This window comes from Pelodiscus sinensis, chromosome 26 (genome assembly GCF_052426305.1).
Source record: "Pelodiscus sinensis isolate ZL-2025 chromosome 26, ASM5242630v1, whole genome shotgun sequence".
In the NCBI taxonomy this organism is placed as follows: domain Eukaryota; kingdom Metazoa; phylum Chordata; order Testudines; family Trionychidae; genus Pelodiscus; species Pelodiscus sinensis.
The window spans coordinates 14,538,849-14,679,454 of record NC_143077.1 but is presented as its reverse complement, the minus strand read 5'-3'; the positions used below and the strand labels follow the sequence as shown (position 1 = coordinate 14,679,454).

At 54.6% G+C, this 140,606-nt stretch overlaps 1 protein-coding gene across 3 annotated transcripts; it reads left to right on the top strand.

The window, feature by feature from the left end:
* Window positions 1-60,394: 60,394 nt before the first annotated feature.
* On the top strand, window positions 60,395-136,588 carry LOC102454183 (uncharacterized). Of its 3 annotated transcripts, XM_089773507.1 has the most exons (7): window positions 60,395-60,570; window positions 74,777-74,845; window positions 75,282-75,401; window positions 90,069-90,173; window positions 95,796-95,902; window positions 135,863-135,995; window positions 136,093-136,588. In XM_089773507.1, the coding sequence occupies exons 1-7, from the start codon at window positions 60,498-60,500 to the stop codon at window positions 136,116-136,118; spliced, it is 633 nt and encodes a 210-aa protein (XP_089629633.1). In that variant the 5' UTR covers window positions 60,395-60,497; the 3' UTR covers window positions 136,119-136,588. The 3 variants fall into 3 exon arrangements, with proteins under 3 accessions (XP_089629633.1, XP_089629634.1, XP_006112028.3); XM_089773508.1 differs by lacking the exons at window positions 135,863-135,995; window positions 136,093-136,588 and adding an exon at window positions 119,639-119,833 and having other exon boundaries at window positions 60,396-60,570; XM_006111966.5 differs by lacking the exons at window positions 135,863-135,995; window positions 136,093-136,588 and adding an exon at window positions 104,406-105,614 and having other exon boundaries at window positions 60,398-60,570.
* Window positions 136,589-140,606: the final 4,018 nt, after the last annotated feature.

Genomic DNA, 140,606 nt, shown 5'->3' with positions numbered 1-140,606 from the left:
ACACCTCAGAATTGTACTAGGATTTGAACTCAGATGTAATGAAAATTTCTACTGCTCTTGGGTTTTATTTTAAATCTTTAATTGAGCTGTCACTTTAAACAACCTGGGTTGCCAGCTTTCTAATGTCTCATTTAATTTGAGATGGCCTCACACAGAGGTTGCTGCCATTTAGTCCCAGGTGCGCTGGCGGTAGTTTGTTCCCTTGTGTTAGCTGCATGTGTGAGTTAAAATCTTTTCAGAACCAAAGCTGACTTAGTTGCCTGGACTTTGTTCTTCAACATCTGTCTTCCTTTGTCATTGCTTATCACAGGGACCAGCCCACGTGTAGCACCGTGGGATCAGGATCCAGGTTGGTAAACCAGTTCTCAGGCTTACCCACAAGGAGGAGAAAGACAGCAGTGTATTTCAGTAAGGAAGGGATAGTCTTGAGTTTAAGGCACAGGGCTGGGGATGAGGAAATGCAGCTCCCTCCCGCCCCCCCGGCTCTGTCATGTTTCTCTAGGGGCAAGTCACTTAGCCTCTCTACAGTAAAATTGGCTTCATAAGTACCAGCCAAGCATACTTTAATCTGACTGCTGCATATAAGGCACTTTGGGATTCTCAGATGGAAGGTCTTACTGGATGCAAAACACATTACACCATTTTTAAATCACTCGCTTAGGTTTTACAGGCAGAATCAAAGAACGGACAAAACAGATGGTGCTGAGTAAACAGGTAGGGGGAGGTGTATGTGTAAGAAATGGGAGGTTCTGATGGGGCTAAGCAAGCTTGAACCTCTACCCATATGCTGATGTGATTCGCAGGCTTTTGGGGGGGAGCTATTGTAAAATGCACGGGCTGCTTTTGCGGGGTGTTTCCAGTGTATAACACACGTGTTTCCATAATCTGATCTTCAAGGTGTGTTCCCTGCAGAAGTTAGTACGGACGCGATGGATTCCATGTGGTGTCTGGTGTAAATGAGGACGAGGTTTGGACACTGATCTGGAGTACCTGGTAAGATGGGTGCAAGGAAAATGTGTCTTAATACAGATGAATGTACAGAGACAGATCTAGCAAAGAACATAAACCACACGGCGGAGAGGGGGCGTCTCCTGGGAAGTAGTAATCATCAAACAGGTTTGGGGAATCGGTGAATGAGTTTTCCCCAGTCCCCCACTGTAGCCAAAATGGCTAATGTGACCCTTAGATGTTGTGACAGAGCAGGTTAGAGGGCTGGATGGAAGGGGAGAGAGGCAGCTCTTAAAAAAGGAATAAAAACCAGCAATGGCCCTGGCTAATAATTAAGGGTCTGGTGAGCCGGTTTCAGGCTGCCTCAGGATGCTTTAAAAACCTTCCCTGTGGGGGAGGGGAAGGGAGAGTAGAGAAGGAGTTTGGAGAGAGGAGAGGGAGAGGAAAGAACAACTGATAAGGAGACTGGGGGAGCTGAGCAAGTCAGCACTGCTAAAGGCTGCAGGGGGAGGGGAGAGACTCCCACAGGGAGTGTTCGGAGGCAACTTCCCCTCAGGTGGCCAGAAGCTTCAGTTGGGGGCTGTGGGGGACTGTTTGTTTAGCCCCGACTGGCCAGGGGCATCCTTTTGCTGAGGGACAAAAGGCCAAACACCAGGCAAAGGCAAGTGGGACTTGTACCACAGCCCCTAGACTGCGGGATAGTGGGCAGAACAGGGGTCTGGGACCCAGGAGTGGGACTGATTCTGCCACAATGTCTAAACAGAGATCTCAAGAGTAAAGGTACTTTATCTCTCTAGTGGAATCCACTATCCACAATTGTTCACAATTTGAGAAGGATATTGATCAATTGGAGGGGTTCAGAGAAGAGCCATGAGACTGATTAAAGGGCTGCCCTATAGGAGCTGATCTTGTGTAACAGGGGAAAAAAACCCCAAACCCAGAAAATGTTAAAGGATCATACAAGGGACATAGATATTAGGCACTTGAGTCTATCAGACAAAGATGCACCAGTTCAGTGATTGGAAGTGGAAGGTGGATTAATTCAGCCTAGAAACCAGGCATGTGTTTAACAGTGAGCATAACTAACCAGTGGAACAACTTACAAAGGGATGTGGCGGGTTCTCCGTCTCTGGTCATTTTTAAATCAGTGGACAGTTATTTACAAGGTACGCTGTCATTCAGAAGGAATCATTACCGGGGGCGCTCTATGTTGTGGTCTATAGGAGAACAAACAGCTGCTTGTAGTCATTCTTTCTTGCCTTAGCATCTAGGAATCTGCTCCCAACCCCTCTAGTGCAGTTACTTAGTGACTATAAAGGTATCCTATACTGATGTTATACAGTAGGTCAGACCAGGGTTCCCTCGAAGATTTTCCAGCCGTGAGTAGTGAGTTTTGGCTTGTGCTCCAATATTGAGATCATGGGCGCTGGTTTGGACGTGTGCCACCTTGGAACCCAATTTATTAACACATGAACGTTCCCAGCTGCCAGAGCAGAAACCCCTCCTGCCCCCTTCTGTGCAGCATGTCCAGACCCCGTTCCCCCTACCATGGGGCAGGTCCTATTCCCAGCCCCGGCCGCCAGAACAGGCCCTGGCCCTCCCTGCCATGTGGCAGCTCCAGCCGCTGGACCAGGCCTCCCCCCGCCCACCATGCGGCTGCAGCATGTCCTGGCCCCTGCCACTGTGGCTCCCTCACCATACTGTCTCAGCCGGCCCCGTTTGCCGTGGGAGTGCTGCTGTGGGGCTCTCCAGAGGAGGTGGGCGGGGGAAGAGTTGTTTGTGCACGAGTGTGCACCTTAGCAGGAACGATGGGTCAGACACGAGGATTTTGACATATCTAAGGAAGGTTTACTTCCTAAGAGCTGTGGCCAGCTTTGTGTTGTGAGCTGAGCTATAAACAAAACAGACTTGCCTACATCTCAGTCATCTTGATTTTTGTCCAAAGACCATGATGGTATGAAGTGTAATGACCTCTCGTTAATGTGCAGGTAAATGTGAAAATACTGATTTTCTGAAATATTTTTATTTTACAAGGCCCATAGCTGTAGAATTCAGTAACTTCTCACTGTTCCCATTACCTCATAGACATTAACCTCCCCCGCTCATTCCCCCTCTGTTCTAAAATCTGATTTGTCTATTTTATGTGTGTTCGCTTTTTTTGATTGTGTCCCTTTGGTATATACGGTCGTGCCAATTTTCTTCCACAATTTGATCTGAGGAAGTGGGTCTGGCCCACAAAAGCTCATCACCTAATAAACCATCTTGTTAGTCTTTAAAGTGCTGCATAGTCCTGTCTTTTGTTTCAGCAAGATCAGACTAACACAGCTACATCTCTTACTATTTTTTTAAAGTACCCCCTTTTTTTTAAAAAAAAAGTACCCCAGTACCTACAGTTTTTAGACACACAATTTTTTTTCTATCATTGCAACACATTTGTTGAAACAACTTAATTGTAGTAGGGAGGGCGATGAAATTTTTGGGTGTAAAAAGTACAAAAATTAAGCGCTGTAAAACTTAAAACCAAAATTCAGTTTTCTCCAAATTTCAGTTGTTGATGTACTCCTCCCCCCCCGACTTCTCTCGAGTACCCCTAAGAGTACCTGTAGCACTGGTTGAGAAACTCTGATCTAGTTCTATCATTCCATTACCTGTCGATAGGACTGTTCCACCTTATTGGGAGCATCTGTCACTGAACAAACAGCCGCTTGGCTGGAGAACAGGCCGCTTGATGCAAAATAGGTTTTCTACCAGGCTAACTTGAACTCGGCTTAGTAAAATCAGCCCATAAGAACTCACACCCAGCCCTTTTTAAATAGGCCTCTCCGGTTGCTTATTTCTCTTCATTCGGCCACCAGAGGGAGCGTCGCAAACAGTTCCCCCCTGGCTGAAGCACATGGGGGTGCAAGTTCAGTGAGGACGGGGCCCTCTCGTGACCCTTAGTTGCCTGGCGCCTTCCATTCCACGACTGGTCGGCAACGCGGTCCAGGCAGGTGACTGTGTTTGCCTTTCCAGGGGACTTGGGCTCCTCGGCGTGAAGTGCATTGGAAAGTCAAACCCCACGTCTACAGTGAGTAAATCTGACCTATGCAGCCAGGCTTCATGAACTGGGCTTGTTTAATTTGGAAAAAAGAAGATTAAGGGGGGACATGAGAGCGGTTTTCAAATATCTAAAAGGGTGTCACAAGGAGGAAGGAGGAAATTTGTTCCTCTTGGTTTCTGAGGACAGGACAAGGAGTAATGGCCTTAAAGTGCAGCAGGGGAGGTTTAGATTGGACATTAGGAAAAAATTCCTAACTGTCAGGGTGGTTAAATATTGGAATAAATTGCCAAGGGAGGTGGTGGAATCTCCCTCTCTGGAGATATTTAAGAACAGGTTAGATCAGGCATGTCCAAAGTCCGGCCCGCGGGCCAATTGCGGCCCGTGTTCCGATTTAATACGGCCCCCGCTTCCTCCCCCTCTCCTGGCTCCCCGGCGTTCTTTTGAACTGGCACGCCCAGCACGCTGCTTCCGGCCGTGCCGCCGCCGCCCATGGCCTCCGCGGACCTAGAGCCTGCCCTGTAGGGCACGTCCGCAGCCCCGCTCCCCCGCTCGGCTGCAGGTTCGCCCTGCCCCTGGGCCGGCGTGAGGCCAGCGTGCCCTGCGCTCTCCACCCGCCTCCAACCCTGCGGGCCCTCCGCCTTGGGGCTGAGAGTGCAGGGACGGCCCTCACGCATGTTCACTTCTTCAAATCTGGTCCTCTTTGAAAAAAGTTTGGACACCCCTGGGTTAGATAGACATCTGTCAGGGATGGTGTAGACGGAGCTTGGTCCTGCCTTGAGGGCAGGGGGCTGGACTCGATGACCTCTCGAGGTCCCTTCCAGTCCTATTATTCTATGATTCTATGTAGCTCTGCCTTCTCCTTGGGTTTGGATTCCAGTCCAAGCCCTTCCCCACTGGGCAGTTCTGCATTTCTTGGCTGGCAAGAGGCTTTGGCCTCCATTTTTGTCCCTGGTAATGCAACCCAGGGCAGACTATCACTCTGCTGCGACTTCCCCCACGCCGCTTCCCTGTGACATGCAACACGCCTCTTCTGTCATGTAAAATACCTCGGGGAGCAAAGCGTGATCTGCAATGTCCGGTGCTTAGAGTCTAAGGTCGGAAGGAACCTCTTGTTTATCATGGGCTCCACCCAGTACTCGGTTGACCAGGTGTCTGGTTTTTGACTGGATACCTGCTCCAAAAGGGACCCTCCCCAGCCCAGTGAAAATGAGGGAGGGAGGGGAGAGCGAGCAATGGATGGGGTGAGGGTAGCAGGGCCTCAGAAGGGGCGGGGCAATGGCTTTTGGTTCTGTTTGGCCAGGAAGTTGTCAATCCCGCCCAACACCTGTGCACTAGCCTGGCAACTGAAATGATTCCCAAGTATTGCAGCCCCCTGGAACCGAGACGACTCTAAGCATTAGGCAGACAGCAGGAGGGGCTGGTGCACCAGTGCTCAAAGCTGGAAGTTACACACTTAACGTTAAGCATAGGCTTAAATGACTCCAGGAGCAGGGTCTTGACTTGATCTGTACTAATATTCCATTCCTAAGGCTCCTTAATTACATCCTTGCAGCCTCAATGATTCCAGCAGCCACATCCTCCTTGGATTGGCGTCACAATTCTGGCCTCCGCTTTTGGGGAGCAGGTGTTCGCTTTTTGTCTGTCCCAAGCTCCTATGCACGTGGTCCAGGAAAGATGCTCCTGAAGATCTAGAGCAGGGCAAGCAATCGCCTTGATGTCCTCCGGGCTGGCTCGTGGTGGGTTATAAGCTTTCTGGTGATGTGAATAGATCCATTCCCCTGCATCTGTGCACGTGTGAAGGTCTCTCGACCAGTGAACATCTTGACATTTGGGTTGTGCCTCCTGGTAGGAGGGTAAAAAAGGGGGAAATTAGTGTCCAGAATGCTTGAAATTTCCACTGTTGCAGGTCCAAATACAAGCTTGTACTGGTATAGCTAATAGTATACAGTCCCCCCTCACCGGCACCCTTACTACAGAGCAGCTGCAGCCGCTTTAAACAGCAGGCTGCTAATTGCTCTGCAGTCTGAGAGGGGAGAGAAAGCTTTGTGCCGTCCCCGCCCGCAGTTTCCAGCCAATAGGAGATGAGAAATTTTGCTGAAGGCAGGGGCAGCGAATGAAGCCTCCTTACTCCCTCCCTTCCCTCTCTCTCCCTGTGCTGGAGCAGAGCCACGTGGAGCAGCCCACACAGGCAGGGAGGCTCAGGTTCCTGCAGAGCTGCTGGTTGGGAGCCACCTAGGTAAGTGCCCACGGGCCAGAGCCTGCCTCTGGCACCTCCTCTCCTGCTATCCCCCCCGACTCCCTGCCTCAGGCCACCACCTAAACCAGTGGTCCCCAACGTGGTGCCCGGCAGCTGCGAAAGGTTGGGGATCACTGACCTAAACCCTCTGTATCCCCTCTCCCCATCTCTTCCAGGTCACACATCCCTCCCAGACTCTGCACCTCCTCCACCCCTCCTCCATGCCAGAATATTTTCCTGCACACATACCCCTCCCTGACCTGCACCCCATCCTCCTTCCCCACATCACCTTCCAAACCCTCTGCACCCCCTTTGCTTCCCTCTTCCAGGTCACAATTCCCTCCCAGACTCTGCCCCCCCCCACACCCTGTCCCCAGACCCGAATCCTCTTCTGCACCTAGAACCCCCCAGACTATAACCCCCTCCTTCATCCAAACTCCCTCAGCCCCCACATACCCTCTTGCCCCCTAATCCTCTATCCCATGCTCCCTTCTTCACCCCACCCACCATCCCAGACCCTGAGTCCCCTCCACAGAAGTGCGGCCCTTGACCACTTACCAGAAATTATTGCCCATCCCTGGCTTAGACTATGTGCTTTACTGCTTATTCCTATATGGGACGAGGGAACGAGATGTCAGTAACACCTTTTTACCCGTATCCGTGTAAACCAAAAAAATACCCTTAGCTGAAATAATTGTATTGATACAAAAACTGGGAGTAGACCAGGTCTCATTATTTGCATGGAAGAGGCCCATAACAGTACCTATCCCTCAAAGCTATAAGGCAAATCATTAAGCCTTACAACAGGAAGTGAAGCGTTCTCCGGATGTACGAGACGATCTCCCTGAATAGCCGCGGCCCAGAGCTCAGGGTCTGTTGCTGGTTTTGTGCATGTCTGCCAGGGCCCAGGTGATCCTGGGAAGCTCATTAGCATACATGTAGGGTTTTATTTTAGGAACAAAGTATACTTGCTTAGGAAGAGCTGGGTGGTAACGTACACCCGCAGCAATCGCTCCATGTGTCGTCTCTAAAGAGTAGGCCAAAGGAACCTGCTGCTTACTGGGGATTTCACAGTGTAGTCGGGACAGTGCAGCCTGGACATATCCCAGTCAGAAGGGAGATGTCTCCACCCAGTACTGCCTACAGCCGGGGGCCGGGAAGCCTGGAATTGGCAGGATGCTAGAATGTTTTTAGTGGGGGTGCTGAGAGCTCTTGAATCCAGCTGGAAGCCCTGTGCATAATGGAAAACCACTTAAAGATGGGGGTGGGGGGGTGCTGCTGCAGCACCTGCACACGTGGTTCCAGCACCTCTGAGTTGGCTGCCTTTGCAGCTGCCTTAAACTAACCCTTTTCTTTCTTTTGAAGGTTTCCAGCCACCAGAAGCTGGGAACCAGGAACCTTCAGGCTCGACACCCAGGCGGTAACTACAAATCCCACATTTTGTCACTTGTGACATTGGCCTCGTGGTTTCTGAAGCCTCGGGTCAGTCGTGCCGTGCTGTGCGCTGCACTGAGCGCTCACCTCTTCTGGGCTCCGGCGTGGTTACCTCAATACGGTTTCAGGGCTTGTTTCCACTTCACAAATTTCCCTGAGGTGTTCGCAGAAACTAACAGCTGCTGCATAGGACAGTGAAACCGAAACCAGTTCATCTGCGCTCCTCCTCCCAGCTGACTGATTATCCTGTTTATAGAATCTTAAAAAAAAAAAAAAAAAAATCAAGGGGGAAAAGGGCATGGTCACAGTTTTTAAGCACAGGAGAGGGCTCAGCATCAGGCACCAGGATCCACGTTGAGGTACATTAAAAGACCAGCCTGGATCACAGATGCTCTGAGCCACCAGTTTGAAGTAGGTCCCTACCCATGAAGCGGAGGAACCCACCTTTGAAACTGCTGGGATCTCTGAGTTTGCCTCGCTCTGCCTCCTTATGCCTATCCTAGTTTTTTCATATGAGGAAACTGAGGCGTGAAGAGCCATAGCCAAAATCCGAAAGGAAACCGTGACCGTCGAGGATCATAGGAGTGTTGGATGGGAAAGGACCTGGAGAGGTCACCTAGTCCAGCCTCCTGCACTGAGGAAGAGGCAGGCAAACCTAGACCAGCCCTGAGAGGGGTTTATCCAACCTGTTCTTAAAACCTTCCAGGGATGTGGTTCCACAACCTCCCTTTGAAGCCTGCTCCAGAATTCAACTTCCCTTCTAGGTAAAAAGCTTTTTTCTAATTTCTAACCTAAATCTCCTTGCTGAAGATTAAGCCCATTTCTTCTAGTCCTGCCTTCCGTGGACATGAAGAACTGATCCAAGTCCTCTTCATAACAACCTTGAACATGTTAGAACATAGACGTCCCCACTACCACCACCCAAAGTCTCCCATGCTTCAGCCACAACACTAGCCTCTTTCCCTCCTTGAAAGACCATTGCCTGATGCTAGCTACATAGAGAAACTAGCGGAAGCTGCCAGGACCGCTAACGCCCGACTGCAGTGTGAAAGGATCTGTGCAATGGGGGAAGCAGACCAGGTGTCTAGTTTAAGGCTTATTCTTGGCATGTGCTCGGTGGGATGAGAGAGCTGGAGAATGCTCTTCAGGGTCTCCTGGCTTGTACCTGGCATGGCTGCTTCTACTGTGACATTTAAATGACTCCTCCTGGTTTTTAGGTTAGGTCCGGTGGCCTTAGGAGGTAGCAGGCCTGTGGGTGGATCTGGTTGATGGGCGGAGATCTGAAAGTCCTCCAGCTTCTCCTCCATGCCATACTCCCACGTCCCTTCCAGAGCTGCTCTCCTCGCATCGCAGGTACGCTGGGCAAGGGGGACGAAATCTCCTTCGGGCTCTCGTTTGGAGCTTTTAAAACGTTTGGGCCAAACGGGGAAACAAAAATCAAGCCCAGTCTGCCCCAAAGGGAAGTCTAAGTGGTAAGCACACGCAGGCGGCATGTTCCCCTGGAGGAAAGGTGAAATCCCAAACCTGTTCCAGTGGCCAGAGGCACTGAGATGTTGGCTGCCTGTGATTCTGGTGCCAACCACAAGAGGGAGCCCTTGCACCATTTAGCTTTGCAACACTGGCTCATTCATTCTCCGGGGGGAAACTCCAAACAATCCCAGGGCTGGAAGAGACCTCAGGGTCATGGAGTCCAGCCCCCTCCCCAAAGCAGGACCAACCCAACTCGAGCATCCCAGCCAGGGCTTTGTCCAGCCGGGACTTAAAAACCTCTAGAGACGGAGATTCCACCCTTTCCCTAGGGAACCCATTCCAGAGCTTCCCCATCCTCCTAGGGAAATAGTTTTTCCGACTATCCAATCTAGACCTCCCCCTCTGCAACTTGAGACCATTGCTCCTTGCTCTGTCACCACTGAGAACAGCCTCTCTTCATCCTCTTTGGAACCCCCCTTCAGGAAGTTGAAAACTGCTATTAAATCCCCCCTCGCTCTTCTCTTCTGCAGACTAAACAAACCCAAATCCCTCATTCTCTCCTCATAGGTCATGTGCTCCAGTGCCCTCCTCATTTTGGTTGTCCTCCGCTGGACCCTCTCCAATGTGTCCACATCCTTTCTGTAATGGGAGGCACCAGAACTGGCTGCAGTACTCCAGCTGTGGCCTCACCAGTGCTGAATAATGGGAATTCACTTCTCTAGATCTGCTGGCAATGCTCCTCCTAATGCACCCCAATGTGCCACTAGCCTTCTTGGCTACAAGGGCACACTGCTGACTCCTATCCAGCTTCTCATCCACTGTAATCCCAGGTCTTTTTCTGTAGAACTGCTACTTAGCCAGTCGGTCCCCAGGCTGTAACAATGCTTGGGATTCTTCCGTCCCAAGTGCAGGACTCTACACTTGTCCTTATTGAACCTCATAACATTTCTTTTGGCCCGATCCTCTGATCTGCCCAGGTCGCTAGGACCCTAAGTAGAGAAGTGGAGTCATGTGGGGAGGGGAACTCTGGGCTCCCTGTTGGCCTGCTGTCACCACTATTCCAAGCCCCCCCTAGGGATACCAACATGGGGATGACTATATGATTAACCAATAAGCCTGAGCGTATCGGTCAATCCTGTCGACTACAGGCATCCCCCCCTTGCTGCCTCTGTAGCGGGGGCAGGTGGGAGCCAGCATGCACGAGGAGCTTGCTCTGCAGTGCCATCTGCCCCCCCATAGAGGCAGGAAAGTCAGCTCCCCCCAAGCACCGGCTCCACAGTGCCACTGGCAGCAGCACGGAGTGGGGAGGGGCGGGTTCAGGCTCACCATGGAAGAGCCTGCCCCACAGCCGCAGCCCCTGTCAACAGGAGGGTCTGAGCTACCTGTGGACACAGACTGCTCCAGCATCCCATGGAATAGGCCCTTTCTGGGGGGATCCACGCTCCCTGCAGACGGGGGATGCTGGTAGAGGCAGCAGCGCAAGGTGGCAGGAGACTCTGAGGGAGCAAGGGTGGAGCACACTGGCTGCCCCTGCCCCAGGGACTATCGAATAGTCGTGTAATTGCTAAGATTTCATGCAGTTACACGACTGTTCAGTTACACGCTAACTAACCCCGCTTCCCCTCCCCCCCCGGCGCGGCCGTGCTGAGTGGAGGAAGGGGGCAAAGGCTGCCTAGGCCAGCTGGCGCCAGACCCGGGGTGAAGATCCAAGGTGAGCAGGACAATGTGGGCAAAGCCCTGCCATCTGCTCCCTGCCTTTCAGTGCAGCTCTTTGATCCCATCCCTCTTGCACGCCCGGTAGGGAGACTGGCCTGCCAAGTGCCCCCGGAAAGGGGTTTGGGAGCAGCTCCAGCGCTGACAGGGTTAAGGAGCTAATGGTATTCCTGGAGGGGGAAGGGGGCCAGGAAGCAGTGCAGTGGGTGCGCTCCCCTGAGATGTGCCTCTGAGCCAGGGGCTGCTTGGCGGGACACATTTCTGCACGAGATCCATGTTTTTTATAGGCTGCTGGTCCCAGCCGCTACCTGGGACGTGCTATTCCGGTGTCTCTGAGCCTGGAACTTTGGTGGCTGGTCTCCGTGGGGTTGGCACCGGCAGCTGCATGAGTCCTTCGTGCCTCCTGCATGGCCACGGCGAGCGCAGGTGCCTAAGTCCCTCCGGTTGGGCTGTGACCAGTGTTCCCTGCAAGCTGAGCCTTCTGCAGGCGCCCGGGAGAGATTCAAAGGCCACCCAGCTGATCAGCAGAATGCCCAGTGCCAGAGCATGTGTTTCTATTGGTGGTGCACATCTGCACCTGCCTTGGTGCATGTGACAAAACATTTTCCGCACACGGGTGGATCCGCTTAGAGGGAACATTGGCTGTGACCCTGGGTGACCAAACCGGTTCACAATTTCATTTCTTTCTGGCACCACTGCTCAACAGAGGCAAGGTGAGCACTGACGGGGTTACACTGGCTTTGATCCCTTCTTGCTCAAGGGCCACTGAGAAGGCTCATTCATGCCTCGCTGCACAGGGGCAGGGATCCATCCAGCTTTTTTGACCTGACAGTAACCGGGCTGCGGAGGCAGGGGAAAGAGGCCACAGTGATCAGACACAACCATGCCTGTCTGGGCAATCAGACAGGGATCCTTCCTCACCCCAAGCAGTGACAGGTTGGCATATAAGTGCCAATGAAACCCTCAGCATTTGCATTACTTAGCAGTCAAATATTTTAAGCCAAAGACCTTGCTCTTATAACCCCCTCTCCCGCCCGATGCAGCTTCGCTGCCTTTGCCACCCGAGCCTGTCCTACAGGCCCCAATGACAGAGGTGACTGGTTCTGGTAGCAGATGGCTCCTTTGTCTGGGGCTTTGGACGGGGGGGCGCATTTGGGGATGATGCGGGCTCGTCCCCTTCCCTCATGGGAATTCGTGTAGAAGCAAAGAGCAGTTGTGTGAGAATCTGGACGTTAGAAAGCAAAAGGGAGGGGTTGGGGTGCTCGCCTCGGGTGTGAGAGCCAGGCCTTAAGGGCATGTTTCCTGGAGGTAGCCTTGGCCTTGCCTGGAAAGCGAGAGCCCTCGGTTCGGTACCTTACCGAGGTTCAGTGGAACTCAGGGCCCTGCTGAGCTGTGTGCGAGAGGCAGCGGGCTGGTGTTTCCATTGCACACAGTGGGGAACCAAGGGCCAGAGAGATGAACTAGAACCTGAACCCTGCTCTTCTGAGCCAGTTGCATTTCCCCAGAACCCTCTTCCATTATAACAGGAGTATGGCCAGTCTAGGGATATAAAGGGGTAGTCCATTAACCGGTTACCCAGCAAGCATTGCCTTACCAACATACTTACCAGGATAACCAGTTAACCAGCACCCAGCCTGGCTGAGCCCGCTGCAGCAGGCGGTTAAACAATTAAACATAATTTAACCTGATTAACATATAAAACAGGATTTACATCCCGAGGCTGGTCTTGTTGAGAGAGAAGGTTTTTCTCCTAAATGTTCCTCAGGCATTTGAGTTAAAATGCTGTTGACAAAAATCAAGAGACAAATCCCCCACTTCGTATAAACCCAGCTCTGCTTCTTGGCAGTGATACTGTATCAGCTTACAGCAGTTGGGGCTCTATCCAATGTGTTTATGCCATGTGAATAAAAAGCTCTTAAACCAGTATCATTTCCTAGCTTGTTGTGATAAAATCCTATTTGCTCTCCAGTCATCTGTAATGCTTTCCAGGAAAAATAGGGTAGAAAGGTCCTGACTTTTTTAATGCATCAAAAAGCCACAGGAAAGGGGTGAGATCTTTCTGCCGCCTTTAATCATTGTGCAGGGAAACTGGTTTCTTCCTGCTGCCAAGTGGACAAAGGGATTGGGGAACGGAGTTGCCAATTGTGTTTCGGCATCTTCTGCTTCTGAACAGGAGCAATCTCCTTTGGGAGAGAAGGGAGCGAAATCTGCCAGGGAGAGCTGAGAGGGCATGATGGGCACAGCCAGTAAGTGTCTTCATTCACTTTAACCACCTCAGATGAACTAACACAAAGTAAAATCATCAAGGCAAGGTGGTTTGTTGCTTTCACCTGATGCAGCAGGTTCCATTGAAGGGCTTGTCCACATGGGGAAATTGACCAGCAGTTACAGTAGAAACCAGTCAGGCTTGTGCTAGTCAACTTCCCTGGGAGATGGGCCTGACCACTAGGCCTTTCCAGAGCTTTCCTGTGGCCTGTTAATTTCTGGAGCTGCAGCTTGACTCTTTGCCGCATAAGGACCAAGCCGTCTTTCCAGAGACGGGCAACATCGTGTAGGGACATGGTGCCGTCCACCCCCTCCCTTGGAAACGGCTGCTCTCCGCTGTCTGGCTGCTTGTCCCTCTGTCAGTCCACCCAGACCAACTCCAAAGTGGTTTAGGGTCCTCAGGACACTGGCCAAGGCCGCTCTCTTCCCTGCGCCTGTGTGTGTTCACTGTTGCCGTGTTAACGTCTCCTTGCAGGGTCTTTCACCCCAAAAGTTGCACCACCAACAGAGATCCCACTCCCCCTGCCACAATACTGTTGCCCCCACTGGGTGGATCGTGGCAGCAGTTTGAGCACTTATCATTTTGCTCCTTTCCTCCTCCCTTTGTTCATCTTCTGGCTATTTTGTTGAATGAGGTTTTCAAAGGCACCCTAGGGATGGGAATGCCAAAGGACCCTTTGGAAACCCAGCCTTGATTTGATCGTATTTTCATATAGAAACTCCTGGCTTATTTTTTTCAGCCCTTTCCCCCTCCCTCAAATTAATTTTTCAGCTGATAAAAGATTAGCTGGGGGGGCTGGGCAGGTAGGGTCCTGGCTCGAGACACGAGAGAAGCGGGTTCAAACAAGTTGCTTCATCTCCCTGTGCCTCAATTCCTCATCTGTCCAGTGGGATACAAGTGGCGTCCTACCTGGCAGGATAAATAAAATACAGATGACAGGGGCTCTCTAGCACACTAATGGGGGCTCTAAGAGCCTGGGGTAGGTACCCAAATCCTTGACTTCTATCGGTTCCCCAACAGCTGCTAGGTTGTGGTTAGGTGGCAGGGCTAGCTACTTGCAAGGTGTGATGTAGTGGGGGTGCTGTCCACTTGTTGGGCTGTGGGTGACCCCTACTGGCCTGTGTCTGTAAGCACTGCCTGCGGGGGGGGGGGGGGTCACCCCGAGCTCCAGCACGGGGTCTGGAGCTTCTCAACAACTGTCTGGGGCTTCTCACCTAAGCAAAGGAAGGGGTGTGGCTACCTGGGGGATGTGTGTTCCGTGGTTTTGGAGAAGGGCAGTCTTGGCTGGGAAAACACGAAGAGAACAAGCTGAGCCTAGTGCTGGGGTTCAGGGGCCCGGGGGGTCTAAGGCTGCCAGCCCCAGTCTCCTATGTCCACATCACGTCTATGCTGTGCTGTGTCCTGGAGAAGCAATAAACCCTCTCTACTCTACTGTCTGGCGGAGTCTCATCTTGCTGTAGACGGGGTGCAAGATCAGGGAGTACCCGACGTGCGGTCACACAAGGCCAACTTGTCTATTCCTGACTTGACTCCAGTGGGAGGTGCCCTGTGGCCCATAGGTGGCCCCTCAAGGATCTGTGTGGCCCATGAGACATTTTCTTCACTGTTGTCCACTGGCAGGTTTGCCGGATTCTGCTGGTTTCTGTCCATGTCGGTTTTCCTACCGGAATTACTAAGGTGACATGCATGTAAAGACAGGGCATGTGATGAGGGGCGTGAGCTGATTGCACACTGTGCCAATGGCGAGAGTCGTGCGCGCCTTCCGCATCCAATCACAGCGCTGCTACCGTTCAATCGGCACAGCCTGCAAATTCTAGGGACATGTGCAGTGAGCAAAGCTACCATAGCCTGGGACACTGACTTGGTTACCGCACCTGTGCAGGCACTGAGACAGAGGGCCACTCACTAGCCTAGGCTGCCCACTGCCGCTTTCCTAGCTGCCCTTGTGCATATTGCTGTCCTTCGCTCTGCTTGTTTTCTCTCCCAGCCTTTGGTCCAAGTGGCTCTCCTAGGCAGGTGCTGTCCTTCACTGTGTGTATGGACAGCACCTAGCACAATGGCCTCTGACTCAACCCCCCCCCCCCGAGCACTGATTTTTGGGGGTGCACTTAACTGTTTGTGGCACTGTGCAGTTACGGACTTTACAGAGTCCTACGGGTTTTATAATCCGGATGAAAAATGGAGCCAGGTCATGAGGCGTTTGGTTCTATCGGATTCATCCTCCGAAAGCTTTAACTTCTCGTCCAGAACTCTGTTCCTTAGCTCTTGTCTTGGCCAACGTACACGGGCTTAAATAAACTGGGGGCAGCCCCCTGGAAGGACGTTCTGATTTCAGTCTGAGCGGCTTAGTTTGCATTAATCTGCTCCCCTGGTTTGAACAGAAGTATGATTGTCCACACAGCCCTTCGTACCAGGTTCACCGAACACATTTTACATCCCACCTTTACTTAAAGCTTCTGCCTGTGGTCAGTCCCTTCCAGACGCTGACGGTGTAGCACCAGGCACGCATTTCTCTGGCACTCCACAGCTGCCCAGCACGCTTTTTGCTTTAATGGAGCAGCTGGCTGGCTGTTCCCAGTCTGGCCTTGTTCACAAGGCAGGGGGGCTCTCCGGTCCAGAGCTGAAGTGGCAGCGCAGCAATGGGCTAAGCTCCCAAGAACCCAACTGGAGCTGAGACAGAGCTGTAGGTGGCTTACTCTGTGTGTGTTGGGGGTGGCCCTGACTGGGCACAGCTGGGACCTATGGGGCAGTGCGTGTTTTCCGCTTGTGCCTGATCCACAGTGGAAGGCTGTTCCGCTCCAGCATAGCCCCTAACTCCTGGGCAAAGCCTGATTCTGTGCAGGTGCTGGGGGCTAATTGCGGGGTCCCTAGGTAGGTCAGGGTCTGAGCATAAGTATCAGTGTTGGGGGAATAAAGGACAAAGCTTCCGCACAAGGGGGCGGGTGCCGAATTGCTGTACATCTGGGTTCTCACCGCATCGACCTCCATGGACTGGGCTGAAGTGCCCGGCGGAGGATCTAGCCCATGGGTGCTTCTGATGCGAGCTCTCAACATCAAGGCCGTATTGGGGCCTGTGTAAATGTGGGGTGTCACCATTGACTCTCAGACCAGGAAGCCAGAAGGGACCATCCTGATCACTTCATCTGACCCGCTGCATGCTGCAAGCCCCAGGACTTCGGCCACCCCTCGAATGAGGCCGCACCACCGGGCTCAGCTCCTGCAGCGCTGCCAAGCCTATCTCTCCGGAGCAGCGATTCTGATCTCTCCTCTGCCGGTTCTACGCCAGCGAGTGCCAGCACTGCCAAGCCCGTCTCTCCGGAGCACCGATTCTGATCTCTCCCCTGCCGGTTCTACGCCAGCGAGTGCCAGCACTAGGGGAGTTGCACCTGATTGATCTCGTTTATGGGACCAGAAGCAGGTCCTGAGTCTTAGTTATTTTGACTGAAAATGTCTGCTGTGTGGGAGGGAGTGCTTCTATTTCCATCAGAGAGGGTTGTTTGAGTAGAGAGAGGGAAGAGATCTGGACCTTTTGTGTCTATTTCCATTGTGGCAGCACCTTGGCATCTGAGGGGGTCTCATTTTCTACCTTGCTTGTAAAGAGTCACCGGATTTTACGACAGGAGGCCTTACAGCTCCCGACAACGGTTTTGCTTCTCCGGCAGCAGCGAGGAAGCGCAGCAGTGCGACCGCGCACCGGATCCGTGCAGCGGTGCCTCTGCAGCTCTCACGGGCTGCTCTGCTATGGACCTGCCCTGGCTGTGTCTGACCAGAGCTCTGGGGCAGAGGCCGTGAGCTCCGCTCTCAAACGACCCTGGCAGATCGGAGCACCTGGCTGCATGTCCCATGGGAGCTGCTGGGGCCAGATGGTTTGTGCAAATCTGGCTTTAGTCTGGTGCCTAAATGGGAGCTGAGCTCTGTGGAAAATCTGGCCCTGCTAGTGGGTGCTGAGCCCAGCCCTGGACCCTCTTGCAAATGCCCAGGGATGCCTCGCACAATGGAGTCCTGGTCGGCGACTGGGGCACCTAGGTGCTTGTATAACACACCGAATAGCATTACAGGGGTGCAGGGCTGAGTACAGTGGTTCATGACCGGGGGCCCCAGAGGCTATGGTAATACAAATGCTCTTCTGCTACCGCACTGAGCCCTCTGGCACTTGGGGCTTGATCACTGCTGGTTGCATGAAGGCTCTGGGTGAGATCCAGGCCCTGTCGAGGTCAAGTGGACGGTTGCCGTTGACTCCAGCTGGGCCAATGTTTCCAGCCCGGAACTCTCCCTTCGTGTTGCAGAGGCATCGGTGCCATCCTGTTCCATTTGCTTTCTCTCCGTCACCTGGCATCACCGAGCCACCAAACTCTTCCTGTCCTTAGCCGCCGGGATCAGGATGGTGCAGGCTACCTAGGCAAATAGCCGCCCTGTCATGTGACCTGTTTGTACCCCACCCACCTGCTGATGGTTCCAAATTCTGACACCAGGCTCATGTCCTAGTCAAACTTCCTGATCCCTCGTGTGACTGTCCCCCTCCCTCCCAGGCTTCATGTGAGTCCCACTCATGGGCTACGTCTAGACTGGCATGATTTTCCGCAAATGCTTTTAACGGAAAATTTTTTCCGTTAAAAGCATTTGCGGAAAAGAGCGTCTAGATTGGCACAGACGCTTTTGCACAAAAGCACTTTTTGCGGAAAAGCGTCCGTGCCAATCTAGACGTGGTTTGTGCACAAGAAAACCCCGATCGCCATTTTCGCCATCTGGGCTTTTTTGCGCAAAACAATACCGCATTGTCTACACTGGCCCTCTCGCGCAAAAGCATTTGTGCAAGAGGGCTTTTGCCCGAACGGGAGCAGCACAGCATTTCCGCAAGAAGCACTGATTTCAGACACTAGGAAGTCAGTGTTCTTGCGGAAATTCAAGCAGCCAGTGTAGACAGCTGGCAAGTTTTTCCGCAAAAGCAGCTGTTTTTGCGGAAAAACTTGCCAGTCTAGACGCAGCCATGGTGGTTTGCTGGTGGGCTGTGAGGGGGCAGCTGTTCATGTGCTGGCTCTGCCTCCTTCCTGGCTGCTACCTTGCTCAGAGGCAGCTGAAGCCCTCCTGGGTGTTTCTTTCCCATGCAGTGGCCATGCGGCTGTGATGTGCAGGCCAACAAGCGGGGAGGTGGGGTGTGCGTGGTCACAACTGGCTGGTGCCCACAGGACAGTCTCTCTCTGAAGATGTGGCCTGCGTGAGACGGGTGGGACCCCTGCTCTTAACTTGCTGTGTGTGCAGCCTCTGGGATGCATTTGGTTGTCACAGTCAATGTCTCCCTGTCCCCACTGACTCCGGATACCCTTGTCTTAAGGGAAGACAATTCCATTCTCTTCGGGTACGTCTAAACTACATGGCTCCGTCGAAGGAGCCATGTAGATTTGTTGTTTTGGCAAAGGCAAATGAAGCCGCGATTTAAATGATCGCGGCTTCATTTAAATTTACATGGCTGCAGCGCTGAGCCGACAAATAGCTGATCAGCTGTTTGTCCACTCAGCGTGCTAGTCTGGACGCTCCCCTGCCGACATCAAAGCCCGTTGTCGGCAGCCCCGGTAAACCTCATCCCACGAGGAATAACGGGGCTGCCGACAAAGGGTTTTGATGTCGGCACGGGAGTGTCCAGACTAGCGTGCTGAGTGGACAAACAGCTGATCAGCTATTTGTCGGCTCAGCGCGGCAGCCATGTAAATTTAAATGAAGCCGCGATCATTTAAATCGCGGCTTCATTTGCTTTTGCCTATGTGTCTAATCTACATGCCTCTGCCGACAGAGGCATGTAGTCTAGACACAGCCTTCCAGACTGGACACCGAGCTGCCGTAGAGCAGGACTCTGGCTGGCAGGGTTGGGGCGTTACAATCTGACACCCCCCTAGCATGCACCCACGCCCCGATCGCCTGTAATGCACTATGCACAGCACTGTGCTTTTGGGGGTGGGGGGGGTTAGTGTGAGTTCCATGCCAGTAATCTCTGCTTGATCAGGGCCAGTATCGCGGGGGAGGGCCGGGGGAGGGGAGAGATGGGTCCCTACTCCTAGCTGGTGCGATCAGCGTGTGCATCAAAGCAGGAGGCCCGACAGCCTGCTCCGCTCTCTGAGTGGGTGTAATTGCAGCTGCGATTCTCGTTCATGGCGGCCTTGTCATTACCACGCCTGTAATTCCCAGCTTTGGTGGCTGCTTATAGCAGCCCCCTGGTTCACTGTCAGGCCTCTTGGCCATTCCTTCCCTTCTGGCCTGCGCCCACTGCCCCGTGCTAAATGGTGCAGCTGCTGCAGGCAAGTGGCGCCGTGGGGTCAGGGCTTCTGTGGGCTTCCATGTGAAAAGCAGCAGAGCGGGATGGTGGGGGAGGGAAGAAGCACGGAGACAAACACCGTCTGCCCAGGCCTGGAAGCTGTCTTCATTTGCAAACGTAAGTCATTCAACCAGGCTTTCTTCCCAGTGACACAAAAACCAACCAAGCTGGAACAGGGCCTGCGAGTTCCTGATGTCCCAGCTCTGATCATCCAGGAGAAGGTAAGTGTGGGCATGAAAACTGGAAGGGGACAAATCGGTGGCTTGCTCTAAAGCAGGCGTTCTTGCCCTGGGGGTAATGACCCCTGGAGGGGTAATTTCAGAGGGGAATAAGTTTAAAATACAATAGTGGTTCAATTGTGTTCAGCGTAATGTGTGAGTCTGCAGCAGAGAAGAGCGAGGGGAGATTTGAGAGCAGCCTTCAGCTTCCTGAAGGGGGGTTCCAAAGAGGACGGAGAGAGGCTGTTCTCAGTGGTGACAGATGGCAGATCAAGGAGCAATGGGTTCAAGTTACAGCAGGGGAGTTCTAGGCTGGATATTAGGAAAAACTATTTCCCTAGGAGGGTGGGGAAGCACTGGGCTGGGTTCCCTAGGGAGGGGGTGGAGTCTCCATCCCTAGAGGTGTTCAAGTCTCGGCTTGACAAAGCCCTGGCTGGGTTGATTTAGTTGGGATTGGTCCTGCCTTGATGACCTCCAGAGGTCTCTTCCAGCTCTATGATTCTATGAAAACAAAATACAATCAAAATGATGAATGGTAATTTTCTTTTCGTCTATGGCCACTTTAAAAAGGAGACGGGGTAATTTGGGTTTGTTGGTTAAGCTTTCGGGGTAACAGTGCCGAAGGGGCTAACCACTGCTCTAAAGGAATATAGAAGTTGAGGGTGTTCTAGTGCAGTGTTTATCAACTTTTTTTAATAAAGTACCCCTTTTTAAAAAAAGAAATAAGTACCCCCAGTACCTACAGTTTTCAGATACACACATTTTTTTTAACCATTGCAACACATTTGTTTAAACACCTTCATTGTAGCCAGGCGGGCAATGACATTTTTGGGTGTAAAATGTACTAAAATAATAAAACGCTATAAAACTTAGTCAGTTTTCTCTAAATTTCAGTTGTTGACGTACCCCCCAGACTTCTTTTGACTACTCCTAAGGGTATCAGACCACTGGTTGAGAAACACCATTCTAGTGGGAGGGCCAAGACCCTAGCGCTCTGCTCTGCTGCAGGGTTTTTGCCTGTCCTTCTCTCAGCTCTTCACTAGGGTGGGGCTGAGCGAATAGCAATGCATCACAGAGCGAAAGGCCCGTGGCTTTGTGTTGGCAGCATGCACACCCTGTCTTGCAACCCCTTCAGGCGCCAGGCAACCAGACCCGCTGGGGAGCAGGAATAACATGGCCCTGGTCTTTGTTTCCACTTTGAAAAACACAGTCCGGGTGGTGCACGCCCAGCACGAGGTTTCAGATGCCACTGAAAGCCACGCAGGGCTGTGCTAGCCCTTCCTTCTCTTGAGAGAGCACACGATGTAACAGACTGGGCCCAGGACCACAGCCTGGCCCAGCCATTGATCCACTGTGTGACTCCTCAGCAAACCACAGTAACTGCTGTGGCCTGTCCCCTGGCTACATCTTGAGGATCAGTTAGCACCTCTGTGGGAGCTGCAGGTGCTCGGAACATCTAAGGCTCAGACCCCGCTGGCCCCAGGGAAGTCAACGGGTGTTTTGCTCTTGGTTTCAGTGGGTGGGTGTCTGGGTCTTTAGTGCCTTGTGTTTTGCAGCTGTAAAGTGCAAGGTGTTATTTTCTGCTACACCCTGTGCGCTCAGATCTCAGGCCACGTGCCAGAAACTAAGGCTGGATGAAATGTGCCTGATGTTTGCCCCACTTTCCAAGCTGAGCATCTCCCTTCTGTTGCCTTCAGGCTCATGTGGAGGGGGACAGAGGTGCCTACTGTGTCTCCCGCAGATGCTAAGGTGGGGATATGACCCCGTGCTTGGGAAGTGTGGTGTGTGGAACCCGCACTAGGAGAAGGAGAGTCTGTTGCTCTCTAGTGTCTGATGTTTTAAAAATGGAGGGCGACTTCCTCTAGCTGGAGTCTTGGGGAATTCTCAGATGTGTTGCAGGGGCTTTTTAAAGGAGTTTCTCAACCTCTTTGAGGACAGAGGCTGGCTTGCTGCCTTCCTAGACTCTCGGAGTCCTTCCAAAACTCTCATCTAAAGGGCCCAATCTGCATCTTTAGACACCTAAATACCTTCTCATCTGCCCCTTCATCCATTCAGCTCCTGCAGGATCATCGGAGGCTCTGAGTGGTTTGGGCCTCATCATTAAGCCACGTTAGTTTGTTTAGCCGATGGGGAGACCTCAGGAGAATATGAGGAAGGTCTATGAATCTGCCTCAACAAAATGCCAATTCTTGGACTTCTGAGGCTGGCTGCACCTTTGGGCTCATGAGGTTGTGGGCTCTGGTTTGTCCCCAGCATCGCAAATGAAATCTCGTGGGACAGGAGAAACCTGACGCATGAAACTCAATGTCTTTGTATGTTACGGCCCTGTCCTCCTGCCAGCTAGCTGAAGGGGAGTTTTCCCACTGAATGTTTGCACAGCCGGGGGCAGTGGCCCTCTGAGCTGGCTCCACAAACTCAGGCTCACCCACCTTGAACTAAAACCAGCTGTGTAAATGTTGGGGCTTTGAAACCTGCTGTGAATGGGGGGGAGGGCAGCCATCAGCACTTTCCCATGTGGATCGTGGCTCAGAGGCTTGTTGCCGCAGGCTACCACTGGCTACAGACCTACGCTATGGAAGCAGCAGGATTGGGACCCTTAAGTTCAAGGGGTTCAGGCCTACGCTCAGCCGGAGGAGCAGGAGCCCTGAGAACTGCAAAGAAGTCGGGTTGGTTTGTTTGAGAGGAATAAAGCTCAAAGCCGCTGAGTATTGCTGGCCTGAGTGTAGGGGACAGTCTGCAAAGGTCAAACCCCTTGGGAGCAGGTGTGTGCCACAGACTGCAGTGCAGTCAGCAAGTGACACAGGCCGAGGAGCTGGGAAGCGGGTGGATTTTGCTCCTTTTCTTGATTTCGTAGGCTTGGCCTTGCCTCACCAGCACCCCCATCATGCAGCATGTCGAATTGGCTGCTACCAGGCCACCTTGACCCACCATTTTCATCTCATTGGGGGCAGGAGTGAGATGTGGGCGGAGATCTTTGTGAAAGGACCTTAACCCTCCTTGACAGCTTCCCATTTCTCCTCCAGCTTTGCAGGGAAACTTCACCTGCTCTTCCCTCCCCCCGAGGAAGAGTCAGGGCTGGAGCCTGGAAGAAGAAAGGAAAAGAGCAAAAGCCCCAGGAAAAAGGCAAAGCTGAGCACAAGTGGAATGGAGCTGCCGCTAGGAGTTGATCCAAAACCCATTAAAGTCAATGGCAAAGGTTCCCATTGCGCTAACTGGGCTTTGGCGAAGGCCCCTCATTAAGGCAGTGTAGTTGGTTCTGCCTGGTTCACAGCTGTGTTCAAGCTCTTTCTAAACAGAAAGTCTCTTCTTTGGTACAGTTGAACTATAGCTATTTATTAGCTATTGACAAGCTTTCCGCATCCTCTCAGCGCAGGTCTGAGCAGGACTTGTCTCAGCCGCGTGAGCTGACAGCCAGGGTCCAATTGGTTTTTGCACGTGTGGAAAAACGCAGGCTCAAGAGAACTGCAGCATGCTTCTGGGTATGCGGGGAGGGAGGCAGTTTCAATTTTTTTTTTTTTTTAAAAAAAAGCCCCACTTCTATTTAGAAAAAACAAACTTGTTTATTAAATGCTTTGGCTAGTGTGTGCATTCCCCATCATGTCCTCTCTCCAGAGTCATTCTTTCACGTCATTAACTCCCTGCCCGCGTGTGGCCTGATGTGGACATTACAAGTGTGCGCGCACTTAGCCACCGGTCAAACAATTCCATCTTTTTTTAAAATCCACCACAGACCAGATAAACCCTGACAACATAAAGGGCCAAAATCCTTCCTTGCATTTTGGGGTGGGAAGCAAGGGAGACAGGCAATTCCTCTTCTCTTGCATCAAGACAGCGTTTGCCTGCAAGCTGCACTTGTAGAAGGGGACACAGGGCAGGCCTTTTTCTCTACATGCAGGGCTTACGGCGGAAGCGTGCATTCTCTTTCCCATTCATTTCTTGCTAGATGCTAATGCCAACTCCCCTTCTCCCCTAAGGACTCTGTTCTCTTAGAAACAGCCAGTATTGCCGTCATTCTCACTGAATTCAATTGCTGACTAGGTAGAGTGGCCCTAGCCCAAAACCACCTGCACTGGCCCAAGAGGAAAGTTCTGCATGTTGCCCCATGAGTTATGGAAACCTAAACCCGTCGGGCTTCCAGTGTTTGGGGCCAGATCCAATGTCAATTATCCACTGAAGCCTCTACTGACATCAACAGGGCATTGTCTGAAGGTCTCCTGAGGACGCTGTCCCTGCACAGCTTTGGCCTAGTGCTGAATTGCTCCAGGGGACTATATCCCTGAGGGCCCTTTATGCCACAATTTAGCTATGAAAAAATATGACCCTATTGATTGCAGCATGATCCTTCCGCAACTTGAACTGGCCTAGCCAGGAGCGAACTGTCAGTCCCCCTCTCCTCCAGGCTGAGAATGAGGGACCCGGCAGAGGAGCCCCCCCTTGCTAATGGCCTGGCATCAAATGAGCCCTATAGCAGGAAAGTGCCTGGTAAGGTTGATAATGAGCTGCCCCTCCAACTCTAAGGCTGCAGCTAGCCTCACACATGCCTGGCTGCTTTATTATAATGAATTTCCTTAGCAATGGCATAAAAATATTCCTGTGGGGTCTCTTAGCAATTTAAATTGGCTCGGGCCTAGCCCCCCCCCCCCACCCCCACACACACACAGACAGAGACACAGACAGAGAGAGAGAGAGGTCCCTTGGATTTTAACTCTACTTCAAAGGCAACCAGGGAGCTGGAAATCCTGAATGACAGGAAAGAAGCACAGTTATCAAGGAACCAGCAGCATTAGAGACGAGGTGCAGGGAGACAGTCACCTGCTAAAGCGGGTCAGGTGGGAGAGAGGCATTTATTTTTTTCAGGGGGGAATCAAAATCCCCACCTAAAAATAAATCTGCCCTTTGAATTCCAAAGGGCCACCAGCAAAGTCATGTACAGAATCCCCTCATTCCATAATTACTCTTGTCAGGGCCTGATCTAAGCCTTGTGTGCAAGGGCTTTTGGGTCAGGCAGTCACGCCACAGTAAGTCAATAACCCCCTACAGCGAGCCTGAGTCCCCCTGGCCTGCAGCTGGCACAGTCATTGACAGCAGCCCAGCGGAGGTACCCAATGCCAGCAGGTCAGTGCGTAGTTTTGCACATGTGGCTGCACCAGCGTTTGGCAAATCAGGCCCTCAGAGCTGCAGCATTTGGGCAGCAGACTGTACGCGGCCGTGCCCTGTAGCCAATGGCTGTGTGCTGTGGGTTCCCTGTCAGCGCTCATGCCCATTACTGGGTAAAATCCTGGCTCAACTGAAGACAAGGGGATTTTGCTTCTAGCAGGCCAGGATTTCACTCAGTATTTTAAACTCCAGAGCAGGTTTTCTGTCTTTTCCCCCCTTCTTTGTTTTTTCTTCCTTTTAGCTTCTTTCCCTTTCTTAGAAGCGAGTCCTATAAATAGAAGTCACAGGGTAAGCAACACAGATGCAGACAGACAAAAGAACATGGGTTTTTTAAGCGTTCCACTGCAACGTGCTCAAACCCAAGGTTAGTTAGAAGGTGGGGGCAGAGAAGCACCAGTAATTTTTTGTCTGGCGGGGCAAGGTGAAAGGTTTGAGAGTTGTCTCTATGTAGCTGAGTGCGTGGGGAGGACATGTGGCTGGGAATGAGTGCATTTGTTGCGTAAGGTTTCAGCAAATGTGAATCTGCATGTGCATTTCTAAGGGCAGCAGGCTGTGAATGGGTGTCTCTCTCTGCACTGCTTCCCTATTTTTGGTTGGTGCGTCTACATGGGCCCTCCAATTCAAATTCACTAAAGGGGTGAAGCTAGTTTAGTGAAGCCACATTAAATCCATTATTCAGCATGAAATAGCCTTCAGCAGGCTTAGTATAAACCACTTCATATTGTCCTTAAGTTGGATTAGTTTTCCTGGCTATCTCTGTCTAGACAGGCCCCAAGAAAGAGTGATGGGTTTGTTTCTTGGCCTCCTGAGGCCCTTCCATGCCACATGTGTGGGTTAGGGCAGGGGACTACCAGGATGCCAGCCACTTAGTGTAAATCTGGTCCACAGTTGAATCCAGCCTGGTCATGACTCAGCCAGGGAGACACTCTCCCTTCATTCCGTCCTTGAGAAGGCAAAGGGTCAGGTAGGGGCGGAGCGAGCCATGGGGCCAGGGCAGCCCTGGAAAGCAGGCTCCTTGCTGGGACCTCCCTGCTGCGCTGTGCAGCCCCTCACCGTGCAGCCAGGCCTCCGCAAACCCCCAGGGGCGGGGGCAGCTCTGGGCCCCTGTCTCTGCTCGGGGTAAGGATTGGAGGGGGACCCAGCCCCAAGGAAGATGCCCAGGCGACAAGCCAGGGCCTGGCCTGCCCCGAAGGGAGGCCCAAGGAGCCAGGTTCGTGTTTCTTTTAAATGCCAGGAATTCTACCCAGGCCAGCCCCGCCCCGCCCGCCCTTTGCAATTGACAAGACCCACGCGGCCGCTTTCGGAGCCAGGCCGGGTCCTGTCGGTTTCACCGCCCAGCTGCGGGCACGTAAAATCCAGGGGACAAGCCGGCCGCGCCGCTCCCCACCCTGCGGAACAGAGGGACCCCCCCCCCGCAGAGCCGTAGCGGGCAGCAGCTGCTCCCCTCGCACCGCAGCCGCAAAGTGCCTCCCCCCGCAGGACAATGCCCTGGGCGGGGAGCCCCCCACGCGCCTCCTCCCCCGGCCGCCCCGCACGCCCAGGCGCGGGGAATGCCCCGCGGGCGCTGTGCCGGGACCTCGCTGGAGCCCAAATCCCCAGCGCCGGGCCGGTTTATGGCGCCCCCCACTCCGGAGCGAGGAAATTGTCTGCGCTCGCGTCCTTACCCGCCCCGGGGCAGCGCCCTGGGGTCCCGCTGTTCGGAGCCACGGATCCATCCTCGGTCCATCGCCCGAGCGGCCGGGGAGAGGCGTCTGAGTCTGGCTTCTCTCTTGGCATTCACCGCGTGCCTTAATTGTATGAAATTAAATCAAGGTCCGCTGTGAACACGAAAAGCGGAAGCCGAGCGGAGCGGGATCGGGAGTCACTCCGGATTAGCCGGTGGGCAACGAGCAAAGCTCCTCGGGCCGGTTCGGCTCCTCCAGCCCAGGCAGGGGGCCGGGACGGGGCTGCTGCCGTCTGCGCCTCACTCCAGGCTGCTGCGGCTCTTGCGCTGCTCCAGCTCCCGGCGCGGTGCTGCTGGTGCGGTTGTTTTTCCCGTTCCTGGGATGGAGTCTCCTCCCCCTCCCCGCGCCCGGGGAGCTCGCTCGCTCCTCCGCAGCCGCTTCTGTGTCGGGGGCAGGAGGGGACGCCCCAGGGTGGTGCCCCCACCGCAGGGCAGGGGGCCGAGAGCGGGGCTGGCGGGTCCCCCTCCCAGCCCTGCGACGGGAGAGCCTCGTGCCCAGGTCACCGAATCCCGGCTCGGCCCGGCCCTTCCAAGCGGCGGCTGCAGCCTCCCCGGCCTCTCGGCGCAAGAGCCAGGCGGGCTCTGCTGGGTCCGCGCGATCCGTCCCCTCCGCTCCGGGCAGGATCCCGCTGCAGGGCCGCCCCGGACTCCTCGGCTCGGCTCCGGCGGGAGCAGCCCGGGCGAGTCCCGACCCACCCCAAAGAGCCGCCCGGACTGGGCGCGCGCTGCCTGGCGCGCTACAATTTACTCCCTGCCTCTCCCCTCCCCCCCCCCGCCCCCTCCCCCAGCCCAGCTGAGCCGGGAGCCGGATTAGCGAACGCGCCTCTGCTGCCCGGGATCCCGGGCGCTCTGGGGACCCGGCAGGGCGGGGAGCGGGGTGGGGGAGGGGAGAGGGGGCTGGGGGGGGGGGATATTTCATTGCGGGAGGGGGTGAGAGCAATGGAGGGGCAGAGGAGCCGGGCACAGCAGCGGTTACATGGCAGATGACACCTCGCTGGGGGGGGGGGGGGGAGAAACAACCTGCCTCTGTTTCCTCTTCCGACAGCCTCCTTCTCCGGCCAGCATCCCGGGCTGCGCTCCTTCCAGTGCCCCCGCCACGGAAGCGAGCCCCCCCCCCGCCTGCTGCGCAGAGAGGGGTGCGGGGGGGGTGTCTCTGCCTCCCCGCGGCCGGTGCGCTCCTCGCTCCCTTTGCGCCAGGGCCGGCCGGTAGCTCCGAGCGAAATGAGGCCGCTGCTGAGGCTGATCACACCCCCCAGCAGCTGGTCCTGGAGCCCCGAGCTTTCCTGCCAGCCCACAAATGCAGTGGGGAGCCATCGCCACGCGCGCGGCCATGGAGACCTGGGGCGGGGGGGCGGGGGGGCTGGTTGGGGGGAGGCCCGGCTGCGTAACGGCGTAAACTGAGCTAATTTTCAGCCCGCGGCGCAAACCGCAGAGTTCCGGGCCCTTTCTCAGCCCCCTCCCCCACCGGGACCATTTCCGAGCTCCGGTCTAACCCTGCCCCACAGTGCCCCTGTGGGAACGGGGTTCCACCCCCCTCCCCCGGTGGATGGATGCGGTGCCCAAGCTGCTCCCAGCGCCTGGCCGAAATGTGACTTTCAAAAGGAACCAAGGCGGGAGATGGCACCGGGGCTTCTTGCTGGCAAAGGAATTTTGCTAAAGCAACGAAAGAGCCACGGGGAAAGCAATTAGCCTGATGACAAACCCGCAAAGAGATGGGGGGGGGGGGGCTGGGTGTGTGTGTAGGCACCGGTGCGTGTGTAGGGATGGGTGTGAGGGATGGCTTGTTTGTTTTGCCTTAGATGGAAACGGTCCTCTTGCTCAAATGACATTTTTAAATTAAGATAAAACAAAAAAAACTCCAATGCTTCCATTTGCGGAAGAAAGCAAAACAAACCAGCCAAGATTTCTTCCGTTTTAAAGTTGCTAGAGGATGGCTCCCCTACTTCTGGATGCTAAGGGGGGGGGGGCGAAATTGACACAATTTTCTCTAACGATCTAGTATATTTCATGTAGGGTTATTTCGGCTTGCGCCTCTCGTGCTCCTCTCCTTCATCCGACAAGTCGCCCACCGGTTTGCTCCCTGAGCTCTCTTGTGCGCCTGGGAAATTAGAACTCTCCTTGAGACCCGCTAACTTGCTAGGAAATACTGGCACCCTTGCAGCTGATTCTGGGGGGCAGCAGATGTATTTTTTACGGGCTGTGTGTGACTGCGAGCGGAAAACGTCTGTTTATTTCACAGCGGCAGGGGAAGCCTATAATACAACCAAATCTCGATCTTTCCGACTAATACTGGAGGTTAGAAACACCACAACCGTGTGTCCTTGTCTACTAAAAACCCACAACGATTTCTTCAGACATTGGGCAACATATAAACAAACTCACGTGTAAAAAAAACCCAACAAACCCCTCTCGCTCTGCTTTGCACTCAGTGATGTACAGCGACACGCACGCACACGCAGAGTGCCAGGGGTTTAGTCTATATGCATAAATATTAATGGGGTCTGCTATGCCATCCTATAGAAGGATTTAACCCTTTCCTGACAGGCTCTGCTAGGCCTGCTGTAAATTGCCCCTGACTTTCCCTTCATGCCCTATATCCTGTCTCGCCGCTGCCTTTGTGGCTTCTGGTTTTCTCTCCATCGGCGCATTTTCCTGAGCTTTTCACATGAGGCGCGAAGCATCGTAAACGAAAACGACCACGAGCCAAATCAATAACGAACAGCGGTAAGAAATAGCGGGCAGCCCTGCTTCCGTGTCCCTGGGAGCGATCGGCCGCGGAGCTGTCGCAGGGTCCGAATCTCTGGTGTCGAAACCCCCAGACACCCTGTTGGAACCTGGCCTGGCCATCGCGCGCCCCGGGAACCGTGCAGAGATCGTCTCGGAAGGGAGATGGATTGGTCTACTTTCTGGGTGACTTCCTTGCATTTGGCACCCTGCTCGTCTGAGGTCTCTTCCAGTTCTAGGGTTCTATGATTCTTAGAACAGTCCCATTTGCCTTCACTTGAATTCTACCCTACTAAAATCAGGGCTGCGAGGGTTATTCATGGTCATTATTTATTTTATTATTTTATTGGATTTATTTTATTGCAAAAATATTTAAAAGCTCAGAAGCTTTTTCCCCTTGCAAGGATCCGGTGGGAGTCATATATTAAAAACAAAAACAAAAAACCTGCGGGTTTTCTGAAAGCCAACGCGCTTTTCTCTGGCGTCAGCAGGCACGTTTTCCTAGCCAGATCTCCTCTCGGCCTGCAGTTTGGTGCGGCTTTGAGTTTGGAGCAGGGAATCCGGCTAAATTAAAAGCGACGTGCCAAGGGGCGCTCAGGAGAAAGACATTCTAATTTTAAAAACATGTTGATGGGGTGGATCGCCCTGTCACCATTAGTTTATGTCTCGCTCATTTGAATAGAGCAAAGCGCCTGCGCCCGGCGCACAGAAACAGGCACATTCGTAGGGGGATAATTTTGGGGGGAGGAGGGAATTGATCCTTTTCCTTTCCCCGGCCCCTTTAGCGATATTCAATTTCTCTAGAATTCCACCCAAGCTGACGCCTCCATCCATAGCGCGGCTCCGCATTGGGTTTGGTTTTTATTGCTCTAGTGCCAGGTTCACGTTCTCCGCCCTTTGCAGATTGTCCGGTGGTTTTTTTTAAGCCTCCGGTAAATACATTTAAATCTTCGGCGATCTCCCACGGACATAGGAAACCCAAAATGACCGGTTCTTTCACCCGCGATTATGGTTTTAGATAGAAAATGCTGCCCTCCCCTTGCAAACCACCCTGTTCTGCTCTCTAAACTGCCCTGGGCTATTTACGGCGCCGTTCCCATCGCTGCTTCTGGCAGCAGGAGTCCCGGTTATGCCCCCTGCCTCCGAACCCAGGGCATGAATTGCTGCGCTCCGAAGATTAGCTCGTTACAGATGTCAGCTGCATTTCCGAAGGGAGCCCCAAAGTTCCCGAGCGCACTAAGCGGACAAAGAGAAGCAAAGCGCCACCAGGCAAGTCCATAGTGAAGGTAAAACAGTTGCACCCAGTGGCCCCTGGAGATTAACTCACACTAGGATTAAACTGCTGCAGCAAGCGGGGAGTTTGGCTCCATCCCTTTATATCGATTGCAGGTGTGTTTGGTCAGTTTCCCTAGTTTCACGTTAACAAAACAAACAACATCTCTGCAAAACACTCCGGTACGAGTGACTAAGCCCAGCTGCAGCTTGTGCATAGACCCAGGCACTGGCAGCTTCCAGGAGGAGCATCCCCAAAATGAAACCAACCAAAAGCTAGCTCCAGGGTGCAGGCTACAAACCCTCCCGCATCCCTCCCCCCCAGGACCTGCTTGGAATTCAGCTGTTACATCAGAAAGACTAACAGCGCAGGGATGAGTTTATGGGTGAGACCAGTGACTGAGTCACCTCTTAAGCAGCAAGGATGGAATCTCTGTCACGCTTCACGGGCCTTCGGTACAAATAGAACAGATCTGAGCTAATAAAAAGCAGGAGGGAGGAGTTCGTGGGTGGTGGGGAACCTGGAGGCCTGATCCAAAGCCCATTGAAGGCAAAGGGAAGATGCTGGCTGAGCCCATTTGGCTGTGGATCAGGTCCTTGGTTAGAGAGTAATATAGATGCAGCCACTGACCATGTAAAGCCCCATGTCACTGCAATATTTATTCACTGTGTTCTGGCCACCCAGTGCCTGTGTCTGGTTGGATCAATCCTAGCCCCTCTGGGTATTAGAAACAGCTTCCGTTGCCAAGCTGAGTGGATGCCACATGGGGGTGGGCTGCAGGCCCCTGGGGAGAGATCATGAGCTTGGAGTCAGAGGGTGAATCTCTGGCCAATGAAGAAGGGGCCTTGGAATTATTCCTTGAAAGACAAAACAATCAAGCCAACCACAGCAGCTTTCTAGGTTGGTTTAATAGGGAAATCGCCCTCATAGGGAAAGGTTCTGGGAGCACAGCCTGGTCCCTGAGCCACAGTCCGGGAGTTTTAAAGGGTAACGGTTGCTGCATCTGCTGGCTTAAGATTTTGTCTGGTGATGACTGGGCTGCTGAGTTGCTGTTTGACTTTGGGCAGGTCCCATAACTGCTTGGGGCCTTACTGGCAGGTGTCTTTGGAATACGGGAAGGGCAAATAGTGGCACGTTGTTTACTGTCCAACCCTCACCTTGCCAGCTGTGTCCAGATACAACAGACGCCTCATAGTCACTTGTCCTCGTTATTGCATTATACTCTGCTATTTAAAATGGACTGTCTCAGCGTTGCTAATGCCAAGGGTTCACAAATCATGAATCGGTCCCACTCCTCCAAAAGCATGAGATTTCCAAAAATAATTTTTAGTTTATTTTTATTTGCCTTTTAAGCCTTCAGGAGTTACAGGGTTTTGTTGGCTTGCTTGTCCCTCCCCCTCCCCCCGGCCCTCCCCCCGTCCCCAATACTCATGAGGACTAGCAATGTTTTGTTTTGTTTTGAAATGGAAGCTGAGATTCGCATATAATCACTTTATTCCAGGAGCTGGGGGCTTTATGAAAACCACCAAATATCATAGGAGTGGGGATAAAATGTGAGAATTGGCCACACAATAGTGAGGCCCAATAATTTGAGTTTGAGTAGAATTTTTTTTCAGCAAGAGCAGAGTTAGGCTAATTCTTAGTACTTTAGAAAATGCCACGCTTGGTTAAAAATAAATGATACTATTAATAGTAATGTTTTCACAATTTGCTTTACATGGGAACAATAGCTCGTTTGTATACCTAGGCCCCCAATTTTCGGTGCAGGATCTGTGTTTAAATAATTCTCCTGCAGTCTTTGCAAACGCAGTCACCCTGTGTCTTTGCCTGAGAATCAGGGAGTGAAATAGACCCCAAATCAACTATGCTATTTTCATTGTCTTATCTTGTGGAATTAAAAAAATAACTAAAATAAAAGCAGGCAAAATAAAAGGGAAAGGGAAATTAGATTTTCAGAGTTCTTTCTGTACTCGCATTCTAAGGGTGTTCTTGGTAACACACACACACACACACACACACACCCACCCACACACACACGTTTTAAATATATTATTTCTTTCCTGACTGTCCCTGTAAATTAATAATAGCTTTCTAGCCTATAAAAACTGCACACTGGTTTGTATAGTAATACTAAATAGATCACTGTTTTATTTAGTAAATAAATGTATTTCACTTTCATATGGATACATATTTTAAAGATAACTTTAAAGGAAATCTATGCTCACGTTCAGCTGGTGCTAGCGCATTGCTGTCTAGATGAACAAGACTGGTGCTTGGAGTGAAGCTCGCTAGACCTAAATTCTATGTAAAACGCCCTGATTTCTGCAGTGCGCTACAGCAAATCTTTTGAACTCTGCAGTGTTAACTGGTGGCAAACCCCATTCCAGGGTGCACTGTTTTAATTAAATACATCTTTAATATGCACCATATGATCATGAACATTAACAGTTTAAATCACCGTCACTAACCCTGTAACATTTTCTGAGTACAGTGTTTACTTCAGCAAAGGAATCCCTCCCAGCCTGCCCACGTAGAATGGTATCATTGGGGGCATAGGTGTGTTTTCGGACTCCTTGGATAGCAGGAAACACTAGGAGACTTTAGCTGCTCCTGTATTGCATGTGAGCTAAAGTGGGGGAGAGGGGTAGGGTGAAACGTGACTGTATCTGATGGGATAATGTATTATTAGCTCTGTTGCAAAAGCATGCTAGATGCTTCTTGCGGAATAAAGACATGGGATGAAAGCCCAGCCTCACTGAAGTCAATGGGACCAGTATTTCTCAGAGCTTACAGGCTAACTAAAGATTAATTTCTTCTTACAACAGCCCCTAATCTAGTGGTCAAGGTATGAGACGGGTACCGGACTGACCTGAGGCAAATCTTTGCTCCTGGTTCAGTTTAGCCAGTAAATGCTTGGAGGCAGAGACTGCTTCTTATTATATACATGTCCTGCGATTAGCAACTGGGCCCTGATCTCAGCTTGGCTCTCTGGTGCCTACTGTAATACAGGTGAGAACTGTAACCTCTTGTGTACAGAGACGGAAACACAATTACAGGAGGCAGCTGCAGAGCAGAGAGAGGCTCCTTACAAAGCAGCAGGGAGTTATAGATGACAGAAGAAGCTGGAAAGAGCAGGCTCCTTGTGGCTCTATGCGGCTCTCTGGTGCAAAGGTGTACAGCAGGGCCACAGCCACAACCAGTGTAAATGGGTCCTAGCTGTCTTGATGTCAAGACGGCAAAGCCGGTTGGAGAGCTGCCCATGAAGTTCTTTTGCAAAATTATTTCAACAGAGAAGCCAATACAATCTGGCCACGTTACGGACTGTGCACGCGGGAATGGTCCCAGAAGAGAAAATCTAGGGAGTAGCCGAGGAACATCCGTTATGCTAGAAATGGGAGATCTGAGACCCTCTGTGGCAGGGGCTGCACATATCGACAGTGTGGGACAGTTCTGCCCTAAAACGCTGAGGACTGAAATAGACAAAACAGCTACAGGGAGGGAGGAGAGGAAAGAGCAGCCCAGAGAGGGGGGTGAGTGGAGGATTCCTGCTTGGTAGCATTTTACACCCTGTTTACACTGGGGTAGTTAACCAGATGAGGCACCAGGCAGGGGCACACGACACTTGGGATCAGATCCTCCTTTATCCCTATGCAAACGCAGCCTGCTTCTGCTCTGACCTGATAGCATTCCACGCTCCCTTGGCCCCAGGGAAGGGACCAGCCCGGGGTGCAAAGCAATGGAGAATCAGGCCCTGCATCTTCCTGGTGTAGGTTTGGATCCCTTCTAACGTGGGTCAGTGGGGCAGGCAGTCAGGCCGGGAAGGAGAGAGAGTAGGACAGATGGCAGCTGTAGCTGTCATGCCCGCCAGAGGGGAGAGGATTTCTGTGGCAGCCAGAGCAGGAGCAGTCTCTGTGGCTGCGGCATAGCAGCGCGCCCAGTCACTGATGCTGACCTGGCAGTGCAGCTTGTGGGAGATGCTGCCCTTCAGAGCAGACCTGAAAGCCAAGCCCCCGTCCCCTTGCTTCTGCCACGAGACCCTGGTGAGCTCACAAAGCATCCAGGATTTTTCTGGGCGATCGCTACCTATGGGATCCAATGGATCCATTTTCCTAGCTGAGGTTCCATGTCCGCCAGGGAGTCTGATGGGCAAGGCCGGCTATTGCTGAGCACCGATTGGCTGCTGCCCTGGCTCCAGGAGCTGCCCTGCCAGCAGGTGGGATCCAGGATCCCGAGACTGTTTTGCTGCCAGGGCCAGGGAGCCTCGTTAAAATGGAAGGGCTACGAATATGCGATTAGGCCGAAATGTTCATTTGCACCCCGCCGGCTCTAACTCCACTTTCCTTGCTTTAGAATCTGCAGGCCTGATCCTGCCCGTGCAACGCGGCAACGAGGCTGCGGGGTTCCAGCCCAGCTCAGAATCAGGGCCCTGCTGCCCACTGTCTCCCTCCCCCACCCCCCAGCCATGAGCAGCACTGTCTGTCGGCCCTACAGCAACCTCTTTCCAGTCCCAGGTGGCTCATGCTGGCGGGCCGGGGCCGGGGCCGGGCCGGGAGGGGAAGGGATGCGGCTGTTTGTGGTGAGCAGATATTGTCTAATGCGTATCTTTAGCTGGAAGTGATGGGGGCCTGCAGAGGGCTGGCGGATGCTCTAGAGCCCCCTCCCCCATCTCCATGGCTGTGCCTGGGCGAGGAAGCAGAGCCAGTCAATTAGCATGTCCGCAGGCCCGGCTCTGCAGTGCAGCACGGCACATGTTTATGGACGGGGAATCGCAGCACCCTGACCTTGATTGATTGGGATCCGAATCCGCTTGACAGCAATTAATTTTTTGAATTAACTGTCCCCTCCTCCTGCTTCCCTCCCCTCCCCTCCCCCCTCTACCCCCTCCAAGCTCTCCCCCACCCAGGCCTGGCTCAGGCAGATGAGACTCTAATCAATAATTGTAATTCATTTCTTTGGGATGAGCCTTCCGAGAGCGGGATGCATCAATCATGCTGTCACCACCGCAGGGCCCTGCCCTCCTCAAGCCTGGGGTCCGCTGCATGTGCTGTGAATGCTGGGGAGAAGTGGGGCTGAGACCCAGAACCCAGCCAGCTGCAAAGCCGCACCACGGTCCAGAGTCCCAGGTTGCAACGGCCGCAAGGGAGGATCCGAAAGGCCCGATGTAGGCTTGGGGGAGTGGCTGTGACATCCCATGGTGATCACAGGAGATCGCACAAGACGAGCAGGGTTTCACCTGTCTTTAAAGCCTCCGAAAGTCGATATTATACTGGACTGCAGGGTCTGGGTTTGCTACAGGGGCAGGCCTGCTGATGGTGGGGGGCAAAGGAGCGGTCGCCCCGGGGCCCGGTGACTCAAAGGGGCCCAGGGCTTCTGGACACCACTGATACTACTGCAGAGCCCGGGCTATTTAAATTACCGCTGGAGCGTCATGTTGCATGCGCCATGAGGCTCTGGGGGCTGGCTGCCTCCAGCCCTACCCCTCCTGTCCGAGGCCCCACCCCTTCTGGGAGTGTGGAGTCCCCCTGCATACACACTTTGCTCAGGGGCTCACGCCGGCTGTCGGCTCCCATGTAACAGGATGAAAATTCCTGGCCTATGGTAGTCAGGCCAGACTAGAGTCCATGGGCAAAATGGTCCCTAGAATCCATGGAGCTAGGTTGTGCTCATCTGCAGGCAACGCTAGGCTCTGAAGCTGACAGATGAGCTCTGCAGGCCTGCCGTGATCCAGCAAGGCTGCACGCAGGCGCAGTATCCTCAGCAACAGGGGGCATCCAGGCTTCTGCAGTGAGGAGGCTGAGTGGATCATGGGCCTCAGCTCTGTAGCTCAGGGTGTCCCCGAGGGGCGTTTTGCTCCTAGAAACTGAAACCTGCCGACGGCTGCTTCAATCTAGCGAAAGGGAAGGAAGAGTATTCAGGGCATGGCTGGAGCAACAGAGGAGTGGGAGTCAGGACCCTCAGGTTCTGTTCCCAGGTCTGGGACTGGCAATTGGGTCCTGGGGTTTTAGTCCTGTTTGTGGGTGGGAGGAATGGCTGGAAAACAACGTCCTTTGATTCTGCCACTGACTTACTGGACGACCTTGAGCAAGTCACTTGTTCTTCTCGCTCGCATTCTCAGTTTCCCCAGCGGTAAAAGGGGCCCAAATCTCTCACAGGCTGGTTGGGAAGCTGAATGGATGTTTTTAAAGCTCTTTGTGGACCTCTGAGAAAAGGGGGCCAGAGACACACAAAGGCCTGGGATTAAAACGACCATTTAAACATTATCGATGACAGTCCCAGCAAGGAGAACATGAGAGCTGGGAAGAGGAACAAACAGGGATCTCAGCATCCTCCGCTAGCGCTGCTACATCTGCCAGGGCCACTCAGAGCTGGTTATCACTGATCATTTGAAGCAACCCTGGTAGGCAGGGGGTTGGCTCTCCTGTGGAGCATTCCTAGCTTGGAGATATTCTGCTGAGTTCCCACCCAGCCTGCCAGCCGATGCATCTGCAACAAACCTGACCTAATTTGGAGAGACAGGAGGCTGAGATAGGGACGGGGCAGGCGTCCACCCTCATGCCACACCAATGAGTTCAGTTGCGTGACCCTCGGGCTGAGACGGGGTGTTGGAGCTGATCCGCTGCAGTCACTAGACGCCGTCCAGCAGCAGGCCCCTTAGCAAAGGCCAGAGCGATAGTTTGCTGAGCCGCCATTGAGGTAACAGCAATGACCCCGCCTTGGAAAGGGTTTTTCTGTCGGCCTTCGTGTTAGACGTCACCCTGGTGCTCTGGGATGCGGAGGGGGTGAGCAGGGCCCACTCTTTTTTATTTTCACCAGTTTGGGGGGGAATCCCGGGGCCCACCGGGGGGCTGGATACGGAACTGCCAATGTGCTCTGCTTAGTCACGACGAAGGGCTAGTCACGAAAGCCTGGGGTTTAGCAGCCTGCTGCCACGTGGCCCATTCGCACCCGGTGCCCCTCCGGCTTTGCACCTTGTCTTCATTATTATTACGTTATTAGCCCGGGTCATTGCCCATGGCTGGCAGACGGAGGTCATGCTGGACCAGAACACGGTAGATTTGTAGAAGCAGACACCCCATGGACTTGATGGTGTAGCCATGAATCCTGCTAGCAGTCCTGGCGACTCCAGCGCGGCTGCTTTGTGACTCTTGGAAGACTGGGTCTCTAGCTGGAGCCGGGAATTAGATGGGAGAATTTCACAGAGAGATGACTCTCTCCTGTGAATCAGTCTTTTTATAGCAATGGGGGGGGGGGGGGAGAGGGACTGCCAGGCATGCACAGAAATCTCCAAACCAGCAGCACATTCCCCCCTGTGGACTTGTCATCAACATAGTCACATTCTAGTTGCAAGAAAACCTCAGGAGATTTGTTTCATCACTCACACGCGAAGCCCCTCCAAAATATTTGGCCTGGCTGCATTCCAAGCAATCACATGATGCTTTCATTAATATTGCCAGCCAGCCTGCTTGGTTCCCATTCTATTCCGCTTCATCCCTTGCTAGTGACGCTCACTATTCTACCCCCATCGGATCCACATTACGTGCAGCCCAGATCTCAGGATGAGCACTTTAGAAATACCTCATAGCCGCTAGATCAGTGGTCCCCAACACAGTGCCCGTGGGCGCCATGGCACCTGCCGGGGCATTTATGTGCATCCGCCGAAACATCTGGGCTGGCCACGCCCCCGGTGTGTGGCACATGCACAGTGCCGACCCCAGGTGCAGGGCGCATGGGTGGCCCCTACCCTGGGTGCACGGCACATGCACAGTGCTGGCCCCAGGCGCGCGGTGCGTGGGCGGCCCCAGGCACATGGCGCATGCGTGTCCCCACCCCCAGAAGCGTGGCGCGTGAGCAGCCCTGTCCCCAGACACCCAGCATGTGAGTGACCCCGCCCCCGGGCACCCGGCAGCCACAAAAGGTTGGGGACCACTGCACTAGATAATTATTTTCATTTTAGTTCAGCTGAAGGGACCTGCAGTGTAAACAGTTTAGCAGTGACTTTCACTACACGCGCCCAGCAAAAAACAGGCCCTGTTTTGATTAGCAGCTTGAAACTACTGCAGTCTAGATGTGCATTAATGACCTGCATGGTAGTAAATTATGCCAAAAGGCTCTTGTCCTGCAAGCGTATACCTGTCCAAGCAGCATTAACCGGCATCAAATTACTCAGCTGAGGCTTAATTCAAAATCCATTGACTAACAATGGCAAGGATCTCATTGACACTGGTGGGTTTTGGACCAGGTTCCTTGCCTAAAGTGTTTCCAGAACTGGGACCTTTGATTATGATATTATAGGAAGATATACCTGTCTCCTAGAGCTGGAAGGGACCTTGAGAAGTCATCCAATCCAGTCCAGTCCCCCTGCCCTCACAGCAGGACCACAGTCCATCCCTGACTAATTTGTCCCACATCACTAAATAGCCCCCTTAAGGATTGAACTCACAATCTAAGGTTTAGCCAGCCAATACTCAAATCACTAAGCTACCCCTTCCCTGGGCTTATTTGTTCTTCAAGGCTGGGACCATGAGCTTGTGTGTGAGGCAAATGCCTAGCACCTTTTGGGCATGGTAATTTAAAAACAATACTAATTTCTATTAGCATATGACCGTGAGAACAATACTCCCCCGCACAGAAGTGTGTGCTGGACTGCACTCACAGATGGCCAGTGATGCTAAAGGCACGCATGAACAGCAAGGATGACTTGGTCTGCTGCTCTGTACTGGCTTTTATTGGAGAGAGCGGACCCCCTGGCTACGTCTAGACTGGCACGATTTTTCAGAAATGCTTTTAACGGAAAAGTTTTCCATTAAAAGCATTTTCGGAAAAGCGCGTCTAGATTGGCAGGACGCTTTTCCTCAAAAGCACTTTTTGCGGAAAAGTGTCCGTGGCCAATCTAGACGCGGTTTTGCGCAAAAAAGCCCCGATCGCCATTTTAGCCATCAGGGCTTTTTTGCGCAAAACAGTACTGTGCTGTTTACACTGGCCCTCTTGCGCAAATGATTTATGCAAGAGTGCTTTTGCCCGAACGGGAGCAGCACAGTATTTCCGCAAGAACACTGACGATTTTACATGAGATCGTCAGTGTTCTTGTGGAAATTCAAGCGGCCAGTGTAGACAGCTGGCAAGTTTTTCCGTAAAAGCAGATGATTTTGTGGAAAAACTTGCCAGTCTAGACACAGCCCTTGGGTTTTGTGGCTGGGGTGACGTTCAGTGAGGTTGGGCAGTCCGGCGCGTGAGATGGGCATCTTTTGTGACTAACACTAGTTATAGATCCCTGTTAGGCCATCAGAGCCTTTGAGGGTGCTGAAGAGACAAATGAAATGCCGGAATAATTGAAACATAAACTCCTAACATAGAAACACCCCGAATAATGGCAATTCTGGCGCCTCCCCACCACCAAAGAGCCTAAGTTTAATTTACTACGTCATAAGACAATAAGATCGCAAGGAGGGGCCTTTTCTGAGTGGCTGCTAAATCTACACTCCCTTTCCTTTCTTTGTGGCTGGTTGGAGCTCTCTTCTCTCCCAAACCCTGGCATGGTGGTGGGCTTGAAAACCAGCGTTCCCCCAAGGGCTGACCAAGGCAATAAACCCAAGTCAGCACAAACAAGTCGCCATGGTAGATACTGTTGCTTTGCTTCATTTTTCACAAGGGACGTTGAGTTTGGAGGGGTAAGAAATGAGCTTGCTCTAGGCAGACTGAGGGGCGGGAGGGGGGGGACTGTACATTAATAAAAGGGGTTCCTCTATCTAAGGGTACGTCTACACTACATGCCTCTGTCGGCAGAGGCATGTAGATTTGTTTGTTCAGCAAAGGTAAATGAAGCCGTGATTTAAATGATCGCGGCTTCATTTACACTTACATGGCTGCCGCGCTGAGCCGACAAACAGCTGATCAGCTGTTTGTCGGCTCGCCGCTAGTCTGGATGTTCCCCCTGTCGACATCAAAGCCCTTTGTCAGCAGCCCCGTAAACCTCATTCCACGAGGAATAACGGGGCTGCCGACAAAGGGCTTTGATGTCGACAGGGGGAACGTCCAGACTAGCGCGCGAGCCAACAAACAGCTGATCAGCTGTAAATGTAAATGTAGCCGCGATCAGTTAAATCGCGGCTTCATTTGCCTTTGCTGATCTGTCTAATCTACATGCCTCTGACGACAGAGGCATGTAGTCTAGACACAGCCTAATAGCCCTGGGAAGGTACCAAAGGGATCTCTTCTGTTGGGGGCTTATCTGCTTCGGGGGAGGATGCCCCTTTGCACTGGCAAGCTCTGCTGATGTTTCAGGAGAGAACAAGGTGGGATTTCAGAGCAGGCACACAGAAAGAGGCCAAAGCCTGGCTCGGCCCCCATCAAGCTGCCTTCCCCAAGAGGTAGCGCTGGGGCTACGGGTTATCAGGCTTGGAACAAAGCGAACGGAAAGCTGATCTGGCTTGGCAGGAGATATGGGCTCCTTCCAGTGCCTTGTGCAAGGGACTGTCCTGGATGGAAGGTGCCCTTCTGCTGGGCTAGAATAAAGGGTGCTTCAATGACTAGCAACGAACCCACCTGCATTGCACCATTTCCATGAGCTCAACCCCCTGCTGAACAGAGAGGGGGCCACAGGCCTGACCCTGCTCAGTGATGAGCAGGTGCTCAGCCCCAGGGAAGATCCAGGCTTTAATATTTGCTGATGGGAAAGGCAAATCTCCCCCCCCCCCGAGATACTGATCACTCCTGAGTCTGGAGTCTAATGAGTGCTGGCAGGCGGGGCCCTGGGTTACCACACTTGCCTTTCACTACTGGGGGCCCAGCCTCCAACTCCCAGCTAACGGCCGCAGGTCAAACTGTCCAAATTACTGCCTGCTGCAACCCCCCCACTCCAAGGGAGGAGCCGGTGGTTTCACCCTCACCTGTAGCAAACCTTGGCCCCTGGTTACAGTCTGATTTCAGCTGTGCTGGTGTGAAGCTGGAGGAATGCCCCTGCAGACAGATATGCCACAGGAGTAACTGAGCGCAGAATCTGGCCCTTTGTCTCTGGTCACAAGGTAGGCTCAGACTGAGGGGCGTTGGGCTAAATTGGGTAGGGAGCCCAGACTTGGAGGAGCAAGGCGGGTGACCAAGGTACATTGCTAGGGCCACGGGACTGGTCTGTCGGCAGAGCTGTGCGGGGGCCCAGAGCAGGCCTAGCAAGGGGGCTGCAGGTCAGCAGCAAGGGGCATTTGCAGAGGAAGAGGGGGCTGCAGTCAGGAGAGAGGGGCCCTACTTTAAATGTGGAGTGCTGCAGGCCAGGGCTGAGGTTCTGTGGCAGAGGAGGTCGCTCGGCACCAGCCTCTGGAGAGCACTCAACAGCCACAATATTTCTTTTCAAGACAATCGAGGGCAGGCTCAGGCTCGGTTTGTCCACCAGCTGCACTCAACACTCCGCGCTGCGGGTCTGAACCCCTCCGCAGGCCTTGCCTTACAAATAACAGCCCTGTTCATAGACGGACTTGATCAGGCTTCCGGTTCACTGGCCCTCTGGTTCAGTTATTCATCTTGAAGGGGGGGGGAGGGCTGGGATGAATATTTCAGCCCTAAGTTTCCGCCTGTCTGTTATTCTTTGCAAAGAAAGGGGACGGTAAAGGGGCTGGGCTCGGTGTCTGCAGCGTGGAATCGATTTGCTTGGGGGAATGAAATGTATTTTTCCATATGCTGAGAAAATGTCCCTTTTGGCTTCACAGACGCAATCGCCAGTCACGCCATGCAGGAGCGTTCTGCAGGCAAGACGTAACAAGAACGATTCTGCTCCCCTGGAGCAGCAGATGGTGGGGGGAGGGGCACTGGCCTAGGGGCTCAGTGGATCCTATTCCTGCCGGGTGACCTTGGGGGAGTCACTGCCCTTCTCGCTGCCTCAGTTTCCCCTCCCGCCTTTTGCCTGTCGTGGATTTAGAATGTTAGCTCTTTGGGGCTCTGCATTACGGAGCCCTCGTCAGCCCCAGGATTTCTGTTGCTCCAAAGTCCAATAGTTCACGATCGCGTCAGCCTCCAAGCCGTGCCTCCTCCCGGGGTCTCTTGCAGGAGCTTCCCCATGTGCTGCCACTCTCGCCCTCCAGACCTCTGCCTAGGAACCAAGTTAATGCTCATCACTCGCGTCTCCTCCCTCGCCTGCGCCTGGGCCATCTAGCCACAGCTCACGTACAAACTGGGCTCTTCCTCTGGCACCCTGCGCTCAGCCTCCCCCCGCCGGTGTGTCCCTCCAGCATCCATGAGAAAGCTGCTGTGAAAGGCGCAGGCCTGGGTGGGAACCGGGTATAAACAGACAAGCCCGCGGGAGGCTGGCAGGTTTCCAAGCTGCCATGACTCGCCTCCTGCCTGCTCAGTTGTCGTTACCGTCTGTGGGCCCCCCCCTCTCGCTGACGCCCAGAGGTGCCAGCACCCAAGCAGGTGTCTTGCTTTCGTAAGTGACGTGGCAAGCCCAGGGAGGCTGGGGGTGCCAAGGCTGGAGGGGCGGGGAGCCTGGGCACAAATTAAGGCCAGTCAGGCCCTGTGTTCCAAGACCCGTAGACCTTGGTGATGGATGCTGGGTCCCTGCCCACCCCACCGCAGGGCCTGGGTGAAGAATTGCTCCCTGCAGTCTAGGGATGAGCCAGAGACACCAGCGTAAGAGGAGAAAGGCTCCTGAAGTCCATTGGGGTGGGCTAGTCCATCGTGAAGGCAGAATTAGGTCCCTTTGAGACATTCTGTGTGATCAGCCAGGGGAAGGCCTGGGAAGCCCGGGGAAATAGCCTCCCTCTCGATGGGCAGGAGAGGACAATTCGGGATGACTCCGAACACTCAAACTCAGCACCCAGGGCACTGCGATGCAGCTGCCCTTGTAGTCAAGGGGATCGAAGGTGCTGAACACCCACTCCAGTGGATGGGGAACAGGATCTACAATCCCCCACAAGGGAGCTGAGACCTTTCTGCTGAGCTGTCCATGAGGTGCCGAGTAAATTCTGCTGCCTGGGTGGTAGGTACAGCTTGTTTGCTCCACCAGGGAGAGAGGTGGCCCTCTGGTTGGGGAAACAGGGCAGAGACGGGGAGGCCTAGAGGGAGCAGCCAGTTCACCCTCATACCGTGTGTGTAGTCCAGCTCTGGGGCAGGGTGGGGACGCAGGGAGCCCATCGGAAAATCCTCTCGGATGCTCGACTACATCCCCACGCCAGGGGCTTTGCTCAGAGAGGAGGCTCTCAAAGCACCTTTCAGAGGGAGATGAGGCTTGTTCGCCCCCATGCAGAGCTGGGAACGGAGGCAGAGTAATTCCTAACCAAGGTCATCCCGGGAATCAGTGACAAAGCCAGAAACTGAAACGAGGCCCCTTCACTCCGGCTGCCTCCACACACCCTGCTACCTTCTCAGGAGTTCAGGGTTGGACCCAATGGAACCAAACAGGCCATTGCGACAGGAATGAATTTGGGAAGGGAGCGATGGGCTGCAGGGACCAGGCAGCCCTGTTATTCAGCTGCATGGGGGGGGGGGGGGGATTGGTGGTGACAGTGATGGCAAAGGAGACATTCTGCAAGGGGGAAATAAAGAAATCATTTGCCCATTTATGGCTTTTAAAGGACGCTGTCTCTTTAAGCCTCCCAGATTTAGGTCAGGTTCGTGAGCGGATGGGGAGAGCAAATCCCGCACTAAACCCTGATCAGTTAGAAGCCCAGCCAAGTGGGGATAACTGTTTGCTGCCCCATGTCTCCCTCTCCCCCCTCGCCCCACATCTGGCTCCCAACAGATTCTGCCCCGAGGAAGGTGGCGGGCGAGCGCTCGCAAAGGCAGCGCACCGCGCTGGGGCATTGCGACACGGAGGGAAGAGCAGCTTTCAGTCCCTAGGAAGCGCTTGTCATGCATCAGCCTTTCGGGGTGGCGTCGATCTTCTCCTCTCACCCACCCAGCTCCCATCCAGCTCTGCTGGGACGCTACTGGCACCAGGGGATGAATTTGGCCCAGCCCCCACTCACCTTTTGGGTGAAAGATGCTTGGGAGACTTTTATTCTGAAACAGCTTTTTGGACTCAGGGTGGAATGGAGTTTCCTGATTGGCTACTGGTGATGTCATAGCCCTGCCCATGCTCTCTCAGATGGGATGGTTTTATTTTTTGTGGGTGCACTTAATTTCCACGTCTGTCTAATTCCCTCTTTGGGCCGGTCCATGGCATCGAAGCACGGGGCGATCGCTTCCCCTCCTAGGGGGCTGTCATGACCATGGTGCCTTTGGCTGTGTTCCTTCCCCCTGCAATGACTTGCCTGCCACGGACCCTAGTCCTTACCCAGCAGGGGATGCTGTGCCTTGCTCTGCCAAGGCTCTGGCTGGCCTGCTTCTCTTGCCCTGGCTGCTGGGGAAGCAAGGGCCAGATCTTCAGCTGGTGGAAATCGGCGCAGCTTTGTTGTCTTCAGTGGAGCTATGCCCATTGCACCAGCTGAAACTTTGGGACAAAGATTGTTGCCCCAGGCATTGCAATCAGCTGATGCAGCCAGTGCCCAGACTAGCTGTCAGATGGGGAGGAGCATGATGCTCTCTTTTTCCCTTCCTCGGACAACGCTCAGGGAGGTGGGGTGTCAGCCCACACCAGCTGGGACCCACACTGTGGGGGAGGGCCATGTGTCACACGGGCATAGTGAGAGCTGCTCTCTGTTATCCCAGGGCTGCCCTGCCCTTTGGTTCGGGGCTGACTCTCTCCCTGTGTCTGTGCAGGGCCTGGCCCAATGGGGTGTGGGTGGGGTCCTCTGGATTATAAATCATAATAAAGGTGCAGGCCCAAAGGAAGAGCACAGAGCAGCTGCTGTCTGCTGGGTTTCCCAGCCAGGGATGGCACAGCCAGTTTGGATAACGGAAGGAGATTTGCCTGATGCTCAGCCCCCTCCATGGCCCCAAACTGAGTCCCACCCTGGACTGCCCCATCCCCCAGGGCTTAGAAGGTCTCCTGTTAGTTTCCATTGCTGCGGCTGAGTCTGGTGAGGGAAGCCTGGGGCAGGCAGCTCTAGCAGAGTTCTGGGCTGAGCAGCAGGTACCTGCTCACCAGTCTCCTGGGCTGGGCAAACCTCCTGGGACTCAGGCTTGTGCAGAGTCCTCAGTTCCTATGGCCTCCACGGGGAGCCGGGTGTGAGTTTAACTCTGGGAGCAGGCGATCAGTGACCCAGCCTCGCCCCCATACTGCTCTCCCCTCTCCACTGCAAGTTCCCCCCTCTGCAGCAGTTCCAACTCTTGCTCCAAGGGTGGGCAGTCCCAGAGGCAGGGGGCATTATGGGGTTAGGGGGCAGTCCTACTTGCTTAGATCTTCCTGGCTTGGCTGGATCTCTTGGCTAAGGATGTGGCTACACAGGAGATTTTTTCCCCCAGTTACACCAGGCTAGGCCTGCTGTATCATTCCCCACATGGACACTTATTCCAGTATAAGAATGGCTTTTTTTTCCACTTGGCTTAGTCCACTTCCTAGGCAACATGCACTAACCCAACATGCAGACCCTCTTGGGCCAGAGGGAGCGTGTCCACAGCTCTGATCTCTGGCCCATTAGTGGAAAGGCAGTAAGAACTCTGCAAAGACTAGCTGACTCTCTCCAGGCCAGTACCCCCAGCCTCATCTCTGCGAGCTGTGCTGCGTTTAATTACGCCTCCCATTGCACATGACTGAGAGGTGCGGCATGGAAGAATGGAACACAAAGAATATTAATGGATGGATTCACCTACCAAGCAGTGAGGCCCCCCCCAATTTTTGTCCTTTTCCTCTGATCCTCTCCTTCCCTCCCTTTTTCTCCCAGCACCCAATTTCCTGCCACCCCTCCATCTCCAGTTTCCGTATTTCCGTCTCCCTAGCCTTTGCATTTTAAACATTGGAATTTCTCCAGCAAACAATTGGCCAAGTTAATTGCATTTCACGGAGAAGGCAAAGCCAGGGCAGAACATGGTAGAAAATCTGGCTGCAAGATTTTCTGGGGAAAATAATTATTCCCCCAACAGCAAAACTCTAGGGACAAATGGGTCTTTCTAATCTGCCAATCATCTTTTCATCTTTAGCCATCTCGTTTGCCAGCCCTGTTTTCAGTTAGTTCTGTGATGTTGGGTTTTTTTTAACTATTCCCCGAGGACAGTGAATGTGGCATGTGCTGACTGTCATGTGCTGACTGAGTGCAAATCAAACCCCCCTTGGGTTGGGAGAAGGCTCTAGGTGAACCTGAAGGTCAGGGCTAAGAATAGACTAAAATGAAAATCCTCTTTGCAGAGAAAGGCATGGGACTGAGGGCTGCAGAGGAGGCTTTTCATCCATGGCTCCCAGAGCTGGGGAGAGAGCACAATGCGGGGGGAGGAAGGGGGGGAACTGAGACACAAAGTGTAGGTAGGGCTTGTCAAAGATCATACAGCACCAGGACTAGTGCCCCTGAGGCCCTGTTTGTGACCTGACCTACTGGACCATGAAAGGAGCGGGGGAAAGAGGAGGCTGAGATGCTGGAGCTGGGCTCGCAGAGGCTGGCACCACCTATGATGTGCATTTGGTGGTCTCAGCCTTGTTCCTAGTGGGAGTTTGTCCATGTCCCTGAAACACCCCTGTAGAATTTGGAACACGCTGGGGTGCGTGGCGCTCTCTGTTCTAGAGGGGTGAGAGTAGCAGGATTGCTGCAGATCAGGACTGAGGGGGAACAGAAGTGGGTGTGAGCAGCCCAGGGCTGGAGGCCATGAGTGTTGGTAGAGCCGTGTGCGTGCGTGTGTGTGTGTTGGTAGAACCATGTGTGTGTGTGTGTGTGTGTGTATGTTGGTAGAGCTGTGTGCGTGTGTGTTGGTAAAACTGTGTGTGTTTGTGTGTGTGTGTTGGTAGATCTGTGTGCGTGCGTGTGTGTGTTGGTAGAGCCATGTGTGTTTGTAAAGCTGTGTGTGTGCGTGTGAGTTGGTAAAGCTGTGTGTGTGTGTGTGTGTTGATAGAGCTGTGTGTGTGTGTGTGTTGGTAGAACCGTATGTGTATGTGTGTGTGCCTGTGTTGGTAGAACCGTGTGTGTGTGTGTGTGTTGATAGAGCTGTGTGTGTGTGTGTGTGTGTGTGTGTGTTGGTAGAACCGTATGTGTATGTGTGTGTGCCTGTGTTGGTAGAACCGTGTGTGTGTGTGTGTGTTGATAGAGCTGTGTGTGTGTGTGTGTGTGTGTGCGCTTTCACAAGGCTTGCCTCAATTCAGTAGTGCTAGCAGAGGGCCAGTTTTACTGCACAAAAATCAATTGCTCCTTAAAGCCAATCTCTGCCTTACCTCCCAGGCCAGGAGCTCTCCATGGTGCTGGCCTGGCTGGGCCCTTCCTGAAGCAGATGCAGTCACTCAGCTCCTCACTGGCCATAACCTCCAGCTCTCTGTGCCTGAAGCGGAGGGGGCAGGCCTGTGGGCAGCAGACAGACCAGGGGCAATGGGGCGAACGGAGAGCGGGGGCGGGGGCACAGAGCCACAGAGTGCAGGGAGGCGCACAGGGCAGGCTATCGGCCATGCAGCAAAGGGGGAAGCAGGAGACTCCTGGCCGATTCCATTGGTGTTTTCATTTTGTCTCTTTCTGTCTGACAGGCCCATTTCCCCTCAGGGGGATCTGGCCCCTTCCCCACCTCTGGAGGGGTCTCTGCCTGCTCGCTGCAGCAAGGACTGGCAGCCTGCACAGCGTCCCTGCTGGGCCCTCCTTCCCCCCAGGCTGCATAAAAGCATTTTGGGGCACTGTGCACTATGGAACTGGGAGGCTCCCACCTTCACAGCACCTGGGGGGTGCAGGTTGGGAGGCCCAAGGGAGAAAGGTCTGGCCTTTACCCCAGGATGTATGATGTGTGTGTGTGTGGGGGGGGGTGTTAGGTTCTGCCCCTGGGGTGCTGGGCTATGAGCTGTGGTGTGAATTGGGGCCAGATGAGGGAATTTTTAGGTGTGTGGGGGGGCTGGTATTTTAAATTATTTTTCCCCACTGACCAGGGACCCTCCTGAAAATTCCCAATTTTCCCACAAACTCCATGTAACATGCTGGGCAAGTTGTTCTGTGCCTCCATTTCCCTATCTGTAAAATGGGCCTAAGAATCACCCTTCCTTTTTCTGCTGAGGCTGGAAGTTCTTTGGGGACTGTCTCTGAGTATGATGTGCAGCACCTCACTGAATGGGCCTTGAGGCGCTATTATTATTAATAATAATCACACCTAGTGGCTCATTCCTGGGTCCCGGAATGGGCTTCTGTTGTTACAGATCTCTGGTGCATTCTGTGCACACTTTTCTCTCTCCATTCACTGCTCTGTTCCTTTAAGTTGACCTGCTGCTCGCTGCCTGAGCAAAGCCTAGCTAATGAGACAGCAGGGGAGAGAAATTGATTCTCATTTGCAAGGCCAGATCTTCATGATGCCTTCCCTGCCTCGGCCCCTTTCTGGCATGTCTGAAACAGGATGAAATCCCACTGGCACCCATTTACAACCAGCTTTGCCTTAGGTCACTTACGAAGCAGGGGCGTTTTCTGAAGGGGGACCTTGGATCTTGCTCTTGCCTTCATAGTGCTGCAGAAGGAATCCTGCGAAATTGAGTATTTCCCCTGAGTCCCCAACCCCTCCTTGCCACTCCCAATGTCGCTGAAAGATTAGGCTGTGATGGTGCTGGATGTATAGGTATTGGTGCAGGCTGAGATACATAGAACAAGAGCATCTGTAGTAAGCCGGCAGAGAGGCAGAATGGGATGGCCAGGATGCACACTGAGAATGAGAGGTGTAGTGAGACAGCGGAAAGATGGATGGGTATTGTTCAGCTGAACAATAGGCTCAGCAAGACACGGTGGGGGGAGGGGAGAAGGTCTTACAATCTTACTGTACTACTTGAATGCTCCTATATATAGCTAGGTGGCTGGGGCAGAACATGCAGGTAGCTTAGCTAAGGCTCTGGAAGGAATGTACAGGGGCAAGGCAGAGCAGAACAATGGAGGGGATGGGGGACAGGATGTAGAAGGTTGCAAAGAAGCGGTGAAGGCATCGGAACAGGGCAGGGCAGAATGAACAATGGCGCCTAAAGAGAACGTATAGAAATCGGCTGATAAGGCAAATTAGGCTGCCGATGGCTGGGTGTGGAGAAGATGCCAATAAATTGCTGAGCACAAGGAGGACTAACATCCAACAACCATAAGACACACGTATTGGGAGAACTCCTTAGGCTACCACAGCCAAGTCAGGCTGTACATGCGCCTAGAGATGTGTCTATAGGCATGCAGCCGCCCCTGCCCATATGAAGAGCTCCAGAGCCTCCATGGAGGCATTTGCAGCCAGATCACAGCCGGTCCTGCATGAGTCCAGAAAATCCCACTAGACCCCCCAAGCCTCTGCCCCGCTTTCCAAATTTCCCATCGAGTAGTTGAAACAATAGGGCATTGCAGGACAGTGTATAGCCATTCCACCCCCCCATCCTCCCCCACCCCCTCCCCAACGCCCACTGCATCATAATTACCTTAATGTCTGAACTGCAGAGCTCTCCAAGCTGCTGCTTTCTGGTGGAGAGAGGGGGAGCGCGAGGGAGAGCAGGCGAGAGGGAGGAGGAGGCTGGCAGGCAGACAAATGAAGCCCAAGTGAGAGAGTGAGCTTAGCGGTGGGCTGGTGGGTGTCACACGGGGGTGTCAATGTCGCCTTTCGAACCAGAATGAGGCCACCCCTGTTGTTAGGTTGTTGGGTCCCCCCCTCCCATCCACCCGATGTGTGTGAATTTAACCTGTTAGTGACAAGCAGCTGCAGGCAGCATCTTTTATCTCATGCCAAGCAAGACCAAGCCTGCCGTGAGGAAAAGTGGAGGCTGCTGACATCTCTGTGGGCTCACAAGTGGCACGAGTTGCCCAGGTCTCAGCTCAAGCTGCACGGGATTGTATATTCTTCCTGCCGGGATAGGAATTTGGGGTTTGGCTCTGTTAATCTTCATTTTTAATGTGCTTGCCCTTGTGAGAAATGTCATATTACCACCGCCTACCCACCATAGCTGAGATCTGTGCCCCATTGCACCAGGGGCTGTACAAACCCAGAGTGAGCCAGTCTGTGCCCCAAAGAGCCAAAAGGGGGGAGGGGAAACAGATGCAGAGAAGTGCAGTGACCCCCCGAAGGTGACACAAACAGGGACACAGCGAGGACTGGAACATGGGTCTCCTGATGCACAGTGCTGTGCTCTGGATCGTGTCAACCCTCAGCAGCGTGGGGGCAGGGGAACAAGGTATCTGTCCTGCCCAGCAGGGAACCACGCTGCACTGGAAGAGCGGGGACTGGCTCGTCTCAGGCCTGGTCTACGGGTCACCGAAGTGACCTGCCGTCTTTCCATTGATTTGAGTCTAGATTCAGTGGGCTGGTGTAAATCAGAATCTCGCTGATTTACCCCAGCTGAGGACGGAGCCCTTTGCATTGGTTCCTGCTGAACTTTTGTTCTTCCCAATGACCAAGAAGGCCATGGACACTGCAGCAGCCGCTGGCCAGGAGATCCGCTTAACTCCGTCCCCCCATGCAGTGCTGGGTGCTTGGAAGTAACCCAAGAGCCCCAGCGCCTTGTAACAACGCTGGGCCCCAGAAGATGGCTGTCTCGGTGGGCACTGCTGCAGCCCCGGGATCTGGATGTGCCCAGAGGGTGCCATCAGAGTCTGTCTGTGGAGACAAGCTAAACCAACGCTCAGGCAAGCCAGAAACCCAATCCCGTCATGCTGTCTCTGTCCCTGCAAGATCCTTGCTCAGACACTGAAATCAACCAGACTCTGTCCATTGACATCAATGGAATCAGGCTCTTAGCAAAGCTGAAGTCTCAGACTCACCCCTGATCTAGACCTGGGTGAGCTGAGCTCAACCCAGCTGTTTGGGCCTACAAAGAGAGCAAGAAGCCTGTGCCACACCCACTTCCATGGCTCCCCCTGGCCAGAGACTTACAGACTTAGCACAAGGTTCAGATGTTTTCTGGGAGTAAATGCCCTGGAGTTGGAAGACGGGTGTGACTTCTAGAGCACGTGACTTCTGCATCCAGCCAGGCCAGGAATACTGGCACGTCCCTCTCCCAGACACTTTTGCTTCTGGCCTCAGCAGGAAGCAAAAGAGCCAGTGGAAAACGTGGACATTTCTGGACTTGGATGCATTTCCTCAACTCAAAAAAGCTATACTGGCATTACAGAAAGTTCAGAAAAGGGCAACTAAAATGATTAGGGGTTTGGAACGGGTCCCATATGAAGCCAGATTAAAGAGACTAGGACTTTTCAGTTTAGAAAAGAGGAGACTAAGGGGGGAAATGATAGAGGTCTATAAAATCATGAGTGGAGAAAGTGAATAAGGAAAAGTTATTTACTTGTTCCCATAATATAAGAACTAGGGGCCACCAAATGAAATTAATGGGCAGCAGGTTTAAAACAAATAAAAGGAAGTTCGTCACATAGCGCATTGTCAACCTGCGGAACTCCTTGCCTGAGGGGAGGGTGTGAAGGCTAGGACTATAACAGGGTTTAAAAAAGAGCTAGATAAATTCATGGAGGTTAAGTCCATTAACGGCTATTAGCCAGGATGGGTAAGGAATGGTGTCCCCAGACTCTGTTTATCAGAGAGAGGCAGGAGAGAGATGGCTTGATCGTTACCTGTTCGGTTCCCTCCCACTGGGGCACCTGTCATTGGCCACTGTTGGCAGACAGGATACTGGGCTAGATGGGCCTTTGATCTGACCTAGTCTGGCCATTCTTATGTTTTTATGTTCTTATGTTCATCCAGAGCATGAGTCTAGTTCAGGCTTTCCAAGCAAGTTCCTGTTTTGTTCTTGGCTTTATCAAAGGAGGCAGCCGAATCAAGCTCCCCTACTGCTAGGAGGATCTACAACCTGAGCCCAGCTTGGGCACTGGCATTTCCAGAACAGGCGAACGACAGGCCTAGATCACAAAAACCTGCCTGTTGGAAAAATTTAGAACCAGATCCACATGCATCATTCCATCTGGATTTGCTCCTTTTCACCCCCGGCCCTCCAGAGACATTGGGGGTGGCCAGGAAGGCAGAACGGGACTGGAAAGGAAGAAGAAAAGAGGAGAGTGAAAAGGAAAGAAGGGAGCAGGAATGGAAAAGAGTTAAAGGCACAAGGAGGCAGCTTGATAAAGACCCTAAGTCACTATGCAGCGCCCAGCGCCTGCCAGCCCCGGAAAAGATCCGCTCCTCTGAGCCCACCAAGCGCTTGCTCCGTCTGCGTTATTTTCTGAGCACGTTGTTTGTGACCTAAATTGCTTGCGCTGGGATTTTAATTCATTCTCAGCTGCAATAATCACTTGAATTTAAGATTCTCCCCCCCCCCCACCTAACACACTTTTACCCTGCAATTTAATCCACAATGCAATTTCCCATTGATGGCTCCTTTAATGACACAGTTTCTCCCGCTATGCAGCTTTCCCCCGACCCTCCTCCCCCACCGAGCGGCCTTTATGCTTTTCATGTCATTTCAATATTATTGGAGAATCTAATGAACTTGGAGCTGTCTGGCTTGGTTTCCATTGTGCGGGGCATAAGCAAGGGCTTTGCTCCTGCGTTTCCTTCATCCCTTCTCCCCCAACCCTTTTGTCTTTGCTTCTTTTTGTTTTAAATTGATTCACAGGTACCTCCCCCCATAATTTTATTTATTTGCTGCTTTTCTCTGTTTCTTCCTTTGTCCCTGGTTATAACGGGGGGCGGGGGGAGAGAGGGAGGGGAGCGCGTGGGAGGACAGCAAGGGAAGGAGGAAACATGTACAAAGGAAGACAGGAATCTCAGTCCATTTAAGGCCCTTGGAGATCAATCTTACCCCCTGATCTCTCTGCTGTGGAGGGGGCTGAGCTGGGTTCTGCTCTCAGCCCTGCTGGTCTCAGTCCAGAGGAAACGCAATGCAGATACTTTGGATTTACACCAGGATCTGCCTCCTCTGCAACCACGTGCTTCTGTGCAGGAAGGACTCTGCTGACGCAGCTGCGCTGATTACCACGACTGGGTAGTGATGGCTCACGCGGCTTCTGCTTTGCATCCTGGGTTTTGAGGCCCAGCTCTAGTGCAGGGTAAAGGCCAGGCACTGGTGTAAATAGCCCAGCCCTTTCAGCTGTCCTTTGCCAGCCCTTCAGTCCTGGGCATTGTAACCAAACCCTGCCATCGGCAAATACAGTTTTAATGCCCCTCCCCATCCTCTCACCCCAGGGCTGAGAAAAGGCAGCCCCCTTGTGCCCTTTGTGGGCTGATCCAAAGCCTGTTGGAGTCATGGGAAATTCAGTGGCTTTGGATCAGGCCCTAAAAGTGGCCCATTTGGATCTGGCCCATTTGTTGTGCTGAGGGGAGGGGGTTCATCTTTGTAGCAGTGTGTGGCACTGTTTGCATGCGTGCAGGTCTGGGTGTGAGTGTATGTCTGCGGTTGTCTGTGTGTAGCTGGAGGGCTGGTGTGTGTTTCTCTGACTGTTTTGCGTGTGGTCGGGGACGTGCACAACATGTGTCTCTGTCTCCGGGTGTGTGCAGCTGTGTGCGTGGTAAGAGCAAGCATCCCAATTTCCTGCCCTCTCCAGCCACTTCCTGGGGCTGGTCCATGCAGAGGATGGGGCTTCCCGCTCTTAAGTGGTCTGGCTGGCCCATGGTGGGGGCTTGCTGGGGCTTGTAGCGTGGGGCCAGATAGAGGGCACACCCGAGTCCAGAGAGATGGCTAGAGGGGATCTCTGACATCAGTCCTCTAGTGAGCCACTGAACCTCTCAGCGGGAAAGCTGGAGCAAGCCACCCGCTGGCATCCCTGCAGCACCACAAGGCTAGCTCAGGACAACCCAAGCTAAAGCTCCCACTTACACCCGGGCTGCATTTGGCCCTCTCTCCCAGTGCTCCAGCTGAGACTTGCCTTTTCAAGGCTTTGGGCTTCTCCAGGATCTCATTTAATTAAAAAAAAAAGGAAGAAAGAGAGAATGAAATAGAAACAAAGGAGTTACAAGTGCAATTAACAGAGCACGTGGAAGGGACAGAGGAAGAAAGCGACAGGCTGCAAAGGGGTCTGTCTCTCTCTCAGCAGAGTGTTATTAAGCACTCACAAAGAACCCTTATTAATCGCCTTTCGACAGCAACTAGGAAATTATAGGACATGGTTACACTCATTCATGCAGGGAGGACCGGGCCCAGGCCACCAGGCACAATCATTGTGGGGAAATCCAACAAAGAGGAAAGGAAAAAAGATGGCAGGGTTTATACAACAGACTGGGGTCAAAGGCTGTTGTCTGAGCAACACTGTGCCCTGGAGCTGAAAGAAGGAAGGGGAAAGTGAGGCCTGAGCGTGGGCATGCGGGGCTAGCAAAGCGCGCCTTGCTTGGGTCAGGGATTGGCACGGAGGAAGCTCCCACAGCTGGTACGTTAGCACTGGCTGGACACGGTCACGGGGGGAGCTGGCGTGAGATGAAAATTGTTTGGGTACCTGTAATGGCTAGTAGAAAATAAGACTGTGCACGGTGGGGAGGCTGGGGGAGAGATCTGTTGGGCTTTAATGGTAAGATAAGGTAGCCAGCAGCAGAGACTGATACGGGGGGTTTGAAGACTGGAGGGACAGGGCAGGAAGCCAAGAGGGAGGGACAAAGACTAGAGGCTGAGAGGCAGTTGAACTGGACTGGGAATTAATAGGTGATGAAATTCAGAGAAGGAAACAAAACAGCTGACACGAAAGTCCAAGGGTGGCCGGTGTCTGGCTGAACTGCTGAGTAAGAGCAGTGGGGAGCACGGTCCGGCCCGTTGGGTCACAGCCTCGGTAATGATTGAAAAACAGGGCTGATGATTGAATCTCCAGGCCTCCATCTTCTCCCGTGGGTTTGGTTGCTGGAGTTGATAGCGATAGCTGTGGGAGGCCTATGTGGGAATAAAAATTCTGGGAGAAACCACTAAGCAGTACCCCCCGCCTCCCTCCAGAATCCTGCTCCTGGGTCCAGGAGATGCTGCATCTTCCCCGCAATGGGTCCTGGCGGAAGCATTTCCAAGCTCAGCCCCCAGGGGGCAGTCAGTCCTTGGCACTAGGTGCTAAAACAGCCACCCAAGGATGGCGCTTAGGACTTGGTCACCCAAGGTGCTAGAGTCTATAGGAATGAACGCAGCATTTCAGGCCAGGCCTGGTTCTCAGGACTATGCAGGCCCCACTGGGAATGGACAACGCACAGCACCCTACTAGATCAAACCCCTAGAACTGCTGTCATTTTGTGGTGTGGACCGCCGGTCGAGCAGAAACTCAACGGGTGCATCTAGACTGGCAAGATTTTGCACAAAAGCTTTTGTGCAAAAACTTGCCAGCTGTCTACACTGGCCGCTTGAATTTGCACAAGAGCACTGGCTTTTAATGTACAAAATCAGTGCTTCTTGCACAAATACTTTCACGTTCCCGCTCAGGGATGAGCCCTCTTGCACAAGAATACTTGCGCAAGAGGGCCAGTGTAGACAGGCACCTTAATTTTTTGCGCAAGAAAGCCCGATGGCTAAAATGGACATCAGAGCTTTCTTGTGCAAAAGCGCATCTAGATTGGCACAGATGCTTTTGCACAAAAGCACTTTTTGCACATAAGCATCCTTGCCAATCTAGATGCTCTTTTGCAGAAATACTTTTAACGGAAAAACTTTTCTGTTAAAAATATTTCCGCAAAATCATGCCAGTCTAGATGCAGCCAACATGTTTCACATCAGTCATCAACCAAGCATGAGATAGGTGTGATTTTTGCTCACTACTTTTCCAGGATATATTGGTGCATCTGAGCCAGCCAGACCCACTGGGAATGTGTTACCAATATTGAGAGTCTATTGCTTATTAGGGAAAAGTTACAATCTATTTGATGGAGGAGGAGAATTGGAGCAGGAAAATCTGCATTTAAAAATAGCTCAGCAGCATCAATGGATTTTAATTTTAATTTCATTGTATGTATCTGCTTTTAAAGAATCAAGGATATGGGAACAAAATACAGGACTATGTAGCACTTTAAAGACTAACAAGATGGTTTATTAGATGATGAGCTTTCGTGGGCCAGACCCACTTTCTGGGAGAGTCTGGCCCACGAAAGCTCATCATCTAATAAACCATCTTGTTAGTCTTTAAAGTGCTACATAGTCCTGTATTTTGTTTCAGCTACACCAGACTAACACGGCTACATTTCTATCACTATTCTAAAGGATATAGGACTAATCCTGATAGGTTGGCATTAGGGAAAGGAGCAAACAGATACTTTCAGTCTTAATGGCTTTTTACTTAGAGTAAATGAACACCACAAGAAAGAACAAATGTTGTCTCCATGAATGTGAGAGCATGGTGTGGGCTTCCCTCCTGTAACTGATCTAAAGTGAATGCAACACTGTTTCTGGACTCTGCAGCCAGCAAAGTTCTTACTGGTTTAAAGGTGCATGACTTAGAAATAACAAGGAGTCCAGTGGTACCTTAAAGATGAACAATTTTATTATGGCATAAGCTTTTGTGAGATGCAGCTCATGAAAGCTTTTACATCATAACATTGTTAGTGTTTAAGGTTCCGCTGGACTAGCTGGTTTTGCTGAAATAGACTAACGCAACTACCTCTGAAACCTATCATCATGCAAGACTCAGGCTATGTCTACATTACAGAGTTTTTTTGGGAAAACGGCTGATTTTCCAAAAAACTTCACTTACATCCACACTGCAATCATGTTCTTTTGAAAAAAAAGTCGAAAGAACAGAGGGGTTTTTCTGACATTGGTAAATCTCTGTGTAGAAGGAAGAAGCCTTTTTCCAAAAGAGCTCTTTTGGAAAAAGGTGTGTATGGATGGGGAAGAGAGAGTTCTTTTGAAAGAAGAGGAAAGAGGGAAAAAGCACAGGTGCTCTGGTGGCCACTCTGTCCATAGCAATCACAGCTTACATGTGAGAGAGCGTCCATTCAGTGTGGATGCTCTCTTTCGAAAAAGCAGATGGCTTTTTCTATGCACTTTGGCTGTGTGGACGCTCTCTTTCGGAAGAAGCTTTTTCAGAAGATCTCGTCCAAAAGAAGCTTGAAGTCTAGACGTAGTTTCAGAAACGGAATCCTAACAGCTACCTGGCTAAATACGGCATCACTAGAGTAAATGACTTTGGGATTATCCTGGCGCACTGACATTATGCCAGGATCCACCCATCTTTGTAGATCCAGAAGTCCCAAGTACCTCACCTGTTGGGAATGGGTGTTGAAATAGAGCAGTTTCTTGTCCACCAAACCATCAGTGAATCTTGGTTTATTTTGACTAGATCTCATCTGGTATTTGATACATGGGCTAGGAATTAAATTAAGGCCATGTTTAGTCTGACAAGCCAGAGGCTGATTTTAAACAGAAGCTGAAGTTAATGAGGGGAAAACATCAATTCTAAGTGGCTTCAATGCAGCGGGCCCCAAGTGTTTCACAAACATGAGCTACACTCACACCACCTCCGGAGGTGTCTGATCTAATCCCTCGCAAAGCATCTAGATTAGTTCTAATCTACACATGGGTCACTTGGACCTAGGTGCTCCCTCCCTCCCCCCCATTTTACATGGGGGAAACGGAAGTGACTTGCTCAATGTCAAATAGCAAGACAGAGGAAGAGGTGGGGTGGCTGAGCCCACGAGGCCTGGCTCAGTGCGCTAACCATTGGGTAAGGCAGCCTCTTTGTTCAATTGCTAGAGCACGTCTTTCATTAGTTACACCAGCTTGCTGGTAAATTGCTCAGGAAAGTGCTAAGTAGCATGTCTGTCTTCCACCCCACCCCTTCCCCGCATCGTCCCAGCAGGGATATGTGCATGTCAAGCCGGCTCTTTGTTCCTTAAGAGTGTGCCTGCAGCTCCCGCTGCTTCTTCCTCCACCTCACATCATAATCCTCTGCTGGTGACATCACTGTTAGTTGTCATGGAGACGATTGTGTCACCAACAGAGAATTATGATTCCTTCAGTAAGCGGCTGGAGCAGACAGGCTCGTTTAAAATTGGACCTGGGAGCAGTAAGCCCCTGGGTTGGATGTGGATTTCTACCAATCGACCTTCTCAGAACATGCATAAGATTAACCAGGAGACAGGTTTAGGTCACATCTTCATATACAATCTAACACCACTATATCCAGCCCCCAGGAGAATGATAAACTGCATGCTGAATATCTGAGTAAATACCCGGATATGATACAATCAGGAAGAGGCACAGATTAATAATCGAGAGGAAAATCCCATGTCTGATGTTGTCCCAACCTGGCTTTGCCACTGACATGCAGATCCCCTTCCTGCTCTACTCCTCAGTTGCAACAGCTGTGAAATGGGAATAGTGACCCTGCCTGTGCTGTGAAGAACAATTACAGAACGCTCCCACAAACCCATGATGCACTGTAGAGGTGCTACTGTAACTGTCTGATGAGCACGTGGTATGAGTCTCCTTGGGTGCCAGTCCATAGATAGGAGTTTTTTTCAGTCCCTACCTGCAGAGCTTTGACTCTTTAGCTCATGCTAGAAGCTTTGGAGGTCCCCCATGAGCTAGCCAAGAAGGCAGCCACCATCATCACACTATCATCCTTCGATATTACTATTGATCTACCAGCAATCTGCATGCAATCAAAGAACAGATCAATGAAAAACAGAATATATTTGAATCTAAGGCTTGTCAGGAAGAGATGCTCCTAAGGGTGTGTCTACACAGCAAAATTATTTTGGAATAACAGCTGTTATTCCAAAATAACTATGCGAGTGTCTACCCAGCAATTTTGTTATTTCAAAATGATTTTGAAATAACGGAGGGCTTATTCCAACTTCTGTAAACATCATTCTACAAAGAATAATGCCTATTCTGAAATAAGGCGTGTGTAGATGCTCCACTTCTGCTATTTTGAAACAGCCCCTCAACAGGGCCATTCTAAGTTATTCCTTCTGGGGCTGTAAATCGAGCTAACATGTCTACATTATGGACTGCCCTTCCACTAATTTTGAGGCTTCCCTGCAGTGTAGATGTGCTATTTTGAAATAAACTAGTTCTGAATAACTATTCCAGAATAGCTTATTCTGAAATAACTGCAGTGTAGACATAGCCTAAGTGACCAGTCTTGAATGGGATTGACAAATAGCACGGGCACCCTCACTGAAAAGCAGGCCTCTTTATGACGACCATTCAACCACTGAGGCTGCAAATGTTACTAGTCATTTTTGAAAATCGCATCTGCTCGCCCAGACTTGTAGGTCTGGACATTCCAGAAGGGAGCAGGGACCAGAGCTGGGCAGGCTTTTGCAGTCAGAAAATATGGAGACTGTTCATAAGACACAGGGGGGTCGATAAAGGTTTCTGGACCGTGGAGGGGTAAAACAAAGTTTGGACAACGCCAAAATGTTTTGTTTTGATTTTTTTTAAATGACAAAAATCTCACTTGTCCAGCTTGAAGTGATATGTCCTTTCCACTTGTAAGCCAATTATAGTTTAAACATTAAAAATCGGTCATAATCAAGACGTTCCTAAAGGAGCAAAACAAAACATTCCCAGTGACCCGAACCAGGTTCCCCCCCCCCCCCTTGAGATTTTCCACTGGCAAAGATTTCTGAGAGTTTGACTTTTTGTCTCAATTCAGGAGCATTTTTCAATATCATAAAAGGATCCATCGTTTCCCACCCAGCTCGAGCGATGACTTAGCAAATCGCCCCACGCCAGCGTGCTAGCCTGCTCGCCCATCAGCTCCATACCCTGCCCCGAGGATCCACAGGTCCAGGATCGGGGCTCCTCCCCCGCAGGATCTTTGTGAGCACTTGATGAGCTTCCCCCCTCCCCGCTTGGGTGACAGAGGAGACCCTGGGTTGCCCTGCAAATAAACCCACGATGACACGCCTTAAAGGGAGAAAACTCAGCGCACAGAGGACCCCTGTGAAAATGCACTTCTTCAGAGTTTCCCATGGGTCGGGGAGGGGAGCCCAGGTCCCCCTAGCCCCGCCCCCTGCCCTAGCTCCTCCCATCTGGCCACGCCCACTGTGGTAGGAAGTTGCGGGCTAGTTAGTTGCACGCGGACGCCGGCCAAGGGGTAGTCTGATCCCCTGCGTGCAGCTCTGCTTGTCTCGGGGCTGGTGGTTGCAGCCATGCCGGGTCAACTCGAGCTCCCCAGCCGGGAGGTAGCCCTGCCGGGCAGAGCGCAGAGACTCGCCGTGTCAGGTACTTTGCACGTGGGCTGCTGCGGGGGGAAGGCTGTCAGGGTTAGGGGCCAGTTGCAACTGGAGGAACGTGGCAGGAAATTCTCCCCCTCTCCTCCACGGCGGACTCCAGGTGCAGGCTGGCCCAGAAATGGGCTCCGAGAGGGAGGCTGGCGTGGGACGGGGGTGGAGCCCAAGGCTCTATGGTAAAGGTTCTTATGACCCAAGTTCATAGGCTGTGGCTGGAAAGTGGATTTGGAGGAGCAGGGGCTTCTCTCCAGCTCCCCCTCCCCCCCAGACTGGTTCACTCAGCCCAGTCTTGGCTGGAGGGAGCTGGGGGGGCTTGTGAAATTGTCTTTAAGACACTGCCCTTCCTCAGGAGGCGTGCTCCCCCCCCCCCATGCAACCCACGCACTCCCCCTTCCATTGTGTGCACACATTTCAACTCCCAGGCGGCTCCTTTGTCTTTGAGGAGCAGGAGGGGAGAGGGGGAGGTGTAACTTTGTGCAACATGTTTAATCTTTCTGAGCAGATGTAAGGTGCACTGAGTTGCAGGGCCTCAGCTTGATAGGCCAGGCAACGGTTGCTGGGGAAGGGGGAGACCTCACTGCTCAGGGGTGGGGATTTAGCACCCCCTCCTCTTTCAGAGGTGTAGGCCAGTATCTTAGCAGCATGTCTCAGATTCTTTGGTTTAAAGGGGACCTGAAAATAACCAGGGCCTAGATTGTGCCCTTGGACTCTGCTGAGCTCAAGGGTCCACAGGCTTTGCAGGCTGTTCAGGGCAAGTCCTGCACAGTGAAAACTAAGCCCAGCCTGCCCCGAGAGTCTGGGCTTGGCTCAGCTGAGTGGGCTTCTGCCACTGGGCTAAAACAGTACCAGAAATGTTCAGGCTCAGGCCTTGGAAACCCAGTGAAGGCAGACGGTCTTGGAGCCCAGATGCTACGACGCAGTTTTTAGTACTGAGTCAGTTGACTCTGGCTCTGATATTCCCTACCATCATGAGGGGTGGTGGTGGTGGTTTTTTGCTGTGTAGACACATTTTAGGTGTCACTCCCTTTTTATTATTGGTATTGCTATAAAGGAGGGAGCTGGGCCAGGACACCATGCACTAGCCAGTGCCTGCAGTTATTAATGTGGGGTATACGATGTCTAGGTATTACGTGTATCTCATATTAGTGTCATGCACAGACGTAGGTCCTGGGAAGTTGAGTTGACTGAAAGTCATGTGTTCCTCCCACAATTCTGCTTGGCCCCGTCAAGTATCCCACAACACTTTTCAAAGTTGAAGTCAGCTTTGGCATTAGAAAATAGGAGGAAGCATCAAAAGACATGGTGTATCTTTGCCAGGCTGGGAAGGACCACTGCTCCAAGCATCTTTGGAATGTGGTAAATGAGATTAGGAGCTGGTATGAAATGGGGGTTGAATCTTAAGTGAGGTCTGAAGTGCTCCTTGCTTGTAAGCAACCCTATTCTAAATGAAAATAATTCTGAAGGTGAATCTTCAAAGCAAACCTACTGTGTGAGGTGAACACACTGTGTGATCAGAATTGCTTCCCAAAAGTCGGGTGCAAGTGTCTCCTTCTTTGTATTGTACTACTTTGCCTTTAGGCAGTAAATATATTAGAGGGATCAATACCAGGGAGGGAGAGGAATTATTTAAGCTTAATACCAATGTGGACACAAGAACAAATGGATATAAGCTGGCTAGTAGGAAGTTTAGACTTGAGATTAGACGAAGGTTTCTAACCATTAGAGGAGTGAAGTTCTGGAAGGGCCTTCCAAGGGAAGTAGTGGGGGCAAAAGATTTATCTGGTTTCAAGATTAAACTAGATGGGTTTATGAAGGGGATGGTTTGATGAGATAACATGATCTTGGTAACTAATTGACCATTCATTATCAGTGGGAAATAGGTCAATGGAGGGATGATAGGAGTTACTATAGAGAACTTTCTGGGTGTCTGGCTGGTGAGTCTTGCCCACATGTTCAGGGTTTAGCTGAATGCCATATTTGGGGTCAGGAAGGAATTTTCCTCCAGGGTAGATTGGCAGAGGCTCTGGAGGTTTTTTGCCTTTCTCTGTAGCATGGGGTACAGATCACAGCTGGAGGATTCTCTGCATCTTGGGGTCTTCAAAGTATTTGAAGGCTTCAATATCTGAGATATAGGTGAGAGGATTATTCTAGGAGGGGTGGGTGAGATTCTGTGGCCTGCACTGTGCAGGGGGTCAGACTAGATGATCATAATGGTCCCTTCTGAACTTAAAGTCTATGAGTAAATTAGCTATGCTTGTTTGTTTGGTCTCTTGAACATTTTTATTATTGAATCGTGAGTGCAGTCGATCAATCTATACATCAGGAGCATTCTACAAACAGAATGAAAAGACAGCCTCTACCCCAAGGAGTTTGCAGTCCCTGGATGTGGAAGTCCGTCCGGCAGGAGAGTTCTACATTATCACTCTTCCCGTGGTGAGACTAACAAGTCTTAACCTAACTCTGGATTTGATGTGTGCCCACTCATATAGTCCCTGCTTCTCTCTCCTCTAACCTTCTCTCATTCCTCCTCTTCTCCGGGCGATGTAGAAAGAAGGCCTGCAAAGGAGGTTTGTTCTGTTGTGTTTTTTCTGGTGGCTTTTTTTTAAACACTAAAAATCCAGGTCTTGTCTGCTCCTGGAAGACTCTGTGGATGACTGGAGATCTGGTGCCTCCCGCGAGAGAGGAAATGTGAATCTTTTCTCTAGATTCTTGTCAAAATATTTGGTTTAACTCACATGCCTGAGGAAAAAAGCTAGAAATTCATCATCCCTGATAGCCATTTTTCTCCTGAAGAGCATTGGGAACTCAGCTGGGTTTTAGGTCTAAAAGGGTCAAGCAATGGGGCTCTGATGTAGGAACCGGAGCAGGGGGAGATGTAAAGCAAAGGTGGTCGCATCTGGTGTGTACTTGGTGCATCAGCAAGGCGATTCTCTCCCCCGCAGACTCCTCGGGATGGCCCTGTGGTCCTGGCAGACATGAGCTGGTTTGATCTATTCTGTGTAAGCCAGTAGCAGGTAGAGGTGGGCCCCTTTGCATCGGGTGCTGTACATACAGATGGAGAGTCTTCTGCAAAAGAACAGAGAATCCCTGCCCCCAAAGAAAGTAAAGTTGAAATAGACGAGGCAGATAAAGGGTGGGAGGAGGAAAGGGGAGAATTGATCCAGTGCTATTCAGTGACTTACCCAGAGTCACATGATGAGACTGGCAGAGCGGGGAATTAAACCCCCATCTCCGGGTGCCAGTCCAGTGGTCACTCTCCATACGCATTGCCAGGGAGGCTCATGAGCGCCGTCCCCAGGCTGGCACAGTGCCCTGGCGCCTGAAATGCTGCCCTATTGTTGTGTGGCTTGGCTGTGGCATTCTTCACTTCCTGTCCCAAACTGCTGTGTATCAGAGGTGGGAGGGGGAGGTCTCTGGGGACTATTCCTATCCTAGATCCACAAGGGAATGGTGTTGTGTGAGCTCTGCATCCCTGGGCACAATGGGACGAGCCACACAGCCCTGCTGCTGCTTTGGACAAAGGGAGAGCTCAGAGTCTTTTGTATCACATGCCTGGCAGGATGAACGCTGCCCCTGCAGCGACCAGTCTCCTTGTGTTGCCCTTTCCCGGCGAGGAAGCTGGGAGGCAGGCCAGGAGTCCAGGCCTTGCTGAGTCACTGAGCTCAGCTTATTCCCCGAACAAAGAGGTCCCTTTTCTGGCACTAGGATCTGCTTGGAGAGCTGATGCCTTTGGCACTTGGGTGCCCCCCAGTGCGACTCTCCTCTCCAAGCAGAGCCATAGCTTGGAGACTGCCCTTGGCCCAGGTTCCATTGCCAGCAGCCTTCCCTGCCTCACACACACTCTGAGCACTGGCACCGCCAGGGGCAACCAGCGGGCTAACAAATCTCACCGAAAGGCCTGACTGCAGATGGAAAGCCCTGCGGCTGGAAGGAAGAGCCGGCGCCCCCAGGGGATTACAACAGCCCAGGCCAATGTGGGTGGCACGGGTCCAAGCCCAATGTGGCCAATGCCAGTGTTCGTTCCTGTGCTGCTGGGCCCCCGCCCGGAGCTGGAGACGAGAGGCTGAATCAGCTTGTGTCTTTGGCGCCTTCCCCAAGGTGCCCAGCTAGGACAGAGGGTTCTGCGTGGTGAGTGGTTGACTGCTGGCAACTTGCAGAGACCCAGGGAGCTCATGTTCCACGTCAGCCCTGTTGGCTGGTAATCACCCTGTGTTGCTAATGAGCTGGGTGTGGTGTGGTGTGGTGGAGCCCGGGGGGGGGGGGGGGGGAGGGGGCAAAGGGAGCTGTGTGCCAGCTGCTGCCAGTCATGGGGGGGGGGCTGGTGTGACTCAGAGGGAAGTGAGATGCCTGGGGCAGAGGGCCTGGCGTGATTCCCTAGACCTCCCTTGATTTCCAGCAGCTTCCCTCGGGTGGCTCTGTAGTCTGCAGTGCATCGTACAGGCATGTCCTGCTTCCCGAAGCCTGGCATCCCTCCTGTGCCAGGGACCTCTCTGCCTTGCACCAGCAGCGTCTGGGGGCCAGCACCCCCATCCGGCCATACGGCTCCGTGTCCCGGTAGCAGCTGCCTCCTCTTCTGCTGTGAGGGGAGGCTCCCCCATCCTGCGGGAGCAGAGCCAGTTAGCTCCTTGGGGAATAAAGGTGTAAAAACAGTTTCACTGTGATAACCGTTAACAGCGTGCTTGGGCTGGAGCACCCCTGCTGGGACCAGGGTCCCGCCTGCCTCCTCCCAGGGCCACCGCAGCAGGGCCACAGAGGAGCTGCCAATGTGGCTGGGGAAACAGGATAACTTTAGACATCTCTCATGGGGAGGCAGGGCTGGGGCTGCGGGCAGAGCAGGGTGGAGAGAGCAAGGCAGTTGGTGTGGCACAGGGGGAGCCCCCATGTCTATACCCTCCAAGAGGCAGGCGGGGGGGGGGGGGGGGAATGGGCAGGATGCTCCCAGCAGGGCTGATCCACTTAAGCCCTCCTGTGCTGTGAGGCCCGGCCGATGTGGCCCGAGCATCCATGCGAGAGAGGCTGCTTCCTGTGTCATTCCCCTCTTCATGCTCTGGAGAAAAAGGGGGGGGACTGCTGAATTCCAGGTGGTCCTCCCAGGAGGAGGGGCTGCCCCCTGTTTGTGAGCTGTGCTGTGCTGCGGAATGAGGCCCCATCGCCAACGGGCTCCCATCCAGCTGATGCAGTGAGAGGAGGGTGGGCTGTGCTCTCCATGGCAACAGATGGCGTTGCTAGGATACGGCAGAGGAATGAAAGGATGAGCAGGATGCCCAGAAGCCTTCCTCCCTGCCCCCTCCGCCATCTCCTCCCAAGTGCTTGTAAGCTTATTCCAACTAGATTATTCAGGAGACTTGGCAAGCGCAAGGGATGGAGGAGTGTGCAGGGGGGGCTGTGTACAAGAGAGCCATAAGGGGGCGCTGCCCTCTGGGGCCCATGGAGCCCCACTGCCGCTTTCTGGGAGGATGGCCCCTGCAGTGCGTTGCATGGAGAGCTGGCACTTGGCAGCGCCCCTTGGAGGAAGGGTGGGGGAATGTCAGGTTTACCATTCCTGGGGGGCTTTCCGAAAGCATCAAGCCACAGTTCTAAAACTGTGCACACTTCTCGGCACACACACCGCCAAGCCTGGGTGAACTCTGTCCCCTGCCAAGCGAGGCAGCTTTGATTTCTTTGCTTGAGATCATAGACTCATAGAGCTGGAAAAGACCTCCGAAGGTCATCAAGTCCAGTCCTCTGATCTAGGCAGGACCAATCCCAGATGTTGGCAGCATTGTGTCTGCATCCCAGGTGAAACAAATAACAGGACTATGTAGCACTTAAAGTCCTGGTTTTTGTTTCAGCTAGACTAGACTGACACGGCTACATCTCTATTACTATTCTGTATCCCAGGTGTGAGCGTGCTCAGCCTCTAACCGTGTCACTTTCTATCCATTTGTGCTGCAGCTGCGCCTAAACTAGCCCGTCGTGGACCTGGGCTGCAGGGAGCTGGGCACGGTGCACTGTTGTTAGGCATCTCACCCAAGTGCGCAGCAGCTCCTGTGCTAGGGCCACACAGACTCCAGAGACGGTCCCTGCCCCACAGAGCTTACACAGTGTGTGGGAGACTGCAGGTCAGACGGCAGGAGAGCACAAGGAAAGAGAGAATGAGGACATTGTACCCAGGCCTGGTGTGCCTGGGACATGAAAGGGTGTAGCACCAGGCTGGCCAGCAGAATCTAAAACCCTGGGTGAAGCAGCATTGATGCTGACGTGGACAGAGCCGGGCGGGGTGAAGCTTAGTGTCGGGGCTGCTACGCTAGGCGTTAGGCTGTGTTGTACTCGCTCACACGTCCCGTCGATCCCCACTCCAGTCCTGGTTAAGACGGGGCTGAGGGCGTGTTGCTCAGTGGTTAGACAGCTCTGGGAGCTGGGACTCCTGGGACTTTGCAGGCAGGTTGGTTATGGCCAAAGTGGTCTTAGATGGTTGGTGAGCTTATTAATAGTGTTTACATTATACTTAGAGGGGCAGTGTGCCTTGGTGAATTGAGAAATGGATTGGGCCTTGGTTCCAGCTCTGCCACTGGCCTTCTTGGGTGACCTTGAGCAAAATGGGGCTTGTGAGACCTTTTGCAAAGCACTTTGAGATCCAGGTAGTGATAGCGAGGTGTCACTAGGCAGAGAATTCCCTACTCTCCTGCAGTGGAGCATAAGAACGACCAGACTGGATCAGACCAAAGGTCCATCTAGTCCAGTATCTTGTCTGCCAACAGTGGCCAATGCCAGATGCCCCAGAGGGAGGGAACACAACAGGTAATCATCATGTGATCCCTCTCTTGTCATCCATTTTAGAGGCTAGGGACACCATTCCTACACATCCTGGCTGATGGACCTAACCTCCATGAAACTATCTAGCTCTTTTTTGAACCCTCTTAAAGTCCTAGTCTTTAACACATCCTCTGGCAAGGAGTTCCACAGGTTGACTGGGCGCTGAGTGAAGAAAAACTTCCTTTTGTTTGTTTTAAACCTGCTGCCTATTAGTTTCATTTGATGACCCCTTAGTTCTTAAATTGTGGGAATAAGTAAATATCTTAGCTGCCACCTTCCTAATTTCCATAGAACTTCCTCCTCAATCACCACAGGGAAATTTTGGCTGCTCTCCCCGGCCCCCATGGCTAATTGTCGGACTGGTCAGTGAGTGCTGCCCCCCCCCCCCTCCCCAGCAGCTGGCTTGTATTTCAATAGCATTTGAGTGAATGGGGCTGGGGCATGGAGGGAGGGGCGGGGGGCTGGCTTTCTGCCCCTGGAGACCTCTGCTCTCATGAGGGGAAAGGTGGATGACCCCCACCCCCATCCCCTGGCTGGCTCCCACTCAGATGCTGGTGCGAGGCTGGAGGGGCTTCATGGGGGACTTGCTCTGTCAGTCGGGCAGCTGGCACGGAGCCCCGCTGCCTCGCAGCTGTTCGCCCAGGTCGGAGCCAGGCAAAGGCAGCGTGTCTCTTCCTGCTGCCGGGTGTGCTGGGGCATCTCAGCAGGGCGACGGGAGGGGAGTGTGTGGGTGTGGTGGTGCCTGGCTCAGGGCTGCTGGTGCCCTTCAGGCAGATGCCCTGACCCTGCCATTACTGGCCAGCAGGGGGCAGCGAAGGCATTACGCTTCGCCGAGGCTGCATCTGCTTCTAGCCTTGCTTGGACTCTGGGCTGGTTGCCAGTGCATGCCCCCTCAGTGGGCTCCCAGTGAATCTGTGTGCTCTGATCACTGTATCCGTGCAATGGGGAGTTGCTTCTCCTCCCCTCTTCCCCCAGCTCAGGCTGTCAGTCTGTCCTTCAACCTGCTGGGTCTCCAGGAGCATAGAGGGACCCACAGCCGAGGGCCACCTAGCCCAGGGACCTGTCTCCTGTAGTGGCTAGCGCCAGCTGCCATAGAGGAAGGCATATGCACCCCGCAACAGGTATTGTTAATCTGCCCCCCGCATTAGGCCTCACCCTGCCCCTAGTAATTGGAGCCGTGAGGTTAATATCCCTTCTCCACGTTTTATTCTCATCGACGTATCCAGAGCAAACGTTGTTAGTGATCCCTGTCGATGTCCACGTCTGTTCCTTTGTGGTCAGCTGGCTTTCCTCGCCTTTACTCCAGCCCTCCTCCAGTTCCCTCCTGCGCTTCAGCGGTTGCAGCAAGACCTGTTTCAAGCAGAGGGGGAGGAGTCCGACCCCTGCAGTCATGTGATTGGCTCTCAAAGTCTTGATACTGAAAACCTAAGAAATGGTGGGGATCTCTTTATTTGCACGCTGGCACCGGAGCACATGGGGTTTGTTTTACTCCACACCCGTGAGGGTTAGGAACTTGCTTTTTTAGAGGGAGGGGAGAGTCTCACAGCATCCCAGGAGTCCAGGAGCTGGAGGTTGAGAAGAAACACTCTAATGTGTTGCAAGATTCATGTTAAAATCATGAGAGTTGTCAACTCTGCAGCCAATCTCCGCTGAGAGATAGGAAGGTACACGGTGCGGAATAACATGGCCAACAGGTGAGAGTACAGGAAGGCTGGGGAAGAAAGGACACCGCAAAGCCAAACTCTCAGCCTCTCAATGAACGCAAAAGCTTTCATGATTTTCAGCTTTTATGGAAATGGGCTTCTGGAACTCCTTGTCCCTGAGCAAGTGAAACGAACTAGCCACCAGGGTGAAACTGACCAGGCTAGTTCTAAGTCCTCTGAAACACAAGCAAAGGTCAGAGCTGTGGCAGGAAAGCAGGCCCTGTTTGTTGGGGTTTTTGCAACCATCCTCTGCTTTAACAACACCCAGTGCTGTTAATAAGGCCAACAAGATAGTAAATCGCGCTACAGATGCTTTCACAAACAGTGTGGCTCCTAAAATGAATGGCAGGTGAGTTGGCCTGGATGTTCTTCTCCTCTTCCCAAAAGTTTGGCGGTTCCCTTCAGAGGGGGTGTATGTAAAATTGGGTCTTTTATTGTTCCTGCCCCTGGAAGGGGCTGCAGTCGCTCAGAGGTCCATGGCCTGCCGCTCAGAGATGAGCAATGGCAGCTGTGGCGAGAACAAAGGGTTTGCCGTCCGGGACCGATGGCTTCTGTCTCTGCAGGCGTCCGTGGGGGAGAGCACCATTTCCAAATCAGAAGGTGTGTGGATCTGCAGCGGGACAAAGCTGCTGAGAAGCGAGCTCCAGTGGCCATGGCTTATGGGGAGCCCAGACTTCTGCCTTGGTCTCCTTTAACCTAGGAAGGGCCGGCAGCAGCTTGGTTTCTCCTTTCTTTAAATCCCACGGGAGGGTCTACGCCCTGTTCTCAGAAGACACCAATTGGCCATCCTGGGAGGTGAAACTTGCGTGTCATTTTTCATTCCTTCTCTGCCTGTCTCTCTCCATCTCCCCCCACCCATTCTTTTTTTTTTTTTCCTCCCCTCTCCCTGTCCCATGATGCTCTGCACCTCAGCAGGCTGGTGCCATATAAAAGACTGGCTGCTTTTGCTGCCCGCGGATGTTCTCACGATGGCAGGAGGGGCGGGGGGGGGGGAGGGAGGGGAACGCCTGGCACCACTCAGATGCGAGATCTCCAGCTCCCGTCAGCCTCCTCCTTGCCTGGTCTTCTGTCGCCTTCTTCTGCCCCGCCCCCTCTCTTTGCCCCCTTCCCGACGTTCGGAAGCTCCTGGAGACAGCGGGCACAAGGCGGGCATCTCGGAGGGGTCAGACGGGCATTGGCCTGCGCGGTGGGGGGAGGCTTGCACTCAGAGGTTGGTGAACTGCTGCTTTTTTCTCTCTTCTCTTTCTCTTTTTAAGTAAACTAGTTGCTGGGAATTTTTGATTCTTCCTACTTTGTTGGCTCACTCCCTGGATCTGCAAAGCAAGGGAAACAGCCGGGGGGTGGTGGTGGGAGGGAGCTGGGGGACAGAGACGCTAGGAGTTGGGATGGAGGTTGGCAAGGAAGGCATGAGACAGAGGGAGAGAGAGAGAATAAAGCTGGCACCAGCTGGAGGGATGCCAAGGTTGCTTGGCAGCAGTGCCAGGGAAGGCTGGGGTGGCATGGTGCTCGGGGGCACAGTGCAATGGGGAGGGGAATGAAAGCAGGAGGAGGAGAGGTTGACGGTAGGAGGAGGTTATTTTTTGGGGGGGGCTTAAAGTAAGTCTTTTGTGGGGGAAGGGGATGCTACAAACATCTTGCCTTCCCGCCTATTGTTGGTGGCTGTTGATGGTTGCGTGCGTGTGTGTATGTGTGTGCGTGTGCGGTTTTTTTCCGCGGAGCCGGGAGTGGTGTTTGGGGAGCGCGGCGGACTCCTGCGCTGATGGAATTGAATTTGGGCCAAGGAAATTACATCGCCTGCCCATCCTCCTCAGAAAAGGGGGGAGAGCCGGAGCCAGGGAAGGAATCGTCTGTGAGCTGCCAAGCCGGCCGGCTGCGCTGCCAGCAAAACGCCTCGCACACCGGAGCCCAATTCTGAGCTTTTGTGTCCGTTCCCCTCCCCGGCCTCCCAAGTCTCTCCAGTCTAGTCACATCTGGCTCCGAACTCGCTGGAGCCTTTTGCAGGTAACCCAGGGCAGCTAGGAAAATCGGGACAAGACACAAGCTTCGCTGCAGTTCTGTGTTTTGGAAGCAGAATAAAATGGCTCCAGTCTGGGTATGTGATCGGGGGAGCTGGGGCCCGGGGTGGGGGCTGGGGCCGGGGCCTCCTTGTAAGGGGCTGGGCTGCGAGAGGTCAGGTTCTTCCTTAGTTTTGGAGGGTGCCTCCTCGTGCAATGGGAGATGGTTACACCCCCTGCGCCGAAGCTCCTGTGGCCCTTGCCCTGGCATTGCCCGGGCTCTGAAGTCTGGGAGCCTTTGCTGTCCTGGCAGCGGTGACACACGGTGAGGGGGTGGGGGGACGGTGCGGGAGGCCCCTGTGGAGTTGGTCCCGTACGGCCCCACTGGGCCGTTCCTCTCTCGACGCTGCACCCGTCCGCCCATTCGGTGTCCCTGTAGGCGGCTGCAGAGTGAGCTGGTGAACGAGGCCCCAGGAGGCCCAAGCTCTGCGGCGGTGGAGGCTGAGGATGGGATGGGGCTATTCCCTTGGGGTGGGACTCCGTGCCAGGGCCGGCTCGTGCTGCCCCGTAGTAACACCTCACAGAAGCTGGGCAGCAGGGAGCGGGGAGGATCCTTAGACCTGCGGATCCCAGGTCCTGTCTGAAAGTCTCTGTCAGGAGAACATGCGAGGCTAAGCGCATGCAGGCTGAGGCGGTGTCTGGTGCCAGCAAGTGCTGGAAGTGGTCTCCCCGTCCTGCGGAATTGGCTGTGTAGCCGCTAGGAACCAGGAGGCCTTGGAAGGAGGAGCCTGCAGGCCTTTTAAGGCAAAGGTCTCCTTTCAACCCTTGCCTTCAGGCCTGGCCACCCTCCCTTACACCCAGTAATGTGCTGCCCTGGGAGGCAGGCATCTCCGGATCGTGCTCTGGTCCTAACTTGCTGTCTGACCGAGGGCGAGTCCCCTGGGCCAGTCTCTCCAGAAGTGTCCCTTAATTCTGGATACCAAACATGCGACTCCATGGGCCTGATTTCCGAGCACCTGCTGCTCCCACCAGCTGTAACCAGCTTGGCACGTGGTGGGAAATTCAGCCCAGTTCTCTTCTGGCAGGCACCCAAAAGTTCTGGGACACTTCAAAAGTGTACACGTCCCCAACTCATAACTCTCGTCATCTGAAGAAGTGGGCTGTGCCCTCGAAAGCTCACGATACCATCTACACGTTTTGTTAGTCCTGTCCCACCACTTCCCCACTTTATAGACTGGAATAACCAGGGGCTACAGGCTGGGCATAGGGGCGTTGGCAGAACTCGGGGAGGGCGCCAGGACTGGAATGGTGGGGCTGTGGGGTGGGAGAGAGGTGTGTGGGGGAAGTCTGCATGGGGCCTGCCCACACTGGCCCCATCTAGTGCCAGGCAGCTCTGTCCTTCTCTCCCTTCTCCGCTCCTTGTGTCCAATCAAAGCGAGCATCCGGCAGCCTGCTCCCAAGAGGGACCAGTTCTGCCTCCTCAGGCAGCCCCGCAGACAGACCCTTCTCCCCTGCTCTCCTCTCCGGGGAAGCTGCCCCTCCATGAAAACGGAGACACGTGAGGCCTTTCAGGACGGCGATTTCCTGCGTGCCACGAGGACTCACGGCTCACGTACCCATGTAGAGAGCACGAGCTGAGCTGTGCTAATCTGCCAGGCTGTGCGCCGCCTCCCCCACCCACCCAAGCTGTGAGGCTCAGCTGATCTCTCCCAGGCCGGCTCTCAACAGAGCCTCCCATCTGTTGAGGAGCTGGGGGAAGTGCTCTCTGCACAAGCTGTCCTGGCTTCTCAGTGAGCATGAGGCCCCGGGGAAGATACAAAGGCTTAAAATAGAGACCTGGGGAAGAGACAAAGGAGCAGATTGGGGCCAGGCAGCCTAATCCCCCGTCACAGGGTGGCTTGCGACAGCAGCTCCTGGGCTGGGGATCAGCCAGCAGTTGGGGCCGGGCGGCTGCTGGGCTGCGTGGCAGCATCTGGGCAAATATCCCGGCTAGTTTGAAGATAGATGGGCCTGGATTGATGGTGGAGTGACCTGCCCCAGCGGGGGCTGGATTCTAGGACCATGGGGAACCTTCCAGGCTGGTGGTTCCTACAATACTCTTTGACTCCCTCGCCCCCGCCATGCCCAGGAACTCAGACCCTTCCCCAGCTGCTCATGTGTCTGGTGGGGCTGCCCCAGCAGCCAGGGCTTGAAAGAGGATTCCTTACTGAGGCTACTGGGCTCAGACCCGCTGGTTCTCTCTGGCTCTTGGTTAATGCAGCCTGGGTGGGCCCCATGCAGTGTCTCCGGAAGTCCTGGCCAGGGATCCAGCAGGTGGGCTAGGCTACGCCCTTTCCATACACTGGTCAGTGAGACAAGATGGACAGGACGAAAGGCTGGGGACCCGGAGTCCTTGGTGGGATTAACTAGCCTCAGGAGTCTCCAGCCTCTGACTTCCCTCCCCAGGGCTCCGCTGGCTGTTTCAGCCCAGAACTCCGGGCTTTCGGTGACTGAAGGGCTCCGGGTCTGTGCGCTCTTGGGATCGTTCCAAGGCACCAGCCTTAGGCTGGGTGCTGAAGGTGAAATGCACCCCTGTGCTGCAGAGAATCAGGATGGGGCTGCCCAGATCTTGAGTGCCCCTTGGGCCTTCTCCGTGGGGCTTGAGGGACGGGTTTCCCGTCGCCTGATAGCCTGCTGGGGTGTGAAGTGGAGCCCAGGTGACAGCCAAGACACGCTGCTGCTGGGGCCTGGCCTGCGTGCGAAGCAGGCAGCATGTGTGGTGCGGTCACTGGCACAGACGTGGCTCCCAGCTCTCGGGCCAGCGGAGCTGCTGAGGGCTCTGCGTGGGAGCCCGGAGGGGGGAGAGTTCCGTGACTTTGTGGAGCCTGGGGAAAGGCGGAGGAGGCAGGGAATTGCGGGCCCTGCCTGACAGCCAGGCGCAGAAGTAGGCTGAGGTTTCCCGGTGGAGCAGATCTGCCATCCAGCAAGCGGGACTGGGGCAGCATGTAGAGCCATGGCCCCTGCCCCAAAGAGCTTACACTCCTGGCTAGGGATGTAAAAGAGTAGTTGATTAGTTGACTACTCACTCCTCCCCCTCCCCTCTCCTCTGTATCAGAGGCAGTGGGGGGTGGGGGGGCAAGCAGGCTTAAAAGCTATTTCTCCCCAGCATCATCTCCCCAGTGCTGCCTGCTTCCCGCTTCCTCTGCCCCCTGGGCTGCCTCTGTCAGAGGGAGTGGGGGTAGGGGAAGCCACAAAGCAGCCTGTGCACACAGCAGGCCCAGGATGGCTGCAGGCAGAGGCTACCGCAATGACCAGTGGGAGATGCTGGAAAACCCCTGATGCAGCACAATCCATGAGGTGGATGCATCTGGACCAGGCCTTTGCTGGTCTGGGACAGGAATGACTCTTGGGATTCCTTGTGCCCCTCTCTGGCAGGCAGCTAAAGCTTTCAGAGCTAGTTTTCAATAACTTGATGGGGATAAGGCACTGCACTGGGACTTCTGGGTTCAATTCCTGGCTCTTCCACTGGCCTGCAAGATTGACCTTGGGCACGTCACTTTGCCGTCCCGTGCCTCAGTTTCCCCCTCTGTAAAAGGCAGGCAGAAATACCGACCTCCTTTGGTAAAGTGCTTTGAGATCATCTGATGGAGGGCAGATAAGAACTAGGGATTGTGACTATTGAAGACTTGTCAAAGGGACTTATTTGTGTCTCTCTTTCCTTCTGCAGCCACACATGCCGTCAGCGGGAACGCAGTGCTTCCACCCTTCCCGGAGGGCATGCAGATGGCCATTTTCGGTTTGTGGATCGTTCTCTCTCTCGTCTCTAAGTTGGCAGTGGGGCCTTGGTTGGGTGCGAGCTCTGGCTGCCCCCCGCTCCTCCTGTTTCAAGCGGGGCCCAGAACTGTACCTGGCCACTGTGACCAGAAAGGGCCATATGGATGAATCGCTGAGGTGTGGGGGAAGATGTGGTGGGTGAGGTGTGGTCTCATTTGGTGTCCAACCAGCTCCGCTCCACATGCTGAGCTAGGGACCAAACCTGGCCCTGTGGCTTGGGCGTGGTCCACTCCTTGAAGTCCACAGGTGTTGCAGATGGGTGGGCTGGCGAGCAGGAAAACGACTGCCCCAAAGCAGGCTGTATCCTAGAAGGACTGGCCTGAGGACAAACTGCTGCTCCCTGGTTTCAAAGGAAGCCCTTTGCATTGAATTCATCTTCTGTCTCCTTTTCTCTCCAGGCATGGGATGTTTTTGGGGTGCCGAGAAGATGTTCTGGAAGTTGACAGGGGTCTTCTCCACCCAGGTGGGCTATGCAGGAGGCTTCACCCCGAACCCCACATACGAAGAAATCTGTACAGGTAACACCATGCAGCTGTGTGCCAGAGTGTTCCAGGGGTCAGATCCGGTGGTTCATGGGCTGGATCTGGCCCCTGGAGCATATTTTGCCCAGCCCTGTTATAGGCTGTGGTCAAGTCATCCCAAACGTGTTTGTTACCTAGACACATGGAGCTTTTTGAGTCTATCACGGCTTATCTAACCTTGTAATCTTTCTTGTGGCTCTTCCCCGAACCTTCTCCTGTGTCTCATCGTCCACCTTGAATTGTGGGCACCAGAACTGGGCACAGGGTTAGTGCAGCAGATGCACCAGCGTTAGACCTAAAATAACCTCTCTCCGCTCTTCCTAGCGATCCCCCTGGTCATGCATCCTAGTATCCTTTTGATGGCAGTGTCACGTGAGCAGCTCATGTTCAATTGATAGTCATCACCATCCCTGCTTTCCAGGCATAGGTTCATCTGTGGCTTAGCCAGCATGGGCAGGGACGGTGTCCCTAGCCTCTGTTTGCCAGAAACTGAGAATGGATCTCTTCTGTGCTGTTCATTCCCTCTGAGGCACCTGGCACTGGCTACTGTCAGTATACAGGATATTGGGCTAGATCGGGATGGGCAAGATGTGGCCGGCAGACCGAATCCAGCCCACCAAGCCATCAGATCTGGCCCACGGAGACCCTCAGGCACAGAGCAGCCCCTATCACTTTAAGCAGCTGGCTGCTCCCTGTGGCTCTCTGCTGTGGGCACCAGCAGGAAGAGGGAGATTTTGCACACTGCTCCCACAGCCAGAAAATGGCCAATAGGAGCTGATAGATTCTACCGAGGGTGGGGGCAGCATGCAAAACCTCTTCTCCCACCCCTGGGTGCCTGGAGCAGAGCTACAGGGAACAGTCAGCTGTTTTGAGCAGCCTGGGATTATGGCAGGCAGGAAGCCAGCCAGGGATCCTCAAGGGCTGCTGGCTGGGAACCACCTAGGTAAGGTACCTCCTGGCCCGAGCCTACCTCTGGCACCCCACCCCTACCCTACCTGCAGCTCCCTGCCCTATGTCACCATTCTCTCCTGTGCCAGGTCACTATCCAAACCCTCTGCATCCCTTCACCCAGGTTGTAACTCCCTCCCAGACCCTGTATCCCCTCCTACACTCCTCCCCCAGGCCAGAATCCTCTTCTGCATCCATACGCCCACCTTGACCCTGCCCCAGTTTGGGTGAAACATTGGATTGCGAGCTGGGGCAGGGGGTTGTGGTGCCACGTCTGGTCTATACAATGCCAGCGTGCTCAAACTATACAGTAACTGTGTCGGCTACCACTGAACTGCAGCTGCTTCTGGGGTAGAACTGGATGGCTCAGGGGGAAGAGTGAAGTGCTGTATTCAGTTGAAACTGCAGTGAGAGTTGAAAGAGTTAGAATGGACTTTACCAGTTCAGTTGGGTTGGGACTCCAGGATTAAGTGTTGTAAGATTTTTAATGATCATTGGAAACAATGCGTAGACCTGTGACACCACAGAGACTAACAACAAATTATATATATATAGGTCATCATCAATCAAAATCATCTCAAGAAGTAGGTTTCATCCACAAAGGCTTGTGATACCCTTAGAGACTAACAAAAAATTATATATAGTATGTCTACACTAGCCCCCTAGTTCGAACTAGGGAGGCTAATGTAGGCATTCGAAGTTGCAAATGAAGCCCGGGATTTAAATATCCCGGACTTCATTTGCATCTTCCCAGGCGCTGCCATTTTTAAATGTCCCTTAGTCCGAACTCCGTGCCCGTGGCTACATGCAGCATGGAGTAGGTAGTTCGAATTAGGATCTCTAACCTCGTTCCACAAGAGATCCTCATTCGAACTACCTACTCCGTGCCGTGTGTAGCCGCGGGCACGGAGTTCGGACTAAGGGACATTTAAAAATGGCAGCGCCCCGGAAGATGCAAATGAAGCCCGGGATATTTAAATCCCAGGCTTCATTTGCAACTTCAACCACCTACATTAGCCTCCCTAGTTCGAATTAGGGGGCTAGTGTAGACAGACCCTAAGGTGCCACAGGACTACATGTTGTTTTTAAAGTTACTGACTAACATGGCTGCCCCTCTGAGGCTAATGATCATTGGGTGCAGGTCAAGATTTCTAACTTTCAAGGCTCCTCCCAAAGCTGGCCCCACAGAAGGAGAGTGTCAGGTAACGAATTGCCAGTGCTGCTCCCTTTAGCACATGGCGTTGCCTCAGAGATCTGCCATCTGCGTTCTGAGCAGCCCCAAGCCGGCTGAGCGGATGAGAACTGATGGGGAGGTAGCAGGGTGCGGAGCGGCAGAACGGCGAGCATGACATTTAAGTGACACTGCCAGGCTGTCGGAGCCCATGTGGCGGGGATGGTGTGTAGGTGGCAGGCGAAGCAGCCGTCCCTTCTGGGCTCCTGGCTCAGGGGACTCGTATGCACCCGTGCGATGCTGTCTCGCCGATCTTCCGAACGCCGTCTCTGTAGGGGTGGCTTAGTGGTTCAGTGAAGTCCATCAGCTTCAGTTTGTGGCTTTTCTCTCCCCTTCCACAGCGGCTCAGCCGTGTCCAACTTGACATACCCAGCTTTCTCATCACTTTGGGGCGGTGCTGGTCTTCATCCGCGGTGCAGCGAGATGCTAGCCTGGCTCGCCCTTAGTGCCCTGTTTCTTTAAAAGGCGGAGGGACCCCTCTTTTGAGAGCTTTATTGGCCTAGGAAGCTTTTTGATGCTCAGCTGGAGCAACAGGGGAGGAGCCAGCCATGTCAACCAATCGGGCGCGGCGCGTTCCAAGATGGTCTGATGGCAGGGACCCAAATAGAGAGGCCTGCAGCTGCTGGGGCTTGCTCTGATGCTTGGGGGGGCTAGGTCAGAGGATGCTTCTCTTTGGGGTGGAGAGACAGCCTGAGCTGGGTTGTCTTGGGGAGAGACAGCCCCAGCCTGCGCTAAAGGGGTGGAACATCCCATTGATGAGTCCTTCAGCTGAGCAACCACGAGCCAGTCTGCATGGGGCTGAGCCATTGGCATGGGTCCTGCTACATTTCCTCAGTCCCCAGAGCAAGCGGATCCAGGCTTGAAGGAGCTGTGCAACCGACACAAATATCCCACACCCCTCTGTGACGGACCGGGCCGTGTCTGGGCACAGCTGAGGGCGTCTGCTCAGGGTGAATTGCTCAACTTCGGGGCTCCTTACAGTCCCCAGACTGGTGACCTCTCCAAACCGGCCACAAACCAGTCCCACAGAGCGCTCCAGCAGCCTGCCTGAAGCCTCCTGAGCAAAACCCCTCTGACACCCCAGCAATATCCGTGCCCCAGATGGCCCCGGGCCTCATACACAGGTGGGGGGTCCTAGCACCCAGTCCCACCTACCCCGAACAAGTTCTGTCCGATTCCAAGAAACCAGCCACAGATCCCTGGTCAATTTACCCTTTGGACCTTACCCACAAATCACGCTGGGCCAATCCTTTAGCATCTAACAACTAAAGGTTTATTATTACAAGAAAGAAAAGCACGAGAGTAAGGTTGCTAAAGAATCCTACATTACATGCATCGAAACTCCAAGTCCTCAATGCAGGCTCTAGCAGAGATGTTACAGCTGCTGGTTTAAAAGTTCTTGTTGCACATCCTAGCATCAGGATGGGTTCACAGGTCTTCCGGGCTCTTCGATCCCTGCAATGCTGCCTATGGGATGAAGTGCTGAGCTGAGAACCAAGATGGCGTCGGCCACATGGCCTCTTTATACCTCCTTCCTGGCCTCTTCTTGGCTGCAGGAGATCACCTGGTCCTCCCTCACTCTCTGCTGGCCGCTCTCAGGTGTCCGCCCTCATGCTTTAGGTGTGTCCTTGGCCCATTGAGTGCCATTGTCCCACAGGGCCTCGCTAATTAGCATGTCCACAGGCCCGGGCTCTGCCCACTGCTCAACCACATGCAGAGAAATATTCAGTATCCACACAGACTACAGATTCCTAACTACACACACAGACATTATACAACCACATAAATAGCTTACATAGGATTATCAGATAATAAGCTTCTATTCAGCACCCCACATGGCCCCCTTTATACCATTTTCTGGGGCCAACACCCCCACCTATGGGTGCAGCAGTGATCTGGCTGCTCCCCTCAAGATCCAGTAATGTGACACCCTCGGCCCAGGCTAAAACCCAGGGGGCCTGCTGGATTCTGAGCCACAGGTCTCACTCCCGGACAGCAACTTGTGAAGCTCCCCAAGCAGTCAGTGGTCACGGGCTGGGTTGTGTGACGGGGAAGCCAGTGTAGGACCCAGGCCCAGGGCTGTGGAAGGAGCTTGTCCCATAGCTGATGGTGCCCCACTGTTTCCATGGGCTGGAGACTTGGGGAAAGTCCAGGACTGTCTTGTTCAGTGCTCTAGCCCAGCAGATCCCAACCTTTTTTTATACCAGGGACTGGCAAACCCATTCACAAACTTTTGGTGGACTGGTAGTATTTTATTTGCACGTTCATTGTGCAAACTATGAATATGCAAATTTGCACAAATGTTACCAGTGCACCAAAAGCCCCGGCCCCCAGTGCTTGCCCTAACCCCTAGAGCTCCCCCACCCCTTCACTGCTCCCCCGTGCCAGTCACTGACCCCAGAGTCCCCTGCACCTAACCCCCCCAGTGCCAGCTTCCCACACTCAGAGCGCCTCAGTGCCAGCTCACGGCCCCTGGGAGCCCCCCAGCACCAGAACCCCCAGTGCCAACCACATGTTTCCAGAACCCCACTGCACCCAACCCTCCCCCCAGAACCCTCTCCAGGGCTCACAGTGCCAGCCCTGCACCCACTGCTAGTCCCACTCCCAGAGCCTTCCAGTACAAGCTCCCCGTCCTGGATACCCCATTGCTCCCCAGTGTCATGTCCTGGCCCCAGAGCCCTCCAGTGCCAGCCTTCCACCTCTTAGAGCCCCCCAGTATTAGCTTTGCCCCCAGAACCTGCAGTGCCAACCTCCTGCCTTTTAGAGCCCCCAGTGCCTGCCCCGCCCCCCGCACCTAGCCCTGTGCTGCCTCTCAGCTGAGCCCTGCTGCCTGGATCGTGGCTGCTCTAAGGCTGCCATGCCGGGCTTTGCGTGGCTCTCCCGCCGTGCAGCAAAGTGCTTGTCCACGTCCGGGAAGAGACCCTGCCCGGAGCTGGTTGGGAGAAGCGTGTCCTGCCCCACCTCTCCGCCAACAGCCACATGGGAGCGGTGTTCCCTGGCCCCCAGAGGTCTGCAGCCCAGCGGGTGGGAACCGCTGCTCTAGAGATCCCTGCAGCAGTAGCCTCTCTAGTGGCTATTGATTACTATGCGAACTAGCCACACTCAATGGCCAACTAGTCACATGAGGCTAGTGTGTTGGACACCACGAGTCTAGAGCCATTGTCCAGAGTGGCTGTTAGCATGAAACAGAGGTGGATTTCGTTAGGGAACAGCAAGTTGTGCTGCAGTGTGGCATGGCATGGCTTTCATCAGTGTGCTACTGTATCTGTTAGGAAGGCTAATTCCTGCTCCACACACACTTCCCCTTCTCACTCCCCCTCCCCCTTGCCCCTCAAACACATCGAAATCTGAACAGACGGGTTCATGTCTTATCTGCAAAAACATCCGCTCACCGTAGGATTATCTGTCTGCAAGAAATATTATCCACGTCTGTTGTCTCAGTTCTGGGTATTAACCTAATGCAGTGGGAGAGAAAGCGTCTGACCCCCACCCCTCCGCATGTAAGGAGCAACTGAAACGGCTGCACAGGCAGACCAGAGGCGGCGTCTCCAGGTGCATGTGTCTGTGCAGGGGTGCTGGCAGGAGCGTGGTAGGGCTGGGTGGGGCCGGTGAGCTGGTGTATGGGGGAGTGGCTAGGCAGCTACCGCTGGTCCAACCCAGGTAGGCAACAGTCGAAAATCTTTGCTGTCAGTGCTTTTTGGCAGAACATGTGAAATGAGTTTGCTGAGCCTCAGCTCACTTCCTAACAGTGGTGGGGTTGAGATTGCAAAACCCACAACCGCTGCTGGCTTCCTGAATCCCTTGTTGGCAGCGGAGGGGTGGAAGGTTTGATTGGCCGAACACTGTAGAGCAGCATTTAAGTGCTGTGGCAGGGCAGGCTGGCTTGCTGGCTGGCCTCGGGGGACAGACAACAGGGTGGTGCTGGGGACGCTTGCACAGTCCCTGCTCCTGTTTTGTGGGGGAAGAGGGCCTCTGTCTGAGAGGCTGTCCAATCCAGCGCCTCTCCCCAGCCCCACAATACACCCACTTGTTAATTTTAGCTGAAGGAATATTCCCCGAGGGAAAGTCCCCCACAGAAGTGAGTCACGGCCCATAGGAAAAAGCTTGTTTTCCATTAAACTCTGTGGGTTTTAGAATAATTTCTACTGCATCCTCATCCCTGTTAGGAATTTCCCTGTAAGGTTTATGTAAGAGTCTCAGATCTTGTACAATCAGGTGGGGACATTTATGCTCTGCTGTCGCTACCCACTGTCTACCCTGAGCTGGCCGTGAGAATCCAGACTGTAGTTAGGCAGCTTCCAAGCTCAGGCTTTGTCTGTACTGCTAGCCAGAGCTGTGGAAGCCGAGGACAAATCCTCAGATTTGTTCCCCTTCCCTAGCACTTTCTAGCCAAAGATCTCAGTGCCTCACAGCTGTTAAAAACCAGAACATAATACTGGCCAGATTGGGTCAGACCAAAGGCCCAGCTAATTCAGTATCCTGTCTTCAGACAGTGGCCAATGCCAGGTTCCCCAGAGGGAATGAACAGAGCAGGGAGTCCTCAACAGATCCATCTTCTGTCACCCATTCCCAGCTTCTGGCAAACAGACTAGGGACACCATTCCTGCCCATCCTGGCTATTACCATTGATGGATCTATCCTCTAGGAACTTACCTAGTTCTTTTTGGAACCCAATTACATTCTTGGTCTTTACAACATCATCCTCTGGCAGGGAGTTCCACAGGTTGACTGTGCATTGTGTGAAGAAATACTTCCTTTTGTTTGTTTTAAACCTGCTCCCTATTAATTTTGTTTGGTACCCCTTAGTTCTTTTGTTATGGGAAGGAGTAAATAACACTTCCTTATTTACTTTCACTGCAGCAGCCCTGATTTTATAGACCTCTGTCATATCACTACTTAGTAGTCTCCCTTTTCAAGCTGAAAAGTCCCAGTCTTCTTAATCTCTCCTCATACAGAAAATATTCTGTTCTATGCCCCTAATCATATTTGTGGTCCTTTTTCAAACCTTTTCCAATTCCAGTATATCTTTTTTGAGATGAAGCGACCACATCTGCATTCAGTATTCAAGATGTGGGTGTACCATGGATTTTTATAGTGGCAATATATGTTCTGTCTTATTCTCTCTCTGTTTCCTAATGATTCTCAACATTCTGTTTGCTTTTTTTGACTTCTGCTGCATGTTGAGTGGATCATAGAATACTAGAACTGGAAGGAACCTTGAGAGATCATCAAGTCCAGTCTCCCGCCCTCACGGCAGGACCAAACACCATTCTAGACCATCCCTGACAGATGTTTACCAAACCTGCTCTAAAAAAACTCTCCAATGAGGGAGATTCCACAACATCCCTAGGCAATTTATTCCATTTTCAGAGAACTATCCATGGTGACGCCAAGATCTCCCTCTTGAGTGGTAACAACTAATTTAGACCCCCATCATTTTACATTTATAGTTGGGATTGTGTTTTCTAAAGTGCAGTACTTTGCATTTATCCGCTTTGAATTTCATCTGCCATTTTGTTGCCCAGTCACCCAGTTGTGAGAGATCCCTCTGTAGTCTGCTTTGGACTTCATTATCTTCCTAGTTTTGTATCACCTGCAAATTTTGTCACCTCACTGTTTACCCCTTTTTCTCGATCATTTATGAATACGTTGAATAGGATTGGTCCCAGTGCAAACCCTGGGGATGCACTTAGTTACCTCTCTCCATTCGGAAAACTGACCATTTATTTCTACCCTTTGTTTCCTGTCTTTTAACCAATTATTGATCCATGAGAGGGACTTCCCTCTTGCCTCCTGGAACCTTACTTTGCTTCAGAGCCTTTGGTGAGGGGACCTTGTTGAAGGCTTTCTGGAAATCTAAGTCCCCTGGGCTACATGCCTGTTGAGCCTCTCAAGGGAAGGGGAAAGGCAGTGAGCATGTGCACCAGTCCCTGGCCAGATGCACTGTTTACCCACTAACTGTGCTGTAGGATGTTGAGCGCTGTGCGCTGTAACGGGCTCCGCCCTTGTGAGAGACTCTCGGTGGCTGAGGAGAGTCTTGTAATCTCTCTACCCAGCTGTCTGCAGGAGAATCATAGAGCTGGAAGAGACCACAGGAGTCATCAAGTCCAGCCCCCTACCCAAGGCAGAACCAATCCCAACTAAATCAACCCGGCCAGGGCTTTGTCAAGCCGAGACTTAAAAACCATTAAGGATGGAGACTCCACCCCTTCCCTAGGTAACCCATCCCAGTGCTTCCCCACCCTCCTAGGGAAATAGTTTTTCCTAATATCCAACCTAGACCTCTCCCCACTGTAACTTGAGACCATTGCTTCTTGTTCTGCCATCCGTCACTCTGTGAACATCCTCTCTCCAACCTCTTTGGAACCTCCCTTCAGGAAGTTGAAGGCTGCTAGCAAATCCCTCTTCACTCTTCTCTTCTGCAGACTAAACAAACCCAAATCCCTCAGTCTCTCCTCATAGGTCATGCGCTCCAGCCCCCTCATCATTTTGGTCACCCTCTGCTGGACCCTCTCCAAGGTGTCCACATCCTTTCTATAGTGGGGGACCCAGAACTGGACGCAATACTCCAGATGTGGCCTCACCAGAGCCGAATAAAGGGGAATAATGACATCTTTGGATCTGCTGGCAATGCTCCTCCTAATGCAACTTAATATGACATTAGCCTTTTTGGCTACAAGGGCACACTGTTGACTCATATCCAGCTTCTCATCCACTTGAATCCCCAGGTCCTTTTCTGCAGAACTGCTACTTAGCCAGTCGGTGCCCAGCCTGTAACAATGCTTGGGAGTCCTCTGTCTCAAGTGCAGGACTCTACACTTGTCCTTGTTGAACCTCATCAGATTTCTTTTGGCCCAATCCTCTAATCTGTCCAAGTCACTCTGGACCCCTATCCCTGCCCTCCAGCGTATCTACCTCTCCCCCTATCTTAGTGTCATCCATGAACTTGCTGAGGGTGCAATCCATCCCCTCGTCCAGGTCATTAATAAAGATGTTGAACAAAACCAGTCCAGGAACAGATCCTTGGGCCACTCTGCTAGAAACCAACCCCCAACCTGACATCGAGCCGTTGATCAGTACCTGCTGGGCCCGACAGTCTAGCCAGCTTTCTATCCATCTTGCAGTCCATGAATCCAATCCATAGTCCCTTAATTTTCTGGCAAGAATATTGTGGGAGACGGTATCAAAAGCTTTGCTAAAGTCAAGGTATATCACATCCACTGACTTTCTCATGTCCACAGAGCCGGTTACCTCATCATAGAAGCTAATCAGATTGGTCAGGCACGACTTGCCCTTGGTGAATCCATGTTGACTATTCCTCATCACTTTCCCCTCTTCCAAGTGCCTCAAAATGGATTCCTTGAGGATCCCCTCCATGATTTTTCCGGGGACTGAGGTGAGGCTGACTGGTTTGTAGTTCCCTGGATTGTCCTTCTTCCCTTTTCTAAAGATGGGCGCTACATTTGCCTTTTTTCAATCAGATGGAATCTCTCCTGATCTCCACGCGTTTTCAAAGATAATGGCCAAAGGCTCCGTAATGACATTTGCCAACTCCCTCAGTGCCCTCGGATGCATTAAATCCCGGCCCATGGATTTGTGTATGTTTAGCTTTTCTAAATAGTTCCTAACTTGTTCTTTCTCCGTCAGCCCTTAGGTCTGCCTGGCCCAGCAGCTTCTTTTATATTGGCCTGCTGCACTCTGATTGGCTGCAGCAGAGGCTGCCACTCTACTCTGCTTGGAGGACCTCTCTTCTGCTCCTAGCGCTGGGCAGGGTGTGGAAAGGCCTCCAGTAGGGATGTGGGGGCCTAGTCCACCCCATCACAGGTGCCCATCCAGGAAACTCCAGCCTGGCTGTTGTCCCAGTCAGTAGAGAGCTGATGCTCCTGGGAGCAGATTGTGACCCTCTCCAGTAGACGGCAGAGATGCATCGCTCTCCTGCACTTGGGGGTTGACTTACAGTGATTGCAGCTTTGTGTGGTGTCCTTCCCACTTCTGTCCCTCTCTGGTAGCACTTTCCTGTGAGCCTGTTAGAGCAGGAGGAGGCTCCTCGCCCCTGCCAGTGGGGCAGTCACTAGAGTCAGTCAGGGTCATCTTGATGGTCGTCTTAGCTGCAGCTGTGTGACTCGGTTTCCCTGTCTCTTACCCCGGCTCCCCCCTCCCACGCACGCTGCTGGCACCGTACTTTGAGCAGAGAGCAGAATCCACTCCTGCTCTGCTCCCTGGTCGAGCACTGCCGAAGTACAAGGACGTGCCTGGCTCTGCCACTTGCCTGGAGGAGCAGAGCAGTGCAAGAGAACCTCTCTCCTGCCCAGCAGGTGGGGAAGCTGGACCCTGGCCCAGGGAGGAAGTAGGGCAGATGTTTTTTGGGGTGGGGGAGGGAAAGTGGAGTGGGCTGGCAGTCTAGCCCACAGCATCATCCAAAACCCAAGAGCCGAGGAGGGGGTGTTCGGGTGGCCATCTTGGGCTGGTGGGTGATGTAGAGCTCGTGGCGGATCCCAAGGGGCAGATGCCATGGAGGGGGGTTTCCTGAGGAGGGTATAATCGGATGCAAGGCTCAGAATGTCCTGTGTGGAGCAGAACTGCCCCTGCGGGGGGTGCAGAGAACACCAGCATCTCCCCGGCTTTGCACCACACAGAAACCTCTGCTGCTCGGTGGCTGGGGCCGGTCCTGAGCCTGCTGCAGCACCCTCGGTGCCAGCCAGCCAGCTGGCAAGCGGGAAAGCATCTCCTGGACAGCCTAGCGCTGCTTGGCTTTTAAAAGCCTCTTGCAGAGGCAGGGCCCTTGCTGGGCGTCGGCAGCTGGCACGGAGGACACAGCTGTGGCTCACCAGCAGTTCCATGGAGTTCTAGCATCATTGCCCACTGCATCATGGACTGGGCAAGTCGTGCAGCTGGCAGCGGTGGAACTAAACGCAGTAGAGAAGCGCAGGGCACCCTGGCGTCAGGAGGCCTGGGCTCTGCTTCTGCCACCCACTGGCCAAGCCACGTAGCTAAGTCACGCCACTGCTTCCCCTTCCGCATGCCCGAGTAAGATCAGTCAGCTGCGTGGGGCCCGCTCAGAGCCCCGCTGCAAAGAGCCAGGCATGTTTGGTACTGAAGGTGGATTCTTCCAGCTGAGGGGTGGCGCGGGAACGCAAGTGCCGGTGGGAAGGGGAGCTCCTGTTTAATAGACGACTTGAGAGATGGCTGAGCACTCATCGCAGCTTTAAGCACCAATGCTAGCGCCAGCCCGGCTGCATCAGCGGCACTGGAAAAAGCCAGCGCACAATGGCCACAATGTCTCTGTTGCTGCCTTGTTTGGCCAGAGCTGGACCTTTGGGCTTAGTTTTCTAAATGAGTGTCTGAGAAACATCTGTCCCCCTTGTGGGATGCTGCAGTCCTAACGGCTGCCCAGGGACGGCTGGCCCAGAGCTGCATCCTCCTTCACGGCCCTAACACGAACCCGCTGCTCTCTGACCTCAACGTGCTGGCGTTTCTCGAGGGAGGGGGGTGTTCAGATGCACTGTGATAACTTTGGAATGGAAAGTGACGGGCGCACGGAGCCCCTGCCCTCTGGTGAGCAGAGCTGTCAGTTTCCACCCTCTCGGTAACTGTCGCGGCGCTGGTTGCTGGCAGCCACGAATGCCTTCCACGGTGACGAGATCTGCGGCTGTGCAGGGGCAGAAGTTGCATTTCACAGCCATTTTGAGACTTGGCTTGGTTCTGAATCGGAGCAAAAACTTGAAAAGTTGGAAAGAAACCAACAACCGTGTTTGGACAAAATCAAAACATTTGGTTTCGACTTGAAATGCTTCAGTTTTGCATTACAGCAAAAGGTTCCTGAAGGACTTACAGACAGACGGGCAAGACACACGCAGGGCAGATGGGGAAATCAGCAGCACAAGGCGGTGACTTGCCAATGGTCACACAATGGCTCGGTGGCGGAGAACTTGGGGCGTCTGAATCCCAGTTTACCACCCCACCCTACAGACTTGCAGTTCTCAACGAGGGGCCCCCTGAGAAGCAGAAGCAGGTTTCAGGGGGCCCACCAAAGTAAACCAGAATGCAAGGCCAGTGTGAGACTCACTGGGGTACAGGGTGGAAGGCTGAAGCCAAAGCCCAAGCAACTGAGTTTTGCTGGGTCTCCCGTGGCATGGGGCCCTGGGCACTTGCTGTGCTTGCTCCCCCTAGTGCCAGCCCTGGGTTTTACATGCAGGAAAAGCATTGTTGTGGCATCTGTGGGCAGGGGAGTTTTTATCGCATGTTGGAGGGGCCTCAGAAAGTAAAAGGTAGAGAACCCTGTGGTGGACCAGACTGTTGGTCCTTTAAACCTGGCCTATGACACATGTCTGGGCAGTGCTGCCCCCGTGCCAGTGGCAGCAGACACCTAGCCACGTGAGAAGCACAAAAGCCTCGTCCTTTTCTGGATGCAGCAGCCAGATTCCCTGCTGCAGACCGGTGGGGCTTGTCCAGCCAGAAGCAGAAGCAGGGCTGTGCACCTCGCAGGGATAACAGGATCCGGCTGCCAGCGGGAGTTCAGGCTGCTGCCTCTTCGCCCTGCCCTGTAGCAGCTGCCAAAGGGGGCACGTCAGGGAGAGCAGCTATCTGCTGACGCTGCTGTTTGCAGAGCCTCTCCTGGGCAAGCTCCTGGAGCAAGTGCCTGCCTGCAGACCCCCTCCTGTTCCAAAACAGCCCCTGGTGGTGGCTGCTGCCCCAGCCCCACCCCACCTGCTGTATGTAGGGCGCTTCCCAGCAGGCACAGCTCGCTCAGCTGCACGCGTAGCATGGTCATCGCCTCCCAGGGGTGCAGATGCCAAAGGGGCTCCCAGCCCCCCAGGAACCATACGCAGACTTGGCAATCTCTAAATATTGCCTCCCTGGCTGCAGGCAAGCTCTTAACTGTGGAGTGTCCCAAGCACCGACCTCCCGAAGCAGAGCATTCTGGGAAGGGAGCCTGGCCCAGTGGTTGGAGATGGGGAAGCTGGCTTCTCTTCCTGACTAGGAAAGGGCTGTGCTCTTTCTGCTAGAGCAGGGAGGATGGAACATCAGGACTGAGTCACTGCTCGGGAGGACAGTGTGGCTTAGTGGTGAGAGGAGGAGACTGGGAGTTGGGAAGCTGTGATCTGGGATGATTCTGGTTCTGCCATTGACCTAGGATGTGACCTTGGGTGAGTCGCTGCCCCGCTCTGTGCCTCAGTTTCTCCATCTGTAAAATGGGACAGATGCCTGCCTGCTGGGAAGTAGGGTCCCATGCCTGGGGTGAAGGGTGAAATGGAAATCCTGGAGAGTGGGTGCTGGAGTGGGAGGCCTCTGTGATCTATCCAGCGGTGGTGCCATTCTTGGGGAGCTGTTGTCTGTAGGTTTCTGAATGCTGTGGCGGAGGGGTGGAAGCTCAGGGTGACGCTGCGAGCAGAGGAGGCTTGTGGCAGAAAGACCCGAATGGACGTTCCCTAGTGAGAGAGGGAAGCATTGAGCCTCATGGCTGTCCTGAGACGCAGCTGGCATTGCATTTTTTGCCCTGCAGGCTTGATAGACCGTTCCCTCTCCCGCACTGTACCGCCACCCTGCTACATCTCTGCTCTGTGCTCCCCCTATTTTCCTTCTTGCAATGCCGGGCTCATGGGCACCAGGGTCTGAGAGCCCTGCGAGGTGCAGCTTTCCCTCCCCAGCTCCCTCAGGGCCCCGCCACCCCCCTCCCATTCCAGATCTACCTCCTCCCCCACCACCATCTGCTTCTGAGGATGAGCAGAGGCGGCACCACATTTTGGGATGGGCCCTAGGCCTAGAATTGCTCAGCTTCTCCTCATCTGTGACCTGAACCAGAACTGCAGCAAGGGAGATTTAGGTTGGACACTGGAAAAACTTCCTACCTGTCAGGGTGATAAAACACTGGAATAAATTGCCTAGGGGGTTGTGGAATCTCCATCTCTGGAGATATTTAAGAGCAGGTTAGACAGACACCTACCAGGGATGATCTACAGTGCTTGGTCCTGCCGGGAGCACAGGGGACTGGACTCAATGACCTCTCGAGGTCCCTTCCAGTTCTAGTGTTCAGTGTGGTGTGAAAGGCAAACTTTACCTCTGTGGAGCTGTGCCCCATCTGCCTTTTGAGGAGAGGGGGGCTTGAGCGCTGGGTGGGTGCTGAAGATGGCTGCACGCAGACTGGAAAGAAGGCAAATGTGTCCAGCAGTGAGGGGAATGAACCCCTGGCATGGGTTCCCCAGGGTTGTGCCGGATCTGGCGTCTCCGTCACTGGCAGTTTTAGAATACAGCTGGGATGTCTACCCCAAAGATTGTCTCTAAGGATTATTTGGGGGCGGGGGGGAAGGGGGAGGTTTTTGCCTGTGTTAATCAGGGGTCCCGTGAGCCATGGAGTCTACCAGTCATGGTTCAAACTGAGCCCAGCATGCTCTGAAACCCAAAGCTTGTGACCCCAGGACAGGCTGTCACTCAGACAGCGATGGGTTTCGGCAACGTCACGGGCTAACCTCTCTCCCCTCCCCCAGGTCTGACTGGCCACGCAGAAGTGGTCAGGGTTGTGTACGACCCACAGAAGACCAGCTACGAGGCGCTCCTCAAAGCCTTCTGGGAGAACCACAACCCCACCCAAGGTAAGGCGGGGGGATTCGGCACCCTTAGGATCAGCGAGTGGTGCCAGAGGCAGCCTCTGTAACCAGCCTGGAAGTGTCTAGACTCAGGTTTTTGGCTGTAGCTCTCTGAGCACCCCGGCTGCCAGCTGAGAAGGAGTGTGGGCCATCTTCATCCCCCAGACCTGGATCCCTGCAGTGGTCTTGGGGTGTCCATCCTGCCCCTAGAGGGCGCTGTGAGCGCAGCCCCAGGAATACTAAAGGGCTGCGGGGCCCGTCCGCACTGATGGACGTCGCTTGCTGCCGCCGTGCCTCTTGTCCGCACGGGGTGGCTGGGGATGAGCGAGACTCTCCCCGCTCAAGGGGGCGTGTCGCCTGCGTGCCTGGGCAGGGAAGTCAGAGGGGTGTGTAGCCGAATCAGGGCAGCCCTACGCCAGGCCTGGCCAGTGACTTGTGGCCGGGAGAGCAGGTTCTGTCTGCAGAGCTCAGCGTCCAAACACACAGGGTGACGGCAAGGCTCTTCTCCCCCATTTTGCGGATTGGGGAAACTGAGGCGCAGAAGGCTGCAATGACTTGCCTAAGATCTCATACAGGAGTCTGGGTCAGTGCTGGAAATTGATCCCACGTCTCCCGAGTTCTACAAGCCCTGGCTGGTGTGGGCTACAAGCTCCCTGCCCGTGGGCTGTGGTGGGAGCGGAGGATCCTCTGGGACCCCCAGGCCGTTGCTTGGGCTGGGTGGTCTGTCAGTGCAGGCGGTGCCGGTGGTCCCCTGCGCCTTTGAGAACCAGAGCTACTCATCGGTGTTCAGGACAGAAGGGCTCCCCACAACCTGCTAGTCACTGTGTCTTGCAGGGCTGGGGAGGAGCACATGGAGGAGGGATGCTACATGGACCAGGTCCAGGTGCTGTTAATCCCTCTTCTCACCCTGCCTTCAGCCTCTTTCTGTTGTAAATCGCATGGTCTCCACTCCCCCTCCCAAAGGCGTCTCTGCTGCTAAATGGCTCCGACCCCAGGACAGCTCTGCAGTATGCCGGGGATGCTGCAGCTGACAAGGGGCCTTGGGAAGCTGGCGGGGGGAGGGGCTCAGCTGTGCAGAGGAGGGGGCATAGAATAAGGAGGGGGAGGGGAGGAAGGACTCTTTGAAACGCCTCTCACGTCGGCAGCAGGCAGGGGGCCGAGGGAGAGACTGGGCTGGGGCCCCGTTGCACCAAAGTATAATTTTAATGAGGAGATTAGCAGTCTCTGCATGTCGCTGGCTGGCTTCTAATTGCGTGTTTGTGTTTTAACCGGCAACGTGTGTCCGCGCGGCGGATGGGGGTGTTGGGGAGGGGGCATGGCCGGTGCCACCTTTGGGCCCTGCCGCATTGGAGGGACCCTCACCCTACCCCCAATACAGAATTCAGGGTTTACACGAGGTGACGTTGTGGCAGTTGCTTGGGAGGTGGAGTGTTCGTGTTCCCACGGGGGCTGGCCCAAAGCTGGGCCACCCGGACAGACCTCGCCCCGTGCAGCGTGCAGCCGACAGGGGAATGGCTGGGAGGCGAATGGAGGCCTAGTGGGAATGGATGGTGTCACTGTAGGCCAGTGGCAGAGCTGGGAATAGGCTCTGAGTCCCAGCCCGCCGCACTACCCACTGGAGCACGCTGTCTCCATGGAGGCCCTGATCTATGCCCCGGAGGAGGGAGGCCTTGTGCCTTTCATACCTTGCATCCCCCCCCCATGACACTTGGATGTCCTGGGCTTGTCTCTGTTGCCGTGGTAGCAGGCTAGCTCCTGGGCATGGGCCCCCCAAACTCCTAACACGCCTGTCGCAGAGGGAAGTCCCAGGCCCCTTCGTGCCTTTACTCCCCCGTCTGATTGGCCTCAGGAGCGGAGGCCATGGGTGCGAATCACTGTCCTGGCATCAAACCCGCTGCTGTGCCAAGTCCTCCCCGCTGGGCGCTTGAGCTTCCCAAACAGCTGGGGGGTCTGGGCCCTGCTGAAGGACAAGCACAGGCCTCTGAGCCCAAGCAGCTGCTTGGCCTCGGCACACCCTTTGCCTAGCTCTGTGGGAGCAAAGGGTGGTTCCCACGCTGGTTCGCATGGCTCCCCTCCCTGCTGGCTGCAGGCCCAGTGCCCTCTGCATGGAGGGCTGCCCTAGGAATAGTGTCTTGCAGCTCAAACCCCCCCCCTCAGTGACTGGGCCCGAAGCTGCTGGGATGGAGGGGAGAGGAGGCTGGAGGAGCACAGGGACCGGGCAGGATTTGCAAGCTCTTGGACAAGAGGTAGTTGAGGGGTCTGAGTGGTGACACGTCTAGCCGGACACAGCTCCTCTTGGCCCATGTCCCCACTTGCTACAGGACTGCTCGTCCACGGCACTCCGTGCACGTGCCTCAGCATCACAGATGGGGGAACTGAGGCACAGAGGCCAGGCAGCGATAGAGCCGGGAATTCTACCATCCCAGTGATTGAACTCGCAGCGCTTCTAACCTCTCTGGGGCAATTGGACCAGGAGGGGCTGCTCTACTGTCACCCCCCCAGTAGCTTGAGGGTCCCTAAAGCCAGTCCCGCCCCTCCTTCCCAGACCATCTGGCTAAGAGGACGCCCTTGGGCCTCCAGCTGCTCCTCTGCCCCAGTAACTCTCACCTCTGAGGGCGTCCCGTGGTTGCACTGAGCACCGTTCCCAGTGCGCGAGCAGCCAGAGTGCCGTAATTTATGCAGCTTAATAACTGGCTGGAGCCCCTGGGCTGGCTAGGAGCTCAGAGGGTGCATTAGGCCTGTACCCAGCTGTGATGAACAGCCCGGGCTGTGATGGGAATAGTAATCGGAGCGGCTGTGTCCTGGCAGGTGGAGAGGGCGCACGGACAGCCATGCCACTGATTGGACTTCCTGGGCTGTGCTCTCCCTTCTGCAGTTCCTGCCCACTTGGGTAGGGCTGGGCGCCTGACCCCCACTGAGTCTGGGAGAGCTCTGCCGGTACCTGCAGGCTGGGCGCCTGACCCCCACTGAGTCCGGGAGAGCTCTGCCGGTTCCTGCAGGCTGGGCGCCTGACCCCCACTGAGTCCGGGGGAGCTCTGCCGGTTCCTGCAGGCTGGGCGCCTGACCCCCACTGAGTCCGGGAGAGCTCTGCTGGTTCCTGTAGGCTGGGCGCCTGACCCCCACTGAGTCCGGGAGAGCTCTGCCGGTTCCTGCAGGCTGGGCACCTGACCCCCACTGAGTCCGGGAGAGCTCTGCCGGTTCCTGCAGGCTGGGCGCCTGACCCCCACTGAGTCCGGGAGAGCTCTGCCGGTTCCTGCAGGCTGGGCGCCTGACCCCCACTGAGTCCGGGGGAGCTCTGCCGGTTCCTGCAGGCTGGGCGCCTGACCCCCACTGAGTCCGGGAGAGCTCTGCCGGTTCCTGCAGGCTGGCCCCTGACCCCCACTGAGTCCGGGGGAGCTCTGCCGGTTCCTGCAGGCTGGGCGCCTGACCCCCACTGAGTCCGGGGGAGCTCTGCCGGTTCCTGCAGGCTGGCCCCTGACCCCCACTGAGTCCGGGGGAGCTCTGCCGGTTCCTGCAGGCTGGGCGCCTGACCCCCACTGAGTCCGGGGGAGCTTTGCCGGTTCCTGCCAGCTGGGCGCCTGACCCCCACTGAGTCCGGGAGAGCTCTGCCGGTTCCTGCAGGCTGGGCGCCTGACCCCCACTGAGTCCGGGAGAGCTCTGCCGGTTCCTGCAGGCTGGCCCCTGACCCCCACTGAGTCCGGTGGAGCTCTGCCGGTTCCTGCAGGCTGGGCGCCTGACCCCCACTGAGTCCGGGGGAGCTCTGCTGGTTCCTGTAGGCTGGGCGCCTGACCCCCACTGAGTCCGGGAGAGCTCTGCCGGTTCCTGCAGGCTGGGCGCCTGACCCCCACTGAGTCCGGGAGAGCTCTGCCGGTTCCTGCAGGCTGGGCGCCTGACCCCCACTGAGTCCGGGAGAGCTCTGCCGGTTCCTGCAGGCTGGGCACCTGACCCCCACTGAGTCCGGGAGAGCTCTGCTGGTTCCTGCAGGCTGGGCGCCTGACCCCCACTGAGTCCGGGAGAGCTCTGCCGGTTCCTGCAGGCTGGGCGCCTGACCCCCACTAAGTCCGGTGGAGCTCTGCCGGTTCCTGCAGGCTGGGCACCTGACCCCCACTGATTGGTGGATCTCTGCCGGTTTACTCCAGGCATGTGGCCAGGGATGATGCTATTTCCCTTCCCCTGAAGTGGGTTCCTCTGAGAATCTGTGGCCCCTCCCAGAACTGTAGGGTGGGGGCAGCTGAGCGGATGCCTGGTGTTCAGTTGTCTGCTTGGACCTGGGAGGGTGGGGAGAACAGAGATGGAGAATCCATCTCAGGGAACAGGTTAGGGGATGTGCTGAGAGGAGGAGTGCTTGGTAGGGTTGCCAGGTGTTCGGTTTTCACCCAGACAGTTCGGTATTTGGGTCCCCGATCCAGTAAAAAAAAAAAACAGAAAATACCAGCCATGAGAAATGTCCGGTATTTCCTGTTTCCCTCAGACAGAAGCCTGGCAGGGACAATTTCCCCCTGCCTTGTCTGGTGGGGCTGGGGGAGGGACAGGGGGAGTGAGGAGTGCAGGGCCCTTTAAAGGCGCAGTGCCCCCTTTTTTCTTTTTTTGTTTGTTTTGTTTTTGCTTAACAAATTTGCCCCCCCCCCTTTATTTTTTCTCGACAGAATTTTTTCCAAGTGGCTTTTTTGGGGGATGGGGATGTTCAGTATTTTTGTTAAATCATCTAGCAATCCTAGCGCTTGGTGACCCTGGTAGTGCAGCCCATTGGGGGGCTGAGGGAAAGGGAAGCTCAGAACGTAGTGAGATGGGCTTAGCACCCTCTCTTGCTGCAGGACCTAGTGGGACTAGTGAGCCAGGAGCTCCCTGCTTCCAATCCTGCCTTCCTCCCGCTGTGCCTCCGTCTCCCCCAACTCACGTGGACCACACGGACCTAAACAGGCTGCAAGGCTACGTCGATGGCTAGTCTACCTGGCCACAAAACCTCCTGGTTAGGTGTACTGAGGGGAGCTCATAGGGGCTCTTCCCATGCTCCTACTCTGTGGCTAGGCACAGTTGGCAAGGGTGCCAGCCTTGCATTGCTCAAAGCACTCTCGTCCCTTACTCTGTCTCTGTTCAGAGGGGAAGGAGAGCGCAGTGGTTAAGGACCTAGACTGGGACTGAGGGGATCTGGGTTGAATTCCTAGCTCTGCCACTGACTTCCTGTGTCATCGTGGGGCAAGTCAAATCTCTCTGAACCTCAGTAGCCCATCTGTAAAATGGGGATAATGAGCCACCTTTTGTCTGGTCTAGCTGCAAACTCTGTGAGGGCGGGACTGTCTCGCAATGTGTCTGTGCAGCATCTAGCACAGGGAGGGGGGGTCCCTGATCTCGGTGCTACCGTGATAGTTGGAACTCCTACAGGCTACTGATACTGCATTACGGTTTGTTTGAATAGGGGAGCAGAAAGCAGCCAGTGAAACTCAGCAGTCAGCACTGAGCCAAATGAATCCAACTGTCTGTGCCAGCAGGGGTGAGGTTGGCCCTTAGGTTCAGTGTGAACGCTTTTTTTGGGGGGGCGTAGGTGCCTCTCTTCGGCATGCTGGGTGTGCCTGGGCGTGTGGCACCTGCTGCCCCTTAACCCGCTGTGTGTGCCTGGCTGTCTCTCAGGCATGCGGCAAGAGGAGAACGTCGGCACCCAGTATCGCTCAGTCATCCACACGTTCGGAGCCCAGCAGAGGGAGGCTGCCCTGAGGTCGAAGGCAACGTACCAACAGGCAGGTTTGGAGCAGAGGTTATTCCTCTGGGGTAGGGTGGGGCAAAGCAAGTAGCTTAGTGTCTCTTCCGTGTTGTCTCATCCTTCAGCTGCTCTCTGCATTCCACTCCTCTGTGGGTGTAAATGAGGTGGGATGCTCTTCTCACAGACCTTCTGTCCCCAAAGATCTGTAGCAGAGGCCAGTGTGGCAAATCAGTCTTTTCCCATCCACACTGATCTTGGTCCCACACTCTGCTCAGCATCCCAAGGTATCCAGTTGTTGCCACTAAAATGGGAAAGGAGATAGTTAACCTCGTTGCCATATGCGTCTGTCATCAGTAGGTTTCAGAGTGAACACTCATGTCTAGGGAGTTGCTTCAGGCTGGTTAAAGCAATGGGAGCCAGCCCCCATTCCGCAGAACCCCACTCAGGGTATGTCTACACTACCCCGCTAGTTCGAACTAGCGGGTAGTGTAGACATACCCTCAGTGTCTGGAGCACGGTTGCTGTAGTGTGCAGACTCTGTTGGCCGCCTGCCCCGGCACCTGAACTGAGTCTGGGGCCATTGCTGAAGTGCTGAAGGAGGCTTCTCATGTTGGAGCTGCCTTGCATCTCGGTCTGTGGGTGCAACAAATGCTGGGAACCGAAGAGGGTGGAGCTCTGTTCCCCTCATGGTGTCAGCGCATCCCCAGCTGCTGCCCCTGTGTGCTGTGGCTAGGCTCTGCCCTCTGAGCAGCCTGCGGGGGGGACAAAAGGGAGGCAAAGCCTGGCTAGTTAATTACCCCAGTATGGTCCCCGTGCCTCTCTGATGATGGGGGGGGGCGGTTTCCTTGGCAACCTGCCACCACGGCAACTGACAGCTCGGGGCGAGGGTGGGGGGTGGTGTGAAGGTCATTGACTGAGACAGGTGCAGCATCCCCTGTAAATGATTCCCTGCTTAAGCAGTTTGTCCCCAGCCGCCATGGCTGGGACAATTAAAGGCGACCTGTTTAAATCCGGCACGTGGCAGGCAGACTGTGTGTGTGTGTGTGTGTGTGTGTGTGTGTGTGTGTGTGTGTGTGTGTGTGTGTGTGTGTGTGTCGGGGCAGAGTGAGGGGAGTCACGGGCAAAGCTGGCGGAGCAAGTCTCTAATGGGCTGCGCAGTTTTGGGCTGTTCAATTGCAAGCTCAAGGGGCAACCGCTGATCTCTCGGCTCAGTGCTGGGCCACAGACTCTTGGGAGTGAGCAGATCTTGCCATAAAATCACCTGCCCTCAATAGATCCAGGTAGGAGCCAGTTCTGAGGGGGGCTGAGCCCCAGGAGCGCAGGGTGGGTGCTCAGCATAGCGTCGGCACTCGCCCAGCCCAGCCTAGCCCAGCCCTACAAGGCCTTCCTCAAATTCTGCCCCGTTTCCACGGTGACGGTGGGCTGGCTCTGAGCTGGCGCGGATCCAGCCGCTCCGTCTCCAGGGGCTGACTCTGGATTTCCAGAAGCGTGACGGAGATCAGAATCCAGCCACGTCTCGGGGATCCCCGGTGACATGTAATGAGGCTCTGTGCCAACAGCTCCGCTTCCCGCAGCCTATTAACCATGCAAAGCTATTCCCTGGCAAGGGGAAAAAGCTTCCGTCCCCAAGTCCCAAGGGAGGGGCCAGTACGCTGCCCCCAGGAACAATCTCTTATTTATACATTCCCTGTCTCTAGGGAGCCGCGCATACCGGGCGCTCGGCTGGGCCTGTGCTCAGTGACAGCAGCAACTTTGCATTTATTAATGGGGCTGAAGGAACTGAGCAGCGTGGTTGGCAGATGCCTCCTGGGACTCAGTGTCTCCACAACTTCTCCACTCCTCATCCAGGCTCCACCTCCTCTGTGAGGAGAGAGGCTGTCAGTGCTGCACCAGGTGTCTTGCTTGGGCCAGCCGTGTGGCATCTTCCTCTGCTGCCATGGTGAGGAGGGCGCAGCCGCTGGCCTTCCCCTGGCCTGGATTCTGTTCCTGGCTGTGAGATCTGGGGCAAATCAGCCCCACTCCGTGCCTCAGTTTCCCCACCTGTGAAATGGGGGTAATGCCTCTGATCTCTCTCTCTCTCTGCCATTCTTCTTTCAGGTATGTGGATGAAAAGTGCTAATAAGAGCCTAGGATTTGTGTTTCATAGAATCATAGAATAATAGGACTGGAAGGGACCTCAAGAGGTCATCGAGTCCAGCCCCCCGCCCTCAAGGCAGGACCAAGCTCCAGCTGCACCATCCATGACAGATGTCTATCTAACCTGACCCCTTAGCCACCCACTGAACTCAGCCCTCCTCCCAGCCCTGCATTGCCTCTGCAGGAATCGCCGAGGCCCCTCTCCTAGACAGTGAGGTGCTGGTCTCTGCCCATGGGTAAGAGGAGAGTTAACCAAGCAGGGAGGAGCTGAGGCCTGACACGGGTTGAGGAAGTGCTCATGTCGTGATCTGGGCACAATGGGATCGACAGACTTGCCGAGCCCCTGGGCAAAGTGGGAGGGGCGGCTCCTGGAAGGGGCAGGGCCTCAGCCAGAAGGGGCGGGGTTGGGGCAGCCAGCCCTTAGCATTGCCTGGAGCGTGCTGCACTGTGCTCCAGCGGCGATTTAAAGGGCCAGGGGCTCCGGTGAGCTCTGGGCCCTTTTGAATCACCAGGCCCCAGGGCAGTTGCCCTCTTTGCCCGTCCCCACTCCTCTCCCCATTGGCAGGCCAGTCTGGGCCCAAAATAGACACTGCTTGTATGGCCATGGGCTGCTCTAGAAGGCAGGGCTGAGGCATGGGGGTGGGGGAGCCTGCCCTTGCTTCAGGGCTAGAGGCTGTTGCTCTCCAACCCCTGCCCCCCCCCACCTCTCCCATCTCTGCAGCAGCAGGGGGTTGAATCCCTTCCCTTACCCTGGTTTGCTACCACAGCTCCTCCCCCAACTTCAGGCCCCACTGGGTTCCAGTTAATTAACTGGGCCTCCTTATCAGCTCCCACAGCAGCATCCCTGCTGCATGTGAATTAATTCTGCCCAAGATAAGCTGCATTGTTCTGGGCCCCGAAGAAACGAGTCTCCCTCCCTCTTTGCCCCCCCATTCCCCTTCCCCCCCTGCACATCTGCTGGAGAGTCTCCAGAGCCACTGACTCCTTTGATGTGGGGCGCATCGTTAATTGCATTAAAGAGCTGGCTGACAGGCGAGCGCTGATGGGAGCCGCAAGGGGCTTTACCCAACTGGAGACGAACCCCACTCGCCTCTTAGGCAGCCCCTCCCCTTCCTCTGGATCCTCATCTTAGCAGATACCCCTGCCCTGACACAACACCCCGTTTTCAGCACCTCCACTCACCTTGGCTTGGCTCAGTGGGTGGTCACCAGCGGCTCTGACAGGAGGTGCTTCTCCTTTTCTGGGAGCAGCCCATGCAGACTTTCTGAGGGAGCTCTGTCCAGGGGCCAGGACACAAGGTTGAGCAGCTAGAGCTCTGGGTTCTGTCTCTGCCATAAATTGATCTCTGCCTCAGTTTCCCCTCATCTGTCAAATGGGGATTGGGGTACTGAGCAGCCTTCACAAGTGGCCAATAGGCTTGGGTGTCCTGTTGTACCAGGCACTGCATAGCCATGGCTGGATACCGACCCTGCTCTGGAGGACTTGCAGTCTGAGAATGTGTCTGCATGTGCAGTGAGGCCGGATTGTGAACTAGGGATGTAAAATCCCATTTAATTGGTTAAATCGGTTAAACGTGATGTTTAACAAGGGGCAGGCAAGGGGCCTGTTCCAGCCTGGCCATGGCAGGCAGGGGCTAGTACGGCCCCTTTACTACAGGCTAGAAGCTGCTCCAGTCCCCATACCAGTAAGCATCACTTGTTAAGGGTTAACCAGGTAACCTTTCATATCCTGGAGCATGGCAGAAAGGGATCTAGGGGTCATAGTGGACCACAAGTTTAATATGAGTCAACAGTGTGATGCTGTTGCAAAAAAAGCAAATATGATTCTAGGTTGTATCAACAGGTGTGTTGTAAGCAAAACTCGTGAAGTCATTCTGCCGCTCTACTCTGCACTAGTTAGGCCTCAGCTGGAGTACTGTGTCCAGTTCTAGGCGCCACATTTCAAGAAAGATGTGGAGAAATTGGAAAGGGTACAGAGAAGAGCGACAAGAATGATTAAAGGTTTAGAGAACATGACCTATGAAGCCAGGCTTCATGAACTGGGCTTATTTAGTTTGGAAAAAAGACGATTAAGGGGGGACATGATAGCAGTTTTCAAATATCTAAAAGGGTGTCACAAGGAGGAAGGAGAAAATTTGTTCCTCTTGGTTTCTGAGGACAGGACAAGGAGTAATGGGCTTAAAGTGCAGCAGGGGAGGTTTAGATTGGACATTAGGAAAAAATTCCTAACTGTCAGGGTGGTCAAATATTGGAATAAATTGCCAAGGGAGGTGGTGGAATCTCCCTCTCTGGAGATATTTAAGAACAGGTTAGATAGACATCTGTCAGGGATGGTGTAAGTGGAGCTTGGTCCTGCCTTGAGGGCGGGGGGCTGGACTCGATGACCTCTTGAGGTCCCTTCCAGTCCTATGATTCTATGATTCTATGATCCCTAGAGTGAACTCGGCATTTCCAAGCCCATGCTGAAGTATCCGCACTGCATTGGAAACCTGGGTTCACAATTGCTGACACTGGCGCTCTTGCTAGTGCTAACACATCTATGCCGTGCTGTGAGACCTTGTGACTCGGCTCTGCGGCTTCACCTGCATTCTCACTGCAGAATGGCAGGGTGCAGAGCAGACCTGAGCCAGAGAGGGGTTTGGGCGCTGATGAAAATAGACCTGTGTCCTGAGTAAGGATGTTAAGAAGTGGGTAATTGACTAATTGTGGAGTTGATACAATTTGTGTGAACTACGTGGCTGGTGAGTCTTGCCCACATGCTCAGGGTTTAGCTGATCGCCATGTTTGGGGTCGGGAAGGAATTTTCCTCCAGGGTAGATTGGCAGAGGCCCTGGAGGTTTTTCGCCTTCCTCTGTAGCATGGGGTACCGATCACAGCTGGTGGATTCTCTGCATCTTGGGACCTTCAAAGTATTTGAAGGCTTCAATATCTGAGATATAGGTGAGAGGATTATTCTAGGAGGGGTGGGTGAGATTCTGTGGCCTGCACTGTGCAGGAGGTCAGACTAGATGATCATAATGGTCCCTTCTGATCTTAAAGTCTATGAGTCTTGTCTATAAGGGGCCCCGCTGCGGCTCTGCAGTTTAAATGTAGTAGGAGCCAGGCATGCAGGCAGCCCAGCTTCTACTACATTTAAACTGCAAAGCAGCAGCAGGGAGAGGTCCCAGACCCGGGCATCTCTTACTACATTTAAAATGCAGAGGCGCAGAGGTCCAGGACATGGCGCGAGTCGGGACTGAGCAGTCCCAGCTCGCTGCACCTCTGCCTCCCCTGTCCCCACCCCCAACACCACAGAGACGGTGCTGGGTGGAACCAGCTTTTAAGCCAACTCCCCCCAGCACCAGCGCCTGCTTCCCCACTCTTGCTGTCTCTGATACAAAGGCAGCAAGTGGCGGGTGGGGAGCAAGTAATTGAGTCGTGACTCAACTACCCAATAAGTCTAGGCTGGTTGACTACTCACTTACATCCCTAGTCCTGAGTGCTTGCTGACCCAAGTCAGCCTAATGGGGGGGGAGGGTGGAAGTGGGGCTTGGGCTCAGGCTGGCTCAGACCCCAAGCTTCATCGGCAGGACAGATACAGCCTATGGAGATGAGCAATGTAGGAAAGTTCAGGGAGAGCCCCTAGTGGTTAGTGCAGCAGACTGTAGCTGAGCCCTACTGAGGGGGTATGCTCAGGTGCTGAGAACGGGGACTCCTGGGAGCTATTGCTGACCAATGTTCTCTAGAAGGTGCGCGCCTCTGCGGCCGCGCACAAAAATTCTGCACCCGCCCGCCTCCTTTGCAGAGTCATGCAGCAGCACTCCTGAACCTGGATGGTGAGTGGCGTGGCTGCTCCCGTGGCCGGGGCCACGTGGTGGGTGGGGATGGGGACAGGACTGTGGTGGGAGGCAGCTGCTCTGGCTGCTGCCAGGGCGGAAGCCATGTTGGGAGGTGGCTGCCGCCAGGGCCGAGGCCACGTGGCGGGTGGCTGCAGCTGCTGGGAGTTGGGGCTGTGGGCCTGTCAGGAGGAGCAGTGGGGGGTGAAAGAGGAGCCAGTGGGGCTAGTTGTGTAACAGGGCAGAAGGTGGGGCAGGAGCTAATGCCTCTGCACAGTAAGTGGGGCTTTCTTCCATAACAATTTAAAATAGAGATATGTATTAGGAACGATGAATGCCATGGTGTCACATGTCCAAACAAGCGCATGTGACCTCAATACTGGTGCACAGGACAAAACTCACTCCGCTCATGGATGGAAAATTTTCCAGGGAACGGTGTTGCTGACCTGGGGCAAGTGGGTTTCCCTCTCTGTAAAGTGGCACTAACAATCCTTCGCTCCCACCCGGGGCGGCTCAGATGCTGCATGACACGGGTGAGAGGCAAAGGATGCTCGGAGACACATTTTAGTCAAGGCCTTTGAAGTCCTTGGCTGACAGGTGCTATTGCAGAGCACGTTGCTCCGGATGGAGAGCGGCACAGCCTGGACTGGTGGCCCTTGAGAGATTGCTGGGTCTCGTGGAAGCCAGCTGGGATGCTGGGATCTAGGAGGAAACACTCCCCTGTGGATGTAGGAGATGTTTCCCCTAAAGGGAAGTAGTGTGCTGAGCCTCCTCTCCTTTTCCTTGCCCCAGAGAAGCTTTTGTCAGAGAACTTGAGCCCTTAGGCCCTCAGAACAGGGCTCAAGCCGTAGACCTGGATCTAAAAGCTTGAGTTATACCTGCCTCTGCTAGGGGCTGAGCCCATCGTGTGAGAAGAGCAGCTGCAGTACAGGTTGTAGCTCTGAAAACGGGCACTCTCTGGTCTGGAAGGACCACGGGTGCTCCTGGATCAGAGAGCCCAGGAGCCTAAGGGCAGGAGGGCCAGCCAGGACTGGGACAAGACCGGATTCCCCCAGCAGCCCGTGGCAGCTGAGGGCTGGAGCCCAATGGCAGCTCCCAGGAATGTGGGGCTGGGGTCCCTTGGCATTCCCTGGGAGCGATAGGTTTGGGGGCCGCTGGCAGGTGACCTCCCCTGGTCCGGCAAATTCTCTCTCTGGGCTGGTCAGGTCCCCATGGAGCCGGACCAGGGAGGTCCAGTCTCTAGTAGATTCAGAAACTGCTTCTGTGGTCCAGCCACTAGGGGGAGACAGAGCAGCATGGCGTGGGGAGGATTGCTACAGGCTGATGGTGTTGCCTGTAAGCTGTGAAATACCCAGTCGCAGAAAGGGGTGGGGCAGAAATCGCTAAGCACGGCTCGGCAGCGTCCAGTCACACCCTTGGGAGCAGGCTGCCCGCCTCCTACTGCCTTTTAAAGTGCAGTGGGGTTTGGTCACGAGCCGGGACTGAGCCGGAGGCCTTACCCTATTGACTAATCGAGTAGCCAATAAAAATTCTATCGACTTATCGATTAGTAAAATAACCTCATTTTAGCATCCCTAGTACCCACCAGGCTTAGAACCAGTTAGGAAAATGGGTGTCTCGTGGCCCCCTTGTGGTCTATTTAGTGAACTGCAACGTTTGCACAGTTCCCGTTAGCTCAGAGATAGAACAGTGTCTGTCTAAGGAAATGGGAGGGGGAGAGGGGTGCAGTGCTAGGAGGGGTCCCAGGCAGTGTGTGCAGCCCTAGTCCTAAATGTCTTTTATGGCCAGCTGGATAGTGCTCATCAGGTCCGGATGCTTTACTTTGACCCATGTTCATGGTGCGCCCATCGCTGAGGTGTCTGGGCTGGGCGTGTGGCAGCTCTAGAGCAGGGTTTGTGCTGGTGGAAGAGGCAGTTTGATGCTAACACCCAGGGTCTCCCAATGAGAGTGGCTGTTGTGGGCAGGTCTCTATCTAGCCAGCTCTGCAAATTCCTGCTCCCGTTCTTAAGTCCTTTCAGGGGACTTGCATCGCAGTCAGCACAGGGGACTCTGGATTCTATTTCCAGTTCTCCAGCTGACCTGTCCAGGGCTGTCGACCAATGTGCAACAGGGCTCATGCCTACTGCTTGCCCCGTCTCCCCTCCCCCGGCGTGCCGCTTTCTGTGTGTTGCTCGGTTCTTGGGACTTGCTGGCCAAGAGCGTCACTGAATGGAAGTGAATAGAAAATGCTCCCTCCACCGCCGGTGAGGGTCCCTGCTCACTGCTGCATCGGCCCAGGGCCAGTCCCTGTGTCCCACTCCCCTGCCTGGAAGTGGACATGTGCCTGGTGTCAGGAGAAGCAGTAGCTGTTTTGACTTCGCTGCCTCTGGATTTTGCTGGTGGTGTCCCTGCTGTTTCCTTTCCCCAGATCTTGTCATGGCCTCTGCCCTGAGCTCCTGAACCGGGCCAGGATCGAGGGTCATTGTCAGACGTGTCGGCTTCCCACACAAATCCTGTCACCCTGGTTGCCTGGCTCCAGCTGGAGAAGTTGCTTGCTCCCTTTCCAGGAGCACTGCCCTTGACATCCTTTCTTCCTGTCTCCTCTTGCCAGGAACTGGCCAAGCAGCAGCTGGGGCCCATCACCACTGAAATCCAGGAGGCCGGGGAGTTCTATTACGCAGAGGATTACCACCAGCAGTATCTGCACAAGACCCCCAGGGGTTACTGTGGCCAGAAGGGGACCGGTGTGGCCTGTCCCATCAGCCCAATAGCCGAAAAGGAGCCCTGAAGGGAGTGCATCTAGGAGCCAGGGCCTTCCAACCCACCAGCAGTTGCCATGGGAACATAGATTCATAGACTTTAAGGTCAGAAGGGACCATTATGATCATCTAGTCTGACCCCCTGCACAGTGCAGGCCACAGAATCTCACCTACCCCTCTTAGAATAATCCTCTCACCTATATCTCAGATATTGAAGCCTTCAAATACTTTGAAGGTCCCAAGATGCAGAGAGTCCTCCAGCTGTGATCTGTACCCCATGCTACAGAGGAAGGCGAAAAACCTCCAGGGTCTCTGCCAATCTACCCTGGAGGAAAATTCCTTCCCGACCCCAAATATGGCATTCAGCTAAACCCTGAGCATGTGAGCAAGACTCACCAGCCAGACACCCAGAAATTCTCTATAGTAACGCCTATCATCCCTCCATTGACATATTTCCCACTGAAAATGAATGGTCAATTAGCTACCAAGATCATATTCTCTCATCAACCCATCCCCGAATCATAGAACTGGAAGAGATCTCAGAAGGTCATCAAGTCCAGCCCCCTGCTCTAGGCAGGACCAATCCCATCTAAATCAACCCGGCCAGGGCTTTGTCAAGCCGAGACTTAAACACCTCTAGGGATGGAGACTCCACTACTTCCCTAGGTAACCCATTCCAGTGCTTCACCACCCTCCTAGGGAAATAGTTTTTCCTAATATCCAACCTGGACCTCTTCCACCACAACTTGAGACCATTGCTCCTTGTTCTGCCATCTGTCACTACTGAGAACAACCTCTCTCCATCCTCTTTGGAACCTCCCTTCAGGAAGGTGAAGGCTGCTATCAAATCCCCCCTCACTCTTCGCTTCTGCAGACTAAACAGACCCAACTCCCTCAGCCTCTCCTCATAAGTCATAAGCTCCAGACCCCTAATCATTTTGGTTGCCCTCCGCTGGACCCTCTCCAATGCATCCGCATCTTTTTTGTAGTGGGGGGCCCAGAACTGGACACAATACTCCAGATGTGGCCTTACCAATGCCGAATAAAGGGGAATAATGACATCTCTGGATCTGCTGGCAATGCTCCTTTTAATGCAACCTAATATGCCATTAGCCTTCTTGGCTACAAGGGCACACTGTTGACTCATATCCAGCTTCTCATCCACTGTAACCCCCAGGTCCTTTTCTGAAGAACTACTACTTAACTGGTTGGTCCCCAGCTTGTAACTATGCTTGGGATTCTTCCGTCCCAAGTGCAGGACTCTACATTTGTCCTTATTGAACCTCATTAGATTTCTTGCAGCCCAATCCTCCAATTTGTCTAAGTCACTCTGGACCCTATCTCTGCCCTCCAGCGTATCTACCTCTCCCCCTAGCTTAGTGTCATCTGCAAATTTGCTGAGGGTGCAATCCATCCCCTCATCCAGGTCATTAATAAAGATATTGAACAAAACCGGTCCTAGAACCGAACCTTGGGGTACTCCGCTAGAAACTGATCGCCATCCTGACATCGAGCCGTTGATGCAGCCTAGCATCTCATTTTAAGTGACCATTGTGAGCCCAGGTGGCTTTTCTTTTCGGGGCACCTCAGACCCAGCAGAGCTGGTGTGGCGGGTTGAGCACGGGGCAAACTAGCGCTTGATTCCCTTCCTGCCTGCGTTTCAGGAGAGCTGGACTGTCGCACTGGAGATGTCCAAGGGCTGCTCTGGGTCTGAGCCCCAATGAGGCACCAGAGTTGAGAGCTTACCCCTTGGGCCTGGGTGCTTTGCTGTTGCCTCTGGGCCGGGTCTGTTCCTGCACCCGTTTGGCCCTGATTGAAGAGGGGCCCATCGGAGACAGCCGGCTGGCGATGATCCTGCATAGCCTCCAGGCTTTGTGCTGCTGGTTCCTCATGCTGATCTGTCTGCACCACCACCCCCTTCTCTCCCGCATGTCACTGGGGGTCACCTCGGCTCCTTGGGAAGCTGGAGCACAGGTGAGGAGGTAACTCGCGTGGAGAGTTTCCTTCCTCCATTGCCATAGCAGAGGCAAGAAGAGACTCTTCCCCCTCCTACCTTGCACTTGGGCCAGTGGGGCTGGCTAGAGGACAGGGCAGACCCAGTGGCCCTGGGCAACCTCTAGCGTATAGGGCCTGAGGTTTTCAGCCTCCTTTGCTGCTGGATTTGCGACGGCCTGGGATATGGGGACCTGGTGGCAGGCAGCAAACACTGTCCTCTGCCCACCTGGGTTTGCTAGACAAGGCTGGGAAGGCTGCAGCCCTCCCCTGCCTGCCAGCTACGGCCTCACCCCCTCCCCTATTTGATGATGGAGGAGCTGGGCCACTTCTGCAGGGTCCCATTGACTTGGAGCCATTAAACCACAGCCCAGGAAGCCTCCCCTCTTGGGGCTTGAGCCCGGCCTCTTTCCTCCCCTCCCATGGGAAGTCAGTGATGCCAAAGCCCCTGTTCCCCTGGATCCCTGCTGGTCCAGAGAATGAGCCTGCCCTAGAGACATGGACACAGGAACTGGCCAGGCTGCTGGAACTGGCACCCCGCAGCCCTTCCACTGCCACGGTCTCCCCCCTTGCACATGCTTCTACCTCCTGTCTGTGAGCCCACTAGGGGAGGGGAGCTGTCGCAGGCTGCTATCTGCTTGCCTGCAGAGGGCGCCCTCTCCTTTTCTCTCTGCTCTCCCGCCACTAGATGGGGGCTGGGGAGGAGGGACATGCCCCAAGCCCCAGCTAGCCCAGGGGGAGCGGTGCTAGTCCAGGGCTTTTCCAGCACTCGCTGCTGGGGCTGCCCTAGCTGATCAGGTCCTAGGAGGTGCCACCCTGCATCCAGATTCCCACCTCCCTGTCACTTATTGCATTCATTGACTGTTCCCCAGGAATCTGCAGGCCCCCCCCTGCCCTATGTGCATGTCTCTTGGCTTCTCTGGGCCTCCTGGTACCCTCTGCTGCAGCACGGGGCAGGAACAAACTCTTCCAGCTCCAGCCCAGCATTGCCCTTTAGTTGAAGGAGGGGTCGTCTACTTCTCCCTGGCCCTGCATCATCCCTGGAGCCCCTGCAGCTCTGTCTAACCTAACCAGCCTGCCCCCAGCTCCCATCATGTCTCGCCACCTGTCCCTGCACATAACTGAGCCCACCACGGGGAAGGCAGATAACTGACATACAGGTGGGGCTGAGCCCAGCCCCCCCCCTTAAAGGGCCAGTCCTCCTGTGACAGCAGCAGGCACCCCCCAGGTGGGTCACTTCTTTGGTGCAGAGTTTTGTTCCACCAGAAGCCACAGAGGCGGCAGTGCAGAAGCAGAGAGGCCCTGGGCTCTGCGCCAGAGTTGCCTGCTGCTGGCGGGTGCACGTGCATTGAACTCTGCTGGGCAGATTGGTGGCATTTAAATTGATGCTCAGATGGGTGGGGCTGGCCTCCTTAATTGGTCCGTGCCATTTGGATCCTCTGAAACGACCCAGCATCTCTTGGGCTGCACTGAATAAATGAAAGGGTTGATTTATTGATGGCAGCGCTTAGGTTGTGGCCGGGCTGATGAATGTGTTGGTGTCTGCATGTTGATGCTGCTCCTAATCGGTGTCAGGGCTGGACGGGGGAGATGTGATGTTAGAGGGGCTCAGGGTAATGGGGATATTACACAGCAGCTGCTAGGAGCCAAAGGCGTTGGCTTGCTCACAGCTCTCATACCTGGGGTTGCAGTTACAGGATGTTGCCTGTTCAGCACGTGTGTGTAAAGTGCTCCTTGCGCAGAGGAATGGGGAGTTAACTGGGATTCAGATGAGCCATGCCCTAGATAGCTCTTGCCATCTGCACCCCTTAGCCACTAGCAATTTCAAAGTAGGGCTGCTTCTGTCCTGAGAGCACAGACTCCTGCCACTAGAGCCATAGGTGAATCCCCATGAGCAGTATAGGATCTATGACAGACCCAAGGAAAAATTCAGATTCTGTCCACCAGAGGGCAGTCGTGCTCAATTCTAAGTGTGGTCTCTGCCAGGCCTGCTCCCCGGGACTCTTCCTTTCAGCAGCGAGGAGCTGTGATTCTTGGCCCGCAGACTGAACTGGTGTGTAGGAGGTAAAGAGCCATAAACCGACCACCCACCAAAGCTCCCTCGAAAGGCTGGTGGCGCCTGTCTGTCCTGAGTCTTAGCAGGAATTATCTTGGCGGGGCCCAGCCACGGGGAGTGACCCTGCCTTACGTTTCATCCCAGGAGGACACAGCTGTCCAGCACCACCGGCGTTAGAGCACCGCTCTCCAGGAGGGTGGGGGACTCCCAGGGCCGACCCTGCTCCCAAACTGTGCCAGAGGCCGGCCTCCTTCTCTAGCACCTCAGCGCTGATCTCATGTTCTCGGCCTGCCCCTGTATCTTTTCTCGGCCTGCGGCTGGCTTTGCAGGCACGGTCTGAGTGTGCACGGAAATCCCAAGGCCATGTCCTCACAGGAGCATCGTGGCTCTGGGCCCGTGTGCAGAGGCTGCTAATGGAGAGAGAAGTGGAGGAGGGGGAAGTAAGGGTGATGATGGAGTATTTGGAGGGGGAGGAAAATGGCAGCGAGCTGGGTTTAAAACCGAGCCCGTCTCTCTTCAAGCGGGGCAACTGCTGCATCTGCCTCCTGAGTCCCGCTCCCCGCGTGGGGGAGCTCCTGCAGCCCTTGCCCAGGAATTTGGCTCCGGCCTTGGCTCCCCCATGGCGGTGATGTCGGCGCACTGCCAGCAGGTGGCGCTCTCTACTCATTGCCTCAATGGCTGGCAAACTGCACAGCGCCTCCTTCGATACTCAGACCCTCCAAAGCATCTGTAGGGGACAAGGTTTGGGGGAATGTTTTAAAAAGAAATCAAGGCTGTTTCCAGGGATCTTGGCGGGCCTGAGAATCAGCTTGTGACGGTGGCCAAGGGGGCAACATTTTAATAAAGGCCTCCCTGATTGAATTCAGCTAAGCATGGGGAGCGTGTTATGCCTTTTATTTGGGGGAGGGCGGGAGGCCGGCTCAGAAGCCGCTGGTTCAGAGCTCCTCTTCATTAAAGCTTGCCGGTTGCCTGGCTTCCTTCGGGAAGGTGCCCCGGTATCCTTGAGCAGCTGGCCCAAGAATGCAGGCCGAGGTTTTATGTCTGCCAGAAAAATGATATTGACTCATGTTGTTTTTCGGTGCGTCTCCCTCCTCCATCTATCATTGGCTTTGAATATGGGGGACAATTTCAACCAAATGTCTCGGTCCAGTTACAGCTAAATGTTCTGGTTCCCCTCCGAAGAGCTCTGTGCTTCTGTTTTGTAGGCTGGGAGGACAGGTATTACCGGGCCTGTAGCTTCTAATGGGTTAATCAGGTTATTTCTCCTTCAGCAGGTGCAGCAGTCCCCATGGAGTAGACGCTCAGGGTGTGTGGGCTGGTTTGCATGTCACAGCTGTGCCTGTGAATCACAGCTGGGGTCCCCGGGGCAGTGAGCTGGGTGGCTTTCAGCCTGGCGCCCGCAGCCAGTTGTCGTCCTGCACCCTGGGGTGTTTCTGCTCCGTGAGGGTTCTGGGTGCAAAGGGCAGGGCTGGACCTGGTCGAACTGGAGGTGTAGAGCCTGTGGGGAGGCTGGCAGCTTGCACAGCACTTGCCTACACCTTTCTGTAGCTCAAGCAGCTGCAGCACCACACAATAATACCTGTTGTTTCCAGAGCAGCTCTCAAAGTGTTCTGCAGAGGGGGAAACTGAGGCTCACAGAGAGAGAGGTGACTCCTCTGAGGCCAGCCAGCAGCAGCTCTAGGAATAGACCCAGGGTTCCTGAGTATCTGGCCAGTGCTTTAGCCGCACTGCTCCTTCTGTGGTATCCCTGTTAGTCTCTGACCTCCCATACTGTGTGTCTGGGGCAGTCAGAACGTAGGGTCCCCATTATGCTAAGTATCCTAGTGTGCTGACCTGCACGTTCTCTTTGGCTGCCGGTGCAGGTCTGCCGTGGTCTGGGGATATTAGTCCCTGGGGGTTTCATGGGGTTGGTTTCCTTTGGGGCAGAGTGGTAGCTCCCTTCCACTTGGGCCTCAGTCCTGCTGCCTGCCCTATGTCGCGGCTATGGGGCTGCCCTGTGCAGTGACGCACAAGCCAAGTTCCTGCCTGCTTCAAAGTCAGCCCCCCATGTGGGGCTTTCCAGTCGGGGGGGGGGGTTCGTGCCCCCTTTGCACCTCAGTTTCCTGTCTGTAAAATGGGTCCAATAATTCCCTCTCCAACCATCTTTGTCTGCCTTGGCAATTGATGCTAGTTCTTTGGGGCAGGGACTGTCTCCTACCATGTACAAACCCTAGTACCGCAGAGCCCTGACTTCAGCTTAGCCTCTGGCTGCTACCGTAATACACATCAGAGCAGGCATTGTAAAAACTGCCTCACCTAATCTTGGCGGTGATTTTTGTTTCTTCTGCACACGCTGCCCCATCCCCACTGTCTGACTAGCTGAGCTTACATAGTTCCAGAGTGTCCCTCCTAAGTGGGCTATGTGTGGGAAAAGATGCGTATGGACCAGTGCTACTGAGCCCTGGAGCCGAGGGGGTGTAACTCCCCATACTAACACATTGCTGTGGGAAACCAAGGCACGGAGTTGGCCTGTGATATGCCTGGGTGGGGTCATGCAGCAATGTGGTGGGGACCAGACCCCTGGCATCCTGGTTCCAAGCTTGGTGCTCAGTTTCGGATGGAACAAAGGACAAGCTGAAGTGAAGAGATGAGAGTTTGAAAGGCAGCGGCGGATTTAGGGCAGGGCGAGCGGGGCGGCTGCCCCGGGCCCCGCGCTTCCCAAAGCCCCGCGCATGCGCCGTGTCAAAGGCGGAGCCCCGCAAAATTTCACTGCCCGGGGCCCCGCGGCACTCTTATCTGCCCCTGTCGAAAGGGGATGTCAGAGCTGAATGGCCAGAGCTGAGCAGGATGCAGCTGGCTGAGCCAGCCTCAGGGGCTGAGAATTGCCATTCTAGAGTTGCTGTGGGGCTCACTGGGCATTTCATGTCCCTCTCTAGAGGCCAATCACCTAAGAGTATAAAAGCCTACTACACTGAGCAGCTAGCAGTAGATTTTTCTCTCTCAGCTCAAGCCCTTCCTGTCAGAGATAAAGATCAAACTGTTCCTGCCCTAGGGAGCCGTGCAGGTGGGGGTGGGGGTGGGGGCCCTTAGAGATGAGAAAGGACTTTGTTTGCCAAAAAGGGGCAATTGTGGCATTTAGCCAGTGAACCAAACTTCACTTCCCCTGCAGCCAGGGAACTTACAAGCAGGGGTGAACTTGGCCCATGGACCTGTGTGTGTGCGCAGCAGCGTGGGCTTCTCTGTGCTCTGCTAGCTCCTGCTGTCACATCTTTGGGGCTGCCCCCCCGTGCACACGGTGCCATTAGAGCTGTTACAATTGCTGGCCAGTTCCCTCGGGGCCACTCCCTGCCTCTTGGAGCAGGTGGGAGCGCTGGATGCCTGAGCACCTCTGAGGCTGGGCTTTGTCCAGGCCTGGTGGGAGCAGAGAAGCACACAGCTTGCTGCAGCAGGCAGCCCCCTGCCCCCTGTGCCAGAGTGTCCCTGAGCCCGGAAGGTGGGCATGGTGCTTGTGCTGCCAATGGACTGAGGAATTTCCCTGCACCTTCTGGAGTTCATCACTTTCTACCCAAGCCCCCTTCCCTCCCTCGCCCATCCCTGCCTGCGGGCCCAGATTCACAAAGGGCTTTAGGGGCCCAGGGCCACAGGCTAACGGTCCTTTGCTCCAGGCAGCCCTTCCTGGGCAGAGAGGAGCAGCTCTGCACACTGTGGTTCCTTCCTACTCCTGCTCCTCCTGCCTCGGTTGGAGCTCTGTCGCTGCAGCTCCCGTTGGCCATGATTCCTGGCCAATGGGAACAGCGGGGACAGGGCCTGCAGGCAAGCGTGGAGCAATGTGCAGAGACACCTGCCCCGTCCCCTTCCCAGGGCCTGTGCCACCAAATGGGAGCTGCCCCAGGTAAGTTCCTGACACCCCAACCCTGAGCCCCCTCCTACACTCTACGTCCCCGCCCAGACCCTGCATCTCCACCACCTCCTGCCCTGCACCCACTCCTGCACTCCAAACCCCTTGGCCCCAGCCTGAAGCCCCCTCCTACACCCTGAATGCCTCATCTTCTGCCCCACCCCAGAGCTCACACTCCCTCCTACGCTAGGGATGTGAACAAGTAGTTGACTAGACAATTAACTGATAAACCTGGGCTTATTGGTTAATCTTGTCTACTACTCACACTCCCCGCCCCCCCCCTTGCTGCTTCTGTATCAGAGGCGGCAAAAGTGGGGAATGAGGAGCCAGTGCTGGGAGGAGCAGACTTAAAAGCTGGTTCCCCGCAGCACAAGCTCCGTAGTGCCACCTGTACCCCACCCCCCACACACACACTGCTTCCTCTATCAGAGGCAGCAGTGGGGGACGAGGGGGTAGAGGCTGCTTTGCAGTAGTAGCCCCTGTCGTCAGGGAGTTCGGACTCACTCCATGGACAAGGGCTGCTGCTGCGACCCCGCACTGTTGCCTCTGAGTGCAAGGTGGCAGGGGGCTCCCTGGGACTATCAAATAGTTGTGTAACTGCAAGGATGTCATGCTGTTACATGACTATTCAATTATCCGATAGCTAACATCTGTATCCCCCATCCACCCCCCTCCCTCAACTCACAGCCCCCTCCTGCGCTCTGACCTGACTGCCACCCTGGTGCTAAGGGGCCTGTGGGGCGCAGCAGATAGTCCCTGCCCTAGGTGCAATCAAAGACAGCTCTAGATTCCTTCCTCGGCCACAGCTACAGTTGCACAATTCCCTCCGAGATGCTTGTCAGCTGGGCCTTGAGGCACTGGCCTCTCCACACTACACGCTCTGCTCAGATCCCAGCATTCCTTCATTTCCCTGCACTGAGCAAGGCCTGCCCAGTCACCATCCCAACACAACACACACACTTGGCGCCTGCCTGCTGACGGGCCTTTGCAGCTGGATGTCAAAGGGCTTCCAAAGGAAAATAAAGTATCATCCCTACTTGCTGAGAAACTGAGGCACAAAGGGACTCCCTCCCCCCCCCCCCCCCCCCCGGCCTCCTGGGCGCTGCCTACTGAACGATGCTTCCATGGCACTAGTGTCAGCAAAAGGGGCGTGATGGCATCAGGAACAGCAAGACCTGGGGTAGCCCCCATTCCTGAGCCTGTGGGGTGGGGAGGAACTGGAGTTTGGATGCACAGCGGGGCAGAGCAGGCAGGTGTCTAGCAGGAGGGCAATGACGGGACGCAGATTAGGGGCCAGCAATTGGTTAGGACCGGCCCTGGGTACCCACCTGGACCAACCACCCTCCCCCTCAGCTCCATCCTACAGGACTTCTGAACCCCCAGCTGGGGCACTCCCCTGCCCTGTTATCCCAAGCGGCTGAGCGACTCCTGGCCTTTACCAGTTCAACATCCAGCCTTGCCTCTGGACAGCTGGCCACACACAGAGAATTGAATCCAGGCCTCTTGTGTTGTGCCCTGCCTGCCGGGCCATGGCTCAGTGGCGCGGTGCCCGTCCTGTCTGCCCTGTCAGTGCAGTGGGGGTCTGGCAGACTGGGTGATTTCAGAATCATTAAAATCTCCATTGGCACTTTGGCTTGGGAGTTTGTCCTTTCCCCACTGGCAACAGCCGCTGGTCCTCTCCCCGCTTGTGTCTCTACACCAGTCACCAGTTAAGAAAACGGCTGACAAGTGTCCTCTAAATTCAAGAAGGGAGCACGTGCCTGCCCCAGGAAAACAGCCTGTCAATTGAGGTTAGAGCGCAAATGCCCCGTGATGCTTGGAAACTCCAGGTGATTCACAACAGGAAGTGTGTGTGTGAGAGACAGGTGCACAAGAGATGGGAGGAGGGTGAGTCATAGCCTGCGGTGAGGAGGGAAGAGTTGCTGGCATGTAGCTCTCTCCAGAGGTGGGGAGAGCACCTGGGCTGTTTTACCATGTGTAGGGAGGGACCTCTTTTGGCTCCAAACTTTCCCCTGAGTTCAGCTGAAGTACTTGCATGGCAGTGCAGCCTAGTGGCAGAGGTAAGTCAGGAACCTGCATCCTCTTCTGGGATCATGGAAAAAGTCCCCCTCCCTGTTTCTGGTCCATAGATTCCAGAGTAGGAGGGGCACTGGAGAAAGACCTGTGCTAGAAAGTCTCTGGGAGCCTGTTAGTGAAGCCTCCAGCCTCAATTCCTCCCTTCCCTACCCCAGTCAGCTCCAAGGATAACTTACCCACACTGGCAGTGTTGGCTCTCTAGTGGGCGGTGGGTAGCGCTTTGGGGCAGGGCACATGTGTCTAACGCAACTACCCCAGTGGGGCCTGCTCTCCGGTGGGAGTGTGGGTACCACCAAACTCATGAGGGTCCAATAAGGCCAGCACTGGAATGGAGTCTGGAGGGGCCCCTCACCCAGTCTGGGGTTTCTTTGATTCTGGGAGTAGTGGTGAATCTCTGGGTAACATCTCAGGACCCTGGCTGCCCAGGCCAACCAGGGACACAAGGGCAGGGGGATTTTGGCTGTGTGGGAGGAGATGGAGCTAGGATCTGAACCTAGGTTACAGGAAAACCCCCTAGAAACTGCTTATGGGAGAGCAGCTGTGGGTGGTTCCTGGACTGGGCCTTTCTCCCCTCTTCTCACTCCCAGACGCCCCCAAGGGCCAATTGCCCCCCCCAGTGCTGCTGGCAGAGTGGCCCCCTGGAGCTGTGCAGCAGGGGGGCAACGTGGGCACTGTGACCCTATTCCATCCCCCGCCGCACCTCTGGAGCTGCCTTAGGTGGAGCGAATTGCGGCAGGCCAGGGGTCCGCAGGGAGCCCAGGGATCAGGCTCCTGCCAGAATTTCGTCGTTCAAACTCGTGCTTAACCCGAGCTCGCGAAGGGACCGGGGGACTCTGGTCCCTGCGAGGGGAGGCTGCGCTTAAAGCCCTGGTGGGAGAGGATGGGCCAGTAGCACGGACAAGCCTGGCAGCTGCTGCTCGGTCTCTAGGAATGGCTCTGGGTCCTTCTGCGTCGCAGGCCCCCCGCACGCTGATCCAGTCCCGGGCACGCCCGCCCCGAGCACTGCCGCTGTCTCGGGCCAGGCCCAGGCCCTGCTGGGGGAGGGGGGCGTTAAGGACAGGCCTGCTCGGCACGCGCTGTCCCAGGGCTGTGCCTGTCGCTCTTGCCTCGCTCTCTGCAGCTGTACAGTGGGGCTGGGGGGGGGGGGAAGGGTGTTAATGAGGGAACAACAGGAAGCTTCAGTCTTTTATTAGCTGCTGCGCTCTGCAGCTGGAGGTGAGTAATCTGATCTCTGCGGCGTCCTGTTTGCTCCTCGGCGCCCCGTTCCCTGCCTCCCACTCACCTGCCGCTGGACCAGCCGCGACCCACACCCTCCCCGCACGCCCACGCACGCCCTTCCCCTCCCCGGCGCGCCCCACGTGCCCGCTCGCCGCGGCCGCCGCTACCAGGAAAGCAGCTGCCGGGGCTAGCGCAGGGCTAGTGGCAGCGTGTCGCTGACGCCCACGCACGTCCTGTGTGGAGCCGGCAGCGCCCCCCCCCCACCTCCCCTGTTCTTGCTTCCGGGCCACCCGCCTGCCAGACGGAGCCGCTCGGATGCTCCCTCGGCAGCCCACCTTGACGCGCGCTGGGGGGGCCTGGCCCAGCGCGACCCCTTCCCGCATCCCCGGGGAGCATGGCGCGTGCTCGCCCCTGGGGGCGCGGGGACCCGGAGGGGAGCGGGCTGGTGGCGGATCAAATCGGTCGCTGGAGGACGGGGGTTCGGGTTGCAGATGCTCGGTGCTGGTTGGCTCTCTGGCTCTCCCCTCGGAGGGGTCACGCGGGGGAGCATAGAGGTCAAGGAATGGGGGGGGGAGGCTGAATCCCCCCCTGCTCCCGATTGCTGGATTCTGTCGGAGCATCGGCTCCAGTGTTTGCATTTCTTTGCGCAGTAATTCCCCGATCCCGGCTCTTTGGTGGCGTTTCCCTCTCCTGTTGTTTTGGTGGAGGGGTGGCTGTGTGGGGTCCTTTGGCAGGCAGTCCCGTTGGGGCCCCACCCAGCCCTGCGGGGCTCACACAGCATGCCCTCTTCCCGGCTTAGAGAGCCCCCCCCCATTCAGCTGGGGGCAGTACCTGCTATGGGGGAGGGGCATAGCCCTCACTTCCTAGTGTCCACTTCACCCCTTTACACCAGCACTGGGGTCATTAGAGAACATTTTTAAAAAGGAAACACTCAGGAGGGGGAGGTTAATCCCTATTAACAGAACAAAATGCAAAAGCAGCTTTGGGGGTCTCTGGCATGAGCCAATTCATCCTCCCTGCACTACCCGGGGCAGATAATTGTCGCAGCCAGATGGGGAAACTGAGGCACAGAGTGGTGCTGTGACCTCCACAATGAGTCAGGAGCGGGATACAGATGTCTTTCAGCCCTCTGGTTTAACCGGGAGGCCATGCTTCCATGGGCACTTTCCCTACCTAGGGGAGAGCTGGGCTAGGCGCCGGCCTATATGGAGCAAGGGAATGTAACAAAGTAAAAGCTCTGCTGTCATGCCCTTCTCACGGTGCACTTCCTGCCTGTATTCCCCTTTGCTCTGCCCTTCTGTCTCTGGACTGATGGGGGGGGGGGTATTACCCAGGTGGCTGCATTCTCCAATGCAAACCCAGCTGCTATGGGCCGCCTGGCAGCAGCGCTCCCCAGGTAGCTCTCAGTGGGGGGAAAAAGGAGCTGCAGCCCTGCAGTGGGGGTGGAGGGAGTGTCCAGAGTATCTCAGGCCAGCCTTGCCCCCAGCGAGGCCCTATAGGGAGATAGTGGAAGGTGGGGCTGAGGCCTGTTCACAGTGCATCGGTGACCACTGGCTGTCTCTCGCATGGCCCGAGCATGACCAAGGCTTGGTGAGGAGCCGGGCTGCCTTCTCCCCTGCTGTGAGTCTGAGCCTTACCCCCAGGCTGGCTCTGGCTCAGGGGCTGGGGATTTCAGCTGCTCTCCCCTCTCAGTCCCGTCCCATCCTTCCAGCATTGCAGCCTATTGCATCACCCCCAGCTCTGCGTGCGGAGGAACCCGAGGAGACAGGCAGCTCTCACTCCCAGCGCTCTGCTGCCCAGCTGGGCAGGGTTCCAATCTGATAAGGGAACCCAGACGCTGCCAGGTGGGTGCTGAGAAGATGCTGCAGGGGCCACCTTCCTGGAAGCTGCTTTTGGGATGCCCTGCCCAGGGCCTCAAAATGTTCATTACAGGAGCTCCGTCACAGGGGCCCATTTCACTCCTTGGCCTCACCATGTTATTTATATTCGAGCAGTGCTGCCCTAGAGCTCTGAGCCCCAGCATGTCAGGAGCTGCACAGCCACGCAGTGAGAGCCAGCCCCTGCTCCAGAGCGCTGCTGTGGGAGAGGAAATGAGTTGCCTGAGATCCCTGGCAGCGCTGGGGATAAAACCTCAGTCTCCCGGGACCCAGCCCTGTGCTCTCTTCACTAGCCCTCCCTGCATGGGCTTTGGCAGGCTGCTTTCTGGCTGGTGCTGCCCTTGCCTGGCAGGCGTCTGAGCCCAAATAGCACAATCCTGATTGACAGTTCTAGGCTGGAGACACTCCACCCACTCCAGGAAAAGCGGGGTAACCCTCCCCCACAAACCGCCCACTAGAAGCCACAGGTCCTAGCACACCTGTGCAAACCAGCCAGGATGCTGCCTGAGCCCCTCCTGTGGCGATTGCTGTTGGCTTTGGGGCAGACAGACGTAAACCTGCCAAACTCAGAGCAGGATCTGGCCCTTTGCATCAACAATGAAGGGGAAAAGGATTCCAGGCTAGTTATGTGACACCCCCACAGTGGACTCTGGGGTTCACAAAGCCACCAAGGACTCAGAGAGCCCTGTTGTCACCGGGAGATAGACTCATAGGCTACGTCTAGACTGGCATGATTTTCTGGAAATGCTTTTAACGGAAAAGTTTTCCGTTAAAAGCATTTTCGGAAAAGCGCGTCTAGATTGGCACTTTTTGCGGAAAAGCGTCTGTGGCCAATACAGACGCGCTTTTCCGCAAAAAAGCCCCGATCGCCATTTTCGCAATCAGGGCTTTTTTGCGGAAAACAAATCTCTGCTGTCTACACTGGCCCTTTTGCGCAAAAGTTTTTCGGAAAAAGACTTTTGCCCGAACAGGAGCAGCATAGTATTTCCGCAAAAGCGCTGACAATCTTGCATGAGATCGTCAGTGCTTTTGCGGAAATTCAAGCGGCCAGTGTAGACAGCTGGCAAGTTTTTCCGGAAAAACTGGCCAGTCTAGACACAGCCATAGACTTTAAGGTCAGAAGGGACCATTATGATCATCTAGTCTGACCCCCTGCACAATGCCACAGAATCTCACCCACCCACTACTCACCTATATCTCAGATATTGAAGTCCTCAAACGATGGTTTAAAGACCCCAAGATACAGAGAATCCTCCCACAAGTGACCCTTACCCCATGCTACAGAAGGCGAAAAACCTCCAGGGTCTCTGCCACTCTACCCTGGAGGAAAATTCCTTCTCGATCCCAAATATGGCGATCAGCTGAACCCTGAGCACGTGGGCAAGACTCACCAGCCAGACACCCAGAAAAAAGTTCTCTATAGTAACTCCTATCTTCCTATTGGCCTATTTACCACTGATAGTGAAAGATCAATTAATTGCCAAGATCATGTTATCTCATCAAACCATCCCCTTCATAAACCCATCTAGCGTAATCTTGAAGCCAGTTAGGTCTTTTGCCCCCACTACTTCCCTTGAAAGGCTGTTCCAGAACTTCACTCCTCTGATGGTTAGAAACCTTCGCCTAATTTCGAGTCTAAATTTCCTACTAGCCAGCTTATATCCATTTGTTCTTGTGTCCACATTGGTATTAAGCTTAAATAATTCCTCTCCCTCCCTGGCATTTATCCCTCTAATATATTAAAAGAGAGCAATCCTGTCCCCCCTCAGCCTTCTTTTGATTAAGGTAAACAAGCCAAGCTCCTTGAGTCTCCTTTCATAAGACAGGTTTTCCATTTCTCGGATCATCCTAGTGGCCCTTCTTTGTACCTGTTCCAGTTTGAATTCATCCTTCTTAAACATGGGAGACCAGAACTGCACACACTATTCCAAATGGGGTCTCACCAATGCCTTGTATAATGGCACTAACACCTCCTTATGTTTACTGTAGATACCCATGGCAGACAATAGACTTTGATTCCTGGAACCACCTGGAACTGAAAATGGTTTCAATCAACAGAGGCTCCGTTTCCGTTTTAAAAGTGATCCTGGAGAGCTCTAAAGTTGTCAGAACCCTCACATCGTAGGCTCTGTCTACACTGCAGTCGGGATGTGATTGCTGCAGGTGTAGACATACCTGAGCTCATTTGAACGTGGCTCACTTGGCTACCAATAGCAGTGACTCTGCGGCAGCAGGGACTAGTCCCCCAGCATGTGCCCAGGTTCTCAGGCAGGCTTGATTCTTGATTCAATGTCCTGCCTTTTGCAATAGTAAGGACATTAATCACCGTGCTAAATTCCCCTTTGAGTAGCGTATCGTCTGTCTTTCCAACATTCCTGCTGAGACTTCAGTTGGCCCCAGCCTGCTTCCCCTCCTGCCCCAAATGGCTGGGTCAAGCCAGGATCGCTGCTCCCAAGCATTCAAAAGTAACAACTCAGGCTGCAAAAGAATAAAGGATGGGCTTGGTTTAGAAATCGGAGCCTAATACGTGTCATCAGTTACTGGCCTTGCGGGGGTCTCATGTGATTGGAGAAAAGTTTGAAAACTTCAAGCTAGAAACTTCAGGTTTTTTTTGACTGGCAGCTGAGACAGTCACATAATCGCATGACTCCAGGAGAGAAGGGTGCAGGGAGGTGCTAAGAGAGAGGGAAGTTGGCTAGGGACAAGGAGAAGTTCTAGAGGAAGGGGAAGTCTTGGAATCCAGCCCTGGGCTACAGAGACTAGAGAGAAGCCAAGAGGGGTGAAGTAGTCCATATGAATGGAGGAAACTGAGGCTGGTAAAGCCAGAGATGGGCCAGGAGCTGGAGAAGTGGGGAGCCCAGGGAAACAGGTGCCAGACTAAGAGAGAGTGAATCCTCTGACCCGGCCCCAAGGAGGCACCCCAGTGGTGAGTGCACGCGCGTACAAGCTGGCCACGCTGGGCAACGCCTCTGTCACGAGCCGCCATCTCCTTCCTCTGCACTGTGCCACTTGCTGAATCGCTTGCACCGGGTCTGCCATCAGCAGGTGCTTTCCTCAGAGGGTCCTGTCCCAGTGCCATGGCGGGTGGTCCGGGCACTGAGCTGCACGCTGGCTTTGAGAGGCATTCTGCAAAGCTCCGGCCTGGATGGATCGCTGCCCGTTTAAATCGCCACCGAAGGGAAGGATATGGGGAGACGAAGCCTGTATGTGCCGAATGGCCTGTGCAGAGCAACCTCCATGCTGTGGGCGTCTCCTCGATCTCACTGCTCAGATGGGGTCAGTGGCTCACAAGGAAGAGGGCTGGGTGGAGGGCTGTCAGGCCGCAGGCCCCTCGGTCTCTATGGAGCTGCTTTGACTCCAGCCAGGTTGTCTGGCGAGGAGAAACAGACCCGCCATTTAGCTCAGTTCAGAGACCTGCCCAAATACGTCCGGCTCATTCTCTGAGGCTGCATCTACACGATGAGTTTTCTCGGTAAAAAATATGCTAATGAGGGACTCATTTGCATGAGTTGCGATGTCATTTGCCTATATTCTGCTGATCCATTTTTGCGCAAAACCAAGCAGTGGGGACGTTTTCTTTGTGCACAGAAGCTCCTTTTCCCGCCAGATCCTTATGCCCCCCAAAAAGGAGGTTTACCGATGTTGCGGGGAAAGGGGTTTTTGCGCAAAAAGAAAACATCCACACTGCTTGTTTTTGCGCAAAAACCCCAGCGCAAAAACGGATCAGCAGAAAATATGCAAATGAGATTGCAATTCATGCAAATGAATCCCTCATTAGCATATTTTGCCATGAAAACTCGTAGTGTAGACATAGCCTGAATGCCTGGGGTCGGTCTAATTGGGTGCGGAAAGGAGGTTTGGTTAGATGCCACTTCCCTCAAAAGCAGCTCATGCTTTGTCACCAAACCAGTGGGCTCCCCAGGTGTATTTTGCACCCCCTGACTGACAACTGTGCCAACAGCAACCTCAGCGTAGACACTGCGGTGACAGGCCGATTTCCTGCAGCAACGTGGGGCGCTCACTGTGTTCAGTGGATCTGTCATTGGGGGGGCAGGGTCATTTAGAATTCCATGGGGGAGGGTTACCACAGCCCCCCAAGAACTAAGAAGGAGGAGGAGGGTTACCACAGCCCCCCAAGAACTAAGAAGGAGGAGGAGGGTTACCACAGCCCCCCAGGAACTAAGAAGGAGGAGGAGGGTTACCACAGCCCCCCAGGAACTAAGAAGGAGGAGGAGGGTTACCACAGCCCCCCAAGAACTAAGAAGGAGGAGGAGGGTTACCACAGCCCCCCAGGAACTAAGAAGGAGGAGGAGGGTTACCACAGCCCCCCAGGAACTAAGAAGGAGGAGGAGGGTTACCACAGCCCCCCAAAGAAGGAGGAGGAGGGTTACCACAGCCCCCCAAGAACTAAGAAGGAGGAGGAGGGTTACCACAGCCCCCCAAGAACTAAGAAGGAGGAGGAGGGTTACCACAGCCCCCCAAGAACTAAGAAGGAGGAGGAGTTGGCAAATTCACTCAGGTGGTAACTGCTCTGGGAAGGTATCACCTGTGCTTTTTTTTTGGCGGTATGGCCCGGAATGATGTACTATCACCTATTTTCCCAGCACGCAGTAAAAGAATGGCATGTCCCCCTGCCTACCGGCACCTGCTTTCCTGGTGCTGCTCGTCTCCTGACGGAAGCCTGCTCAAGACACGAGGCATTTTTTTTCTGGCGACGCTTTGGCTCTTAAAGGGACCACAACCACATTTTGGCCCGCAGCGTGGGGTTTTTTTTTTTTTTTAGTTTGAGCCTGGAGCAGCGGTGAACAACCTTTTTTCAACCATGACCCCCATATCTTATTGTACTCGTGTCACGACCCCCAAGGTAATTTGAGCAGCGCAGCATGGCGGGCAGCCGGGCTTATGCCCACTGCTAATGGTGACCCCCCCAGAAAGACATGCATGACCCCCTTGGGGGTCGCGACCCATGGGTTGCTCACCACGGGCCTAGAGTAGCAGCACCTTTTTTCTTACAAAAAAATCACTGGGTATCACCATCTGGGCAGGCGGCATATACTGATCGGAGAGGAGACCAATATGCAAAGAAGAGACGTTTGTAACTGCTTTCTTTCTGGCCCAGCATCCAGACAGGACCTTCTGGGTCGCCGGGGGCCGGCATCCACCCTGGAAAAGGCTGGAAGGGCTTGGGTCTAGTGGGGCCCCATAAGACTGGCAGGTGCATCTGGTGTGTAGGTAGGACCTTCTCCTGGTTTTGATGATTTCTCTGTCATGCTTTCACCTCAGGGCTGTGTGAGAGCTTGGGACGAGCAGCAATTACAGCTGTGCAGAGTCGCTGGCGAGAGCGCAACGTGGGGATTCTGGCCTGCCTTGGCTGCCTGGCTTGCCGGCAGTATCACAGCGTAGGTAGGGAACTATGCAGCCTGGAAAACCCCTGGACAGGCGGGAGGGAGACGTGGGGCTCTGCCCCAAAGAGGCAACCGCTGAGGAGCCGAGGACCGAGCGGCGGTGCCTTTGAAGGACTGCAGATGTGGCATGCAGGCACAGTCGCCCAGAATTGTACGCTGCTGTATCCAGCCCTGCTGGCACAGCTATGCCGCTGCAGGCTCTGAGGTGTAGACACTGCCTTCCAAGCCAAGGTCTGGCTGTGCCGGGAGGCGGTCACAGAAGACCCCTAGCGGGGGCTTCCTTGAGTGCTGACAAAGCCACTGACATTCGCCTTCCTGCTCTCTGGGGCTTCCCAGCACCCTGTCTTGCTGGGCCAGCTCCATGGTCTCCCCCAGCCCAGGCACAGAGCGGAGATCCCTGCCCCCTGACGAGCAGTACAGACACTGAACCTCTTCAGGTCCAAGGAGAGTGCAGTTTAGGGCCCAGCTTCCTGGGACGCCCTCCCCAAATGGGATCAGCACCCCAAATGAATCGTTCAGGCAAGCCCCCTTTGACAATGAAAGGAGGATGTGCACACCTATTGCTCCTCCTGGTAACAATTATTTACACTGGGCTTGATTGTAAATCAAGGTGATTTTATTAAGTTCAAGCAGTAGGAGGTAAGTGGTTATAAGTGAGAACAGGCAGAGCAAAGTAGGTTACAAATTTAAGATAACAGAAAACGGTTGGCTAATTCTGACACGAAAATCTCAGTAGATTTATTACAAACTCACCCTAAAATTGTTCTTATTCCAGCTAAGCCTCCAAACCAGGGAAATTCCCTCTCCCTGGGGTCTCTGGGGCTATCTCTACACTACAGAGTTTTTTCAGAAAAACAGCCGTTTTTCAAAAAACACTTGTGGAGCGTCCACACCTCAAGCATGTTTTTGTGCAAAAAAATCGAAAGAACAGAGGGGTTTTTCCGACATGGGTATTCCTCATTCTGCGAGGAAGAACACCTTTTTGTAAAGGAGCTCTTTCACACAAAGGCATGTGTGGACGGAGAAGAGGGGGGTTTGCGCGGAAAGAGGAAAAAGGAAAAAGCACAGGTGCCTTGGTGGCCATTCTGTGCATTGCAATCAGAGCTTACTTTTGAGAGCGTCCGTGCAGTCTGGACGCTCTCTTTCACAAAAGCCCATCACTTTTTTGATGTGCTTTTGAAGTGTGGACGTGCTCTTGTGCAAGAAGTTTTTGCGGAAGATCTTTTCCAATAAAAGCTTCTTGCTCAGGAAGCCTGCAGTCTAGACGTAGCCTAGTTCACCTTCCTGGGAGGGCCATGCCAGCCAAAGACCAAGAAACTCCCAGCTTCCTATTGTTTTATAGATACCACCTTTCCATAGACAATTACTTCGCCTGCCCCTCCCAGTGGGGTGGACATGTGACTTCTTAAGACCAATCACTGCTAAGACTTAAAAGGCAAAAGAAACCGTTTACAGGCGGTTGTCCAGACATTGTGGCATCCGGGTACTGGAAACACCCCCGATGGCTTTCCATTTACACATTTAAAACCATAAAGCATTCCATACTCCAGATGTCTAACCTTACACACAAGAATGATGTGTACACCAAAATAAGACAGACAGACCCAGCGGATTATGACATGGAGACTGATAGGTCGCATGCGGCAATTTGTCCCAAGCATCTTTGAGTTATGCATATTAGTGTCCACAAGTCCACTTCATAAAGCATGGTGGGGACAGTCCATCACACCGGCCCTTTCAGGTGTGGCTGTCCCTGTGCTCAAGGAACCTCCAATGCCAAGACTGCCAGTCCTGCCTCACACCCACCCTATCCAATTCCCTGACCACGCCATACCAGCCGCAACACCTGTGAGGGAGGAAACGCATCAGCCTTGCACAGCGTGGGTCCTGGGAGGTCCCCCGTCAAACATAACAACAAGCAATCAGGAAAGGAAAAGAAGCACCCAAAATAGCCCCTTATGCCACCAGCAGCTGGGGAGAACTCAGCACTGCTTGCTTGCCTGGCAGGCCACACAGCCCTGGTAAGGTCTCGGGTAATTGTAATCAGAAGAGAAACCTGCAGCAAAAGGGGGAGCAGACGGCTGCTGCGTGCCAGGTTGGGGGGACAGTCTCACCAGAAATCCTGTCTTAACACCAGTCTCTGCCCCTTCCCCGCCTCTCTGAGTCAGGGGTGTGACACACCCACAGCGATGGAAGAAGCGTCTGGTGACCTAGTTACCGTCCCTCGGGGAGGAGTAGTTCCTGCAGCGATGGGAAACCCCCTGCCGGCGGCATAGGCTATACCGCCACTAGTGCATTACACCAGCAGGTCTATGGCGCAGGAGTCACGCTGTGTAAACAGGCCCAGAGACGGATGCAAAGTCTAGAGGTGCCAGTCCCTGCTCTTCTGCCCGGTGTCGCTGACACTGGGGCAGAGTGAGTCCATCACAACCCAGGGCAGCTTTGCATCTGCTTCACTCCCTCCCTCTGTGCTGGGACTGCCCGAGGGCAGGCAATGGACGATGTGGGGTAACAATTCAGACCTTTCGCTGGGGGCAGATGGGGCTAAGTCATGCTCTTCAGGGCCGATGCCTCGTTTCATTCTGTATCTGCACAGCACTAGCACATGCGGTCCTGGGCGATGCTCCCTCTAATCTTTTCCATCCATGAGCGGAATAAATTGTTCGATGTGCACAGAGGCACGTGTGATGGGCACCACCAGTAGAAACACAGAAATCCTAGGGGTGGGCGCTCTGCCAATCAGCTGGGCAGCACTGGACTCTCTCCTGAGCGGCTGCACAAGCGCCCAGCTTACAGGGAACCCTGGTGCTGGGCCATCCCTGGTCTCAGAGGTGCTGTAGTAACACGTACTAACGAAAAAGAGCATCAATGTTAAGGTGCTTTGGGCTCCTCGGGGGAAGATGCTGCTGGAGTCCAGAGCACTGTTCAGTGCAGCCTACCCCAAGTACCCCGGGACTGAGGCACAATCTCCATTCATGCACAGATCTGGCTTTCCACAAAGTTCTGGCTGAAGCTAGCACAATGGAAGTAGTTGACTGAGTCGGTTCCCAGGCCGGTCCTCCCCCTCCTCCTCCTCCTGGGAACTCTGGAGTTAGCATGTGTTTCGTGCGGCATTGCGTGCTTCTTTTGGACCTGGCGAAAGACAGGTCTCTGTCTGGGCTGGGGTGGTTGGTGCCCCCTCCCTGCCATGGGGGCATATTCACTGTGATCCTTAGAGGGCAGCACCCCTGCTCAGCACTAACAAAGCAGGCTCTGGACTACCCTGGGATGTTAACGGTGGCTCCGGCAGGATGTCTCTGGATCAGAGCACCAGGCCCGGGTGCCCTCCTTTCTAATCCCTGGGCCCTACGGTGTCCTCATCCTTTTGCTCCGTGCCGCAGTTAACGAAGAGGGGGCTGATTTGAGCCCCTTGCTGGTGCAAACACTGGATCGATGTCTACAAAGGCAGGTGGGGCTCCCCGGTAGTAAAGTGACTGGCGACAGCCCCTTTAAACAGGGATGAAATTTGTTCCACTTCCCCCCCAAGATTAGCCTCGAAAGGCTGAGATTCCTGGTCCCTGGAGCAAAGCTCCCCCCTCTTGCCAGTGCTACACAGAAACCTGCAATCTGGGCTTTCCCTTGGCTCTGCATTCTCTCTGCCATTGCTTGCAGCAGCCCTGGCGTGGAAGAGGGGGCAGCAGAGGTCTGGTTAAAGAGGAACAGGCAGGTTTCCAGGAGGCTTTGCAATTAAGATTCCAGTGAACACTCCATTTACTGTAGGAGAATCCAATAACCATGGATCACTGGGCGCCTGGTTTTTCTGGATCGGTGACAGTCGAGGCGGCGATGTGTGTGTCTGACCAGGGTTCTAAGAGGAACATTCATAGACAGCCAGCTGGGGACCAGCTCAAGGTCTAGGCATTTCCTAGCCCCTCAATGGGCCTCGATCCAGTTTCTAGGGGGATTGGTGGTTCCATCATGAAAGCGCCATGCTGCTGGTCCCAGGTGGGCGGGGTTGGCGAACGTGATGGACACTTGTTTGGCTGTTTGCCTGCTTTACCTTCCGGGGAGTAAATTGAGGACCTTGCTTGCTAGGGTTGCTGATCCAGCACCCTACACCAGTGGTCCCCAACCATTTGGGGTTGCCGGGCGCCCGGGGGGCGGGGCCCCCCCATAGCTGCATTCCGGGGGCCGGCGCTCTCCCCTCAAGCGCCGCGCGCCCGGGGCCGGGGCTAGCGCTCTCTCAACCCCCCTCTCCCAAGCGCTGCGCGCCCGGGGCCGGTGCTAGCGCTCTCTCCCCCCCACTCCCTCAAGCGCCGCGCGCCCGGGGCCGGCGCTAGTGCTCTCCCCCCCCCCCTCCCGCAAGTGCCGCGCGCCCGGGGCCGGGGCCGGCGCTAGCGCTCTCCCCTCCCCTCCCCTCCCCTCCCCCAAGCGCCCCCCCCCTCCCCTCCCCCAAGCGCCGCGCGCCCGGGGCCAGGCCAGCCCTGAGCACTTGGCGGGCGCCGCCAAAGGTCCCCGCAGGCGCCATGGCGCCCGCGGGCACCGTGTTGGGGACCACGGCCCTACACTAATGCAGAGGTGGGCAATACTTTTTGAGCGGGGCCCAATTCAGAAATTTTTGAAGTGGTCGCAGGCCACCCTGGAAGAGGCGGGGCCTTGTATGGGAGGGGCGGGGCCTTTAAATAGAGGAGTTGAAAGGGCTGGAGCCTCCCCTGGAGCTCCCAGGCATCACCTTAGGGGGAAACGGGAGCTGCGAGCCCTTTCAATTCCTGCTATTTAAAGGGCTCGCTGCTCCTGGCCTGGGAGCTGGGGACGGTTCAGTTTAAAGGGCCCGGGCCTTCCCCTCAGCTCCCAGACAGTGCGCTGGGGGCGGGGCCTGGAACAGCCACATGGGCCGGATCTAAGCTCTCGGCAGGCTGCATCTGGCCTGCTGAGTGGTTTTGCCCACCCCTGCACTAACAATTCATACACCAGCTGGAGGAAGTAAAGGGGGCTGGTCTGGTGCTTGGAGCTTTGCCTAGGCCTGAGGTAAAGCTGGGTTCAATTCCTGCTCTGCCTCAGGTGTTCTTTAACCTCTCCATGCCTCAGTTTCCCCTCTAACATGGGGATAGTGGTACATCCCTGCTTCACAGGTGTAAGACATTGGCGGGGCCATCTAACTACTGTGGCCAGGTGATGGCTAACTCACTGAGTTCTTGTTTGAGAGGACGGTGGAGTTACTGTAGCCTGTTTAGCCCCACCCAGGCAAAGCCCCTGGCTCCGCCCACCATCACTCAAGCCTTGGCTGGAATGGAAGGGCTCAGGCGGGTAAGAGGGGAAGACTGGCTATAGGGATGGAGCAGGATTCCTGGGTTCTTCTCGGCACGCTGCCTGGCCTGGGCAGTCGCTTCCCCTCCCTGTGTCCAGGTCTCCCCTGGGAGGGGCCCTCTGGGGTTTGCTGCATAAATGCTTGTCAAGCGCCTGGCCATCCTCAGCGGGAAAAGTCTGGGAAGGCACCAAGTGGGTGATCACAGGGGGGCTTGTACCAGGGCCCCTAGGGGAGAGAAGAGCTGGTCTCGAGGGAGGAGGGGGGTCGGGCATTGGACTGGCCCTCAGACGGGGGGTTCTATTTGTTACTCTGTCCCAGGCGAGTCACTGTCTCACACATCGCTGCTGTGGGCCTCAGTTTCCCCATCTGCCCTTCCCTCAGAGGGGAGCTGTGGAGAGGAATTGGGCGCTGTGTGTGTGAGGTGCTGCTGGGGGCTATCGCAAGGGGCTTTGTGTCACAAAGAGGCCAAGTTTGCTCCATGACAGGCCGCGTCTGTGTCACACGCCCCGTTGCCTAGGCCCCCGCCCTGCAGTCCTCCCTCCTGCTGGTCCCACGCTCTGGGGACGCTTCTCTCGCACGGGAGTGATTCAGCCCCAGCCCAGCTGGTGTCAGACCAGGGGGAACAAGAGAGGCGCTGGGCAGGGTGGGAGTCACAGCCCAACCCGGGTGGTGCAGCCGCAGGCCCGACAGGTGCCAGCCTCCTGTTTCAGCGCGTGACCTTTCGGCAGGCGCTGGCCCCCGGCTGACCCTGTGGCTGGCTCCAGGTAGCAGGGCGCTGAGCCGGCTGCTGGCAGGCAATGCGCTCTCACACCTGCACTCCAGTGGGCGGGCTGCATAGTTCTCGCGCTGAAAGGGGATGGAGGAACCACGTCTGGGCAGCCAGAGACACAGAAAGCACCTGCGTGCCAGGCGCCGGCCGCACAGCCCCGTAATTGGAAGAGACAGGACGAAACACCCCGCCTGGCCTCCCAGCCTCCCTTGTTTTACCCCCTTGCAGCTGAGTCCCCGTGGGCGCAGTTCCCTCCTGTGCCTTTTGGGGGTCGCTGGTGGGCAGTGGGAGAGGAGTAACTAGTTTCCTCTTGCCCACTCCCCCTTTTCCCCCCAGCAGCCAGGCAGCTGGGCATGGAGCCCCCTGCGGGAAAACTCCGTCCAGTTCCCACCCTCCTCTCTGCTTTCACAGGGAACATTCCCCAAACCCGAGGGTCTGCAATGGCCTGTCAGCTCTCGGGGGGAGGGGGGGGGGGGGCGGTTGTCACAGGAATCATTACATGGGCACAGCTGCAGGGTTTCAGAGTCTTTGCTCCTGGCCGTGAGAGGGGTAGTTAATCCACTTCCCCAAGGAGCGGGTAGCCAAGGAGTCTTTAGTGCTGCTTACGCTGGAGCTCAGCCTGGCATAACTGTGTCTCCCCGGGGGTGCAGCTGTGCCAGTGTTAAGCTTTCAGTGTAGACCACCCGGAATAGGTTATTGCTGCTCCTGCCCCGATCCCAGGCTAGTTCTGCCGTGATCCCAGGCTGCTCCTGCCCCGATCCCAGGCTAGTTCTGCCGTGATCCCAGGCTGGTCCTTTCCCGATCCCAAGCTGGTCCTGCCCCGATCCCAGGCTGAAGACCATGTCTGAGTGATCCTCCCTGCCCTCAAGCATCCTCCCTGCCCTCCAAACACCTGTTTGTGGTGCGGAGAGCCCCTCCCAGCAGCCCTGCTTGTCAGCCGGGGCCCACCCCACCTCCGTGGCTATTTATACAGATTTGCTAATATAGCTCGCAATCTCGCTATTGTCATTTCAAACACTTGAGAAGTTCACCACTTCCTTTCGCGCCCCTCGGCGCCGGCGCCCTCGCTCGCTCGCTCTCATTCACCGGCCCTCTGCTCTCATTATCTGCCTCATTCATCAGTTCTCTCTCACCCTCCCCATCTCGCTCTCCTCTCCAGCCCTGCGATGAAGTCGATGCGCAGGAGATGGGGAGGGGGGGGGTTTCAAGGCCTGAACAAATGCAGCCGTGGTTCATTCAGTGTTTCACTGATACAATTATTCACTTTCTAGTGCGGCGCACCAGTCCCAGACCCTGCACAGATACAAAACAAGACACCGTCCTTGCCACAGGAAGCAGCCTGTAGGTTGCTTATTTCTTTGTCCAGCTGCTTGCTTTGGTTAGAGCATCTGACTCCCGAACAAAGCCCGACAGCCGGGCACAGAGGGTGCCGCGATCAGATGGGTGCCATGGAGAATGGCAGGCATGGGCAAGGCACCAGAGTGGGGAGCAGGGGGTCTAGGCGTGAACCCCGGTGCCTGCATGACCTTGGGCAAATCGTAGCGGGTCAGGTGTTCCACGCTGGCGGAGCATCCAAGGGAGGACTGGCCTTGTGCCACAGGCGGAACACGCTGCGTGCTGGGCTCATCTGAAAACCTGGTGGGAAGTGTTCCTGGCAGCTGGGCCCTCCTGAAAATCTGGCCCTGAGCTCTTTGCCCTTCAATCACTCTGGGCTGCCTGTTCCCTGTGGCGAACGGGGCTCAGCCTGACCCTACGGCTGGGGTTCTGCACTGCGTGTGAGGTGCCCAGATACCACGGGGATGGGAGCCGTGAGTGAGGGAAGCAAATTTCTCTTGTGAGAGCCCTGGCGTTGTGGCCAGACCTATGTGATGGCCGGGAGCAGCCAGCAGCTGAGCATCCCGTCTGATGCCAGGGGTGTGGGCAGTCGTGATGCCACGGTATGAAGAAGTGGCAGGGGGGGACTCCCCCAAGTGCTTTACACGCTGCTGTGGTTTTCCAGCCAGGTTTGGGCCAGAACTGAGCAGCAAATGAAATGAAAATCAAGAAAAAGAAAAATCCGGGGGAGGGCGAGCAGGAAAGTGAGAAGGCAGGTTTCAGATCATGCGGAGGGTGGCTCCAGGGCCCAGCTGGGCCTGGCAAGGAACTAGAGGCTGGGCAGGGGGGTCCCCTACTCTTGCAGCTGGTGCATGGCTGGGGATGTTCCCCACTCTGATTTGCAGTGTCCTGCCGGCCTCCCTTTGCCTCCTGGTTGTTTCAGGGTAAGCGGAGCCCTTAGTCCCTCCCGTGAGTACAGGAGCAGGGCACCTTGCTCTGGAGGGATGGCTCTGTGGTTCGCATCGAGGCCTGCCCTGACGCCGACTTCCTGCACGGCCTTAAGTCCGTGCTTCAGGGCCTGGTTTTAAAGGTTGTGAGGTGCCTAATTGCCATCGAACTCCACAGGCTCCAACACCCCTTAAAGAATCTGGCCCTTGGCCTATCGGGGCCTTCGTTCCCTGCCTGCAAATGGTGGGTAACAGGAGCGCCCGCCCCCCCGGGGCAGAATGACGAGACATACAGTGGGTGGGGGGGAGGATGTGGGAGATTCAGAGCTTATGGCCGTGGGGCCCTGTCTCTGCTGCGGATGGGGAGACATGCCGGTCGTACTGCCCCTCAGCATGCTGCTGAGCAACGGATGCACAGGGACCCCCTCTCGTGCTCTGGCAGCCCCCATCCAGGATCCTCCTGGGCTTTCACCCTTGGGCTCCTCCTGGGCTTTTCACCCTTGGGTGCACGAGGGAGTCTCCACCCGTTGAATGTTGACATGGCTATTTTTAGCCCCAGAGCACAATCCCCACGAGCCGCGCCTGTGGACCAGGGCTCTGAGACCTGGCAAGATGTGGCGTTTTTGCAGCGTAGCCCTCCCAGATCCTGAACCACCAAACCCTGGGGTCCTTGCTCCCATCTCAGGGCCGGTGGTCTGGCCTCTGATGTGGCTCAGCGTGGGGCCAGCTAGCAGAGGGATCCGGCCATCAGCTGGCTGATTCCTCTATCAGAGTCACCTGGGGGCCTTTCTGATCAACCCGGCTGTCTGCCTGCCCAGAGACGCAGCCTCCTGCCTGCACCGGCTCTCACGGCGGCATGAATCCACAGAGGTGCGTGTACAGGCAGGTGTGGGTGCCCGTGCCTTGGCAGGAATGCAGCCACAGGCGCAGAGATGGTACAGGGACAGCCACACCCCACAGGCAAGCTTACGTCCTCAGCAGAGTAGGGGTGTTCCGGGCCTGCTCATTCAGGGGCCTGTGTTCACAGGCGGATGCTCAGGCAGTTGCACGCACATTCTGGGGGACAAGTGCGTACACTTCCAGGCTTGCCTGCAGATGTAGGACCTGGACTTCCCAGTGGGTAATGCACACAGGGACAGATGTCTGGGCGGGCAGGCCTGTAGGGCCAGATCCAGTCACATGCATGGTGCAGCCTCACTCATAGGGACAGATGGTCCCAGACTCAGGCCTGTGCATTCATCAGCAAATGCCCCTTTGAGGAAGCAGCTGATGGGCATTTTCAGCAGTGACTCTACCCCCATCCGCAAGGCTGCCTTGGGGACTGCTCCGTGGCTTGGGGTGTGAGCAGAGGGGAGGGATGAAGGAGGATCCCCCTGCTTCTCCCTCCCCCCTCGAAAAACCTTCCCTGATCTTTCACCTCACCAGCGCCTCTTTTAGAAAGTGACGCGGCCTTCTCAAATAAAAAGATGAGAGAGAAAACTGGCAACCCCATTTCCTGCCCCATGCTCTCTCTCTGCCTCCAAACACCTGGGGCTGCAGCTGCATGAAATTCATTGCTTGATTTTAGAGGTAGAGTCAAAAACACCAGAGAGTAAAAGGAGCAGGAGGGGGAGGTTTGATGATCACACACTCCAGAAAATGATTTGAATCTCGTTCAGTTGCTGGATGCAGATTTTGGGGAGGGGGGGGGAGGTGGAGAAGGAGCTGATTTCAGTAGCACCAGCCCCAAAAGTTTACGCTGAAAAATCACGAGATTGTCTTACAAATCATGAGATTAAAAAAAAAAAGACAATTGGGGTTCTTTTTGTTCACTTGTGGGGGCATGCTTTCAAGCTTTTCTCTGCAGCCACAAGGGCTAGGAAAAATGTCTATTTTAGAATAAACGAAAGCTGAGCTTGTCCCATAGTCATGGCCTTACGAAACAACCAAAACCAAACATCACAAGACTTGTGATAAAATCGTGAGAACTGTTGACACTTTGCCTGGCCCAGAGTCAACTTCCCCCCCCTTCTCCCACACCCCTGAAGTCCCATTTTAGCTCATCATCCAGGTCCTATCTGAGTCCTTGGATCCAAGGGTCTCAAAGTGTTTTCATCTCATAACCCTGTGAGGTGGGTTGCTCATTGCACACCCCAGAAATGCAGCCACCTCTGAGGTGGAAAGCAGCCGCTGTTTATCTATGCAGCCATTTAGGACAGGAAGTGAAAATGAATCCAAGTGCCACTGCAGGGAGAAATTTTCAGAGGGCAGAATGTAATTAACCGGAGTGGAATGAAGCCGACCTGCTGTGGCTAACAGCACAGTGCTGCTAACTCTCATTAGTTTTCTCCTGAGCTGTAATTTTTGGTGTATTTTTGAAAGCCCAGCTCCTGGAATTGAGAGAGCGGCTGAAAGGCTCAACTTTTGCTGATGAGAAATACCAAGTTTCTAGCCTTCCTGGTTGTAGAGAAGCGAGTGCCACTGGAAGGGTCAAAACCAGGAGAGAATTAAAAAGGACCCCACATAGAGAGGGTTGCCAGGTGTCCAGTTTTGAACCGGACAGTCCGGGATTTCAGCTTTCTGTCCGGGAAACAAATTGAGAAAATACCGGACATAGAAATGTCTGGTATTTTCTAAGTAAGTTTTATTATTATCAGGAGTTATCAGTATATAATTGCGTACTGCCTGGCTGTTAGACACATTCACACAGTGTGAGCACGTCTACCTGCCTGGCAGTATGCAACTATGCAGTGGGGGGGGCGGGGCTGGGGCGTGATGGAATCCCCGGGGCTGGACTCACCTGTGCACCCTGCCAGGACCGTGCGCGGGATGGGCAGCACCCCGGGATTTGGGCCAGCCCCGCTTCCCACCGGCTGGTTCCCCCCGGCCAGCCCCACTCCCCCCAACCGCCTCCCGGACAGTCCTGCTTCCCGCCAGCTGGTTCCCCTCCTTGCCCCCAATCTCCTCTGGCCAGCCCTGCTCCCCCAGACCTCCTCCCAGCCAGCCCAGCTTCCTGCCAGCCGGTTCCACCCCGCCCCCTGTCCAATCTCCCCCTGCCAGTCCCGCTCCCCCTGACTTCCTCCCGTCCAGCCCTGCTCCCCTCCCGGCTGGTCCCTCCCCCCATCCCGTTCTGAAATCACACATGTCCGGTATATTTTTGACACCCATCTGGTAAGCCTACACACAGAACCCCTTTGAAAAGATAGTTGCTATTAAACCAGCCTGGGGCTTGGTGGAGCCTGTCTGTGATTTTTGAAGGTGCGAAGTTAGCCACAAACACTGCCTCTTGCTCCTGCATAGGGCAGTGGGACCAGGCACAAGCGATCAGCCGGGTTCGGTTTCAGCTCTCCTACTTTCCAGCAGCGCCCCGCAGTACGTGATTTTACCACAAGTCTCTTGGGGTCTGCGGCTTTTTCTTCAATCCTCGGCTCCGGGAACCGGCGCAGGGAAGGGCGGGACTCCACCAGCACTGCCAAAGGGAAGCTGCTGCTCTTTGCCGTCACGGAGAAAAGCTTGAAAACCCTCCCACGACTCCAGTGCCTGGAGGCAAAGAGCCCCAGAGCCCTTTGGAGGGTCTGGCAAGGGCCAGGGACCGGTTGTGCCTCCTGGGCTCGGGGCTGAGGGAGAGGGATGCGTGTCACATACTGACGGCCACGCCCCACTCCCTGCAGCACGTGGGGGGGTGCCCAGGCCCGCCCACCTGATCCTGCCGACCTGTAGGCTCCGAGAGCATCCCCCACAAGGTGACCTATAGGTGCCCAACCCGAGTCGTCCCACTGGCTCCAGGGGAAGCTGGTCGAGCTCCCGTGGGCTGCCAGGCAGCAAGCGAGGGAGCTGGAGGCACCACCATGGGCTTTCCGTCTTGGTGCCCTGAGGAAAGGTCTGGCTGGCAGCTGTGGAAGCTGCTGTTGTTGCAATGAACTGGGGAGGGGCAGGCTGAATTGAGGGAGCCGTGCCCCTCTGTGTCTCTCCCTTTGCTGGCCTCCTTCCCACCCCATGGCTCCCAGGGCCTCTCTCCTGACGGCTCCAGCTGCACCGCCCAAAGGGGGAAGTAAAACAAGCGAGCTGGCAGCGCGGCGTTCCCCCAGGAGCGGAGCAGCTGCAGGGCTGGCCGGAGTTCAGTTTCTCCATTCCTTTCCTGCGCCGGTGCTTTCCCTGTCAGCAGCTCTGCGCCGTGAGCACCTGGGGAGCGACACACCTTTTCCCTGCCTGCCCAGGTGCCTGGAAACGGGCCACTCTGCTGATGCCTAGAGGGCAGAGGAAAGCAAAACACGGCTGTTGCGCTGGGATGCCCAACCCAGGTCAGGGCCCCGGGCGCGGCACAGACACCTAGCGAGAGGCAGTCTCTGCCCCAGCGAGACTAGAGGTGTCACTTGGAGCGTCAGCTCGCTGAGGCAGGGAATGTCTTTTTCTTCTGCCTGCGCAGCGCCCCGCACGACGAGGGGGAGGGGACCTGAGCTGCAAGGGGCGACCGACGTTCAAACACATCACAATGATTATTCCCCTTTACAGATGGGGAGCCTGGGCTCAGAGACATTCAGTGACTGGCTGGAATCGCAGAGACGATCTTCGGATCGACATCTCCCGAGGCCCAGCCCCCCAACCAGCCCCCTTCTCCACGAACACGCCTTCAGCTCCATCACGGGTGAGTAACAGAGCCAAGCAAAGACCCCAACTCCCAGGTTCCGCGCTGGAGTCTTTTTCTGCCTGGGCAGCCTTACCATTGATTTCTTCCCCCAAAGGATGTGCCGAGCACGTTTGGAAATAATGTCGGGATCGTTTGGCTGGGTCAGGCCAGCCGCCCCCAGGCCAGGAACAGCCACTTCAACGCAAGGAGCAAGACCCCCCTGTGTGAACAATAACGGATTGTGTTGTGTGTACAGCGCCTTGCACAATGGCGGCCTGGTCCATGCCTGGGGCTCCGAGGTGTAGCATTCATACAAATAACAATAATACAATAGTAGCTTGCCTCTGGGGAACTTTTCCTGATCTCCGTCACTGAGTGGGTGGTTCGTGCCCTGAAACAATGCGCCTTTATATCCCATAGACATTTCCATCCTACCAAACGTAACTGGATTTTCTCATTCGGCCATAGACATGCCTGAGTCTTTATTGTATCCTGAAAAATTCTTGGCTTGAATGAGACCTTGTGGCCATGAGTTCCGCAGGATAAATGTACACTGTGTAAAATAAAGCATGTATTGGCTCTTTTTAAAAGGGCGCTGCCCTTCAGTTTCATCCAGTGGCCTCTTGTCCTTGTAATTAGGTGAAAGCGTAATGGTGATTCCCAGTATGGGGCTAATTGCAGTCACTCAGTATTCCCATTATGCTGTTAGACATGGAGGCCTCACAGCATCTTCTCTATCCTGGGAGATGATGCACATAAGTCTAGGATGCAAATGCAAATGCTCTTATGGACTAGATCAGTGTTTCTCAACCAATGGCACGAGTACCCTTGGGGTACTCGAGAGCAGTCTGGGGGGCACGTCAACGCATCTGAAATTTGGAGAAAACTGAATTTTTGTTTTAAGTTTTACAGCGCTTTATTATTTTTGTACTTTTTACACCCAAAAATTTCATCGCCCGCCTGGCTATGATTAAGTTGTTTAAACAAATGTGTTGCAATGGGAGAAAAAAATTTGTGTGGCTGAAAAGTGTAGGTACTGGGGGTACTTATAATTTAGTTTTTTTTAAAGGGGTACTTTATAAAAAAAGGTTGAGAAACACTGAACTAGATGGCCCCTTGAGGTCCCCTGCTGCCCTACATTTCTACGATTTCTGTGATTTACGAGGTTAAAAAAAAATCCACCTTCTGCAGATGTTCTCTTCTAGTTGCTTTACATTTGCTGCTTCCGTGAAAATTCCTGCCTCATTGGCTGGAATAGTGACCTGTGGTGAACAGTGGTGGGCTGGAGGGGTGTGCAAGTGAGGGGAATGCAGTTATCTGCTCCAGGGAATACCAGCGGGCAAAGAGCCGAACTGCTGCTCCAGGGAGTTGCTCCTCTGTGTATTATTGTGGCCTACTACACAGAGCACTGGATTGTGACTTGGCGCCTGTTCTCGGTTTTTCCCAGTGACCTCAGGCTAGTCACTGCCTTGCACTGTGCCTCAGTTTCTCTATCTGTAAAACAGGGATAATTATAGTGGCTTCCTTTGAAAGTGCTTTGGGATTGACACTGCCTTGCTCAGGAAGTAAAATCAGTGTTAACCAAACCCCACCTCTGTGCCAACCCCACATGTTCATTCAGCAGTGCTTTTTCTAGGTGACAGATCCATGCCTGGGAGGAGGCTCCCAGCAACTGGACTGGCAGCCCAGTGGCCCCTCCACGCACAGTCCCCCTGGGAGCCTGCCTGGGCACCAGCGCAAAGGCCTCTCCATATGCACAGCAAAAGGGGGAAGTCACTGTGAGGAGGGGGGAGGGGCTATTGCGCTGGGGTCAGGGTGGGGGTGAGAGCCTGGCCCAGACCCCCTCGGAGGGCGACAATCTGGCGGGAGCCTCCGCTGTCTTTGATACGTGTTCCAGATGGCAGGGCAGACTCGCTGGAGTCATGAGGATGCCGGAATGTCAGGGCCAGCTGGGTTCCTCATTTCCAGGTGGAAGTTCTCAACTCCCCTCTCCCTTCGGCAACGCGGTTCCCAGCCGGCTCAGCACAATCCCAGCCCATTCGTTTCAATGGCTGTCAAACAAAAAGTCGGGGCTTTATTTGCCCCCTGCTCCCCTGACACACTGTTCCATTTCTTATTGGGGGGGGTCACTTTTGGGGCAAGGCGAGCACTTCCCAAGAGGGCAGCCGGGGGGCCGGCTCCTGCAAGAGGGGGTTCAGCGTCTGCCCCAAGAACTTGCTGGGTCTCGGCCTGAATTGTTCCCCCTTCGCCCATCCAAAACCGATTTGTGGTCTTCCCTTCGGCGAGAGCCATGGCGGGAGGGACGAGGCGGCTGCAGGCCAGGCGGGGATTGGATTGTGGTGCAGCAGCTAGGGATCAGGCCTAGAGTGGCGGCCTGAGGCTGTTTTTAATGAGGGATGCTTCATCTGCAGAAAGCTGCCAAAGGCTTCTCCCTTGTGGGTTATACCCAGCCCAGCGCTTACCTAGAAAGGGAGGGAGGGGATGAAATACCTGAAGGGTCTTGGGAACAACTGGGCAAAGGTCTGTGCCCCCAAAGCCAACGCGGTCCTGGGCTCAGCTGCATGCTGGTTGCAGTAAGAGCACAAATACAGAGGAACACACATGCTGTACTCACACCCCACCCCGTGAGCCACACCACTGGAAAAATGGACAGTAACATAGACACGCACCTCCCTGTACAAACAATAATATGGGCACACACCTCTTCCCAGCCTAGTACAGATGGCCAGCAAATTGTACACACATAGGAACAGTAAAAATCAACACAGACACACGCGTGCACACAGAGGCATGTACTGACAGTAATACACACCCTCATACACATAGTAACACACACACGTGCCTAGCCAGACAGTAGTGCACACACCATGAGATGTGCCCATCCCCAGATGCTCAAACATGCATCTGTACACCTAGTAGCACTGTCCCCCCCATACACACAGACGCGCACGTGCACACACACACTACATCAAAGGCATACACACACCCTGGCTCTGAGTGAGGTCAGTTGTGGAATTAAAGCACCACGTTTCCCCCCTTTTTGTGCATTTTTTAATCGATAGCACCCTATTGGGTTCCTATGAATTAAGTCTGGCTGGCGGACAGTAATGCCTCTTTATCCGACCAGTCCAGTGTAACATACCCTGAGTGTAACTGAGAACCAGGCCCGTGTTTTTTGGGGTGAGGAATCCCTCTTTTTGACAGCTGATCTATTATTATTTATTCGTATTGCAGTAACGCTAAAGGGTCCCAGTCAGGGATGGTGCTAGGTGCTGGACAAACACAAATGGAAAAGACCCCAAACAGCTTCTGTCTAAGGCTAGGAGGAGAGACATCCAGGGGACACGACAGACGGGAGGAGACCAAGGAAACAGTGAGATCGTTAGGAAGAGCATTCTGCACAGCGGTCACAGCCAGGGGTGGCTTGTGCGTATAGGCCGACTCGGCCGTTGCCTAGGGCGCCTCGTTAAATGGGGCACCCAAAGATGACGTCACGCCATTGAGGGCTGTGGAGGCGGGGGCGCTGATGGCGCATTCCGCCTGGGGTGCCAGCTGCCGGCAGCCCGCTTCGGGCCGCCTCAGGTCACAACACACCCGCTGCCTCATTGCTGTCCAGAGTTGTCAAGTCATCTCTGGAGGGCAGTGTCCAGAGGGCTGTAAGGGAGGGCGATGTGGTAACCAGCCAGCTACATCCGCTCTCTCCCTTTCCACCATTCTCTCCTTCCCATGCTGATCAGCAGGGACAGGAGGCAGACACAGGCCTGCACATGGATCCCTCTCCCAAACACCAGGATCTCCTTTGTCTCAGGCTGTGAGTTCTACTGGGTGTGGCGCAAGGAGGTCCTGGTTTTAGCCGGGGTGACTGGGGTACAAATAATAGCGTCCTAGGGACCGACACGAGGCAGAGCACAGCTGAGAGCGGGGGCTTCTCCCTTTTGCAGAACACGATGCAACGGCTGAAGTCGAAGTTTGCTGCATTCAGCCTTGAAACGAACATGCCATTTCCTGGCAGGACAGGCAGGGAAACACTGGACCCAGGGCTGAGGGAGGTGCCGGGGATTGAGACTTTAAAAGGAGATTAGGTCTCTTTCTACAAGGCATGATCGAGTCTGAGGAAAATTCTCTGGCCTGTGCCAGGCAGGCGGTCTGGCTGGTTGGTCACAATGGGCCCTTCTAGAACCATAGAACCATAGAGCTGGAAGAGACCTCAGAAGGTCAAGTCCAGCCCCCTGCCCTAGGCAGGACCAATCCCAAATAAATCAACCCGGCCAGGGCTTTGTCAAGCCGAGACTTAAACACCTCTAGGGATGGAGACTCCACTGCTTCCCTAGGGAACCCATTCCAGTGCTTCACCACCCTCCTAGGGAAATAGTTTTTCCTAATATCCAACCTGGACCTCTCCCACCACAACTTGAGACCATTGCTCCTTGTTCTGCCATCCCTCACTACTGTGAACAGCCTCTCTCCATCCTCTTTGGAACCCCCCTTCAGGAAGTTGAAGGCTGCTATCAAATCCCCCCTCGCTCTTCGCTTCTGCAGACTAAACAAACCCAAATCCCTCAGTCTCTCCTCATAGATCATGTGCTCCAGCCCCCTAATCATTTTGGTTGCCCTCCGCTGGACCCTCTC

Excerpts from the sequence above, each read along its gene's own strand:
- LOC102454183 (XM_006111966.5), top strand. The coding sequence starts at position 60,498 with ATGCCGGGTCAACTCGAGCTCCCCAGCCGGGAGGTAGCCCTGCCGGGC. Across the intron at positions 60,571-74,776 it reads GCAGAGACTCGCCGTGTCAG|CCACACATGCCGTCAGCGGG; the intron begins GTACTTTGCACG and ends TTCCTTCTGCAG. Across the intron at positions 95,903-104,405 it reads CGAAGGCAACGTACCAACAG|GAACTGGCCAAGCAGCAGCT; the intron begins GCAGGTTTGGAG and ends TCCTCTTGCCAG.